General features: G+C 46.6%; 2 protein-coding genes and 1 long non-coding RNA gene across 8 annotated transcripts; 1 reads left to right on the forward strand and 2 right to left on the reverse strand.

Annotated features, from left to right (window-relative positions):
• The first annotated feature begins 11,207 nt into the window (after window positions 1–11,207).
• MAPK4 (mitogen-activated protein kinase 4) lies at window positions 11,208–63,483 on the forward strand. Of its 2 annotated transcripts, none has more exons than XM_042962146.1 (5): window positions 11,208–11,753; window positions 52,336–52,480; window positions 54,205–54,366; window positions 59,841–60,063; window positions 62,787–63,483. In XM_042962146.1, the coding sequence occupies exons 1-5, from the start codon at window positions 11,208–11,210 to the stop codon at window positions 63,481–63,483; spliced, it is 1,773 nt and encodes a 590-aa protein (XP_042818080.1). The 2 variants fall into 2 exon arrangements, with proteins under 2 accessions (XP_042818080.1, XP_042818081.1); XM_042962147.1 differs by having other exon boundaries at window positions 59,841–60,042.
• Window positions 63,484–81,825: 18,342 nt separating this feature from the next.
• On the reverse strand, window positions 81,826–82,198 carry LOC122232661. The gene is made up of 2 exons (XR_006210033.1): window positions 82,123–82,198; window positions 81,826–82,046 (listed from the first exon to the last, which is right to left on the reverse strand). It is a non-coding gene; the product is annotated as an uncharacterized LOC122232661 (long non-coding RNA).
• Window positions 82,199–108,978: 26,780 nt separating this feature from the next.
• MRO (maestro) lies at window positions 108,979–134,023 on the reverse strand. 5 transcript variants are annotated; one of them, XR_006210063.1, is made up of 9 exons: window positions 133,964–134,023; window positions 129,325–129,462; window positions 118,938–119,040; window positions 117,548–117,694; window positions 116,404–116,586; window positions 114,403–114,558; window positions 113,209–113,316; window positions 112,578–112,860; window positions 108,979–112,098 (listed from the first exon to the last, which is right to left on the reverse strand). XR_006210063.1 is itself a non-coding variant. In XM_042962711.1 (8 exons), the coding sequence occupies exons 3-8, from the start codon at window positions 119,034–119,036 to the stop codon at window positions 112,807–112,809; spliced, it is 747 nt and encodes a 248-aa protein (XP_042818645.1). In that variant the 5' UTR covers window positions 119,037–119,040; window positions 129,325–129,462; window positions 133,964–134,023; the 3' UTR covers window positions 108,979–112,806. The 5 variants fall into 5 exon arrangements, 4 of the variants coding, with proteins under 4 accessions (XP_042818645.1, XP_042818646.1, XP_042818647.1 ...); XM_042962711.1 differs by having other exon boundaries at window positions 108,979–112,860; XM_042962712.1 differs by lacking the exon at window positions 133,964–134,023 and adding an exon at window positions 132,395–132,561 and having other exon boundaries at window positions 108,979–112,860.
• Between the last annotated feature and the right edge of the window lie 9,379 nt (window positions 134,024–143,402).

The raw sequence follows: 143,402 nt of genomic DNA on the forward strand, positions 1-143,402 counted from the left end.
CAGCATGGAGCCTGCTTGGGATTCTCTCTCTCCCTCTCTCTCTCTCTTTCCCTCTCTCGTTCTCTCTCCCTCTGTCTCTCTCTCTCAATATCAATAAAAACTTTAAAAAGACTTAAAATGCACATGCAAAAGCTAGTGGGTTAATATCTCTTCCCGCATGGAGGCCACTCACTGTTGGAAGAATGGAGGTACAAGCCCAAGGGATGAGAAAAGGCAACGTCTCTGACCCCCCCGAACCCAGCTAAGGTCACTATGGAAGTTGCTTATTTTAGTGTACGTGGGTTATGGTCGTGACTTACGTCTAATTTGTGCTTTCTGCTTCCGAAAGTGTGTTTGTATCACCAGCCTCGTTTGTTCTTATCCCCATGAGGAAGTGGGGCAGTGTGGTTATTCCCACCTCACAGATTTGAAACTCCTCCTGGTTTGCTCCCAGGCAGCCATGGGACTAGAACTCAAGTTTCCTGGCCCCCAGCCCATGACTTTCCTTCTCAGCTGTGACAGCCCCATGTGGTCCAGGGATTACTGTTGTCACCTGAGTTGTCAAAACACCACTTCTGTCCCTTATGAACAGGGAGAAGCAATCGCTAGGAGAGGGAGCTCTTTTCTGCTCTGCAAATGATTTCTTTGTACCTCTGAGCACAAGCCCTGTAAATGATTAGCCTCCCTGGGAATAGTAGGAGGTAGCTGAGTGCACACATTCGTTGGCTATTGGGCCACGTGACTGGGTCAGAAGTGGGGCTTGGGAAGCGAAGTCAAAAACCCTTCCCTCTTGGGAAGCGAAGTCAAAATGTAAAGGGACTGAATGCAGGATTCGAATTGGACAAGACTTGTGAAATTCTCATGTCTGTTTAGCGTCTCTCATGGGGAGGAAGGAAGTGAGTATTACGAATCTGAATTTGTAAACGCTGGTCTAGAGTATGAGACTTCTCTGGAGAAGTCATTGAGCAGGTTAGGAGTTAGGCACTGGGACTGTAGTGATGTAGGGGATGGAGACCCTGCCCTCACCAAGCTTCCAGTCAAACACGGAAGACAAGCAATTAAAGCAGAAACAAAAAGGGAGAAAAGTGACATGAAGAGGGCACAAGGGGACACAGCCTAACAGGTAAGCTAGTCTGGGGAAGGAAAAGAGCATCAGGGAAGGCTTCCTGGCTGAAGGGGCATTTAAGCTTAGACCCAAAAGATGAGTAAGAATTAGCCAGGGGAAGAGGACAGGGACCAAGGTCAAGCAATGGCAGTGTGAGGTCAGAGAGAGCCATGCTGTGGATGCATATAGGCTCTGCTCTGAAGGTCAGCTCCAGGCCATTAGCAGAGGCTCTCGGGGATGCTGGTTTTCCTGGCTCATCAGGACAGAGGAGGTGGTCACTGATTACCAACATCTGCCATAGGTGCAAAATGCGTTGATAGTAATATATGAGATATATTTCCATATTTTCCATTTCTGGTCTAAAAGCAACATAACTTAATGCTGTGTCCTTTAGCTACAGACCAGGGATCTTTCAACATCCCTGCCATAGGCTGACCCTGCAGATAGGGAGTAAACAGTCCCATGGATGGTAGGACACGTGGGGTCTGAACAATGAGCTCCAGCAACTTTGTGCTTTCCCACAACAGCTTATTAAATCTTGCCTCACAGAGAGCGATCTCCAGATTCAGGGAAGGCACAGTGGCCTGCGGGCCCCGTGCAGTGGGTGCTAAGTCAAATGCAGAAGAAATTAAAGATGCAGACTCTACTTTTGAGAAGCTGAGCCCCTGGCTGGGATCTCTGCCCTTCAGAACAGTCCAAACAAAGCAAGCCCCAAATGGGGCCTCACCGTATTTCGCCACGGATGTTAGAAGTGTCCTGATTTCGATTGTGAAAGACGTCTTCAGCTATCCCAGGTTTCTTTCCTTAAAAAAAAAAAAAAAAAAAAAGGAACAGATAAGAAATTTCCCCTTGAATCTACAAAGTTCAAGTGTAGGAGTCGTCTAAAATCAGGATTAAACAGCGGCCCACACACACTCGTGATCCATCCTGGAGTCAGACTCACAGCCTCAAGCCTGGACGGGTCCAGCCTGTGCAGCCAGTGGCGACCAGCACCCACAGGTCACACGCAGGGACCCACACTGCTCCCCTCCCCAGCTTTGCGTTGACGTGGGCTTGGCACTCCGGGCGAGGCTGCCAGAATTTCTCTCCGTGCTCTGTCAGTATCGTTGGGAGGGCCGGAAAGTCTTTGTTCTCCCTGGCTGGTTATGTAATTTTCAAGAGAAAAGGCAGAGTGAAGACTGAACTGAAGGTTCCTGGACTTTGCGTTTGGGGGAGGAAGTAACAACCCCAAGGTCTGATGATCCCTCTGCTAATGTCTTTCTCCTAGCCTTCGGTGAGCTGTCCTCTTGCTCCCTCTCAGAGGGATGAAGACAAAAGAGGTTCCTCTCTTGTTTCTTACCGGCATGATCTCCAGGAAACCGTATAAGGGAAAGGAGCCAGGGTGGTGGCATCACCGCCTTGCAGGAACATTAAGACATTTGCATATCCCGGGGGAGGGTGCTCACTGGGGCCTGGTTCTCCTGCTCGAGACATATTTACAGGAATGCTTTTGGCTTGGCTGGGCTGTGTGTGAAGGGGCACCCCGGGACCTCGGTGGGTGGTGGTGCCGGGCAAGGGAGAGGCTCGGGCACAGGAAATGCAGCCTGAGTTGGTATCACGGGCCGCAACATTTGCAGCACCTGCCTGCCCACGCACCTGGGTTTCCACAAAGAGGAAAGGCCTCCCCGGTCACTTGCCACGAACTCCTCCAGCTGGCTCACCTCCTGGGTGGAGGGAGTGGTACTTCATGTCAAAACCCGCAAGTGCAAAAGAGTTCTTGCTCCTGATTCCTGGGAGCATCACTGCTGCTGCCCAGGGCAAGATCGTCTCAGTCCCTAAGATCAAAGTTAGCGATAACATGGTGCTAACTGCCTCAGGACCAGCCCTCCCTTCCTAGCTGAGGAAACAAACACCTTCTGGTCACTATGCTCTTCCAGGGCCTGTGTGGCATCTGTGCTTGAACCCCCACCTTTCCCCCCCCATTCACCCTGGAGGGATTCAAAATGTCACCAACACTTACTGCAAACATGTAGTCATTCCTAGGTCAACTGGCATTTATTTCTTGAGTCCCTACCGTATGCCAGACACAAGACGAGACCCTGGGGCTATATCAATGAAAAAAGAGATGTGAAGATTCCGCCCCCTCCCCCCGAGGCTCTGTCTGGCTCTGGAATATGATGAGATCCAAGCCAGCTAAGACCCAGGACCCCTGGCCCAAGAATTCTCAAAGTCTCCAGCCCACTTTGCCTCTTCTCCAACTTGGAAATGTCAGGAACTGCAGATCTCCAAGTTTCTCCTCTAGATCAGTGATCTTTTGCTATATAACAAACACCCTAAAATCTAGCTGCTTAAACATTTATCCTCACACAGTTTCTGTGGTCAGGAAATTGGGCCCAGCTTAGCCGGGTGCTTGTGACAAAAGATCTCTCACGAGGTGTCATCAGGCTGTGGTCAGGGCTCTAGGCTTCTCATGGCTCACCTCAGGGAAGGTCTGCTTCCAAGCTTGCTCCCGTGGTGGCCAGTGGGCCTCAGAAGATCCCCTTGCAAGAGCTCTTGTGGATGTCCCTCCCCCCCCCCCCCCCCGCCAACGGCTGCCTTAGGACATGGCCACTGGCTTCCCTGAGAGTGATCACCCCAGATGGAAGCCACAGTCTTTTTATAACTCTATCTCAGAATCGACCTCTCATTACTTCTGCCATACTGTTTTCTTAAAAGCGAGTCCATATGCTCCTAAGTCCAGCATGCTCCTAAGAGGAGAGGATTACACAGGGCTTGAAGCCATTCAGGTGGAGATCATTGGTAGCCGTCTTAGAAGCTGCCTTCCACATCCTCCAAGAGGCTTCACTGGCTGATCAGTCCTCAGTCGGCCTCATCCCGATCCTGCACTTGCTGTGGGAATCACGAAGTTAGTCCCTGAGTGTTCTTCATTGTTTCTGTAATTGTTATTGCGGTGGTTCCTCTTTCTCAATGGGACTATACGCTCCTTGAGGTCAGGAGCTGGGTTCTGCATCTGTCTCCCACCCGACCAACCATGTGCCTGGCAAGTTACTATATGATAATTTCAACTTCGAGTTAAAGAAAAAAAAAAGGCAATAAAAATATCTTAAACAACAGTAGAACTTAACAACCTCACTTGGCAGAAAAGCTGGAAGCATTTCCAGGTTTGGCTCAGCTACTTGGCCACGTCAGCAACGCTCCCGGCTCGTGTGTCAGCTCTCCTATGCTGGCCTTTGTCCCCAGGCTGGTTTCCACGTGGTCTCAAAATGGCTGCTATAGCACCAACATCACTCTCTCCCACAACTGCATCCAGAGATGGGAGTGGTGTTTCTTCTTCTCGGGAAGGAAAACTTGTCCTCAGCACCTACCCCCCACGGCAGACTTTCCTTTAATACTTACTATGCGGAACTGGATCATATGACCACCCCTAAGCCAACTGCTGCCAAAGGGACCTGGGTTACCATGATTTTGACTCAACAGCGATGGGTATAGGATACTCCATTGCCCTGTGGGGTGTTGGAAATGTGCGAGGCTGTCACAGGAGCCAGAAATGCTGTCGGGATTTAGTGGGTGGAGACCAAGGTCGCTAAACTTTTGACACCAGTGGATCATACAGCTCCACAAAACAAATAAGTCTTCTGCTCAAACGCCGGTACTGTTACTGCTGGAAACGGTGGCTTTAGACCGTGGCTCTCAGCCAGGAGTGGTTGTGTGCCTGCCCCTCTGGTGACAGTTTGAATGTTTAAAGACATTTTGGTTGTCACGACTCGGGGGTGCTCTGACATCTAGTGGGTAGAAGGCGGGGTGCTGCCGAACATCCCGTAGTGCGTGGGTCACCCCACTGCTAAGAAGGACCTGGCTCGCGGTGTCAATCATGCTGAGGCCAAGAAACCCTGGTTTAGTACGATCCTGCGTCATCCCTCGGTTGGGCTCAGCTGCTTAATGACTGACCCAGACCTGCTTTCTGTCCATTCGGAGGACATGGGAATGGTTCCTGGGTAGGCGGCCAGTGTCAGCCCCAGGACCTGGTGAATCAGGAAGCTGGGAGGACGCTCAGCTCGGTTCAAGTCGAGGATGGCCAGTCTCTGCAGCCCGGGCTCTGGCTTGTCTGAGGCTTACATTAGCCAAGAGGTCAAGGACCAGTTGGAAGGCAGGGTTATGGTTGTTTAAACTTGTGTTTTTGTTTTTGTTTTTGTTTTTGTTTTTTCTCAACTCTTAAACTCATCTTAATGTTCTATTTCTCACTTTCTGTTTCCATAAAGCAGGCTATGAGCCGTGGCCTCCACGTTGGGGCTGAACACAGGCTGAAAAGGTGGCTGCCTCTTGATTTAATCTGAAAAGTACCGGAAGGTGTGCATATCCCCAAATTACCCCTTCTGTAGGCCCAGGCAGTCACCCTGGGCCTAGGTGGTTCGTGGTGAGAATCACTCCCTTGGGCTCAGATCAGGGGCTGCGGTGCTGAGAAACGTGGCCTTTGAGTCATCGCCTGCTAGTGGTGTAATTTTGGGCAAGTTACTTCCTTCGGGGGCTTCATGGGAGCGTGACACAAACCTCACAGGGTTGTGGTGAGACCCAACTGAAATCCTCAGGCACGGCTCCTGGCCCATGGTGACCCCATGGTGACCCTCAGTCAGTGTAGCTACCCTGTCTCCATCAGGTCGCCTTCGCCACCTCTCCAGAAAGCCTCTGAAGGTGCAAGTGGGGGTGCAGAGGTGAGGCATGTCAACAGTAGCCTGAAAAGTACCAGAGTCAGAAATAGAAGGTAGCTTGTGGGCCCTGAGGCCATGAAACCTGCAAATGACCTTAACTATGCCCAGGGTGGGGGCCGAAGCCCAGAATAACTCCCTGGGAGGGCAGGCTTGGGGTAGTGCCACCATGAGGGGCAACAGGAGGACTGAGTCCAAGGACGGAGGAGACCATGCAGGAGGAGCTGGAAAGGTCGGGGCTATGGCACACTTTGGTGTCTCCTTAGGAACAACCTAGAGGATGTTTCTACACAGTCAAGAGCAGGGGTTGACAGACTGTGGCCCCCTAACCAAATTGAGTCTCCCACCTGTTTTTGTAAATAAAATGTTTTTGAAATGCAGCCATGCCCTTTGTTTGGGTATTATCTATGGCTGCTTTCGTGCTACAAGGCAGGGTTGAGTAGTTGCAACAGAGACGGCATGTTCTGCAAAGCCTTAGACATTTATTCCCTGGCCCTTTATAGAAAAAATTTGCTGATCTCTGGTCTAGAGGATTTTATTCACATGGACTATAGTGATTAAGGTCACGAACCTTAGAGTCAGACAGACTTGACTATAATGTGAATGATGCCGCCTAGAATTGTGCAGTGTGCAGCCTCTTCAACTGTAAACATCAGCCCTGCCTGAGAAGGCTTTCCTGCGGGTTTTTGGGTGCTCAAGAGAGAGAAGAACGCACTGTCCGTGAAATATCAGCACCTCCTTGGGGGCCACCGTTCCTGCTGAAAGTCAACAGCAGCATGCGGTTTGGGAGGATCTGAGCAGGCAGAGTTGAGTCTAAACTTAGAATTTCCAAAGCTGCTTTGTAAACGAGCTCCCCAGGAAACCCAGCAAGGGACAGTTGGCACACACCATCTCATTTCTGGTTTGTCTCCCCGTGTTAAAAGGCTAGATGCGTGAGAGGATCATTAATTGGCCCCAACTAAAGTATTGCAAGAGAGTCCGTGGGAAATCAGTGGAGAAATGAAGGTCCATTGCTAGGAGCCTAGGGGTAGGTGTTTCTACTCCTGCGTTTTATTATAACATTCACCGTGAATCATGGGAGCCAGGCTACCCTTGCAGGAGTTGCATACATTCTTCTTGCTCACTGTCATTTGAGCACAACTGAACCCATGACCTTTCCTTCCTTCAAGGTGAATGCCAACTGCCCGGTTTGAAATCGCACCTGATTCAGAGCAGCTCTGAGCCGCCAAGTTCAAATGGAGGATGGCTGTGCTTCGCCCTGAGGAGTTGCCATACTGTTGTCTCTGCAACGGTGGGCACGTCCAGATGCAGGGTCTGCCCCTCTCCAGGGCCGATGCGCTCATGCCCCCTGGCGTGTCATGCAAACAATGAACCGCTAAAGCCAAGACATCTTAGGTGATAGGTGTTTTGTAATCAGTCCACCTGTGGAGAAAAGCAAAAGGTTTACAGTGGAAATTTTAGAGGAATTATAGAAAGAGACTTAGAAAGCGAAGAGGGCTGAGAAGGGATGAGTAACAGTCAACTCACACAGGAACAGAGAAACGGCTGCCTGGAATTCTCAGAGGCAGCCTCTGAGCAGCAGGTGACACCGAGAAGGTTGAAGTTAAGAAATCTGATGTGTCTGAGTGGTTGGGGCGTGTGAGAAAAGCCCTCTTGAACAAGTTGTATTGCACCAGCAGAGTTAGGGAGGGGAGGCTGATCATCTAGGAAATGTGGGCAGGACGACTGTGTAGACATAATGAGTGTTCCTCAGCATTGGACGAATGTACATCCAAGCCATTTAGTTTCCTTTTTGTTTTTTAAACTTGCTTTTAAGTGTATTTTTTTATTTTGAAAGAGAGAGTGAGCAGGGGAGGGGCAGAGAGAGAGGAAGAGAGAGAATCTCGAGCAGGCTCCACACTGTCAGCACAGAGCCCGACGGAGGGCTTGATCCCGTGAACCACGAGATCATGACGTGGGCCGAGTTGGACGCTCAACTGACTGGGCCACCCAGGTGCCCCCAAGTCAGATAGTTTCTGAGTACTGCCTTGTGCCCTGGACTGGAGAAGCTTGAAGTCTAGTTGGGAGATGGACACATATAAGACGTTAAATAACAGCCCAGCTTAATATGTGGTCAGTGTCAAAGAGGGCATACACAAGAACACTGCAGGAGTTTAGGCAAGGAGAATGTCACCCGGGACACTTCCGGAATGGGAACTCTGGAGTGGAAGTGAGATGCCATCTGGGTTGAGTGGTGGGCAAGACTTCAGTGAGTGGGGAGGAAGCAGGAGAACATTTCAGGAACTGGGAAGGTGGAAGGAATTGAAAGAGTGTACTTAGAAGCCCATGAGGAAGGCAGAGTGGCTGGAAGCAAGTCTTCCCAAGGTGACACGGTACCTGCCCACTGGAGCCAGCCGCGTGTCAGGGAGACCACTCACTCGCACCCACGCAGACACGCACGCATGCACACGTGCATATGTTCAGGGGGAGACAGCCCCTCCCTCACGTGAGGGGAAGAGGAAAGAGTGTTAAAAATAAGTAAAGCACCTCTTAATTGTTCACAGATTATCTGCATTGCAGCTGATCTGGAACAAATCCTGCTCTCGCTTGCTGGTGATGTCATCTCCTCCTTGCTTAGGTGCTCGGTCCTGTCTGTTTACAACCCAGGGGGAGCTGGAAAGGGAAGAAGGCTTAAGCGTCTCTTCTCATAAAGCAAAATATATAATTGCCTGCTTGCTGTGCCCTTGGGAACTGGACAGGCATGTGGGTAGACAGTGAAAGAAGCTCCGGTTTAGTTTGTTACGTGATGGGCAGCAAGAGCCAGAGGAGGATGGACTGGAGCGCTAGGGTGGTTCTTTTGTTCCCCTGAATTAGGTATCCCGGCGGACTTCGCTAGCATGGGCCACAGAGGCTGGTCCCAGCACTGTCTCTAATTGGCGAGGGATGCTCAGAGTGAATGGTATTCATTTCTCAGTTCATCAAATGTGTTTTGCCCCTGTCTACGCCAGAAACATTGAGCTGGTGTTCTCTGAGCCTTGGTGCCCTCATCTGCAAAGTGAGGACTTGGGCCAGAATCATTATCTCTCAGTGGAGGTGCTGGCACCTTGGGGTGGGTGTCAGTTATTCACTGATGGAGCTGCTTGGCAAGGTGGTTAGGGTTCTGGCCCTGAGCATTAAAGGCCAGTAATGACTCCTGGTCAGATGAACCAAGGAGGGCAGTACCATCCCCAGTTAAGGACCACTGGACTTGTTTGCTATGATCACTTCCCAGTCTGAAATTCTGTAAGACTGTGGTTATTTTGCTGCTGGGACCAATAAAAACATCCAGAGTAGGATTGCTGAAGATTTTGTCAAAACAGTAGAATACTAGTTGCCTCTTATTCAAATGCAAGGAAATTTTTAACAAAGTCATCAATAGCTGACCTCTCTTGAGCAATCACTGTGTTCCAGGCCCTTGGCAAATCTCTTTCATTAGAAGTCTTTAGAGGGGATCTGATGGTTTACTATTTCAGGTCATCTGTGTCCCCTTATTGTCCCCCTTAATTTCAGACATTGAGTTTACTGTTGTTTTGTTTCATTTAGCATTTGCAGACTTGTGCAAAGTTCAGATATGAAAGCATCTCTACAGGGGGCCCTATAGTATGGTAAGAACTAGATTCACTCCTTTGTGCAGGGTACAGTGTCTGTTCTCTGACTGTTCATGGACTTAATAAACTTATAAAAGCTGCCAGTCCCTCAGAAGCCATAACATTGCCTTTACTCCAGAGGTCTGAATTTACATTGTCTTGCAGTTTTTTTCTCCCCATGTAGGCTCTATGCCTGTAATTTGAGTCAGCAGCCACCAGGGAGCAGTCATGATAGGATTTGAGCCATTGCTTTGAAGAACTAGGTCCCCACCATCAAAGAGAATACAGTTCACCATGCCAGTCCTGGTGTCATGCTAAGAAGTCTGTGCCCTGCCTTGCTGGGCAGAGAATCCCTTTTTTAGGGTGGCAATAAAATTTCCTTGTTACTTGGTATGTGTGCTTTTGCCACCTCTGTGGAAAGCAAGAGATACACATGTAACTAAACATCAGCACGTGGCAAATTCCCTCAAAATATTCAAAGACATTCGCAAAAGAAGGAAGAAAAGGGGTCCAAGTACAAAAAAAAAAAAAAATTATCGATCCTTTATTTTTTGTCTCCAGTTAGTTACTTTTTATGATCAACACTCCCAACAAGTGCTGATGTATGTGTTTGGAGAGCATAGCAAATTAATTTCTCCAAAGTCAGAGTGGATCATTCCCACCCACAATTGGTGTGTGTTAACCTTTGGGGAGCAGGCATTTACACAAAAGGTGCACCATTTGATGATCCTATCAAATCAATCCACCTTCTCTCTCTTCCAGGGGAGCGCTGCCCACAGCAGGAGGGCTGGCCGGGCAGTGCAAAGCCTGGAATCCCCTGAGCAAGCAGTGTTTCAGCTGGCTGGACAGATCAAATAACACTTGGGCTGGTTAACAAAGGACACACAAGTGGGAAGGTGTTGGAAGCTGGAGTGTGGAAATTTACCCAACGCTATTTCTTTGACAGGAAAGGAGACATGGTCTGAAAGATGCCGCATTCCTGCAGCCTCTCTGAGTCCAGCCGAACAGAGTCTTGTTCACGGTGGCGTGGATGAGGGGGTGACAGAGGATGCTGCCCCCTCGGAAGCCTCTGGAGGATCCTGGCGTGGCAGCTGAGTGCCCCTCGGATTTGGGACTTGAGGTGTAACTTGGTGTAGAGCTCAAGAAAGGTGGTTGGGTTCCTCCGGCTTTCTTCACCAGTGCTCACCAGCCTGATTTGGGCTATGAAACCTAGGAGGAGCTGGTAGAAAAGGGAGCTGGCGGAGGTAAAAGGAACCCCTAGAAGCCTCCAGAATCCATTGCCGGGATCCCTTCATACTGCTCAGGACACAATAGTTACCAAGCTGCCGGAGGCTGTGACAAAACGGAGCTTTGGACCATCGTAAAGGAACACAGCTCACTAACAGCTCTACGTTTCAGCCAGAAGGAACCTCTTTCAACAAAAGATTTAAAGGGGAGCGTTTCTGCATTTTTTACCTTGAGGTCCATTATGGTAGAAAACTTTACATCCACATAGATGATGAGACTGGTTTTTCTTTCCAAGATGCTACGTTTTAAAAAAGCATGAGCCATTCTAAGCTTCGAGGAGAGTTCAGGGTACAGACGAGTTGGCAGACAGCCCTCCCAATGCAAGTTAAGAAAACCGTCTGAGCCTTCTCCTTCCATAGCTCAGCAAGCATGGACATATGCCACTCTTGTCTCCAGGGAGCCGGTGGCAGCGACATCAGCGTGAGGAGAGGCATCCCTCGGCTTTGGGACTTGACAGAATGAGGTGTGCTGGGGAAGCCGCTACCCGGGACTTGGCCGATTTTGACCGCCCCTTCACCACACGGGCAGACCCTGACCACTGAGCCAACAATGGCCGAGAAGGGCGACTGCATCGCCAGTGTCTATGGGTATGACCTTGGTGGGCGCTTCGTTGACTTCCAACCCCTGGGTTTTGGTGTCAATGGGCTGGTGCTGTCAGCTGTGGACAGCAGGGCCTGCCGGAAGGTGGCTGTGAAGAAGATCACCCTGAGTGACTCCCGCAGCATGAAGCATGCGCTCCGGGAGATCAAGATCATCCGGCGCCTGGACCATGACAACATCGTGAAGGTGTACGAGGTGCTGGGGCCCAAGGGCACTGACCTGCAGGGCGAGCTGTTCAAGTTCAGCGTGGCCTACATTGTCCAGGAGTACATGGAGACCGACCTGGCACGCCTGTTGGAGCAGGGCACGCTGACAGAGGAACACGCGAAGCTGTTCATGTACCAGCTGCTCCGAGGGCTCAAGTACATCCACTCCGCCAACGTGCTGCACAGGGACCTGAAGCCCGCCAACATCTTCATTAGCACGGAGGACCTCGTGCTCAAGATCGGGGATTTCGGGTTGGCGAGGATCGTTGACCAGCATTATTCACACAAGGTATGTCTGGCTGGAATGGCAGAAATGGGTGGTCCACAGAATCCTCCAGAGTGCTCACAGCTGTTCAGAAGGGTATTCCTAGCTCCGCTGGAATCAGGGGACTAGAGTCCGTACCTGGGAGGGGCTGGAGGGTGCCAGAAAGATCACTGGCCTGAGCAGCAGTTGCTGGCCAAGCAGGGGCTGGGGCTGGTGGCCTGGTTCTCAGTCTTGGCTCTGCCCCATGGCCGTGACCAAGAATTCCTAGCTGCACAAGATAGGGTTGGACTAGATGATCTGTCAGATTTCTTCCAGCTCTAAACTCTATGGCTTCAAAACTGTGTGGTTGGTGAATTTGCTTCTAGCATCCTCTTATCCCTGCCATCCACCTAATACCACCTCTCCCTCCTGTCCGCTCAGGACTCCCACTGAGGCCCCTCACCATAGCAGCCTCATGCTCCAGTTCAGCTTGCTTCCTCTTCGCTCTCTGTGTCCCATTCTCTCTCTCCGTGGACAGAGGGCACGAACAGTTTACCCGATAAACGAATCTTCAGTATACACTGTCTAGCTAATGGCTCAGCTCTCCTAAGTCCCATGATGCCCTGGCCCCTCGGGGCCATACTGAAGCTACAGGTGTCTAGACGGTCCTGAGACCCCACGTCTCCACCAGCCGCAGAGACATAGCTGACCCAGCCACACTGATGGAGATATCGACACTCATTCTCAAGGCCCCGGCCTCTTCTTAACTAATCCACTGCTTCCTTCAGGAGCTGGGAGTCCTCTGAAGTTGTATTCCCCCTACCCCTGGTTCCTGCCGCTTTAGGGGAGCTGCTGAATACATGTCACAAGACATCCCTCAACAGAGCTGTGGGGTGGGTGTGATTACCAGCCTTCTGCCAGAAGCCTTGAACCATGAATTTTTATTAGAATGAAAACACTCTCTAGGATGTAGGTGTGCCATAAACTGTTATCAGCCAAGGGGCTGAGGTGGGTCACGAAAGGGGAGGGTAGCTCTGACCTGGAACGTGCTTCAGCTTTCTCCCTGAGGCCTCATTCCTCTGCTTTCCCTTGCCACCTTATTTGCTGGCAGCCAGAAGGTCACAGACTCCCAGAAAGGCACTGACCTGTCCTGCAGGTGCGGTGAGAGGGTGTCCAGGGGGAGGGGGAAGGGCAGGGTTCCCTGTCCCACCCTCACCCTCTGGAACTTGGGCTCCAGCCCAGATTTCAGACCCCGACCGAATCAGCCCAGCTGGCTGGGTTCCTCACCGTCACCTTAACCACGAACTTGCCCCCTGTCCCCCTTCCGGTGGCCAGGCCATCTGTCAAAACTGATAGCTGACTTTGTAGGCAAGAATATCCACGGTTAAAAACAAAATGAAACAAAGCCCTTCCTCATGCCCTTTGCTGTTTGTTTTTTTTTTTAATTTTTTTTTCAACGTTTTTTATTTATTTTTGGGACAGAGAGAGACAGAGCATGAATGGGGGAGGGGCAGAGAGAGAGGGAGACACAGAATCGGAAACAGGCTCCAGGCTCCGAGCTGTCAGCACCGAGCCTGATGCGGGGCTCGAACTCACTGACCGCGAGATCGTGACCTGGCTGAAGTCGGACGCTTAACCGACTGCGCCACCCAGGCGCCCCATGCCCTTTGCTGTTTGTACCTTCACTTGCTTCTAAGAAGCAATGACTCCAAACAATCAAACTGAAGGTTTTAACCTAAATCAATTCTTATTTGGTAAGAGGCCCATAGAATCCATGACACTTGTTTCTGGGATGCGCAAAATCACTTTCAGAATTGGAATAAACCAGTACCTTTGGGAGCAAAGCTAGGACCTTCCTAGATGAAAGGGTCTGATTACATGATGTATTCCAGGGAACATGCTCTGAACAGCACTCAGAAGACCTTTGCTAACGTCAGGGAAGGTGATTTGTGGGGGTGAAGATCTGCTGTAGTAACACTTGTTAGGTGCGGGGTGTGAGGAAGCAGGGAGGCAGGGGTCCAGGCTCCCCTCTGACACCTGCTGTCTAGGGACACGGACAGTCCCTTTTCCTCTGGGAGCCCTGGTTCCCCTGTTGTTGATGGGATGATAATATATGCCTTCTGCCCCACTGGCTTGTGGTTACAGATCAAAATACAGCATGGATGTAAATCCCTTGGAAAACAGTAAGGAGCCCATCCATTTGTGCAGTGAGTGTTTGCTGAGCACACCGGGCCCAGGCCCACGTTCACCAGCCACCAGCTCTAAGTGACTGTGCTCCTGTCCCCCAGGGATGGGCAGACACCGCTCTGGCTGGGACTTTTCATTTTCCTGATGCCGAAGAAATTTAGATGTTCTGACTTATTCTCCTTAGAGTCTCTTGAATAAAATTAGCTGTGGGTGGTTAAAAAAAATCATTGGAGCCAGTTGTGAGCCCTGCGTTTGGCCGGTGTCCCCCACACCCCTTCTCCCTCATACACTGTCGGCTTTTAGTCTCCTCCTTATTCTTCTTTGGGTGATGACAAAAGCTTTATATTTGGTGCTTTTATTTACCTAATATGCACTTAAATCAGTTCTCATTTAATCCCCAAAGTGCTGTGAGGCACTTAGGGCAAAGGGTCCATTTTAAAATGGAGAGCAACGGCTGTCTTGAGATTATTTGGCTGACTGACCGGAGGGGCTCTAGAACGTGGGCCTTCTCGCATCTCAATGCATGGCCTTTCCACACACCATCTCCTTCATGAAGGCTTGCTGGTCCTCGGTGGGAATTCATCTTTCCTTCTTGTGAACTCCCATGTCAGTTCTCCCCCATCCCATTACCTGGACCTTCTAGCATCTAGCATTCTCTGCTCTGTCTTGTGGGTCATTGTGTTTGCCTCTTCTGTGCTCCCCTTGGCTGAGAGCCCCTTGGTTCTTGAGGGCGCGTTGTGTTCATCTTGTTTTCCCCAGGGAGTCCGATGGCTGCTCCTGAGACATGGCCCTGTTGATCTTGTTGACTGTCTCAAACAGATGGGAGAATAGGCATTTACCAGCACATTCCAGATAGGAAGCTAGTTGGGTTCATTGATTCCATGTGGTTAGAGTGTTTGACTCTCAGAAAGAGAACACATACTTCTTCCAGCCAGAGGATTGGTTGGGGTCAGACGTGTGTCTCTGGACCCCTCCTGAAGTAGTATGCATTCTGCACTCACCTTGAAGAAGATTGTGCTCATTTGGGCCACAGCCAGTGCCTTTGTGTGGGTTATACAAGGGCATCCTTTTTGCAGGCTGATTCAGCCCAGGGCCAGGGGCAGGCTTTGTGATCTGACTGGCAGCTGGACTCGGGCCCCTTGGCTAAGCATGACCCACCCAGCAGTACGCAGCACCTGGTCTCACTCTCCTCACTGTGACTTCTTCCTGGGTGGACAGTGAGTCTCCTTCACTTCCACACCCCCTCATCTAGCGCAGGGCCTGCCATGGGGTAAGTGTCCGCTGAGTTTGTCTGGTAAAGGAGGTACCAACCCAGATGGCCTTCTCCTCTCCAGTGATCAGCTGGCAGCATTGGGGCTTAAGGCACAGTCAGGGAGCATGCTGGGTCTCCCCTACCCCTCCTCCCTTAGGGGGTCTCAGTCTTTGCCGGGTCCAGAGGACAGCTGGAGTTCCCAGTTAGTCCACACTGTCACAGAGATGACAGCAGGTGTCAGTGGGGGTGCTCTAATGGCTTTCTCAATGGCACAGGGAGCACGTGTCTCCTGTGTCACTGTTACTCACCTCACTGATGTGTGTGACGTCAGGCAAATCTTTCACTGTGCAGCTCATTCCTGAGTATGAGATCTGTACGAAGACCTTGCCGTCACCTCGTCCGTCCCCTTCATTTCACAGTTGACAAAGCCGAGGCCTCGGAAGGAGAGGAGACCCCCTCAAGACCTCACAATGAGTGGCCAATGCACACACTTCAACTCCACGCCCGCTGGCTTTTCTGTGCCTCTTCTCTGTTGTCTTCTCTGTCAAATAGGGTCATTCCCATTCTGCTTGTTTCATAGGATTCTTCTTAGAGTCAAATGAAAGTGGAAGATATCAGAGTGCTTTCATATGTACGAAGAGCTAAATCACTAACAGAACTATATGCCCAGCAGATGCCATGATAACACCACGCAGACATTCGGGTCTTGGTTTCCCCTGCACGGAAATATGGAACCATCTCCTGACCTGACCAAAGGGGGAGTCATGAGACCCTACCTGAAAGGTGGCTTCCCAGCCTCTGCTCCTGTTGTGAATCCCTTTCTGCCCACCTCCTCAGCCAGCCTACTGAGTAGTTCCTTGTTGTTCGTATCGAGAAGAGGCTGCTGAAGGGTCAGAGCATGTTTAACTTTGAATTTATCCTATTAGGAAGTAGATGATCTCCAAAGAGGAAAACAAATGTTGTTTAAGACTTCACTGAATCCTGTGTAAATTCCAAGAAGTGTCTGGAGCCCCCGGGAGCCTGCAGCATGCGGACAGCCAGATGAGCTGTGTGAACACAGGTTTGTCCTGGAGGGGCCACCCGTGGCTAGGGAAAGGAGCCACCCCTTGCTGGGGTTGCCGGGGTACGGCCAGCAGACTTGACTTTCGGGGGGCAGTAGGCAGAAAATACCCAGGAAAGAAAGCAAGAGTAAGAGGCTCATCAGAATTTTGAGAGCCAGTGGCTCCTGTGTTTTGGCGTATCACTTGGGAAAGTCTTGAGTTTTCTGTTAGGCTGGCCTGCCTTTGGGCCCCGACCCCTTTCTGTGTCAGAGCCCTCTGTCCTAATACCCCATTCCCTATCAGAACGTGTTCACACTTTGCCTACATATCTCCTAGAGATGCCTTACAAATTGATAGCACAGCGACGGATTCTCAAAGCGGGTGCTGGACCGGAGCATCGACCTCACCTAAGGGCTTGTCAACGATACAAAGTCTCTGGTTCCATCTCAGAGCTACCGAATCAGAAACTCGGGGTGGGGCCCGGCAAGCTGCGTTTTAACAAGCCTTCAGGTGATTCTGGTGCCGGTTTAACTCTCAAGAACCACTGATCTGAAGACACGGAATGGCTTGGCTGTGGACAGAAAGCTGATGGTCCTGATGAGTTTGCTGTTCCTGCAGCCATATTCTCAAACTTTAGCCCTTAGGAAGAAGGCTAAGAACTCCTAGATGATGGGGTTGTATTTGAAGCAGATACTTTAAGTAAATGGGGTTGTTAATGGTGAGGATATCAGGCACTGTGACAGGGAATTTTGAAGATTGTTTTAGGTAGGATGACTTTTACGGACTCCATCACAGTACCCTGGAAACTGCCCACCTGCCCAGCGTCCCTCACATTCGGTAGAAAGCTACACGAACCACGGATCAACACCAAAAGGAGTGTTGGTTCTATTTAGGTGTGATTTTCACAATAGTTAGGTGATATGGGCAATGATTTTAGAAAACGTGCCCTTTTCATTCTGGTGTAAGCTACTTCCCTCGATGTTATTCAACAACAGATATTGGTTTCACAGTTCAGTGAGACTGAGTGATTGAAGGCTCAGCAGATTGAAGGCTCAGTAGTTTGTTTAGGCTTGTGGTTCAAGGTCCCAAAGGAGGCAGAAGGGTGCGTGATGTCAAACACACACGGCCAGCTTGCAAAGGCTTTGCACCAAGCTTCTGTCGGCTGTGTTTATGCTGGTTTAATCATGCTGATCAACCCCACCTCCTGGCCACTGCCTTCCTTTGATGGCTTCTTGTCTATCTAGGCCAATATAACCTTCCCATCTGCCTGGGCAGAACACACAGAAAGCCCCCCTAAAGCATGATTCCCTTGAAACTGAAACTCAGAAGAGGAATGCTCATTTCTGTGCCTAAAATAGGGTCTTTGCTGCTGATCAATAGAGTGTCCACTTGTTCTCTGGGGTTAGATTTTGGATGATGTCCCCATTGCAGCTGTAGGGAATGAGGCATGGGTCCTGCGGGTAGGAAGTGAGGAAGGGCTTGCCCGGGACCCCACAATAGGCCTAGGGTCCACAGTGCCGGCCCCGGAGAGGCCCGGCCATACTGGGAGGCCAGCGTTTCATGAGAAAATGGGCTTGTCGGAGGACAACTTGCTGAAGGCCCAGCTAGAAGTTCTTAAGCTGCTAAGCATGTTATTCCAAATCAGTGGAGCTGAAAAGATTTATTTAAAAGGCTATGAAATATCCCTTTTTAAAAGGGAAAAACATGACCTCGGGGATTAGAACAGAGGTTGTACTAGAGAGTCAAGTGTCCCTGAACACTCAGGCCAACTTGGAAAGCTAATTTTGTTGGCTTTCAGTGCCTCCCTTCCCCTGCCCACTGAGCCCCCCACCCCTACTTGCTGGTCTTCACTCTGTCCCTGGGCCTCCTGGGGCCCTCTCTGCCCACTCCCAGAGCCTCATACCCAGGCCTCCTTTCCTGGGAAGCAACCCCACTTAGCTCCAGGGGCGGTATTAAAAATCTTTAACAACTGGCATGGCCCAGGAACCACTAATTGGAAAGGAAGCCAGCCAGAGGCCTAAGGCAGGGTCCCGGAGGTGCCCTGCTTGCCAGGAATTGACCCTTTATTGCCAGATCATAGCGAGATCTAGGAGTATCTGGGAGTGAGGCCAAAGTGATGAGTGAGGGAATCAGGGGCCTGGAGCAGTGCCTGTCTCCCAACCAGCTTACAGGTATTTCATTGTTCTACCGCTGGCCTAGCCGCACGGGTGCATACCAGCCATGCTCACTGCCATCTCAGAGCTCACTCTGTCTCATGTGCCTTTAGGTCTGCCTCTCACTGGGCTGAGCTATTGATTAAACGTGCAAAGGAACAGGGGAGCCTGGGTGGCTCAGTTGGTTAAGCATCTGACTCGATTTCAGCTCAGGTCATGATCTCGCGGTCTGTGGGTTCGAGCCCCGCATCTGGCTTTGTGCTTACAGCGTGGTTGGAGCCTGCTTGGGATTCTCTTCCTCTCCCTCTCTCTCTACCCTTCCTCTGCTTGCACTCTGCCTCTCTCTCTCAAAATAAATGAATAAACTTAAAAAAAAAAGTGTAAAGGGATCAGTAGCTGACTCCTTATTTTCCACAGCAGCCTACTGCCTCACTTGGTGCTCACGTCACAGCTGAAGTCTGCTTCCTGCCAGTGATGCTGGAGAGGGGCTAGTATTTCATGTAGCACAGGTTTGCTGGTGACAAATTCTTTATCTAGAAAGAGTCTTTATTTTGCTTTCATTTAAAAAAAATTATTTATTTATTTTGAGAAAGAGAGAGTGAGCCTGAGCGGGGGAGGGGCAGAGAGAGAGACGGGAAGAGAGAGAGAATCCCAAGCAGGCTCCGCACTGTTAGTGCAGAGCCCCATGCAGGGTCCGATCCCACAAACCGTGAGATCATGATCTGAGCTGAAATCAAGGCTTGGATGCTCAACCGACTGAGCCACCCAGGTGCCACAATTTTGCTCTCATTTTTGTTTTTTGCTTTTTGGTTTTTTTTTTATGTTTATTTATTTTTGAGGGGTGGGCAGGGGCAGAGAGAGACAGAGACACAGAATCCGAAGCAGGCTCCAGGCTCTGAGCTGTCAGCACAGAGCCCGACACAGGGCTCAAACTCAGCTGTGAGATCATGACCTGAGCCAAAGTCAAGGGTCAGGTGTTTAACCGACTGAGCCACCCAGGCACCCCTTTTCTGTCCTTTTTTAAAGAATGCATAATTTCTCTGGTTCTGTCTTTAACTTCACTGACCCTTTCTTCTACCATCTCTAATTTGTAATTAAGCTCATTTGGTAAATTTTTCATTTTAGGTAATGTGCTTTTCCATTCTAGAATTTCCATTTGGCTCCTTTTTTTATAGTTTCCATTTATGTGCTGGGATTCCCCATCTTCATCCATTGAGATCATATTTTCCTTTAAATCCATGAAATATTTATAATAGCTGCTTTAAAGTCTTTGCTAATTCCAAACCTGGGACATTTCAGGGTTGTTTTGTATTGACTCCTTTTTTCTCCTGAATTTGGGTCACATTTTCATTCTTCACCCCATTTCTGGTAATTTTTGCTTATTCATGGATAGTGCAATTGGTACTCTGAAAGGGATCCTGAATTATATTGTCTTCCTTTAATGAGTTCAACACTGATTTTTGGTTTTGTTCTGGCAGGCAGTTAATTTACTGATGCTTCTCCTTAGTTTTGTTAAGGCTTGGTTTTAGGCTTTGAGAGTTTGATAGGGCAGGAATAGAATAACCCTTACTCTAGAGCACGGTCCTTATTCCCGGGACCTGGCCTTTCTGTTGTCTCACTGGAATGCCTGGTGTTCCCCTCTGGCTAGACTAGAACTCCTATGGATCCAGTGTCTCTATAACCTCTACTGTCCTTGGTTTGTTCTAGGTCCCACAGTAGCTGCTCTCTGCTAGCCCATGCCAGAGTCTCGCCCTGGGTAGGTGCAGCACAGCCATCAGCCAGAGGTCCATGCAGGACCACCCCCACCCCCACCAACAACAACCTTCTGGGGCTCCCACCCTATTGAAGCTCCTTCCTCTCCAGTTCCCTGCCAGCTCTAGATGCTTCAGCAGCCCCAGACTCCAGTTTCTCCCTCCCCAGGTCACAAGGACAACCACATCCACTTCACCCTCCCTCCTTGTGCTGTGGTTAGGAAATCTACTCAGACAGAGGGCCAGGGCAGCTATGAAGTTCACCTTATGTGTTTCTTCCCTTCTCTCAGGGATCCTGCTCAGCCCATTGTCCAGTGCCTGAAAACATCTACTATTTATGTGTTTCCGGTTTTATCATTGCTTATGATAGGAGGGCAAATCCAGCACCAGTCACGCCTTGTGGCCAGAAGCAGACAGCCCTCACATTTAATGATGTAATGCTCTGTGTGACTGATTATCCTTTAATGCAAGATCATAAGCACACCTTGAAGGAGCTGTTGATGACTTACTTATCTCTACATCCTTAGCTCAATGAACGTTATTCAATGGAATCAAGCAGAAAGCCTGGGGGCTAAGTGTTGAGTAATGCGCTCCTCCTTCCCTTTAAACCTGAGTGGATGTGCCAGTAAGGGACTCCCTTTCACAAGGTATCTTCAGCCTGGTGGGGAGGGTCCCAGCTGCCCCAGGCCTTGTTCTTGTCCCTCCACTTGGGTACTCCCAGAGTGTAAATGTCTCGGACATGATACTGTCTTATTCCTGTCTTTATACTGCAGAAGAATGATTGGAAAATTGAGTCAAATCCTTTTTGATTTTCTCCTAAGTGTAGTGTGGTTTTTTTTAATTTTTTAAATGTTAATTTTTTTAATTAAAAAAATTTGTTTAATGCTTATTTATTTTTGAGAGACAGAGAGACAGAGTATGAGTGAGGGGAGATGGGCAGAGAGAGAGGGAGACACAGAATCCGAAGCAGGCTCCACGCTCTGAGCTGTCAGCACAGATGCGGGGCTCAAACCCACAAACTGTGAGATTATGACCTGAGCCAAAGTCGGACACAACTGACTGTGCCGCCCAAGTGCCCTTAAGTGTCATTTCTTAAATCAGCCTTTGTTGGTTGCCTGTTGAGAAGACAGCAGTATAGAATAGGCTCAGGGGGAGGACTGCTAGGATTATCCCATCTTTCTTGGCGGACCTTCTCCATCAGTATTACACTTCTTTGAGCCTTATCTCTAGCTCCTGCCACCCCACCCACTTTGTGCTGTAACATCACCGACTTGTCACCATTCACTGGATAATCCCATACTCGGTGACAGCTCTGGTCCCACACACTGTTCCCTCTGCTCCCACACGAACTCCTACTATCCCTGCAGACTCAGCTCAACAGCCCCACATCGTCAAAGCTTTGCCCAGCTCCCCAGGGGACAGTTAATCACACCTCCCTCCAGAGGCCTAAAGCAGTTATTCCCATCCTGTTGTGATTCTCTAGTCACATGGCTCTTCCCCATCTGGGCCCTTAGGAAAGAATATGTATCTCATTCATCACTGTATTCCTAGCGCCTAGCATAGTATCTGACCCCAAATACGTGCACATTAAATGCTTATTGACTAATGAAGAAGCCAAGTCCCTCCCTTTCCACTGAATCGAGTATGGCCTTCAAGAGCCTCTCAGAATGAAGCATGATTTCTCTTCCTCAGTGCAGCTTTCAAATATTTGAAAAGGTCGTCCATCCTGCCCCTTTAAATCTCTGCAGCCTAGAAGCCCTTTGTTTTCATATCATCATATCCAGGCAACTGTTCTAAGTGCTCGACAGGTGTTATCCTATTTAGTCCTTGTAACAGCCTAATAATAATAGTAATAATAGTGATGATGATGATAGGTGCTGCTGTTGTCCCCATTTTATAGATGAAGACATCGAAGCACAGAGAGTAACTTGTCCAAGGTCACCAGCTAGTAAATGACAGAGTTGGGTGTCAAAGCCCAGCCCCTGGCTTCAGAAGCCATGCTGTACCCACTGGGCTACACTGCCTTGTGGCTGTTTAGATGATAATGTTGCCAGAGCTCACACTACCTGATCTTTTCATTGACCTCCTTCTACTTGTCATACACTTTCTTAAAATGTGTCTTTCAGAACAGATACTTTGTGATTTAGCCAGCCGAGTCCCTGAGAGTGTGACATCTCTGCTCCATAAATGACTTACTGTCCGTGCTGCCGGTGGGGTTTTTTGGGGGCAGCTATGTCAACTATTGTGTCATTCTGAGCTTATAGCCAACTGACTTCAGTTAAGCTCGGTATTCTCTACTTTACATTTATATATAGTTGATTTTTGTCACCCAAATATAAGACTTTACCCTTATCCCTGATAGATTTCATCTTGTTGGCTTTAGGCAGATATTCCAACCTGATGAGATCTTTTTGGATCTTTGTTTTATCACATCAGTTTATCCCTTACAACTTCATAATTTATAAATTTATAAATTTAATTTAGTTTTAAATTTAGTTTTAAATTAAATACGTTTAATTTAAAAAATTAAATAAGTTTTAATTTAGTTTTAAATTAAATTTATAAATTTTAAATTAAATTTATAAATTTGTAAATTTATAAACCCAGAAGTCTTCTAGGACTTCACCCATAGCAGTGATTTTAAAATGTGTTAAAGAGATTAGGTGAGACACTTAGACTCCTGGCTACTAGCCACCTCCTCCCTCCAGGGTGACGCTGACCCTAAGCCAGCATTCTTTGGATATAGCTGTCCAACCAGTTGTGAATTCACATAATTGCATAGTTATCTGATCTGTTTCTTCATTGTCCACAACGATGTCCTAAGAGATTTAGCTAAGTCCCTTGTTGAGATTCAGGGACATTGTCTACAGAAACCTCTCATTTCTTTTTTTCTTTTTTCTTTTTTTTTAAAGTTTATTTATTTTTGAGACACACAGAGAGAGAGAGCATGAGCAGGGGAGGGGCAAAGAGAGAGGGAGACACAGAATCCGAAGCAGGCTCTAGGCTCTGAGCTGTCAGCACAGAGCCCGACGCGAGGCTCGAACTCATGAACCGTGAGATCATGACCTGAGCCAAAGTTGGATGCTTAACCGACTGAGCCACACCGGCGTCCCAGAAGCCTCTCCTTTCACTTCAGTACAATTTTAAACTCCTCCTAAAGTAAAAAAGCCTAATGCAAGCTCTGTGACCAGCTGTGACACTTTAATTCTTAAATGCACAAAAATCAGATGTGGGCAAACACCACCAATTCACTTAGAGAGAAACTCATATGTGAACATCTAAACTTAAAACCACGTTGGAGGTTAGGGCATGGTTAAGTAAACTATGGCTTATCCACTAACTAGAACATGATACAACTATTTTCAATGGTGTTTTTGAAGTTTACAATAGCATAGAAAATGTTTATGTAATAATGATTAGGTTTAAAAAGCAAGACACAGAATTGTATAGATGGTGACCATAACGGTTTGAAACACAGAGAAAAGAATGACATACAAAAATAGGCTAGAAGTAAAAACTCCAAAATGTTAACAATGGTTAGACAAGACAAGTAAAAAGGAGGGGATTTTTTTCTCCTTCTATATATTTTTCTTTAGTTCCCCAAAAACACACAACATGAATGTGCATGGTTTTAGCACCATTAACTGTTTAGGTGGGAGGTTGGGGAAACTTGTTGCCAGAGTCCATTTACCAAGAACATGTTTATTACACGAAGAGTAGAAATTATTCCATCCCTGAGAGAGAAGGGTCAGGCACATGGGCATCTGACCCAGGAGGATGTGCCCGCTGACCCTCTGTGGGTTCCATTCTCCGGTGCCCAGTGTGTCACATGTGTCTTACCTCCTCACCCAGATGCCAGCCCTTCCTCCATGTGGACCATGGGACAGGCGCCTCTGGGAGTGCCGGGTCCCAAAGAAGCAGGATGACCTTCCTTGCTGGTACCACGTGACCCAGAGCAAGTTACTTAACCCACCTCGGACTGGCTCTGTCCCCTGCCCCACAGGGCTGTGTGTGAAATGCTTAGCACTCTGTCAGGCATCTGGGAAGCACTCAGTAAATATTAGTTCTTTTTTACTATGATTATTAATCATGAGGGAGTTCCTGTGTTCTCAGATACCTGAAATTCTACCACTAACAGTAAAAATTTTTTTTTTAAGTTTATTTACTTATTTTGAGAGAGACAGAGCACAAGTGGAGGAGGGGCAGAGAGAGGGAGAATCCCAGGCAGGCTCGGAGCAGTCGATGTGCAGAGCCCGATTCAGGGCTCGAACTCACAAAACCACAAGATCATGACCTGAGCCAAATCAGGAGTCGGACGTTTAACCAACTGAGCCACCAGGTGCCCCAGTGGTAAATTTTATTGAGGCAGTTGACCATGCTTTAGTCTCTCATCTAAGATACAAGTTGAAGGAGTGAAGAAAAGTGGGAACAAGTCAGTTGAATGAATTGTCAGAATGGATTGATTAGGAAGCATTGCACTTGGAGGAGGGTGTTTAACCTGGGAGACCAGACCACGAAATGTTGGCACTTTGGCAACTTAACCAAAGACTGATTCTAGTACCGAGGTTATACACTATTCAAAATATTCAAAATACTTAACGACTGGTAAGCTTGGGGACCAACCGATCAGAATAGACGTCAGTGATGGCCCTTCAGAATGGATCCCAGGAATGAGCACCTGTCATGCCTACCCCTCCACCCTTCCCCCCGCTCACTTAGATGTCTGCCAGCAACTCCACATCCAGGCAGGCAGAGCAGAGGCCCATCCTGGCACAGCTGTTTTGGGAAGAGACGAGCTTCTTCTGTCCCACCGCTGCCCCAACGCTTATTCTTGCTTCTTCTCCTCTTTCATGATGTCCTGTTTGCCTCTACTGTCCATCACACACCTGCCGAGATCCCCTCATTGTCTGAGGCAGCAGGAGAGGAGGGACCATTCCTTGTTCTGCGTGCTGCACCATGCTGGCCTCTCCTGTGTCCCCGGATGACCCGGACAGCAGGTTTCCAGGGTGTGGGAGACTCCAGGGTATGGTCATGAACATTGTATTGCGCTAGCTTCTATGCAGAGCCACCACCATCTGCAGAAGCCACGTGTCCTCCTGGCAGTGAGCTCAATGAAGCAGCTGTGCAAGGCAGGACTCATCTTCTTGGGGATGAATTTTTCCCGTTTCCTATTTCCCTAGTGGTTCTCTATAGGCCTTTTGTTTAGCGTTGCTCTGTGGTCACCAGCTGCCCTCAACCCTGACCCCAACCAGTTTGCAAATGCTAACGAGAGAGCATGAACAGCCCATGGCTCCTGTAGCTGTGAGATCAATATCATCGTATTCACCCTGAAATTTTTCCCAGAATTCACAGTAATGCACCCTAGGAGCTCTTTCCCAGCAGTGATAATTCTGGATCCTCATACCAACCCCTGAGGGAGGCAGGTCAAGTTAATTATTCTCCTCACTTGACAGATGAGGACTAGGGGGCCACTGGGGCTCATCAAAGACCCACTGCTAATAAGAAGCAGAGTCTGGACCAGAGCTGCCCCCAGGGACCCGGGTAGCAGCTGATACACCTAGACTCGGCTCCAGAACTCAAGGACTTCTGGGTGCTTTCTGTGATGAGAAGACAGAAGAGTCATGCAGTGGGGAACACCTGCCTCTGCTTTCTCCACGAAGAAAGTTGGAGAACAGAGCAGTTTTATGACGTTCCCTGGGGCCTGCCGTGAGCAAAGGTGGGGCCTGGACAGGAAATTGCCATCCCTGTGTCCTGGGCCCTTCCTTCTCCCTGTGGGCTCCCCACAGGCTCCCATCTTCCCATGTCCACCTGCTGTCCTGGCCACATGCCTGCACCACCCTCTCCTTCCATCTCTCCCCACTGGAAACTAACTGGGCCCCCAGGCCTGCCTCATTGCCCCAGCATGCATCTGCTTGGGAAAAGGCTACCAGCTGGGGCACCCTTTCAGCGGAACAGTGGTTTATATTGGCCTTTAAACTCTTTTTTTCAAAACAACTTAATCAGGACGTAATCAACATACCACACAGTTCACCCGTTTAAAATGTACATTTCACAGGGCACCTGGGTGGCTCAGTTGGTTAAGCATCCGACTTCAGCTCAGGTCACGATCTCGCCATTCGTGGATTTGGGCCCCGCGTCGGGCTCTGTGCTGACAGCTCAGAGCCTGCAGCCTGCTTCGGATTCTGTATCTTCCTCTCTCTCTGCCCCTCTCCTGCTCATGCACTGTCTTTCTCTCAAAAGATAAATGATAAACATTAAAAAAATTTTTTAAATGTACATTTCACTGGCTTTTAGTATATTCATGGAGTTGTACATCCATCACCAGAATCAATTTTAAAATGTCTTCATTACCCCCCAAAAACCCCAGCCCCTGAGTCATCACCCCCTAGAGCCTCTATCCCTCCCTTCCCCAATCCTGGGCAACCAAGAAATCTACCTTTTTTTTCTTTATGGACTTGCCTATTCTGGGCATTTCATATAAATAGAATCATGTGATAGGTGGTCCTTTGTGGCTGGCATCTTTTTAGTATGTTTTCAAGCTTCATTCATGTGACAGCAGGTATCACTGCTTCATTTCTTTTTATTGCCAAATGGCATCCCTTCGTGTGGATACACACATTGTGTTTATCTGTTCCTTGGCTGATGGACATTTGGATTGTTTCTACTTTTCAGCTATCATGAATAACGCTGCTGTGAACGATCACGTACAAGCTTTTGTTTCCATCCGTCCGTGCCTTTCCATCTCTCTTAGATATAGTCGTAGAAGTGGAATTACTAAGTCATATGGTACTGTGTGAGGAACTACCAGAATGTTTTCCAAACTGGTGGCACCATTTCACATTCTTACCAGCAATGAGCATTCAGTTTCTCCAGATCCTCAGTAACGCTTCTCATTTTCTGTTCTGTTTGTTTGTTTTTATCCTGGCCATCCTAGTGGGTATGAAATGGTGCATCATTGTGGTTTGATTTCCATTTCCCTGGTGGCTAATGATGCTGAGCATCTTTTCGTGTGCTTATTGGCCATTTGTAGATCTTTGGGAAACCGTTCAGATCCTTTACCCATTTTTATTTGGGTTATTTGGGTTTTTTATTATAGAACTGTAAAAGTTCTTTATATATTCTAGATATAAGTCCCTTATCATATAAATAACTTGCAAAAAAAATTTCTGTTGTTCTGTGAGTTATCTTTTGCTTTTTTGGTGGTATCCTTTGAAGCACAATTTTTTTTTTTTTAATTTTGATGATATCTAGTTTATGTTTTATTTTGTTGTTTTCACAGTTGGGGTCTAATCCATGCTCATGAAGATGTGCACCTATGAGTTGTGAAAGTTTATAGTTTTAGCCCTTACATTTGGGTGTTTGATCCATTTTGAATTCATTGCTGTAGATGGTGTGAGAGAGAGGTCCAGCTTCATTCATGTTTCTCCTTATGTCAGTAAACACTATCCTGATTATTGAAGTTTTTTTTTTAATTTCTTTTTTTACATTTATTTATTTTTGAGAGACAGAGACAGAGACAGAGCACAAGTCGGGGGGGGGGGGGTACAGAGAGAGAAGGAGACAGAATCCGAAGCAGGCTTCAGGCTCCAGGCTGTCAGCACAGAGCCCAATGCAGGGCTCGAACTCACAAACCGCAAGATCATGACCTTAGCCGAAGTCAGATGCTTAACTGACTGAGCCACCCAGGCGCCCCATGATTACTGAAGTTTTGGAGTAAGTTTTGGAATCAGGAGGTGGGTCTTCCAACATTGTTCTTTTCTGTTTTTTTTTTTTTTTTAATTTATTCTGCCTCTTTTCATTTTTTATTTTTATTTTTTTTCAATATATGAAATTTATTGTCAAATTGGTTTCCATATAACACCCAGTGCTCATCCCAAAAGGTGCCCTCCTCAGTACCCATCACCCACCCTCCCCTCCCTCCCACCCCCCAACAACCCTCAGTTTGTTCTCAGTTTTTAAGAGTCTTTTATGCTTTGGCTCTCTCCCACTCTAACCTCTTTTTTTTTTTTTTTTTCCTTCCCCTCCCCCATGGGTTTCTGTTAAGTTTCTCAGGATCCACATAAGAGTGAAAACATATGGTATCTGTCTTTCTCTGTATGGCTTATTTCACTTAGCATCACACTCTCCAGTTCCATCCACGTTGCTGCAAAGGGCCATATTTCATTCTTTCTCATTGCCACGTAGTACTCCATTGTGTATATAAACCACAATTTCTTTATCCATTCATCAGTTGATGGACATTTAGGCTCTTTCCACAATTTGGCAATTGTTGAGAGTGCTGCTATAAACATTGGGGTACAAGTGCCCCTATGCATCAGTACTCCTGTATCCCTTGGGTAAATTCCTAGCAGTGCTACTGCTGGGTCATAGGGTAGGTCTATTTTTAATTTTCTGAGGAACCTCCACACTGTTTTCCAGAGTGGCTGCACCAGTTTGCATTCCCACCAACAGTGCAAGACATTGTTCTTTTTTAAGATGGTTTTGGCTCTTTGGGTCATGAAACACAATGAAGTGCTGATATGCACTGTGCCACCACATGGATGAATCTAGAAGCCATTATGCTAGGTGAAAGTAGCCAGTCACAAAAGGCCACCTATTGTATGATTCCATTCCTGTGAGCTATACAAATTAGACAAATTCACAAAGACAGAAAGTAAATTAGTGGTGTCAGGGGCTGGGAGTTGGGGAAAAATGGAGTGTGACTTCCATCAGGAATGAGGTTTTATGTTGAGATGATGAAAGTTTTCTGGAACTAGTTAGTAATGATGGGTGCACAACCTTGCCAACCCACTAAAAACCACTGGATGGTCCATTTTTAATGGTGGATTTTAAGGTATATGAATTATAGCTCAAAAAGTTTTTTTTTAATTTATTTTTAATGTTTATTTATTTTTGAGAGAGACAGAGACAGAATGTGAGTGGGTTAGGGGCAGAGAGAGAGGGAGACACAGAATCCAAAACAGGCTCCAGGCTCTGAGCTGTCAGCACAGAGCCCAACGCGGGGCTCGAACTCACGAGCCGTGAGATCATGACCTGAGCCGAAGTCGGATGCTCAACCGACTGAGCCACCCAGGCGCCCCTCAGAAAAATTTTTAAGAAGCATATAATCTGAATATCCCTGTCTCTATTTAAAAAAATGAATTTGTAGTTAAAAAACATTGCCACAAAGAAAACTTCAGGCCAAAATAGCTTCACAGGGGAATTCTACCAAATATTTAGGGAAGAAATAATACCAATTTTACAAATTCTTTCAAAAAATTGGGAAGAAGGGAATATTTCCCACCTCATTCTAAGTATTATGGTGATAGCAAAGCCTGATCTCCCCCGCCTCCTCGAAAATTATAAGAAAACACCGGATTAATATCTCTTATTAAGATACATGCAAAATGTCTAGATGAAATTTTAGCACATTGAATTTAACAATATGTAAAAAGAAAAACACAGACTGACCAAACGTGTTCTATCTCAGGAACGCAAGTGTGGCTTAATATTTGAAAATCAATGTTACAGCCATTTTGAAAAATGATTTGGCAGTTTCTTTAAAAGTTAAATTTACATCTACCATATGATCCAGACATTTCACTTCTATATATTTACCCAAAAGAAATGAAAGTATATGTCCATGAAAAAACTTGTGTACAAATGTTCGTAGCAGCTTTCTTTTTCGTAGAGGAAGAACTGGAAGCTACCCAAATGTCTATCAACACTCAGATAAACAAACTGTGGTATATCCATACAATGCAATTACTATTTAGCAATAGCAGGGAATGAACCATTTGCAACAATATGGATGGATCTCAGAATAATTTTGCTGAGTGAAAGAAGCCAGACCAAAATGAATAAATGAATGGTGAAATATTATAAGATTCCATATATACAGAATTCTAAAAAATGTAAAGGAATCTACATTAGGATAGGAAATAGATTAGTGGTTGCCTAGGGATGGGGAGAAATTACAAAAAGGCAGGGAAACTTTGAGGGGTGACGCCTGTGTTCATTGCTTTTTGATTGGTGGTTTCACAGTTGCATACGTATGTCAAAACATACCAAAATTGTACACTTTAAATGTGTGCAGTTGTGTGTCACTTATACCTCAATAAAGCTGTTTTAAAGTAAAAATACTCAATCAAATAGTTGAATGCCAGCTATGATCTAGATTCTGAGGATACAAGACTGAAACTCAAGACCTGCCTTCATGGAGTTTATATGTAAGTGGAAAGCTCATACAGACTAGGTATTTTTAACAGTCCCAGAGTTTGCCCACACAATTCCTTCAGCCCCAGATGGAGAGTTCCCTCTCTGAGAAGAGCTGGAAACCTGGCACGGCTGGATGCAGGGCTGCGTGGGGTTGGGGCTCGGCCACAGAACAATGGTTGGATTTGCTCCTCTCTTTCTGGACCCCCTTCAGCAACAGACTCACCATCCATGTTCCCACGCTGTCCAAAAGGAAGTGGGTCCGGCGTGGTGGTTCCTCTTATCTGAGCGGAGAAGATGGGGGCACACAGAACTGCTGAGCCAGGGGGGTCTACATTTGCAGACAGAGGATGCCAAGTAAAGATGGAGAGTCAGGGGTGGAGAGAGAGCGAGCCTGTCTGATCACTGGAGAGCTCTCTGGTCAGTGTTTCCAGTCCTTAGGGGGCTTGACTCTCTCCTCACCCCTCATCTGCGTCCAGTACTTTTGGAGGAGCCCATCTTTTTTGCTTTAACTCTATTGAGTGGCTTCTGTTATTGCAGCTAAGAAGCCCTTTACTCCTTTCATTCCTTTGGGTGGATGGGGAAGAGGAGAGAACCTCAGCATCACACGGGCGTGGGCTGGAGCAGCTCCCGCTGTCCTCAGAGCAGCTGTACAGGGCTGCAGATGGCAGCAGGCCTGGCTGAACCCCCCACCCCCACCCCACACACACATGCTCTTGAGAAGCCATTGGCAGGAAGGCACTGGGATGGAGTTGGAAAGAAATGGGGGCTGTTGCAGGGATTAGCAAGGAGGTTCAAGGAAGACCTGGAAACATTGAACCAAAGGGCCAGGAGCAAGGGGTGTGTGAGGTGACCTGCGGGCGTCACATTCTGCAGACTTGGCACTCAGGAGGACATACAGGCCCCAGCTTTGCTCGCCTGCCATTCCTCTCGCTCCTTCTCCTGTCTCCTCCTCCTCCTGCCTGCCTGTTTCTGGGCCTCCTTGCTCAGGGCATTCACAGTGGGCATTTCACAGTCCAGTAGCAATCACAGACTAAAGAAGCTCCTCGTTTGAGAACAAAACCCTGGCCTGAGGTTCAGACGATGTGATTTCTAGCCTCCATTCCACTCCCAAGTCACCAAGTGATCAGGAGCAAATATCACTGCTCTGTGCCTCGGTTTCCCCCATCTGGAAATGAAAACAGTGGTTACTGGCTTTTTCTCTCTCCCGAGGGCACTGAATCAGAATTAGAAGTTAAGGCAATTTCAAAGACCAGCAGTGAGACCAGCAGGCTGGTGTCAGAGGCCTGGGTCCCAGCCCTTCTTCCTGTGCCTTGAGTGAGGAAGGCACCCACCTCGTGAGGCGCTGCTTCCTCACTGTCACGTGAAAGAGCGTAGGGACCTACACCCCCCACAGATGGCCATGGGACAGAGACAGGGACAGAGATAGGCCTGCGCCATGCATGTGTGAGGAGGCACCGTGGCCACCTAAAACCGGCCGTCGGGTACTTACTGAGCCACTCCAGGGCTCCCATCTCTGCGCCTTCTTCTGCTGTCCACCTCGAGACAGGACCCCAGGGTTGTAGGTGCAGAACTGGGTGGGATTAAAGCAGTGTTCATCCCCGTACTTCTGGGCTTCGCCCTGCACCCTCGGGAATCCCAACGGGGCCAGTTCTGTGTAGGTCATCCTCAGACTGTGTTTGGGAGAAGCAGCCTGGTTTAAAGACTGTCCTCTCCTTCGAGTGGTCCCAAGGAATGACACTTGGGGCATCCAGCTTCCCCTTGGGGGGAGGGTTCTGTTGTGTCTGTGATGTGTGTCTGCTGCATCCACAGGGTGTCCTGAATTAGAGAACAGCTCATCTCGCTCCCCCAGGGGCCTCCCAAAAAGTGATTGCCTGAGGTGATACTAGGGTCTGGATTTGACTCTGAGAAGCAAACAAATGACAATATAACAAAAACAATCTTGCCGGCAATTCCCTTGCTCTTTGGTTTTTCACTTCACATTGGTTCCTGGTCTGAACATTCTGCGGACGAGATGCTGCATTTTCTACACTTCTCTCTGCAGCCTTGCTCCATAATGTACTAAAATGCAGGAAGACCAGAAAGCTAATGAAGTCATTCAGTTATCAAAAATTGAATTCTGTTCCCTGGGTGCTATGTACCAAGGCAGGAAATTGAATGGGGACATTTTAGAGATATTTCCAGCAACAGGGGTTGAAACAAAAAGTCTTTTCTGCTTAACCCCCATTCAGCCAGAACCCCAAACCGCCTGCTAAATAGCATTGAAACCGTCCATGCTATGTTTTTGCAACATTCTGCTTCATTTTGAACAATGGATTTTCTTAATTTGTAACTCCTGATTGACGCGAACCAAAGCTGTCCGACTTTGTGCTTGATGGGTAGCTAAATGAAGGGCGTGTTTGTTGCCAAAGCCACCACTCATTCTGCAAAGGAATTTGCTGCAAGTTCCCTTTAAGTTTGTGCATTTCAAGCAGAAGGAGATTTCCCTCCATTCAGAATTTGCCCGAGTTTTCTGGAATATGTCTGCTGCTTGCAATGAGACTCCTGAAATCTAGCTCAGTTTATTGACCTGTGTGGGTGCCCAGGGCCATCCAAAAAAGGGGTGCTTGTCCTTCGGCTCCACTCTGGCTGATGGGAAGAAAGGGGAGCAGAGCTTGGGCTGAGGTTGCAGATTCTCAGCAGTGAGACCATTGAGGCCAGACAGGATGGATCTGAGGTCCCTGACAAATCCACCTGCCACCCTGCCCCCTGGTCTCCACAACACTCGGAGGGGGACAACCCGGAAGGGAGGGAGTGCCGGGCCTGAGAGCCCCAGAAGGCTCACCTGCCCCAGGCTGGTTCTTCTGCCTGCTGGCACATTGCTTCACCTGCCTCGGCTGTTTTAGATCATCAGAGTGACCTCCTCACCCAGCCGCTCTGACCTTGCCTCTCTCCACAGCCTTTTCTTTATAGATGGTAGAAAAGGAAAATGATAGGGGTGCCTGGGTGGTTCAGTCGGTTACAGGTCCAACTTGATTTCAGCTCAGGTCATGATCTCATTGTTTGTGGGATGGAGCCCCGAGTCAGGCTCTGCACCGACAGCAGGGAGCCTGCTTGGGATTCTCTCTCTCCCGCTCTCCCTCTCTCCCTCTCTCTCTCTGCCCCTCCCATGCTCACTCTCTCTCATAAATAAATAAAAATTAAAAGAAAGAAAACAGGAAAATGGTAGCTGTACTCCTGTTTATGTATGCTTTTGCCTTTCTAAACCACTGCCACCCCTATGTTTTTAAATCCAGGTGTGAGTTTACATGCAAATTACACTAAATCTCCTTCCAGAGGAGCATCTTGCTACTATCAACAGCTTGACAAAGTGAGTTAACATAGCCTGACATATTTCAGAGGACCCAAACTCACACAGAGAGCAAGACATTTGGAACAGAAATTTAAAGAGCTTTAAACAGAGACTATAAACAAGTAAGAGATCCTGCACCGTGCAGCCATTTAAAAAGCTCATTTTGTCCTAATGGGAAGTTTTCTGTAATCAATGAAGTGAAGAAAGCAGTTAAGGTAAAGTATGATGGGATAAAATTGTTTTATTTTTGGAAAGAAAGTTAACGTGTGTGTTCAGGGAGGGAGGGAAAGAAAAACAGGAACTGCACTAAATTGTAATTATTTGTAGGGAACAGGGTTGGCGGTGTCTTGAGAATCAGGAATGATTTTCACTTTAAAGTTTACTTCTTAAATGACTAAACTGTTGGAAGAAACAAAGCTGTACCACTTGGCAATTAAAAAATAAAATCTTAATCTGTCATGTAAGACAGCTAAATGAGAGCACCAGAAATGAATCAGCCAAGAAGGCAGGGCATGTCTGAGAAGGACGGGGCACCAGAGAGGTAGAGAAGGAACAAGAGTTTGACTTAACTCTCTTTATAATGAAAGGATTCCTGGTCAGCTGAAATTTGACAGATTTTTGCTTTGTGATGGACAAAAACAATTATGAAGGTCTGTACCATTGAACTTAACAAATACTGGGGCATAATATGTGCAATAGCCTAGTCTATGTATATATGGGACTTTCTACACACATTGTCATTTAAGTGCCTATGTGGCATCCAAGTAGATAGTTTTCTAAAGCCAATCGTCCTCAAGTCAGAGTATTAAAAAAAAAAAAGGGGGGTGCCTGGGTGGCTCAGTTGGTTAAGCAGCCGACTTCGGCTCAGGTCATGATCTCGTGGTCTGTGAGTTCAAGCCCTGCATCAGGCTCTGTGCTGACAGCTCAGAGCCTGGAGCCTGTTTCAGATTCTGTGTCTCCCTCTCGCTGACCCTCCCCCATTCATGCTCTGTCTCTCTCTGTCTCAAAGATAAATAAACGTTAAAAGAAAAGAAAAAAAAAAGACATCTCGCCTAGAGAATTGCTTTGCAAAATAGGTTTCTATCATCCTCGGGTTTTACTTGAAAGGATGTTCAGTAGTAGGCTCTGGCCCAGTCCACTTTTGTGAAGAAAACAGCCCCAGTGGTTTAAGAGAGTGAGAGGGTCTAGAACCTGGGCTGATTTTAGACAAAACTGCAGAGTTGGTTGAGGCTATCTTGTAATCTTCCGGTCTCCCCTCTCTGCATCCCCTCCCCGTCATTAGAGCTTCCATCCACAGTTGCCTGCCCCCCATCTCCTTCCCTGGTCTCCCTCATCGCCTCGTTCCTTCTCTCAAAATCCTGCGTAGATCTTGAAAACAAAGCCGCAGTCAGTCATTTACACTGTAGTGTGAATTTTAGCACACAGTCATGTGCAGCCTGGTGATACTTCTATTTTAAGTTTTACTCTTCACTGTAAAAAGGGAAAGTTGAATCCCAAGGAAAGAGATGTTCAGGCATCAGCCAGCAGGTGGAGGCAGTATTTTTCAAGCAACCTTCCTGCTGCTCTAGAAATCATACCACCTGACTGTTGTCTGCCTATAGCCAAGGTCTTGGGTATTCTCACCCAGAGCCTCGCTGCAGGGCCTCATCCAGTCCCAGTTGGCCTCCTCTCCACTCTCGAGAGGAAATACTTCATTGTTCTCCAAGCACTACATGGTACATGCTACCCTGGAGTGTAGCCATCAGGATATAAGCCCTGGTCCTGTTCCTTAAAAAATGTGTGACCTTGAACAAGTTATTTATCCTCTAAGCTCAATGTTCTTACCTGTAAGAAGAAAGTAACAGAACCTATTTCATAGGTTTGTTCTAAGGACTGAATTAAATAAAGAATGCGAAGTGCTTAGCACAGTGCTTGGCAGGGAGGAACCCTCAGTAGACGGAGCTCTTCTTTTTTTTTTTTTTTTTTTTTTTTTTTTTTAACGTTTATTTATCTTCGGGACAGAGAGAGACAGAGCATGAACGGGGGAGGGGCAGAGACAGAGGGAGACACAGAATCGGAAGCAGGCTCCAGGCTCTGAGCCATCAGCCCAGAGCCTGACGCGGGGCTTGAACTCACGGACCGTGAGATCGTGACCTGAGCTGAAGTCGGAAGCTTAACTGACTGAGCCACCCAGGCGCCCCTAGACGGAGCTCTTCTTATGACTTGACGGAACAGAGCCAGGGCGTGTGTGAGGAAAGGAAAAAAAGGACCAGAGCCAGCTAGATGGGATGGGACAACTCGGGCAAGGACACCTGTTTCTATCAACTCAGCTTCCAGCCAGTGATCTCCTCTGGTGTCCCATGGGGGAGAGCACCGCGTGGGGCTGGCTGACAGCTCCCAAGTGCAATATAAATTTTGGACTCGTGAGTAAGGACAGGAGTCCTGTCTTGCAGCCCCATTCATCTGAGCCACAGGCAAAATGGAGGGTAGATTCTAAACTGCTAAACAGATGGCTCCCAGCCCATACACAAAGGGTCTACATTTCACCTGAGCCAGCGTACCCTCACTTTTGCACACGATTCCAACAAACTTCATTATCTGGTTGTCAAATCCCCAATGGATTAGGGGCAACAAACTAGGGACTGCAGAGAGAAGTGACAGCTGAGAGTCTGACAAGGAAGGAGACAGGAGAAAAAGGCAGACATCAGCATTAACCAAAAAAATCACAGCCATCAGGCTCTGGAGAGGGGTTTCTGCCTTCCTTTGATATCCGCGAGCTGCCGTGTGTGAGGACTCGGGATCCTGCTGTTCAAAATCTTGACCCTGCAGAAGGGTGTTAAATCACAGTCTATTTTAAGAAGCCAGCTGTGTGTACGATGTGAATGATGATAGAAACTTGGATTGGTAAAGCCCTTTCTTTCCAGGGTCCAGTGACTTCCCACAGGTTTGATTATTTGGTTACCGGATGATTCCCATGGGAATCCCGTGGAATAGGTAGGACTGTATTGCTGTCTCCCATTTTACAGATGAGGAAACTAAGACTGAGGGTGGCTAAGATTGCCGAGGCTTATGTGACTAGTGAGTGGTATGTCCGGTGCTCTTTCCGACCCAGACATTTTCAAACGGTGTTCCTCGGGGCCCTGGGGTTCTGCCCAGGGGCTGCCACAGGGGTGCAGGGCAGGCCCACGATCACGTCTGTGACTTCCCACCTCTGACTCAATAGGAAGTGCCCAGTAAGAGCAAGAGACATCGGATGGGGAAGAATCAAAGAGGTCCTGCTGCTTGGAAGAAAACAAAAAAAGAATGAGAGAGAACCAGAGCTTTGAAGCTATTGAAAACTGTGCCCTTAATATTCTGGGAACATTTCTATCCAAAATGATTACAATCAAAAGAAAGTCGTGGGACTGTATGCATATGGGGTAAACCTCCTGCTCTCTGGCAAACAGCCAGCCCGAATCCCTTCCGCCAAGCATGTCCCCGTCTTGCGGGACTCGGTTTCTCTGGGAGCTGCCCCTGGTGGGCCCAGCCTCCGACCTTAGGTGGGCATTTCTCCACCTCCTTTCTCCACAGCCACTTCCCACACACGCAAAGTGCTCAGGCCACCCGGGGCTCTTGGTGCCTTCCATAGTCCCTGTTCCCATGGTGTCCTCACCATCCAGCAGCCCCGCTGTAAGCACTTTAGAGTGGGCTCGTGGCCGCCTATATCTCCCCAGCTGTGAACACTTAATACTCGGCGAATGAATGACAGGTGTCCTTCTGCGTCTTAACAGCGGCCCCCCCTGCACACCCGGAATGTTACCCCATGTAATTTATTCTGAACCTGGGACTAGCAGGCCCGGCAGAAGACTTCCTGGAAGAGTTATCTGCATAGAGAGGGCTTTGGTGACACCACATAGGTGGCACTAATGTACCCAGGAAGATACGGCCTTATTGCCAGCCTCTGGCTCTGCCGCCTCCTTCACCCTGCACCCACACCACCCTCTCGGAGAGAGACAGGAGAGCGGCATCCAGATGGCAGTCATTAACGTCCCGTCACTGTCCCCATCACCAGACTCTGACAGTGAAACGTGTGTGCTGGGTATAGTAAGGGGGCAATCATGCTTCTCCTTCAGCTGGTCGCTCTCAGAAACCAGTGTGAATTGAACGCGCTTGGTAAACAGCACTGTTTACTGTCCTGCCACGGATGATCAAACCAGAAAGCCAGAGCACAGACTAAAATCTCAGCACAGCAGACAAGGTGGCAGGAAATACCCAGTGTGAAATGAGTGACACGGGTCTTTTGGTGAAAACGTTCCTTCCCGTCCCCCTCTTCTAGTCCCATCTTCCCTCTAAATTAGAGCTCATTTGGAAAGAGCATGTCTTAAGGGCGTGGGTGTGAAGGTGGCCTTGAGGGTTGGCAGGACCTGGGTGGGGAGTGAGAGAGGAAGCATTCCAGGTGAGGGCAACTGCAAGGGAACCGTGGGGGACATCTCACGGATGGCAGCGCGTCACTCCAGGGGAGCAGGGAGTGGAAGGCTGGAAGGCTGGGAAGGGAAGAGGGCAGATGGGTGAGAACCTCAGAGCTCACGCTGAGGAGTTTGGGCATCACAAACACAAGGAAACCATTGAAGCCTCCATCAAAACAGAGCCTGGGGGCGCCTGGGTGGCTCAGTCGGTTAAGTGTCCAATTCTTGGTCTCCACTCAGGTCATGATCACGTGGTTCGTGAGTTCAAGCCCCGTATCCGGCTCTGTGTTGACAGCGTGGATGGAGCCTGCTTGGGATTCTGTCTCCTTCTCTCTCTGCCCCTTCCCCTGCTTGCTTTCTGTATCTTTCTCAAAATAAATACAAATAAACTTAAAAAAAAACAAACAGAGCCTGAGAAAGGAAGGGCAGAGTGACAGTATTCAAGCGGAGTGCATCACACATTTTCTGTTTAATCCTGGCAGCACCCTTAGGAGGTGTTCTCTCCATTGTGTGCAGATGAGGAAGCTGAGGTTCAGTGAGGTTGAGAGAGTTACTCTAAGTCACCAGCAAGTCAGCTGCTGGCCCAGGACTTGAACCTCCTGTTCCCGACACGGCATGTGAGGCATCTCTGTCTGGCAGGGGAGCACAGGCTGCAGGGACACCAGAGCCAGGTGCTCCTGCTAAGGAAAGTGCTTCAGGGCACTCTGGACCCCCAGCACGGGGGCACCTGAGAGTCAGGTCACCAGCAGAAAAGGGACGCCAGAAAGGACTTGGGAGAAGTTTGATTTTTGCTGCTTAAAAACACAGATGGAAATCGTCATTGTGGGAAGAAAACGAAATGAAACCCATCATGGGGTCTGGGCTTGGTAATCGTTTGCTAGAGCTCCTGTCCACAAAGCACCACAAACCGAGCGGCTTGAAGAACAGAAACCTATTATCTCCCAGGTCTGGACGCTACCAGGCTGAGACCAAGGTGTTCTCCGGGTTGGTTCCTCTACGTGCTGAGAGGGAGAATCTATTCCGTGCCTGTCCCCTCGCTTCTGGCGCTTTGCTGGCAGTCTTTGGCGTGTCTTGGCTTGTAGAAGCTTCACTCCATCTCTGCCTTCGCCTTAGGGCTTCCTCCCCACGTGGATGTCTGTGTCCAAATCTCCCCTTTCAATAAGGACACCAGTCATACTGGGTTGAGGTCCATCCTGATGACTTCCTCTTAACTAATTACATCTGCATTGACCCTATTTCCAATTCAGTTCTGACCTGGAGTTGGAACACACTTCACAGGTTAAGGGCCTTTCCCCAAAGGACTGCCCTCACTTCAGTCATCAGCCACTGCATACTCTTTTGGGGGAGCCAAGGAATTTGCTTTTTGGCTGTTCCTCTAAAAGTGAAACCAAGGGTTTTGGCTCTTGGTAAAGGAATTTAAGGCAGCCAGGTGGCAAGGGGAGATCAGAGACCTTTGCTGGTGGCCAGGGATCATACCAGCTTGTCTTGTAAGCAGGGAAAGAAACATCCTTCAGAACCACCCTGGCTTCCACGGTAATCTTCCCCTCTTCACAAGCTCTCTGGGGTGACGAGACAATCTGCCTCCGCCTATGAGAAGACAGGTCCTGCCATAGTTTACTCTAAGGAAGGTTCCTAGACTACGTACCTGCTTCCCTATCTTGAAAATCCTGACAACATGCCTCCCTGTCTGCCTCCGCCGCTCCCTCTTCTTTGGCCCTTATTCCTGCTCGGGGCCAGATACACTGCAGTGTTCACGAAGCCAAACTCAGGACCTCTCACGATGTGTTCACGTGGTCATATATTTCTGTAATATTTGCAAACTTAGATATTTTGACAGCAGTTAGCTAAGAACTTGTCTCTTTCCATTCTGACGTGCCCCCCCCCCCCCCACCACACTTGCCCTCCTGTCGGGTGGCGCTGGAATGGCCCGGCACTGGGGACCTCTGAGAGGAGGTTGGGCTAGGGGAACGTTTAGCTTGGGTTTAGCGGGATCTAGTTACATGGTGTGCAGTTCCTTTTATATACAATTCGGTTGTTGGTGGAGGAGTAGCTTGCAGGAGTCCTTCTGTGGCCACTGAATCAAGTCATGGAGTGTCCTCACACAAAGGGAGCAGGGACCCCCTGTGGCTACCCCCCAGCCCCGCTTGGTTAACGACAGCCTGGTTAATGAGTGCCATCAATTCAAAACATAGAAGTTTAGTCACCACATGAGAAAACTAGAAAAGCCCCCAAATCTTACAGCCTATGTACAGATGAGTGCCCAGTGGGTACGGTTTGCCCCAAATTTGACAATAGTCCTAAAAACTTACGTGACCTGACCAAATGACTAGTTTTGGCGCCGAGAGAAAATTATAAAATACCAATCTTTCTAAAGTGTCCGCCGTAATAGAGGAAAGACTGAGTTAGATTTTCAGTGATCTTTCAAAGACTGAACTAGCTTTAACTTCTGGCTGTAACAAAAGTATATTACAAAATTGTCACAGAGGGGTGCCTGGGTGGCACAGTCAGTTAAGTGTCCAACGTCGGCCTAGATCATGATCTCATGGTTCATGGGTTTGGGCCCCACGTCGGGCTCTGTGTTGACAGCTCAGAGTCTGGAGCCTGCTTGGGATTCTCTGTTTCCCTCCTCTTTCTGCCCCTCCCCTGCTTGCATTCTGTCACTCTCTCTCTCTCTCAAAAACAAAATAAACCTTAAAAAGTTTTTTAAACAAAATTATCATAGAAGAGATGATCAGAGATTATGCAGTACATTCACGTGTTCGCTACCTGCAGTTTGGCAAGCAGCTAATTGGTAAAAATGTTATTTTTGTGAATTATGTGATGTTCATAGTATTTGCCAGCTTTTTCTAATTTTTAATCTGCAGTTTTCTGATTCAAAAATAAATATTCAATTTCACACCTGATTTTGTGTTCATAATTTCCATATATTTTTTTTTAATGTTTATTTTTGAGACAGAGAGAGACAGAGCATGAACAGGGGAAGGGCAGAGAGAGAGGGAGACACAGAATCTGAAACAGGCTCCAGGCTCTGAGCTGTCAGCACAGAGCCCGACGCGGGGCTTGAACCCACGGACCGTGAGATCATGACCTGAGCCGAAGTCGGACGCTCAACCGACCGAGCCACCCAGGCACCCCCATAATTTCATATTTTTAAGAGGCCTCCAAAACCTCTTCACACAGTGACTGCCCCACCCTTCCCTCACCCAGCACTGAGTGTCCCTGACTTAATGATGGTCTTTGCAATCAAACCAGCAAACTACCTGTGCAGAATTGGCTTGTAAGCTCCCTGAGGACAGCCCCCCAACTCAGAGTCCCTCACACACAGCCAGACCCACCAGAAAAATTTAAGAAATGCCTGTCAACAAAGCTTCTGAAATGGGACCGGAATTCCCCAGAGCAGGTGACTCGGGCAGTCCCTCAGCGAGTGAGACATTTCAGAAATGAGATGTGTGCTGGGGACCTGCAGGGTTTTTTTTGGAAGAGAAGTGTTTCTGCAGAGACAAGATGTGATCCTTGATTAATAATGTGATCCAGGCAGCCCAGCGGCCAAGGAGAGAAGACCCTTCTTGAGGGCAGGGGCAGACAGGGTTACTGAGCCCAGAGCTGGGTTCTGACCCTGACAGGAGCAACATTGAAGGGGGGCTGGAGCTGGTGTCAGGGCCTTTCGGCCAGCCCACCCACAGGCCTCCTCCATCCCCTGCAGCCTGTGCTTCCCCAGTGGTTGGGGGAAGGGGGCAACGGCACCCATCCAACAGGCCTGCCCTGCCCCCACGGGCCTGCACTGCCCACCCTTGAGGCCAGAGTCTCGGTGAACTCTGAGTAGCCAGCATTTCTGAGGGCTTTTGTAACATGTAGTCACCTGTGCCTTCAGCCTCTTCTGCCTGCGGACCTGGGGCACAGCAGGTGTAAGCGGTCCCTGCCCTCAGGGGCCCAGAGATAAGTGAGGCTCGAAGTGTGAGTTTTCATTCCACAGGAGCCATGATGACATTAGACCTTGCTAATATAATAGAAGACAATGGCTAATAGGTCAATATGTTTCCTCTCCCAGGTAGTAAACGTGTAAACAAGGACCTGGCCCAGTCTTTCCCAAGGCATCTGGAGAAAGATTGGTCCCCAGGATACACCTAGAAAACAATGGTTATGTGGACAAAGAGGTATGACAGGTGGTATATCCTGAATCCCCACCTAGGAGATCCTGAGACTGTAAATAAACTTCTTCGTTATTGCCCACCTGCCCCAAGGGTGTTCGTTCACACAGTGTTATCTCCTCCTGCCAGCATTTTGGGGATGTTGACCCATTTTGGGAAACACTGAACTAAAAACAGTGACTCTGTAGTGGAGACTTTCCGGCCTCAGGACAGAGAGGTAGCCAAGTTCAGAAGTAGCAGAGTTTTTCTGGCTCATTCTCCCACGTTCTACAGGCAGCTACTTCCTTTCCTACGTACAGGCTGGACCCTGTCCGGAGCTTGCCCACAGCAGGAGCTTAGCACTGACCAGTGCCAACTTCCCCAGGCTCCTGCCCTTCAAAGGCCCCTGAGATAGGGATTTCTAACCCCTTCAGGTAAGCTGCCTGGGCCCAGTGCCAGTCCCACCCACAGCCATCTGTATAATCCAGCCACCCCCCCCCCCCAGGGTTCTAAAATCTGCCACACCCTTCTAAATTCCACCGGACCCTGCTTCCATAGAAAAAAGCAAGACCATCTCACTTTTCTTAGTCTCGATTCCATCTTAGTTATCTTTTTTTTATGTGTATTTATTTTGAAAGGGAGAGAAAGCGCAAGTCGGGGAGGGGCAGAGAGAGGGAGAAAGAGAGAATCCCAAGCAAACTCCGTGCAGTCAGTGCAGAGTCCCATGCAGGGCCTCGAACTCACCAACCCAGAGATCATGACCTGAACCTAAGTCAGATGCCTAACCAGATGAGCCACCCAGGCACCCCTCCATCTTCGTTAGCTTTAACAAAGGTTGTGATTTATACCTCAGAGCCTTCTGAGAAAGGAAAGCCCAAGAAAGTTCCATTTATTCTTCTGAGAATGCTCTGTAAACTAAACGGGGGAGAATTCTTATCCTCTGGGAAGGGATGGTATATGAGCAGCTGTGAGGGGAAGGCCAGAAATAGGAACAGAACTGTCTGCTGTGGGACTGGGTGATGTTGGTACTGGGTCGTTGACTTCCCTGCCTCAACTCCCTGCCAAAGAGCAGGGACAGTGATAGTGCCCACCCTGTGAGACTATCATGACAATCATGAAAGAACACAGAGAGCTCAGGAGGGTACCTGCCACGTGGTCAGCCCCTGGCAAATGTTCATTATTATTGTACACCTTACTCCACAGTGCCCTGGGGTTAGCCTTCTCTTCCTTTTTGAGAGTGGAGGGGGGAACGATGCACTAAGGTGCTGAGTCTGACCTCCGGGTTGACCCCCAGCAAGATTAGCAGCACAAAGGGCCCAGCTACCACAATGCAGCCTCAAGATAATGTCAGATGGAGATTCACAGCCGCGGCTCACACCTGAGGGAGCCCCAAGATTTCAGAGGGCTGGAGTTGAACATGGCTGTTACCCTTGCCCTGTGATATTCACATGGCCAGCCAACCTCCAAATAATTTATTGACTGGCAGTCGATTCCTGAGATTCCACTGTGGGCCTATCAAGCCAGGCAGAGGATGTAAGGGCTGCAATAATTTCCCCATATAGAAAATGAAAAAAAATGTATTTATTTTTACATTAGCTGAGCTAATGCTGGCAAAAAGAAAAAAAGAAAAATCCCTTGTGCATAAGGGGTGTTCCACAGACTTTAGTTCTACCCCGCGTAAAGATGTTCTCAGTTACTTTTATCTGGATGTTGTTGAGAGATCTCCAAGGAGGGTTTGCTAGGTGAGGGGAGAAAGTTGAAAGTGCTGCTCTCATTTGGGGATGGAGGTGGGGGACAGAAAGGAAGACTGGGACTCACAGATCAACATCTTTGATGTTCCCCCTATGGCTACGAGAGTCACTAATGTCCCCTTATCACAGAGGCTTTCCCCGACCACCCACCTAATCTATCTCCTTACCCTGCTTTACTTTCACTCTATCTCCTTACCCTGCTTTATTTTCATTCCTGGTACTATCTTCACCGGACATATTATACATTCATTTGTTCATCTATCTGTCCTGCTAACAAAGATGCTCCGTGATTATAGGGACTTCGTTTTGTTCGCTGCTGGGATTGAATCTCAGCACTGCCAACTTTTAGCTCATCTGGCCTTGGCCAAGTTATTCACCGCTCTATACTTTTCTCACAGGGTCATTTTAATAATGAAATGGGCCAATAATAGAGTAGCACTTGGCGTAGTGCCTAGCATGTCGTACGTTTTCAATAAATGGCAGCCGTTGTTATTATAGGTTGCTTTCCAGTAAATTTTTACTTCCTTGGGGTCAGCTGCCTGGAGAAGACCTCTGTGGCTATTCAAGGATTCATCTCATCCTGAGAGGAGCTAAAAATAGAAGCTACACTAATTGGGGAACCTTGAAAACACTGTTTACCCTTCAAAGCAGGTGGACCAAGATCTATGGGACACTGGGTCTCAAGTGTGGCTATAAACCGAAATCACCTGGGGAGTTTTAAAAAGTACTAATGCTCGGGGCCTACCCGCAGAGATTCTGACGTCATTGCTTATGGCAGGTGGCCTGAGAATCGGGATTCTCTGAAGTTCCCCAGGTGCTTCTGATGGGTAGCAGTTTTGAGAGCAGCTGCCCCAGGGTGCTGCCAGATTGCCCTGTGAAAGTCAGCGAGACAAATGTCTAATTATGGCCTGGCAGTTAATGCATCTTCCTAAAAGGAGTCTTTGCTCACAGACCAGCCCATTAAAAATGAGCCACTTTGGCCCAGCAGGGCCCCCCATTTATTTATTTTTTTTTTTAATTTTTTTTAACGTTTATTTATTTTTGAGACAGAGAGAGACAGAGCATGAACAGGGGAGGGGCAGAGAGAGAGGGAGACACAGAATCTGAAACAGGCTCCAGGCTCTGAGCTGTCAGCACAGAGCACACGCAGGGCTCGAACCCACGGACCGTGAGATCATGACCTGAGCTGAAGTCGGACGCTCAACCGACCAAGCCACCCAGGCGCCCCAGGGCCCCTCATTTAAAGTTTGCTGTGTTGTGGTGCAGCATCCTAGGACTCTAGCGCCCCGCAGAGGGAAACTTGGAGACCAGGAACTCAAGCAGATGGGGAAACTGAGGCTGAAGCAGCTTAACAAGCCTTCCCTCCATCGACCTCTCTAACCAGCTCAGCGGCGCATCCCTGGTGACGATGGCGGGAGGACAGCCGGCGATCCCGGTACATCTCCAGACAAACAAATCATTTTGTCATGTCTTTGAACTGTGGTAGAATTCAGACTTCACGGTTTGGACCCCATGAGGGTCATGGCCAGAGCTTTTACCTGTGATGTAAGCTGTAGTTGAATTAGAAGGCAACTGCATTTCAAGAAAGTGCTTTTTAAAAGGCAGCCCACCCCGTTGCTCCCACTTTCCTGCTGCCTAAAGGTAAGGGGAAGTAGATTATGCTGAGAGAAATAAGCCAGTGACAAAAAGACGGTACAGTCAGATTGACAGAGACGAAGTAGGCGGGTGGTTGCCAGGGGCCGGGGGCACGCAGTCTGGGATCGTCTTGCATGGGTACAGACTCACTTGTGTGAGATGGATGGATGGATTCACAACAGTGTGAACGTACTCGGTGTCGCTGAATTGTACACTTAAAACTGCTGACGATGGTGAATTTTATGTTGAGTGTATTTTGCCACGGTTGAAAATAAAGTATTAAAAAAAATTCTTTTTTAAGTTCATTTCTTCTGAGAGACAGAGTGAGTGGGGGAGGGGCAGAGAGAGAGGATCCCAAGCAGGCTCCGCACCTGCCAGCGAGGAGCCCGACGCCAGGCTCCATCTCCCAAACCATGAGATGGTGACCTGAGCCAAAACCAAGAGCTGGACGCTTAACCGACTGAGCCACCCAGGCACCCTGAGAATAAATTCTTTTTTAAAAAAGCGATTCTATCACAATTTTTTAAAATATAAAGACAGGAAACCACATGGAGGCTGCAGACCTATAGGAACTTAACTGGGCTTTGGTTGATTTCCATGGAGACCTAGGCAGAGACTGTGAATTTCATTGGACAGGATCCCCTAGAGCATGGAATGGGGAAGGGGCAGCCCTGAAAAAAGGGGACATATGAGCATTTAGGGCATCTTGAAGGTAATGAAAACTCCGTGCAGCTGATTTAACCATATTATTCCTTTCCCCGTGTGCCTTTCAGCTGCATAAACAGAATGTACCCGATGACTTACTAAGGATTGTGCTGTGCACTTGGCTTTTAAGATTGTGTGTTCCTTTCCTCGGCTTGAGAGGTTCCCTGCTGCACATTTTCATGGAAATGAGTTTAATAGAATGAGTGTGGAGTCAACAATAAGAACGGCTATTTGGCTGTGGTGTTCTTTCTTTTTAAAAAGGCTTCTAGCACGCCTGATACGGATATTGGCACAAGTAAGAATTATACCTTCAGGGGGAAAAGACTGGAGAGGGGGGGACCGTACCTCTGTGCTTAGAGGGGCCTCTGGGAGAGTGTTGTTTTTCTAAATGATCTTTTGATGGGTGTCTGTAACACAAAGAATTAACCCCTATTATAGGTCAGCTTGCTGCTCTGAATGAGAAATCTGCCTGGCCTGCGAGCAAGGCGGATCATAATTCCTTAGGGCAAGGCGTGATATTAAAGGTCAGCGATGGCTTTGCTGGTCCAAGGTCAGTGCTGCAGCATCAGCATCACCTTGTCCCCCTGATGAAACGGAATCTGCTTTCAATCAGCCCAGATCCCTGAGTATTCGAGTGCACGCCACAGTCTTGGAAGCTGTGCTCTAGATGTCCACCAGGAGGGTGGTGTTGGCACGTCTCTCCACAAGCTTGTCCGTGCTGTGCCCGGACACCTCAGCCTGTTAGGAGCCCAGTCCCCCACTTAGTTTTAGAGGGTTTCCTCACGTGAAAGGCAGCAGAGCTGCATATTCAGATGGGGGGTGCTACATCCGCACAGCCTGGGGTGGAACCCAGCTTGTCTCTTACAGCCTGTGTGACCACAGATAGAGTGCTTCCCCTCTCTGTGCCTCAGATTCCTCTCTGTAAAAATGGATATAATGAGAGTCCCTACCTCATGGGGGTGTTATGAGGATGAAGTGAGTTGATCCATATGAAGCAGAGCAGTTTGAGGAGTTCGGTAAATGTTAGCTATTATTATCGTATTACATAGATTTCTGTCTCATGCTTTGGCTCACGTGTGTCTCCAGAGTCTCAGCGAACGAGCTTCACTCCTCATCCATATGATAGACTTGCAAATGCCTAAAGGCAGCTCTCATGCCACACACCCCCCCATTCCATGTGTGACTTTCCCATTCCTTGTGTGTATTCTTTCAATTTCCACGGCACGCTCACCACAAGGTCTTCTGGGAACTAGCACGTCCACAAGAATCACAGCATCCATGCAACACCCCCATTGGCCCCTGAGGCTAAAAATTCTACTCCTCCATAGCCTGATTTCTTTTTCCCTTGACCTAGTTTCTTCTAGATCAGACAGGGGTGTATTTGTGTGCTGCAAGGAAGCGTGGTGCCCAGGGGCCTTCCCAAGGCCTCCCTGAGCCCCATGATCCCCTGCTATCCAGAGAGTAGCGTCTTGCTGTCGGCCAGGGCTTGCAGGTTTCTTCAGGCTGCGAGCAACAAGGACTGCAGAGCCTGTAACTGCTGTGCTCCATGAACACCCTCCCCGGCACTAAGAATCAGCAAGAGCCATACCGTAGGAGGAAGGCCTGCCCAGGGCCAACGGGAAAAGCCGAGCAACCTCTCCCAGCATAAAGTGAAGCTCCTGTCCTGCTCCCGACCACTCCTTCCCCAATTCCGCAGCCCTCCTTTGTTCTTCCTGGTGTTCTCAAACTGGGAGGGGGTGGCGCACGGGTTCCCTGGGGAGTTCATTCAAGATGGACATCCATGACTCCAAGCCAGTAACTTTGGGCGATCTGTACATCTCACAAGCACTTCCCCTGGTTCCCATTGTTGGGGGTCCTTGGCAACCACTAACTTTCAGAATAAAGGTCATTCTCCTCTGCCTCTTCCCTCATCCCATTTGTCCACATGCCCAGATTTCTCTCTGTCCCCTGAACACATTCCAGGTCTTCCCCCCCCCCCACCGTCTTTACTCACACTGGTGCCCATTGTCACCACAAAACCACCTAAGATGTCCCCATCCTTTAAGACCAGCTCGAACCTCATTGGCGTGGAGCCTTCCCTGACCCACTGCTAAACAGACATGCCCCTGTGCATTCTAAGTATGCCTCTTCCTCGCTGCTTACCAGGACTCTGATGTGCAGTGTGGTGGAGGTCCAGCAACGTACAGGTTAGAGCATGACTCTGGAGCCAGACATCCTGGGCCACTTCCTGGTCATATGACCTTGGGCGGGTTGTGTTACTACTCTGTGAAGAGCCTACATCGAGAGGCTGATGGGAAGACTACAGAATGAATGCACGTAAAATGCTAACACAGCGCTCGGCACAGAGCAAGTCCCACGTAAATGTTGACCGAGATCATTTCCTTATCCTTCCGACAATCATAGTCAGTATTTCATCTTTTTGACCGCATTATATGCTCTTTGAAGGCAGGGAAGGTTTTAATCATCACCTTTGTTTCCACACACAGGGACAACACCTGGCAGAGACTTCTGGTAGAGGAGGTGAGGCTGTCGGAACCCCCGCCCCCCAGCCTGGCCTGGACGCAGGGGTGGCCCTAAGCAGCCATTCAGTATGAGGGGAGAAACCAACCTTCCCACCTTGTCCTCCCCACACCACGCACTCAGCTACTGTGGCCTGGGCTTTCATTCTTCAGGGACTGTGTCCCCATTTAAATTCGCCCTCTCCTCATGAGGGGTCAGAAGGGTGAAATGGAAGGCTTATTGGAACATGCTTCTCCCCCAACCTTCCTTCTGTCTCCCAGACACAAGAGATCAGGCTCAGAGCGGGTGGAGGCATAGAAACAAGTGGCCCAGACCGGGAGCCCACCCTGTGCTCGCTCGCTGGAGCAGCGGGCTGGGGCCCACCCTTCTGGGGTGAGGGTGAGCAAGTCTGTTCCCCATTCCCTGGCAGGCGGCTGGGACTGAGCACAGTGCCCCCTGCTCTCTCTGCAAAGAAGATGCTCAGAGCATTAATTATACCTTCCCGTTGGATCTGTCGGGGGTCCCTAATTACCCTCCTCAGAGGCCGGCTGCTGCTAGATTATTTCCCAAACACCTACGATGCTTTTGCAAAATCAAAGCCTCCCCTTGGCTGTACCTGACGCTACAAAGAAGCAAAATGGACTGGTCAGAGCAATAGATGAAGAAGGCCCGAAGGCCCCCTGACGGGGTCTCGACGGGAAATCCTGTCCAACCGTCCCCCAGCAGCACCTCCAGAATCAGCTTCCCACCGGAACACCAATGGATGGGGTGGCAGGAGGAGAGGGACCCTCGGGAAAGGGCAACTCCAGTCTTGCCTCTCACATGCTGAGAGGTGGCCGCGGATAAGTGTAGGAGTGTTGGTTTCCTGTCTCCTCGGAGCCGTGACGCCTTCCGACTCGCTCAACAGTGCACCGTGTGAGACCAGGTCTGATGATTGAGGACAGGCTCCTCTACAACTATCCCCACCCGCAGGCTCTGGCAGGAAAGCCATTTAAGGATACCAGCTGAGCCGATGTACTTACTGATTTGTGAGCCCTTCTGATAAAACTGAGTCTCCACTCCTGGATATTCTTTAAAGATATTTTCTTTTCATTCTAGAGGATTCTGACTTTTGCCCAATCACTCCACTGAAACTTTCTTGAATTCAGATCACCAGTATGCTGTGGGTCCCAGAGCCACTCTTGCTCAGACACTGCGGGCTCATCCCAGCTGAGGGCAGGACCCCTGCCACCATGTCCCCAGGTCTGCCCCACCAACCAGGAAGGGAGCCTCCTGCTGATCCCCAAATTCTCCTCTGCCCTATGGCTTCTGAAACACATCAGTATGTCTTCTCTATATTTTCAAAAGGGCTTGAGAGGCAAGTAACCAGAGGGAAGCGGCAGCTCGTGGTTAAGGAAAAAGCATCAGGTTCTAGATTTTCATTCAAAAGTAAGGAAGAGCTGTGAGTGAACTTTCTTAGCTGCTATCATGGCCTGGCCCTTATTTCTGGCCCAGGGGCAGCGTTGCCCAGGCAAACATCATTGTTTTACTTTCAAGGCATGTATTTCTGGAAGGGAGCCCCCGCTCCCCCACCCCTCTGTGTGCCCACTGCAGTCCTAGATGCTGCAGAGAGCCAGAAGTTAATTACAGGAAATTCCATTCCCTAAAAGACTGTTCATTTACATATCAGAGAAAACTCCCCTTATATCACCTCCCCTCTGGGTGACTCCGCTTTAGTCTCTGGCAGTCTCAGCCTCTGACTAGAAAATAAATCAGACCATTCTTTATTTACAAACCGCCCACCCAGAAGTGAACTTCTACAGTTTGGCTTGTGTCTGTAATTTTTTTAAAGATTTTATTTTATGTATTTTTTTTTAATTTTTATTTGTTTTGAGATGGGGGTGGGCAGGGTGGGGGTGGGAGAATCCCAAGCAGGCTCCATACTGTCAGTGCAGAGCCCAGTGTGGGGCTTGAACTCATGAACCATGAGATCATGACCTGAGCCAAAACCAAGAGTCGGACACTTAACCGACTGAGCCACCAAGGTGCCCTAAGATTTTTTTTCTTTTTAAGTAATCTCTACACCCAACATGGGGGTTGAACTCACAGCCCTGAGATCAAGAGTTGCATGCTCTACTGACTGAGCCAGCCAGGCATCCCAAGTGTCTGTAATTTTTAGAATCAAACTTAAACTCCTAACAACCAACTGCACATACAACAACATGTATGAGTCTGGCTGCATTATGCTAATGGAAGGAATTTAACCTCAAAAAGCAGCTATGACTCCATTTATAGGACATTCTGTACAAAGCAAAACTAGAGGACAGAAAGCAGTGGTCGCTAGGGGGCTGGGGGAAAGGCAGGTGACCAGAAGGGGACCTGAGGGGATAGTAAGGAGTCCATTTGGGTCGGAGCATTGAGATCGGGGAAGCTCTGTGTCATTTCCTCTCTCCCTGCTTCCCTCCACCAGTTTGAGGCCCTACTCTGAGGAAGTATGTGCCACAGAGGAGAGAAAACTGCTGTCATAATTGCAGGCTCTCAGAAGGTTTCAAACATTTAATAAATCTTTGCTTAACACATAAAGAGAGTCTAGATGTTGATCAAAAGCTCCTGGGTATTTGGGCTTCTTAAGTTTTCATCTGCTTTAGCCTGGGTCTGTGATACTTCTTCAGCCAGTAAAAAGGACAATTCAAATGCTAAATGGGGAGTTCCATCAGCAGATAACAAGACCATCCCTAAAGTCTCCCATGGTATCCCCTCAGTCTGAATTGTCTCACCTTGACCCCAAAATGGGTCTACCTTCTCAATTTAAAGAGACTGTTCCAGGTAATCCAAATGGACACCTCACAGGTTACATTGTGGGGTAAACGTTCTGCATTATGTAGAAAACAATTTCCAAATTGCCTGGCTATATTTTCCATTCTGTGCTAAAACACTTATGTCATCACCATATCTTGTAAGGAAGGATTCCATCCCAGAGCACAAATCCCTGAGCAGTGGCTGAAGTCAGCTAGTACATCTGTCTGCCAAAAAGACACACTGTAGAACTCCCAGAATCCTCTGAGCCAACCAAAGCTGTGTCCACTCTGCCATTTAGGGCTGTTTCCATATGCTGTTCACCTGCACCCATTACGAAGCTGGCCTTATCCATTTTCAGCAGGGGCTCGGTGTCTCTGACATTGTAGCCACATTAATTCTACTCATCAGCACCAAAGTAACTGGCTTGATTTCAAATGTAGGGCTATTTCTGAGATGCAGTCACTGGATAAATGAAATTCCAGGTTCTCATCATTACTCCATTGATGGTGGTAATGAACTTGACTATGGTTCCTATTTATCCATCTTCTTACTAGATGAGGGCAGATTTGTTCTGCATGGTTACATCAAGTTGGGGTGGGAAAGTATTCTTTTTGAAATATTGGTATGTTGCCTCCCTGTCCACAGAGGAGAACCCCTGGGCCTCAGGTAAGGTTCAACAGTGAAGGGATCCAGAAAGGGGTGCTGCCTTCGGATGGGGAGAGATCCTCGAAGGAGGTGCTTGGGAGAGAGGGTATCTACACATGGCTGATCATCAGAACTGGGTTTTATTTGTCTTCCAGGGTTATCTGTCGGAAGGGTTGGTAACTAAGTGGTACCGCTCACCACGCCTGCTCCTCTCCCCGAACAACTACACCAAAGCCATCGACATGTGGGCCGCCGGCTGCATCCTGGCCGAGATGCTCACGGGGAGAATGCTCTTTGCCGGTAAGTCACTAGCCATGTCATCTGACTTCTCCTCTAGTGGCGTTCTGTAAAAAGGGCAAACTGAGTGCAAAAAAAGAAGAAGAAAAAAAAAAAAAAAACACAGCATGCCAATCACAAAACATCCTGGTCTTTCTCTTTAAAATGACCTGTGTGGGGTCATCTGGGTGGCTCAGTCGCTTAAGCGTCCAACTCTTCTTGATTTCAGCTCAGGTCATGATCTCATTGATCCTGAGATCGAGCCCCCGCCTCTGACTCTGTGCTGACAGCGTGGAACCTGCTTGCAATTCTCTCTCTCTCCCTCTCGCTCTGCCCCTCCATTGCTCCCTCTCTCCAAATAAATAAATAAACTTAAAAAATTAAAAAAAGGAAATTACCTGCACAGCCTTATGGAACTACTTGGAGGCACCTTATTATCATTTCAGGCAAAATACTGGAGAGGCTAAAAATAGTCTACTGAGCACAGAACTTTCAAAATCAAGTGACTACTTATACTCAGACACCTTGAGATTGACTCCTGAAAACATCTATCCTACATTTTCAGCCTCTTCCTCCTCTCTCCCTGCGACTATGAGCAGTCGGTCTGGAGTGTTCATTTGGACAGGGGCCCCTCAGGGGGCTCCCAGAGTCCCTGAGCTGTCCTCCGTGGGGGCAGCCAAAGGGGCTGCTTCAGAATAGAACCTGAGCTATAGGCACTCGCTGGGGCAGCACCATAGCATCCGCACGTGCTTAGTGCTACACAGGGCGTCGTTGGGGGACATAGAAGGGCCCCACCATAGGCCACCAGCTTCCGGCAGATGGGAGTCCTGTAGGAATTGGTGGTAAAGGGAGGGCCCTCTGAGCAGCTAGATGAGTCTGGGGACTTCTTGAATTTGGAGAGTCTTGGTTAAGGATTTAACCCGTAGAGGTAAGTGGAAGGGGTACTCAAGCAGAAGGGAAAATAGGAGCAGTGGAAATAAGAAGAGTCTAGAGGTCCAGGGGGACAAGGAAGAGAGAGACCTGAGCCTCACCAGCAGTGCCACAGCGCTGACACAGCATCAGTGTCTGGGCGGCAGGAGTTGTGAGTTCTGAGACTCCTAACGTCTGAAGCTCCTTAAGGACGAGCTTCCTGCCTGATGCCTGCCAGGAAGAAGGTGCTCAGTAAGTCATTATTGAGTGAATGAATGAAGGAGCGAATAAATGCCTGACTCCACTCCTGTTCCGCAGACCTGGCATAACCTGTCCTCCTCCCACTGCCTGAAGGAGTGAGCAGTACCACTTAGTTCCCAAGACACATTCCAAAGCCAATTTGTTATTTCTGAATTTCCCCCTCCTCATTGGGATCCTCCTAATTGGAAACCAAAAGGTGAGGCTCAGTCCTGGTTTTAAAATCATTTCCTTTCCCAGCCTGTGAAAGAACATGCAGAGAGGCATCTGGAAAGGGGACTTGGGAAGTCTTGGACCCGGCTTTTAGCTCTGGCTGATCAGTCTATATCAGACTGGTCCATTCCAGAAGCAGAGACATTTGACAAAGCCAAGCCCCAGAGATGGCAAGCAACCTGCCCACAGTCACACAGCAAGTTAGTGGCAGAGGGAAGACCAGAACCCAGGTGCCCTGGCCCCCGGCCCAGCGCTGCTCCCACTGTCCTGTGCTGCCCCTCCCAGGCCTCCTAGAACCACCTGGGGGCTTCCCTCACCCCAGCCACTTGGGCAGCTCCCTCGTAACCATCTCGTATTTGGCTCCCCAGGGGCCCACGAGCTGGAGCAGATGCAGCTCATCCTGGAGACCATCCCCGTGATCCGGGAGGAGGACAAAGACGAGCTGCTCAAGGTGATGCCTTCCTTCGTCAGCAGCACCTGGGAGGTGAAGCGGCCGCTGCGCAAGCTGCTGCCGGAAGTGAACAGCGAAGGTACCTCCGCGGGACAGCCAGGCCAGCACCCTGGAGGCCGTGCTCTGGCTTCACCCTGCGGGGCTAGGGGGGCGGTCTCCTTCCAAAAGGACGGAGCGAAGTCCTTAGACATAGGAGCCAAGGCCACTCCACTGCAGCAGGAATCTGCCCTAGCTACTTCCAGGCTGAGCGTCACTGGCCCCTGGAGTGCAGCCATCAGGCCCCCATCAAGGCAGTCGTTAGTGGTCTCCCATAGTCTACCCCTGTTTTTGCTTCCTTTTCCTTCTCATCTTTTTCACTTGCCTTCCTTCCTGCCCTGCTTCCTCTCCCTTTACCTTTTCCCCCTTGATGATGTGGTGCAGAGAATGTGAGATTTTTTTTCTTCATTTTTATATTTTAATATAATTTATTGTCCAGTTAACTAACATACAGTGTATACAGTGTGCTCTTGGCTTCGGGTGTAGATTCCCATGATTCATCGCTTACATACACCCAGTGCTCATCCCAGCAAGTGCCCTCCTCAGGTGCCCACCACCCATTTCCTCTCTCCCCCACACCCCTCCCCTCACTCATCAACCCTGAGTGTGTTCTGTGTATTTAAGAATCTCTTATGATTTGCCTCCCTCTCTGTTTGAAACTATGTTTTCCCCTTCTCTTCCCCCATGGTCTGTTAAGTTTCTCAAGTTCCACGTATGAGTGAAAACATAGGATATCTATCTGTCTTTCTCTGACTTATTTCACTTAGCATGATACCCTCCAGTTCCATCCACGTTGTTGCAAATGGCAGGATTTCATTCTTAGAGAATGTGAGTTTTATGAGCTTGAGACCCAGACCCAGACTCAATTCCCAATTCCATCAGTGAGTAGCTGTTTGGCCTTGAGCAAGTTTCTTAACTTCTCTGCATATCAGTTTCCTTAACTATAGAATGGGTATAATGATATGCGTCACATAGGGTCATCATGATGAGTAAGTAAAACAGAATTTGTAAAGCCCTGGGCATAGGATAGTTACTCATCAACTTAAATGTTAACATTATCACCAGGCCTCATACCTGCCAGAGGCTTCCTTAGGAGACCCTTCTATTAGGTAGGATACAGGTTCAGCCAATTGTAAGAGAGACCCAAATTCTTAATGATTTAAATGAGATTCATTTCTTTTTTAAGAAAAACGAAGTTAAGGGGTATCTGGCTGGCTCAGTCAGTGGAGCGTGTAACTCTTGATCTCCCGGTTGTGAGTTCGAGCCCCACATGGGTATAGAGATTACTTAAAATTAAATATTTGAAGAAAAGAAAAGTAAAAGGAAGTTACGAAGTTTATTTCTCTCTTATTTAATAATCTAAAAGCAAACAGTCCAGGCCCAACATGCTGAGCCTGCTATACAAAGTCACCCAGGGGCCTAAGCGCCTTCTATCTTATTATTCTGCCCTCTTACCACCTGGAGGAAAGTAGGGAAGGAGGGCGGGTCCCCTTGCCCTTAAGGTCATGGGCCAGAATTTGTACACCTCACTGTCACTCTTGTTTCGTTGGCCAGAACTTAGTCCCACAGCTCTACCTTGCTGCAGTGGAAGCTATAAAATGATATTTATTCTGTGCCACTTTGTGTCCTTATTACAAATTAGACCATCAGGAAAGCACTAACAATGTCTTTCAGAAATGTCCTTGGCCATGATCCCCATTCAATCATAAGCTGCCTCAGTTTTCCCTTCATTAAAGGAGAAGAGGGATCATTTGATTTCACCACAAACTAAGACTCAGCCCATGTATATTTACTTTGAGTCCTAGGCCCCTGTAGAAATCCCACCACAAGACAAGAGGTGCGTTTACCTCTCGGGAATTCTGGATCAGGGACGTGTCCCCCGTGTCCACACACATAGCAGCCCCTCGGGGACTTGGCTCTCAGAGTGGTGGGCTTTGTCTTGGCAAAATCAGAGTTGGTCCTGGAGGGATAAAGCGCCTCACTGTCACTGTCATCAGCAGCATCCACTGACGTTTATTAAGCCACCAGAGTGCTAGGGGTGGAAGTTCAGAGACACAAGAGGTGGTCTCGCTGGGAAGACCAGGAACACCTGCCAGGGATGAGAACAAAGACTAAGGAACACATCCGAAGGGGCCGGCGGGAGCCCCGGGTATTTGGGGAGAGGAAGGGAGCCACCACGCACCGAGAGGGACAGAGAAGCTGAACCAGGGGACGTGGTAAGGGCTCACATCGGCTGGACGAGTCACAGACCCGGCGGTAGGAAGTAAAGCTGGAGAGGTGAGAAGGACTGAGACGCTTAGGAGTTTGGACTCGATCCCGTAGCCAAACAGGTGTTCACTAAAGCTAGGCTGGCCCCACCCTCCCAACGTGCCAAAACTCAACTCCAAACAAAATTCTCTCGCCTGCCTGTGGCCGTGAAGAGGTCTCCAACTGATCTCTGGCTTTAGGAGGAGATGTCATTGGTACGAAATACCAGTGAGAGAAAGGGCGTCAGGCCCCCCTGCCCCGAAGAGCACTTGGTGACCCCCAGTCACTCCCTCTCCTGTACATTTGAGGCCCCGCAGGCCTGGGAAGAAGCAGGGGTGTCTCTCTGGCTGTAGCCCCCAGAGGCTCAAAGGACAGTCTAGTGACTCTGTCCCTCAGCATCTGACACAGCCATCTAGCCACAGGCGCGGGACAAGGGAGACAGTCCCTGAGACTGTATCGGGGCATCAGTTTTGAGCTCCATTTACTATAAGAAGTAATTATGTCATAGAGGTGCCTGAGTGGCTCGGGCAGTTAAGCATCTGACTTCAGCTCAGGTCACGATTTCATGGTTTGTGAGTTCGAGCCCCACATCAGCCCCGCGTCAGGCTCTGTGCTGACAGCTCCGAGCCTGGAGCCTGCTTCAGATTCTGTGTCTTCCTCTCTCTCTGTACCTTCCCTGCTCACTTTGTCTCTCTCTAAAAAATAAACATTAAAAAAATTTTTTTAAATAAAAAAATATATCATAAGTGACAAATGTGAAGAAATCTAATATCAAAACAAGTAAAAGGAGAGCTCTGGCTGAAGCAGAATTGGGGACCTCAGGGCCCTGCTGACCTGCCTCTCAGTCTCCAGAGCTGCCCCTGAGAATCCTTCTAGAACCCCTGGGGCTCTGGGAAGTCCAGTTTGGAGTCTACTGGGCCACAGGCATGTGACAAAATTGTACAGAAGTCTCATATTAGAAATGCCTTCAAAACATGTGGGGAGATTGAGCCCAGAGGAGAGGAGTTGGAGGGGGGTGGGTGGGTAGGGTTTCTACGCTGAGGCAAAACTAACACTGTGGCAGATAAACCTGGAACCTCCCAAGTGATCCTGCTAGCAGTGTATGCATGGCTCATCTCAAGTCCGGACAGAGTGGGGGAGCCTGGGGCTCTGCCCAGGACCCAGGCTGTCAGAAAGGTGTCGCCATCTTTAACACACAGCTTTCAAGGTCCCCCTGGACACCCACTTTTGGTCGAAGCCAGGGGAAGAGAGAGCAGAGGCTCTTGCAAGAGATCTTTATGCATGTGGCCTGAAAGTGGGGTATCACATCACTTCCACCCCCCCCAAAGGCCCCCATCACACAACCACATCAAACTGCAGGGGATGCTGGGAGATGTGGGCCAGCGTGTGCCAGGTGGAGGGAGGGGGGCTTGCACAGGACCCGGCTGCTGCTGCCTTGAATTGTGAGGGAACCAATCATGGGGAAGAGAGAACATGCCGACACGTGGGAACCACAGAGGGCAGAGCTAGGCTTAGGGGCGGAGGTTAAAGGGGGGCAGCTTTGGGTTAGATATAAGGAGGCTCTAATATTTGGGCTTCCAGAAGTGTGTGGGCACGTGCTAGAAGACGACTATCAGGGAGAGGAAAGAGGAGACTGATTCTTAGTAGAGTCCGTGGAGTGGCCCTTTCCAGCTTCAGGGTTTGCTGGGTGCTTATCAGTAACAGTGACGATGGTGACGATGCCTGCCCCTGGTTAGAGCTTCAACTCTCTCCTCTCCTTGTCAGAAGGTCCAGAGTAATAGGTCGGGCCCAGAGAGGGAGGCGGCCCCAAGAGGGAGAGACTTGCCCCGCCTGGAGCCAGGCAGTACCAGAGCGGGGCTGTGCGCTGCGGTGCCCGATTCTTCCCAGCCCTGGCAATCTGTGATGCTCTCTCAGGTCTGGCAGCCCCGACCCAGAAGCACCCCCTGAACCCCAGAGCACTTGGCGGTGATCAGGGTTACTGTTGCATTACTGATCTTTCCGTCTAGGGTTACAGAGAAGTGCCGTGTCCTCCTGGGAAGCCAGTGACCTTCTGAATCCGTCAATTTCCTGAATCATTGGTGAATCTTCCTGCAAAGAGACCCAGGCTGGAGTGAGGGGCAGGGTCGTGGTGCTGGCTGAGGTCCTTGAGCTCAGCTGCATTTCTCCCTTACCGTGAGGGCGGTAACACGATTAGCCAAGTCATGATTTAAGTGGGGCCTCCAGCACCCAGAGGTAATGCAAACCTCCAGAGAGGTAGACCTTGCCCTGAGATAACCCAGAGCAGAGCCCACAGGGCACATGGCTGGCCCCACCACCCTTGGGAGAAAGGACACCAGTACCTGTGTGCAGAGCTGATGCTTGGCCCGTGCACACCCACACCACCCCCCCCCCCCATTGGCTGCCGGTATCTCGATGTACTTTCATGCTGGTTGGCAACGAGCCACTCCCCAAGGCTTCTGAGTGTCCCTGCCTATCCAGGTTCCAGCTGCCTAGGATCTCCCCTTGATCTAGTCCCTAGTCCCCAGAAGGGCTACAGCCTGGTGGCTAAATATTTTTAATATCAAGCCTGCCTGCCCTTGTTTGTCAAACCTCCAGGGGCAATATGTCGTAGAAGGACTGGACTCAGGAGCCCTGGTCCTGTCCCACCTGCCACACTTTCTCAGTGACCTTTCTCAGTGGAGGCTTGTCACTGCTGGCACCTGGGAGCCATAGGCTCCTCTGTCCACCCCAGCAGCATGCAACCCCCACCACATGGGAGTGGGCGTAGAGATACCTCAGGTCCCCCCAACACCGCAAGTGGAGCCACCTCTGAAGTGTGTCCCACGCTGTCTCCTAGAGGATCCCTCCCACAGCAGAACCCAGCCCCAGGTGACCACAGGAGGAACCTGCTCAAGGGCACACCTTGTCGGGCCTTCTTTCCCACTCCCCTACCAGGGCTTCCGGGATCACTACCACTGAACTACCTACATCCCCACCCCTGTCTCTGGAGAAATCCACCCTAAGGCAGAGTTCTCGCCCCAGGCCTTCTCTAACCAGCAGTGACTTTAGGAAGTCACTTTACCCCTCTGGGCCTCTGTTGATTCATTTGTGAAGTCAAAAATCAGTCTCTGCTCTGAATTTGTCACTGGATCGTGGTGAGGATCACAAGAAAGAAAATGGCTAAAAAACTTTTTACAAAAGGGAAAGTACAAAAACAAATGTCAGAGAAGAGTTGCATTCTCTGCGGGCAGGGCAATGAGTGACCTTCGTGTCCTGTTTTGCTCCCCACAGCCATTGACTTTCTAGAGAAGATCCTGACCTTTAACCCCATGGATCGCCTAACAGCAGAGATGGGGCTGCAGCATCCCTACATGAGCCCATACTCGTGCCCCGAGGACGAGCCCACCTCACAGCACCCCTTCCGCATCGAAGATGAGATCGACGACATCCTGCTGATGGCCGCCAACCAGAGCCAGCTCTCCAACTGGGACAGGTGCAGTTCCAGAGGCCTCCAGCCCTGAAGTCTAGAACCCACGCTCTCATACTCCCATTTCTGTTTGGCCCCCGTGTTGCGCCATGACCTTTCCCTCCGTCTCCCAAGCTCTAGAGCCCACGGGTGCTTTCTCCAACTTAGCCTCCTGCCTTCTCTCCTGTCCCCAGGTGTTCCCAGTAGATGAGCATGTGTGGGTCGGGGACCTTCCTTGGTGCAATACAGCCTCCACCCCTTCCCCCCCACCCTGGGTATACTGGACACAGGGCTCCATACAGTGTTCTGCAAGCATTTAAGGAGCACCCATCACTGGAGCTCACTTCTAGCGGAATGGGAATCTGCCCTAGCAAAGTACGCTGCACCAGTGCACGGCAGGGCGACCATGGAAAACTTACTACTACACAACACTTTTGCGTGGCTCACATCATTTGCACCTCCTGACAAATGCCACGAAGGGACATGCCATTATTATTAGTGCCCACTGACATATGATGAAGTGACAGCCCAGAGAGGTTAGAGTTGAGCGTCTTGCCACACAGCTAATAGCTACCTCGTGTGGGGCCTCCTTGGTCTGCCTCTGGGTCAACACTGCTGAGCCATCACAGGACTCCTTCCTGCCAAATTGGGCTCGCCCTCAGAATCCTCCCCAACGTCGTGTGCCCGGAAGTCACTACCAGTGAGTGATTCAGAGGAGGGTAGAACACACACATTTTTAACAATCTCTGTGCAGGCATGTTATGGTTTGTTAGGTCCCTTCCTGTTCTGACGTGGGCTCAGGCAGCTAAACATTTGGGCCTCACCATCTGGTAATCCTGGGAGGGAGAGCCGAGAGCTGCTCGGTTTAGAAATAGAAGTCGAGGGCTTGCTTAGCAGCTAGGACTCCGAGGGGCCCTAAGTGGGAGCCCCACTGCTGTGGGAATGTGACAGCTAGTTACATAAGTGACAGATGAGCTGGTTCTCCTTTTCAGTCATTTGACAGATGATCGGTTTCAGGTTAAGGAGGCACCGAGGGAGGGCCAGGGCAATGTTGCTATTTTGGGACAGGTTTGTTGGTTTGTTGTTGTGGATTGTTGTTATCAAGAGTTGCCAGCAAATAGAGATTAATGAAGACTCTTCCGACCGCTACCCCCCATGCTAGTCCCGCCCTGACTGTGGTCCCTCAGCCCCTCCCCCTCCACTCCACAGCCTGTGAGGGCCCAGAGGGGCGCATCCCATGCTTCTCATGGCTGTGCTGCAGGGTTTCTCTGGCCACTGCCCAGCAACTTGGACTGTTTCTAGACCTGACACGCTTCTGCTCCTAACTTGCCCCTAATACCCACCTGAAGGAGAGGCGCCAATCAATGGCAGACTCCTTCCTGCAGGCCCTCCTGCTTTGTGCAGATGGCTTAACCTTTAAACACCAGCGTCCTCATCTGTAAGGCAGGGTGATGATACCAACTCCACAGAGCCGCCGTGAAGGCTTCAGAGAACCAAGGTTTGGCCCCTGGCATGTAGCAGCCAAGGATAAGGGTCTTCACAAGCTCTTCCTCCTAGAAATCTCTGCAATTTCCAGGCCCCTTGTGCAAGGAGGCAGTGTTGTGTTCACCTCTGGGAGTGACTCCTGCCCTAATGGCGTTGCTGGGAGGGCGGGCGGGCAGTACCGGAGCCTTCCTGTGCCTCGCAAACCACATCATATGGACTGCTGCCATGCGTCTGCCCCTTCGCGGCCAAATCTGCCCATCCTTGGTGCGTTGGGTTTGAGCACTAGGTATCCTGTACCGTGAGCAGCTGGCCACTGCCTCCTCTGTGCTCTCTCCCTCCACATTGTTCTGCATGGAGTACCTGGCAGGGGAAGGAGAGGGCCCGGCCTGCACACTGCCCTTCATTTGCTCTCGGCCAGCTGACTTTGCTCGCTGTCCGTGGCTGCAGGGCAGTTGACAGAAGGCAGAATTCCAAGACCTTTGGCCTCTCCTGAGGGTGTCTATGATCTTTCCACAGATCCCATCTGCACTGCACGGATGCAGGGTGCTGTGGGGCATCCAACCAGATCCACTGGGGCGAGAGTTCTTAGTCCTGGCTGTACCTCAGAATCACCTGGAGACATGTTAAAACCACGCTGATGCACCCCCCCCCCCCGCTAGACTTACTGAGTCGGAAATGGGGGTGTGGGGTGATTCTAATCTGAGCCAGGGCTGAGAAGCACTCATGAGGGCCCTGCTACTCAAAGTGTGGTCCCTGGACCAGCAGCATCAGCATCACCTGGGAGCTTGTTAGAACCACAGACTCTCAGGCCCCGCCTCAGAGCTACTGAATCAAGAGCTGCAATTTAATAAGGTCCCCAGGTGATCTGTGTGCACCTGTGTGCATCTGTCAGCATGTGAGGAGCACCGCACAGGTGGATGCACTTGCAAATAGATTCCATGAGGACGGGGAATTTCTTGTTTTGTTCACTGCTGTGTCTGGCAATGCCAGTGCCTGGCAGGTGGTAAGGTGCTCCAGAAATACCTGTAGGGTATTGAATGTATACCGAAGAATACAAGGGTTAAGCCAAACAATCAGCCCCTCCACCTGAGTGCTGGAGGCTCACCATTACCTTGTCCCATCACTCTCCTATCTCGGGAGGTGGGGGTCACAAGACTCGAGGGACAGGGAAGGAATGGAAAGGCCGCCTGTGGGTGGCAGACCGGGATGAGGGGGCTGGCTCCCTCCAGGAAGCCAACTCACCCGAGGTTGGACAATCACCATTCTGTCCGTCTGAACCTTTGCAGGTACCCTGTGAGCCTGTCATCGGACCTGGAGTGGAGGCCGGACAGGTGTCAGGACGCCAGCGAGGTACAGCGCGACCCGCGCGCGGGCTCCGCGCCGCTGGCTGAGGACGTGCAGGTGGATCCGCGCAAGGACTCGCAGAGCAGCTCCGAGCGCTTTCTGGAGCGCTCGCACTCGTCCATGGAGCGCGCCTTCGAGGCCGACTGCGGCCGCTCCTGCGACTACAAAGTGGGCTCGCCGTCCTACCTGGATAAGCTGCTGTGGCGCGACAACAAGCCGCACCACTACTCGGAGCCCAAGCTCATTCTGGACCTGTCGCACTGGAAGCAGGCGGCCGGGGCGCCCCCCAGTGCCGCGGTGGCCGCAGACGCCGGGCCACGCGAAGACGAGCCGGCCAGCCTCTTCCTGGAGATCGCGCAGTGGGTCAAGAGCACGCAGGTCGGCCCCGAGCGCGCCAGCCCACCCCCCGACAGCCCCGAGCGCCGCCTGTCTGCCTCTCCACCGGGCCACCCCGCGCCCATCGACGGGGGCGGGAGCCCCCAGTTCGACCTGGACGTGTTCATCTCCCGCGCCCTGAAGCTCTGCACCAACCCGGAGGACCTGCCAGACAATAAACTGGGTGACCTCAATGGTGGGTGCATCTCTGAGCACCCTGGCGATCTTGTGCAGACAGAGGCCTTCTCCAAAGAAAGGTGGTGAGGGGGAAAGGAGCTCCAGGCCCCCTAGAGGAGGCCCCCCCCGGGGAAGCCGGGCTTGGCAGGAAGGGGTGCCTCCCTGGCACCTCCACTGCCCCTTCCAACCCTCTCTGCTGCCTTGGGGTTAGCAGAACACAGGAAGGATCCGAGGAGGGAGAAGAATGTCCATTTCTTAAACTGCCTTAATAACTAGCCTTTAACCTCTGGGAGCAGGTTTGAACAGGAGCCTAGTTTGGGGGTTGATCACTTTCCCAGCAAAGAGGGGGCCCTTCGTTTTATAAGTGGCGGTGTGTGGGGAAGAAAGGTGTCTTAAAGGGCAGTCGACAAGCCCTACCACCTGGCTGGGTTCCGAGGAATGTTGCTGGTATAGTGTTGAAATGATCTGGACTAACAGACGAAGGACAGTGAGGCCCAGAGACACCCAGTGATGTGGTTATGATTAGGGCCTAGTCTGTGTCAGGGCAAGCCTCGAAGCCCAGTCTTCAAGCCTTGAAGCCTAGGCCACTGTCTTCCTCGGCTGGGGTTCCCTCTGGCTTTCCAATCAGAAAACTTAGTCCAAGATGTTTCTTCCCTGCCCATTACCATCTGACCTAGTCGATCGTTCATTCAGAGCAATGTTTCTTATATTCCAAAATTGGAAACTGAGCCAGTTTTACCCTAGTCACCAACCATATATTTTCTGGTTCCTCGAGGACTTAAATATTCCCATCTGCCACGCCCCTGTATTTGCCTCACCCCTGTGTGATCTGAAAACCTTGTTTCAGATCAGACCAGTTTGGGGTCTGTAGGTACGAGAACTCATCTTCCCTACCTGTGCTCACACCTCCTCCAGAACTCCCTATGCACTTTCCTGACACACGCACGGATGCAAGTTCACAGCCCCAGGTCCTAGAGGCTGTCATTCACAGGTGAGTTTGAAGACGAAAGTTCCACGAATCCCTCCAGCCACATATCCACCCACATACCCCGAACCCACTGGCAGACATATACAGAACTCCTCTCCCAGCCTACCCTGGAAACTCATGTTCTTGGCATGAATTGCTCATTTGGAGGAAACAAGGCGATGAGGTGCCTGCCATCGAGCGAATGTGTTAGGAGAGAAGATTTCACATGGGACCTATCATGTTTCATTAATACTGCCCTTGATTTTGATCATCCGTTTAGCCTTGGCAAAGAGCAGGCCCTAAAGAAATGCAGGGAAAGCAAGTGGCCTTGGGGACAACGAATCCAGAAAGGACGTGAAAGGCAACGTGCCAACAGCGGAGGTCCTCGGGAGTCGGGCACCAGCATAGAGACCCCGAGACACAGGAAGGGCTTCAAAACAACCAGGCTGCTCCTAGTGTAGGCCAGGATGAGTCTGGACGATGCCCACCCGGAGGCGTACTCCCACGCGGGGCCTGGGGTGATGGTGTGCAGGCACAGCGAGCCCTCTGAGGAAGCCTAGTCCATTCCCTGGAATGCTCTGCCATTCCCACCACTGGTATTCTGCCTCCCCCCAGGAACCCACCCCCCAAAGTTACCCACAGGAAGTCTAGCCAGTCTGGAAGACTCCCCCGCATTGGCCTTGGTCTGTGCTCACCCTCACCTCAACAGCACCTTAAATCTATCAGCTAACTAGGAGTTGTACATTGAAACCTGCAACACGTTAGAAGCTTATATTTAAAAACAGAATTAATCACACTGACCAATTTTTAAATGGAAAAAATGTAAATACGAAGTGTTTGGGTTTCTTTTTTTTTTTTTTTTTTTGAAAGAAAAGGAAATATACACCACTTCTCATGTGCCATTTGTCCTCAGAGAGTGGCTTTACTTTTTTTGGTAAAGGAACAAGCTGCTGACCTTGACCAGGAGTTCATAATAATTGTTATTATAGAGGAATTGTTATAACTACTCATGTTTTAAAAATATCTATTAAACTTGATCAGGACGGGCCAAATAAAGTTTTATTGGAACACAGATTCCTTTATTCATTTATGGATTCTCTCATTCATTTATATATCATCTCATCCTGTCTTGGGCAGTGGGTTGATTCACCGGAGCCCGGGTGGCTTCTTCCTGCATCCCCGAGGCCAAGGTTTTGAGGGGTTGCAGTCAGAGCGGAGGGGAGCAGAGAATCTATACAGATTGGTAGTCAAGGAAGTGATTCCAGAATCACCTGGCTCAGGCCTGGTGTCCATACTGTAGATTTCAAACCATATCTCAGAGTCAATTGCAATCTCCTGACCAAGGCTGAGCCTTTTGTCCAGTCACAAAGGTGCCAACATCATGAGATTTGGGGGAGTCAACACCCAAAAATACCTGCCCAAGCCACATTTCGTAGATGCCTGAGAATCCCCCAACTGAATTTCACCCCTTTATCATACCTGTGTCAGACATCAGCCCTGACCTCATTTGTTATTCAACAACTATAAAATAGACAATAGAGAGGTTTTTTTTTTTTTTAATGTTTATTTATTTTTGACAGAGAGAGAGAGGAGACAGAGCACAAATGGGAGAGGGGCAAGAGAGAGCTGGAGACACAGAATCCAAAGCAGGCTCCTGGCTCTGAGCTGTCAGCACAGAGCCCAATGCGGGGCTCGAACCCAGGAACCACGAAATCATGACCTGAGCCAAGTCAGATGCTCAACCGACTGAGCCACCACAGCACCCTGACAACAGGGAGCATTTTTAGAATTCGTTTATTTCTGTTGATTTTTGACTTCCCTGAAAGGCCCTTGCATCAAAAGAACTTTCTACTGTTGAACTGCATTTGAGTCAAGAGGAGCAACCCTATTGAGGCTGTCGTGGGATTCTCTCCAAAACGTCAGTGGACACTAACCATCTCCTTGCAGGGTGGATGGGAGTGAAGAGAGCACACGGGGCCGGGCCAGAGTCCTGGTTGAAATTGTACATGAGCCTTGAGTCCCAATTTGAGATGCTGGTAGAATGTGGGAAGTAGGGTTTGAGAAGCCCCAACAGTAAACAGCACCAAAGGAAAGAAAAACTAAGAGGAAAACAGACAACTGCAGTTTATCCTTGAACAACCCGGGTTTCAGCTGCACAGGTCTGCTTATATATGGATTTTTTTACAGTGCAGGACTATATATCTATTGTTTCTTTCTTATGGTTTTCTTAATAACATTTTCTTTTCTCTAGCTTACTTTATTATAAGAATACAGTATATAATACATACAAAATACAGAATGTGTCTTCATCGACTTTATGGTATGGGTGAGGCTTCTGGACAGTAGTTAACTTTTGGGGGAGTCAATAGTCATATGCAGATTTTCAACTGTGTTGGGGGGTCGGTGCCTCTAAGACCCGTGCTCAAGGGTCAACTGGTCATCCATTCATTTGCATATTGTCTGACCCTGTCTCCTACAATGGTGTGCACAACACTTCCGACACTGAGTTTTCCACACCAGACGGTTCTCCAGTTCTCTGCACACTGACGTTGGACATGATGTTCTGCCCCTGCAGATAGCTGCTGCTTAGCTTGGGGTCTGATCCGTATAGTAAGGAAAGGGGGATGCGGCACTGGCTTCATTTCCTTCAGAAGCAAATCCCGAGACAAAAAAAAAGTCAAGTGCAAGGAATTGGAGGGTGGGAGGAATGATCTCAGGAGACACTGACAGAACGTTGGGGGAATGAGGGGGGAGGGAAGGGAGTCAGTAAAGGCACAGGCCACCACTGGGGGAAGGAGGAAGAGTATGAATGACAGGCTTGTGGCTAAAAGCAACCCTTTTTTTTTTTTTTTTTTTTGGAGAGAGAGAGAGAGAGAAAACGAGTGGGGGAGGGGTAGATAGAAAGAGGGAGAGAGAGAATCCCAGGCAGGTTCCAAACTGTCAGTGCAGAGCCTGGTGTGGGGTTCAAACTCACAAACTATGAGATCATGACCTGAGCCGAGGTCGGACACTTAACCGACTGAGCCACCCAGGTGTCCCACAAACCTCCTTTTCAACAATTGTTTCACCTTCTGTCTCCCAGAGCTGCTAACAAGTGGACCATAAAAGGTTTACATCTTCTCCACTTTAATTCATGGGCCCAAAACTAAGAGCTTCAAAAAAAAAATTTTAATGTTTATTTATTTTGAGAGAGAGAAAGAGAGCGAGCGAGCAAGGGAGGGGCAGAGAAAGAGACAGACAGAATCCAAAGCAGGCTCCAGGCTCTGAGCTATCAGCACAGAGCCCAACACAGGGCTCGAACTCACGAACTGTGAGATCGTGATGTGAGCCGAAGTTGGACGTCTAACTGACTAAGCCACCCAGGCGCCCCTAAGATAGAGCTTTAAATGACTGAGAAATTCCTTTACAGAAACAAGGACATTGTGAGCCATGCTGAGTTGGTTAGTGCCGTTGGCATTTTATCAAAGTATGATTGTGGGGGTTCAAACAGCCATGATGATTGGGCCATCACTGAATTGACTTGGTTCCCTCAAATCAACCCCTGAGACAGGGATTCTTCAGCAAGTGATGGGGGGGGGGGTGATGCCCTAGGAATAGGGGGAGTATGGGAAGCAGATCAAGGCTGAGGAAGAATGCTCAGCAAACACATGGTCTAGGTAGAGACCAGCTTCCACCCAGCCCCACAGAGCTCTCTGGAGCATGAATTGCACCATGGAGTTAACCCCACCTTGAGAAAAAGTGGACAACCTTTGTGCCCCCATGTCAGCTAGTCACTGGTGGCCATTGGGGTGGGGTGGAGGAGCAGAGCCCATTCAGCCAAAGGCAGTTCTCCTAGGAGCAGCTGTGGCCACTTAGCCGCCAAAACGCACAGCAGCTGGACAATGGGTACACTCACGTCATCTGTTGCAGGGGATCTGGCCAGGGTGCCATCTGCATTGCAGGACAGTGTGCTAGGCACCATGGGGGTTAAGAGATAGGAGGAAGACCTACCCCGCTGATTTTTGTGGTTTGGGTGGATAAATGGGGCATGTATGTAAAACATCTGAGGTGGAAATAAGAGACCTTCTTAGTTGCCCACCTAATGAGCCCCCCGTGGCCCACTTCCAGTCCTTTCATTATTAATTTCCTGCTGTCAACATTCCCCATACTTCTTCACCACTGCTCCCCACCACAGAGTCCTCAAACAACTGGATTGGAGGGTCCCCAAGACCAACCTCCAGATCGATAATCCACTAGAAGGACTCACAGGACTCAGAAAAGCTGTCACACTCACAGTTATCGTTTATTACAGTGAAAAGATACAGATCAAGGGGCACCTGGGGGGCTCAGTCGGTTAAGCGTCCAACTTCGGCTCTGGTCATGATTTCACAGTGTGTGAGTTCAAGCCCCGCATCGGGCTCTGTGCTGACAGCTCAGAGCCTGGAGCCTGCTTTGGATTCTGTCTCCTCCTCTCTCTGCCCCTCCCCACTTGTGCTCTGTCTCTCAAAAATAAATAAATGTAAAAAAAAAAATTCTTTTTAAAGAAAAAAAGAAAAGATACAGATCAAATCAGCCAAGAGAGAAGGTGTGTGGCCAAACTCCACAAGAGTGGAGTTTGCAAGATTTGAGGGGCTCCCTCCCAATGAAGTTGCATGGGGACAGGCTAATTCTCCCAGCAACCATGTGTGACAACACATGTGACATATTGTCAACCAGCAAATCCCACCAGAGCCTTGTCACCCAGGGTTTCTATTGAGGATCAGCTCAGTTGGGTAGGACCGTGTGACCAACGTGAGCTACTAAGGGTCCAGCACCCCACCCCAGGTCGAACAACACAATGTGCCCCGGGCCTCAGCTGTACAGAAACACTCTTCTTACACAGGAGACTCCAAGGGCTCAGGAGTCACTCTCAGGAGCCGGTCAAGGGCCAGTCTTTCTGAAGACAGCCCTTCCTTTGGAATGTGCAAGATTTGAGAAACAAGGACCCGAGAAGTTACCCCTCTACTACACGGTGAATATATTTGTGACATTGAATGTATTTGTGGCTCCTGCAATTCTGAAGTTGTGTCAGAGTTTGTTTTACGTGAACGTTACAGCAAAGCTGAAGCAACACGGCTAGGTCTAATGGAGGCCTTAAGAATATGCAGCGTTATTAAAATCTAATAATAATAATAACAGGCATGCTGAGGCAGGTGTTGGGCAATCTAACACCTGAGATGCCTTTTCTTGTTAAATCGTGGTCTACTTACAAAAGCCAAGCCTGCTGCCGGGTTTGCAAGCTAGCTAACCATTCTTTCTGTCAGCGTGGTTATTACCACCGGGGTAATTGTGCCACACGCGTGATGGACTGCTTTAGGAAGTCATTACCAGCTCCCGTGAGCTGTACTGGAGCACAGAGCCGAGGGCTCCAGAGTTCTGTGGCTGAGGGAGGTCTCTCTGGTGGTGCAGCTGCCTGAGGAAGGGCCCCACGAAGCAAGAGGCAAAACTGGGAACTGAGGACGTCAGCAGGCAGGCTGAGCCACCCCCAGCCTCGGAGATGGTTTTCAGAGGGCTCCAGACGTGAGAAGGAAGGAAAAGATCAGAGTCCTCACATGTGGGCTCCTCCCAGGTATGACTGGAGGATGTGATGTTTTCTTTCAGGTTCCAAGCTGATTAAACCAAGGTGCCCAGATGTTTGGTCCAACACTATCCTAGATGTTTCTGTGAGAGTGTTTTCAGATGAGATCGGCATTTAAATCAATGGGCTTCGAGTAAAGCAGATTGCCTTCATAATATAGATGGGTCTCATCCAGTGAGTTGAAGGCCTGAATAGAACAAAAGACAGACCTCCCCTGAGCTGGAAAGAATTCTGCCAGCAGATGACCTTGGCCCTTCTCTGAGTCTCTAGCCTGCAGACCCACCCTGCAGATTTCAGGTTTGTCAGCCTCCATAACTTTGTGAGTCACTTCCTGAAGATAAATCTCTCTGTGTAAATGTATACACACATCTTAGTGATTCTGTGTCTCTGGAGAACACTGATATAGGGGGTTGGGGCTTTACGTGTGCCACCTCATTTCAGTCCTCACAACAACTGAGGAAACATTGCCTTAAACCCATTTTACCAATGAGGAAACTGAGGCACAGAGAAATTGCATAATGTAGCCAAGGCCAGCGTAACATAAGAGTTCAGAGCAAGGATAACAGAGCCAGGTACTTGGGCTGGGATTCCAGCTCACCCACGTACTAGCTGTGTGACTTGAGGCAAGTCACTTAACTGTTCTATGCCTCAGTTTCCTCATCTGTAAAATGGGGATAATAATAATAATAATAGCTAACTCATAGAATCCTTATGAGGACTAGGTAAGTTAAAATATGTAAACCACTTAGACCATTACAGTGTTTGGCATGTAGAACATGCTACATATAAGCGTTTGATAGATAACTGAAACAAACAAGATGATACCCATAGTAATGGTGGATCCACTGAACAACACTTTCAAGGTCACGTGTTCTCTGGGGTTTTCACTACGTCAAACAATGTGGAAAATCCACTTGCTCATTAAGAACAAAAGCTAACAACAAAACACCAGCCCTTGGAGTATTCGCCCGGCGCACATCCTCCCTTCTCTGAGGAGTACGGCCCTACTTGGAGGGGAAGTTTCCTGCATGCAGGTTTGTGCTGTGATGACCTTCTTCCCTGACCCCCTCTATGGCGCCATAGTAGCCGGACCAGGGAGCACACCTGACTCCTGCTGAGCCAATCATACTCTTCCTCCTGGGAATTTAGATTTAAGATCCAGAGATGCCTGTCAGTCTTCGCTGTTGCTTGAACTGAGGACAAGCCAACTTTGGAACTGTGGGATGACTAGTTTAATCATGTGTTCTTAACCACGGAAGGAGAAGAATAAAGCAGGAGACAGAACTGCCCTGGTGCTGCTCAGGTTTCTCCCGTCCCAATCCCTTGTGAGAACCTGACTGCACCTGCTGCCCCTGGTTCCCATTGGCTCGCCCATGATGGTAGAATAATGCCCCTCTGTGTACATCTTCTCTGAGTGGACCCTGTTCCTTACAACTGAGAAGGGTTTAGACTCACCTACTTTCCTCTGCCCCAGCCGTGCCTAAGGGAGCCATAAACTAAACACCATACCTGACCTGTGTGTAGGGGAGACTTATTCCCTCAGCATCCATTCATACTTTGGCATAGCATTATAGTGGCTCTCTTGAAGCAAAGCTTAGAGAAACGGGAGGGAGCTGAGTAGTTTTGTGATGTGAAGGATGTAGACAAAGCTCACATCTAGACGAGTTGGGTGAACCCAAACTCAAGAGAGTAATGAATGCCAGGGGGGAGGGTAAGATGTGCAGGGGCCTCAGAGGGGCTACCTCATCTCCTTCGCAGCTCTGCCTAGGGCTGACCCAACCTGGGCAGGGCAAAGGTCAGTCAAGACCGGGAGAAGTCTCTTTGGTTTAGCACATATACAGGGTCTGACATTCTTACTGGGAACAGACATTCAGAGACCAAGGACACCAAGATGTTGGTGTAATTAAACTTCCATCAAAATCTGCAAGCAGGAGAGTTTATCCAGCCAACAAACGTCCCCTGACCATAGGAAGGAGAAGAGCCACAGCTGTTTTTTACCAAATGGATCTCATTAAATTAATTGCATTACCCCTGGACAGCTCAACACTCTCAATGAGTTTTAATAAAATCAGGAGTGTTATAGCAGAAAAAGACCATCTAATGAATCCAGTTCCTCACCCTGGAGATAAGGTTGTAGGTTCAGACAGACTAAGTGACATGGACAAGGTCACATAGCAAGCTGGTGGCTCCTGGCTCATAATCTGCTCTTCCTGCTACAACATGATGTCTTAGGACCTGAGGTGTCACTATAGTTAGCTATCCAAAAACCGCTTCCAATACCCTTTCCCTTGTGTATCTCCCTCCCTAGAGATTGCAAACCTTGCTTTCCCAACCTTCCTAGAAATGATCCACAGACATGTGACCCAGTTCTGGTCAATGACAGATAAAGGGGTGTTTCCTGGGAAGCTTCTCAACACTTAGATTAAAAGGGCATGTTGAGAAGAACACCTTTTACCCTCTGCTTCCTGCTTTTGAATTTGTATGCCATGCTGGAACTGTAGCAGCCATCTTGAGCTCATGAGGCAGCAAGCCAAAGGATGAAACGTCTAAGAGAGCGGACGTGACAAAGAGGGATCAAAAGAGCCTAAGTCCACGACCATGTCATTAAGCTGCAGAACCAGTCCTAGAACTGCCTACATTCAGACTTTTTGTTAAGAAAACATAAATATCCTTAACGAATAAGCCAGTTAGTCTTCAGCTACAAGTTTTTTACTTGCAGCAGAAGGCATCCCAATGAATACCAGGATTATTTGAAGGTCCCTGATTCCTCCACTATGGTGTTTTGCTTCGTTCCTGTAACTATTGCAGTCTGGGCTCCTACAGCTCGGTAGCCTCTTGGTGAAGTGTGACTGTCCTGTTCTCTAACACCTACAGTTGGTAAACCTTTTTACACACTTGTGAACACACTGGTTGACCCCAGGGGCATATTTCTGCATAGCCTTGTGCCTTTTCTTGCTAAGAACCTGGCTTTTCCGAGAGCATTTGAGCAAAAGTTCCGAACCACAGTGAGTGTCTGAGCTCTTTGGTAGACTCTCATACAGCTGTATGTTGGCTCTCAACCCCTCCCTCCATGTGGGGAAATCCTCTTGCATTATTTATTGTGTCCTTAACCTACAGTCCTCCAGCCATCCCAGCTCTGCAGCCTATTTTTTAGGATGTTTGCTAGATACTTAGCCACATTCCCCGCTTTTCAAGTCTTCCTCCCTGGCTTTCAATATCCTCTCCTATCTCCCACCTTTCGCATTTACTGGGGATGATAGACATCCACCCAGAGAAACTCCCACCTGCAACCCCCATTTCCTCATGACTTCTAGCTGTGTTTCTCCTTCAAAGTGCAGGGCAGGAGCAGCTCTGGTGAAAGAAGAGAACACAAGGATGTGTTGCAGGTCCAGCCCACAGAACAACACCCTCTTCATTCTGTACTCCTGCCCTAAGCTGCTCCTTCTTTAGAATAAACATGGCTTATGGGCATCTGAGTGTCTGACTTCGGCTCAGGTCATGATCTCGCGGTTCATGAGTTGGAGCCCTACACTGGGTTCTGTGCTGATGGCTCAGAGCCTGGAGTCTGCTTCAGATTCTGTCTCCCTCTCTCTCTGCCCCTCCCCCACTCGCTCTGTCTCTCAAAAATAAGTAAACATTAAAAAAAAGTATATACAAAAAAAGAGGCATCCCTTTCTCAGCCACTATTTCACTGAGGCCTTTCCTACCTGCTTCTCTTCCCATCCAAATGCACCTGCCCTACCCTTTTGAAGTTCTGATTAGTGGACATTCCCAATCTGCCCTGTCCAGTCCGGTAGCCTCTGACCACATGTGGCTACTAAACACTTGAGATGTGACTGGTTGGAATTGACATGTGCTGTAAGTGTCAAATACACACCAGATTTCAGAGACTTAGGACCCCAAAAAAGGAATGGAAAATATCCTACTTATATTTTTATACTGACTGCATATTAAAATTATAATATTTTTGATATCTTGTATTCAATAAAATATATTAGAACTAACTTTACCTGTCTCTTTTTAATTAAAAAAAAATTTAAGTTTATTTATTTATTTAGGGAGAGAGCATGAGCAGGGGAGGGGCAGAGAGAGGGCGAGAGAGAGAATTCCAAGCAGACTCTGCATTGTCAGAGTAGAGCCCAACACAGGGCTCGGATCCACGAACTGCAAGATCATGACCTGAGCTGAAACCAAGAGTTGGATGCTTAACCAACTGAGCCACCCAGGCACCCCTCTTTTTACTTTTTAAATGTAAAAAGAGGACACCTGGGTGGCTCAGTCAGTTAAGCATCTGACCCTTGATCTCATGGTTCATGAGTTCAAGCCCTGCATCAGGCTCTGAGATGACAGTACAGAGCCTGCTTGGGATTCTCTCTCTCTTCCCTCTCTGTCTACCAGCTCCCCAGTTGCTTGAGTGCTCTCTCCCTTTCTCTCTCAAAATAAGCAAACTTTTTGAATGTGTCTAATATAAAGTGTTTCAGTTCCACAGGTGCCCCGCATTCTACTTCTGTTTTTCCTCCACATTCTGTAGGACAGCACACCATGGGCTAGAATGCCATGGGCTGATTATGGTCTTAATCCTTTTATAATAATATTTCACTTCAGTCAGATCTCCATCTTCTCAAACTAAAGGCATGGCCCTCACACTAGAACTCCAGGCCCCATGCAATCTTTGTGGGGCAGTTCACTTTCAAATAAAATCAAAGATTGTTTGCAAAGCCACTTAAACTTCCCTAAACAAAAAAGTAGTGTTAGCTACACAGATACAATGATGTCTCTCAAAATCTGAAGTTGAGAAACAGAATTAAGCCTCAGGAAGTACTCCACATAAGCCCTTGGGAAGCTAAGAATCATGGCTCTTCTCTTTGTCTCCTTTTGCAAAGGGTTTTATTATCTCATCTGTTGGCTCAACCACTTTGGTTTCAACTCGAAGCCCTGAACCTGAATGTCCTTCTGCTTCATCTGAGTTTAGCAAAATCAATCACTGAAGTCACCAGAACAGAGTGGAGAATCAAGATGACCTGATTACCAGATTACAGGTAATTTATTTTATCTCCAGTGGTGCCAGACATTGCATTTTACATTTGGGTCCCGTGGCTCGAGCTGTGATTTATTTATTAGACTTGACAATGAGACGAGTCTGCCTTGTGCTTGCAGAAGAAATTCCAGTCTGAATCTAAAAGTGGAAGATGCTATGCCAAGAATGGCCACTGATTTAATGAAGGGCAAGCCTCTTCACTTTGAGGGGGCTCAGCTTCCGGCTTGCAGAATTAAGGCGAAAGGGATGGAACACGCTCATGATAACTCATAATTACAAAGGTCTGCATAAATGGAGGACTGTAGGAACCAAACTTCACCCCTTAAAACCTAAGGGGACTGGGTCAGATAAAAAGGCAGCCAGGGCTAGACCTCTCATGAGAGAGGCAGGTGCCCCCCAAGTGGAGTGAATAAAGCTCCACAGAAGAGACGTCTCCTCCCACACTCCTACTCAAGTCTGTCCCAGAGCACCGACATCGCTCCCATTACTGCATTTCATTATCACCTGCAACCACATTACCTGAAAAAAACAACACATTGCTCTAGCAAGAGATCCTTCACCAGCTTACCTAGACAGAGAGCAAAGCCTGAAAAAAGGGTCAGAGGTCAGACCAGTCTGGCTGAGATGGCCAGTAAAAGTTTAAGTATGCAATACAATAGAATGTAGGGTAGCAGAATTACGCCACCCCAAAATATGCCACTTTGAATGGAAGGCAAAGAAGCAGCAGCAAATATAGGAAAGTTCTCTCTACTTTTCCTCCTCTTTGCCTAAGGGTATACATGTTCCTTTTACTGCAGACAGACTCTTATCAGCCCAGAGAAGACACCAGAGGAATCTGCAAACAAATTGTACTCCATTAGTTCTCTCCTATATGTTTACCTTTCCCACAATCCACTGCCCTTGGAAGCCTGAAATCCCTTTCTTTTGTTCTGTCATTTCTTTATAGATGTATTGTTCTTCTTGAAGATGCTAGGAGTTCTATGCCACAACTTTGAATTACTCTTTAATTTAGGTTTCTCCCGCATGATGTGCGCTGTACATGTTAATAAACTCTTCTCTCTTATTAATAGGTGTCTTTTCTTTAGAGTCCCAGCTGGAAACCTAAATGGGTAGAGGTAACGTTTTACCTCCCCTGTGAGAACCTCTCTTCAAAGAGAGATGAAAACCAGGTGGAAGAATCCTTGACCACTAAGGGAAGAAGGTTGAACTGGCCTGAGGGAAAAGGGGGGATTTCTGTAGGGAGAGGTGGGGAAGAGCCCATAGGAGAAAGTTTTTATTTTTCTGGACAGAGAATCTAAAATCTCTGGTTGGAGAGGGAGAGCCAGTAGAACCTCACAGGAGGCAGAGAATATGGGTGGGTGAAAATGGGGAAGGAGATGCATTCAGATCGGAAACCCCAGGAACTGTGGGCCTCCAGAGCTTGACCTGCACTTTTCTGCACTAGGAGCCTTCACAGTTAAGATACTGCCTCCCTGGGTTGGCCTGGTTACTAATCTGAAGGCCTGCAGTGGATCTTTCCTTGGTAGTAAAGCCTGAGTTGATTTCTCTATCTCAAAATTATATCACCACACTTCCCAGGCCCTGTAGCCAGAGAGCTGGGCTGGCCTTGTAGCCATTCCTCGGTCTCTTCTCTAGCCTGATAATGCAGGACTTCTAGCCTTCATCAACTGCTTCTCCAATAGTTCCTGTGGTCACCAAGAGGCACCTACGTAAGCACCAAAGAAGCCATCTTCGCCACCCATGACACCTTCCATGTCCTCCCCCTTCAGCTCAGGCTCTGAACGACCATGTTTACCGTGGAGGCCATTGGGGCCAAATGTCCAAGCGGCAGCTGCTGGGGCAGTGGTGGCTGCAGGAAAGGTAGAGTGAAGCCGGATCACAGTCCCTTCCTGTGCCCGCCAGAGGCACTCAAAAATGTTGTAACTACAGCCACTCTACTTTTCTGCCTCTTTCTGCTTCGAGGCCCCGCCCCTCAGGCGGAGGGAAGGGGCGGGGCTTGGTGCCCTGAGGCGGAGCCACTGCCTGCAGGGCCCACCCCGGAGCCTCTGAGCAGGCGCAGACCCCCCTCTCTAGGGCAATGGAGAAACAGGTCCCTCCTTGGCTTCTTTCTTGCAGAAAGTCTATTGACTTAAAAGAGGGCGGGGGGAAAGCCTGCTAGGGTAATGGGATTAGGCTCTGCGAAGCAGCTATTAAAGTTTTATGAACCCCAGCCTGGCTGTGACGGCAGTTATCCCGCAGCCCACCAGCTGTTCTGCCCAACGCTCCTGCCTCCTCCCTGCCTGCTCCTGAAAGGCAGAGCCCCATTCTGGCCTCCATGCCCAGAGCCGTTCCTAGTGGAGAACTCTCACTGTTAACACCTCTGGCTGCTCGCCAGGAAAACCTCCAGATTGCTTTGTGTAATTTCTGTTTTCCTTTCTCGTTTCACAGCCCTCTCTGGGGGCCGCTGGCCAAAATCCATCACTTCGTGTCTCCCTATCACTTATTCTCACGCTGGTTTCAGTCCTGCCTAGGGGAGACCTTTTGTTTGCACAAACCAGCAGGATGACAGGCCATCAGTATTCATGGCCTGGAATCCCAGGAATGGGCTCTTCTAGGAGGGTGGATTTCTGAGCAGGCTGAGCCGACAGATCAGAATCACGCTCAGAATTCTCTATCCTCAAGTGTGGATTCAGCCCTATCTTCTGTCAAATGGGTCTCAGCCCTACCTGAAAATCCTGGCTGGTGCCCCCATGTGGCCACATTGCCCAAGAGTGCCAGAGCTTCCACTGCCTGTAGTAACAGGTCACCAAAAAGATAAAGGACCAAAGAGGACTACCCCAGGGATGTTTGAGAAGTCAGGTGTGCTAAAGGGATTTCCATTTAAGGGAATTTGTTAGGTAAATAGTCCCGGAGTAATCTCATGAAACAGTTCTGGCCCCGATTTGCAATGGAATGGTATCGTTCTTGAACCAAAGGCCAGAGCAATGGCAACAGAGGACAGATTTCCAGAGAATGCCCACTGCTCCAGCGTCTTACCATCCCCAGGGCCACCAACCACTCCACTACGGTGGGCCAGCTCATCACCTCCCCTGGAAAGTTTTTTTTTTTAACTGTGCTTATGTGACTTGTAGCACAACAGGCGTTTAATGGGAACGAAGCAAGTGATGAACTAAAAACAATAAGACTGGAATTTGATGACAAACTCTTGCTTGTAGGAGACCTCAAATTTTAATAGCTGCCCTTCCAGTTCAGGGATGCTGTGAAAAATAATGTGTATGAGTGTGGGTTGTCGTGTGTAAAGATTATAAAGCAGAAAGTTAAAAAAAATGTGTATATATATATGTATATACATATACATATATATGTGTGTGTATATATATATGTAAATATATGCACACATATATGTATAAAATTGACCTCTGTAAACCTCTTAAGATGAAGGCTAAATATATTCATGGGGTGGGGGTGTGCTGAGATAACAAGCAGAGAAAAATTGTGTTTTTCTAAGTCAAAATCGTCTGCAGGAGTCCATAGAAAGTGAGTTGGTTGCCTCTACAAGGTGGGGGCCCAGGAAAGGACTCCCACTGCAGACCAAACATCTGACATCAGGGACCAGTATCCAAGCTGCTGGATACTCTCCACATCTGATGTGCAACTGTTGGGGAGGAAAAACTTCCTCTCCCCACTTAGGTTCTGTATCTGGGGTCAGTGAATTAAACCGATGAAAGACAGATTGATGGGAACAAAAGGTTTATTCGTATACACCTGGGAACCAACAAAAGAAGTAGCTGGTACATTAAATCATTGAAGTTAGAAGATTATGCACCTAACTTAGTAGGAGAAAGAGTGGGGAAGAAAAGGCTTTTATGGGGTTTAGGAAAAACTAAATGGGTTTTTAGGAGGACACTCAAGAGATAAAGTTTGTGATTGTATTTTTCTTTACAATTATGAGTGAACTTCCGTTCCTTCAGGGCCTTAAAACACCCTGAAGGAAGGATTTGGGTAGATTATATTCAGTTCTCCTCTGGGAGTAGGCCTGGCCTGAAGAAGGAATTTATCGCAGACTTCTTTCCCAGATTTTATTGCTTTTAGCCAGATAAGGGAAGCTCCAAGAAGGTTTCTTTCTGCATCTTTTGATTCTCAAATTGCCTCCAGCTCAAAATAATCTTTATGCCCAAGTGGTATATTTTGTGGGAGGCACATTCTGATCTCCTTCACAACTGAGAAGGGAAAGTTTTCAGCAAACCACCCCAGGACAAAGCAGCCCCACAGAGCAGTCACTCTAGATTTCCACTGGGAGCACCTTGCCCCCACCGTGCACTCACCTGCCCAGAGCATCCTTGACCTTCCTGCAACTACGCCCCACACCTGTCTCCTCACCCTTGGCTCTCAGCTCCCTTCTGCTGGATGTAGGGAGAAGAGAAAGGAAAGTGAAAGACACAACGAGCACTGTTAAGGGAACCTCACACCTCTTCCTTTCCTGCTGTTTTGTTCCTAGCCAGTCCAGGGTGGGGGGTGGGGAGGGACTGGGGGGACATCAACTATGAAGGGAAGTAAAGCAATTTTATTTAGGGCTTTGAAATGCAAATCCTAACACACTGAGCAGAGGGGATAATGTTTGAAATAGTAGAGGAGGTGTATTCTTTTTTGATACCTCAAGAAGCTAAGAGGGTGCTGGAAAATGACCACTAAACCATTGTTAAAGGGAGGGGGTGAGGGTGTTGTTAAGGGCAGAGCCAATTCTCAGGGTGGGAGCCACAAGATGGCCACGGTGAGAGGGATGAGAGAACAGAAATGGGAACCCTGGCTGAGACTGAGAGGGCGCCGGTCAACATTTGTGGGATGTGAACAGCCACGGTACGGGAAGCAAGAGTTCTGGTTGAGATGCAGGACCAGATGAAGAACTGGGCTGAAACCCAAGGGGCTGATCAGGACAGAGGAAAGGAGAGTGGATTCCCTCCCTGGTGGGAAAGGAAGCAGAAATGTGGGGAAGACAGCGTGGGGTACATGCGTGTGGGGTAGCAAGCAGACTTCCGGGCCAGGAGACAGGAGTTCTGGGTACTTCCCCCACCCATCTGCACCATGGGGAATGTGGACCCTGCTCTGTCTACTTGGCACAATTGAGATGATCCCATGATCCCCTGAGATGATGGGCCCAGACGTGCAACATACTATGAGGTCCTTCACGCATGTCTAATTGTTTAATGGGAAGGATTACTTAAAAGGGAGGAATTCAGGTGGACACACACCTGGATGGATGGCTCTGGCAACCACAAGAGGTTTCTTTGGGGCAAGTCTCTAAGGCAACAGGAGCCCCAGACAGGACCGGACACGGTTAATGCAACAACACAGCTGATAAAGTGTCCCCTAGGCACAGTGCTTAGAGCTGGGGATATAGCACGAACAGAGCTGACCCACCCCTGCCCGAAAGGACCACGCAGCACGGCAAGGGGAGTCAGAAACTTATGCACTGTGGCTGTTCCTATGCTTCGAGCATCACCAGTCTGACTCAGGCAAAGTCCCAAGCCAGCTCTTCATTTGGGGATTCTGATGCCTTCCATCTGCCGTGCTTGGTAAGCCATGCACCCAAAATTAGGCCAAATGCCTGGTGATGGAATTACCAGGAAGAGCAAGGAGTATTGATTGGGGGTATAGGGAGAAAAAGAAGGGTGGGCAGCAGGCAGGGAAGGGGAGAGTTGAGGAAAAAGCAGCCAGCAGCTGCTGCAAAGGAGAGGATAATGAGATCTGACTCGACTGAGCAAAGACAAAGCATCCTGTCCGTGTCTGCTGAGCACCTGCTCCAGGCTGGAAGGGGGCAGTGAACAGACCCACAGGCCCACACATGGGCCAGACTTGCTTCTGAGCCAAGCTGACTTTGTCCCTTCCTTTCCCACCTCCCCAAATGTTTCTACTCAGCTGAATGCGTAATTTGCCGGCGTTGTAGGTAGAATCTGTAGGATATGATTTCAAGGACTCCAAAATAGGTCCCCAAAACACCGTACCCACTCATTAGGTGGGGACCGAACTCCACTGTTAGAGACCCTTTTTCCTTTGGGGAGCGGGCTTTGAGATGCTTATTACCTGTCAAAAGGCCAGTATAATGAGTGCCCTTGGAAACCAAGGGATTTAGTGCTTTATCAGTTGTTTGCACCTCATTGTTAATGAATTTCTCTTAAAGGACAGGCGATAGCCTGCTTGGGTCTTGTCAGAAGGGTTCTGAAGCAGGAGAGAAGATGCCCCCAAGAGAACAAGGAGGGGCGCTGATCCTGAGATTAAAGAAGTGAGGAGAGGGAGGGAGGCAATAAGGGGTGATGGAAAGAGGAGACACAGAGAAGAGGGGAGGGAGGAAGGGGCGCCAGAGAGACTCCTGCCTAACAATGACATCATGCTTTTCCATTTACCTCATCTGGCACAAGCTGCCCAGGGGCTTATTTTCATATGAACTAGAATGTTACTCAATTTGGTTTTTGTGTATTTACCCCTAATGAGCTACTTGTCCTAATGTGTGTCCCTAAGAGCACGCCCCCAGCCAGCTCCACTCCTGCACAACCTGCCCTTCTGGAGGCCAAGAACAGACGTAGATCTGGACGCACACACAACACGCCCACCTCATGGGAAAACTGGATGACACAAGAAAGATGTGGCCTGAGCCTGGCGTGCCGTTGGAATCGCCCCCCCCCCCCCCCAGGAGAAGTCTGCACTGATCATCTTTCTTCCAGCAGCCTGGTCTCTGCTCTCCCCTGCACTATGAGGCCAGAAATGTCCACTCTGCCTCCTAGACCCTGACTTGCAGACCCAGCACCAAACCTCCATCCAAATCGGGGAAGAAGCTAAATGAGCAGGAACTGATTGAGTTTAGGAGAGAGAGGTGCTGAGTTTATAAAGGTTGTGCTCAGCTGCAGCCATGGTTCAAATTTGATCCTTGAGCCTCATTGTTCCAACTGACATGGACAATAGGAAATGAGGACATCTGGAGGCCAAGAGATAATTGACAATTCAGCAGGTGTCCGTCTGAAAGTTTTCCTTTCATTCAGAGCTTAGGTCATCCTTCTGCGCCCCTGTTTCTTGACCTGCAGAATGAGGACAATTAAAAATTACTTCAATTGTTCCCTCAATGAACAAATAGGGAGTGAGGATCTACCGTACCCCAAGGGCTGGGAAAACAGATAAATATGACAGCCTCTGAACAACCAAAGCACATGCGCTTCCTCCCTGTGAGAACACTTCAGAGCTTGCAGAAAGAACATCTAGTTATGACCTCAGCCCAGCCCAGGAGGAAGACAGGAAAGTTCCAGACGGGAACACTAAGGAAGGGGAGCTCCAGTGCTCTGTGTGTGACCTCACAGGTGGTCCGTGGCTGGACTGGGGTATGGAATTGGGCCTTAGGGCTGGGTGCCCAGAGGTTTAGGCATAGCTTATGGTGGGGGTCGGGGGGAGTGAGTGCTATAGACTGGATGCTTGGGTGCCCCAAAATTCATACATTGAAATTGTAACCCCCAAGGTGATGGTGTTGGAAGGAAGGACTTTTGGGAGGTGATTTGGTCATGAAGGTGAAGCCCTCAAGGATGGGATCAGCACTCTTACTCTTGGCAGGGGGTGGGGGGGCAATCAGTACTCTTATAAGACAGATCCCACAGAGCTCCCTTGCCCCTTCTGCCACGTGAGGACATAGTGAGAAGACGCCTGTCAATGAGGAAGTGGGTTCTCCCCAGACACTGAATCTGCTGGCACCTTGATGCTGGACTTGTTAGCCTACAGAACTATGAGAAATAGATGTTTGCTGTTTATAAGCCACCTTGTCTATGGGATTTCTGTTATAGCAGCCTGGACAGTCTAAAACAGAACTTGGTCCACGAAGTGGGGTGCTCTTATAATCAGTACCTAAAAATGTGGAAGCAGCTTTGGAACTGGGTGCTGGGTAGAAGCTGGAAGGGTTTTGAGGTTCCTGCTGGGAAGAGCCTACATTGCCAAGAAGGGCGTGTCAAGGGCGATTCTGATGAGCGAAGGCCCAGAAGGAAAGAGGAGAGCTGAAGAGAACGCGTTTTCTGCTTTACCTGTCTTCCTGCTCAAACTTGTTTTTTTCTGCTTTTTCAACCAGCTGAGGTTGGAGCCAAAGGAGGCACCAATGCTAGTGGGACCCAAAGTGGTGAAGAGAACACAGAGCCCTTGGAGAAAGGGGTACAAGTGACCTGCCTCGTGGAACCAAAGACCTGGGGTGGGGGAGAGTGGCCTCACTACCTCAGGACATTCCTGGTAACTCTCTATGCATAGCCCTTCCCTAACAGACGAACCACAATGGCTGCTTTCGTGTCATGAACATCAGAGCAAATTCATTCATTCATTCATTCATTCAACAAGTGTTTGTTGAGCACTTGCTGTGTGTCAGGCACCATGGGGATATAGTGATGAAGAAAGCAAACAAAGCTCGCATATGCAAGGAGCTCATGGCCTCATGCAGTACACCCCAACTTTGTCTACCTTGCATCCACCTAGGGAATGATAACATGCATATTGCATATCAGGGTGAATGATGAGGTTGCTCTGGCTAGAAGGGACCAGTCCAGATTCTCTGGCTGACTCAGGACCGCCTTCACACACACATTCTCCGGGGCTGTGGGGATTAATGTCATAATAACCCATGTGCTGGCCAGAGCAGTCCAGTTACAGGGACACAGGCTGATTTCTGATCGACAGCAAATGGGGCAGATGAGCTTCATGGAGGACCATGAGTGTAAGCTCAGAAGAGCACAATACTGCCAATTCTTGACACTCCTCCAAGGAAGAGGCAGGGTCTGTATCCTTCCCTTTGAATCTAAGCAGGATTTGACCAGAACTGAAGTTATGCTCTGTGACTTCCAAGGCTGGGTCATTGAAGGCCGAGTTGCTTCCATCTTGCTCAGTGGAACCTGTGCACTTGAAGGACTGTCCCTCCCTCAGAAATTCCACCACCCAAGATGGCATCCCAGAGAGACCACACACACATGCTCTGTTCAGCTGTCCTTCGGACAGCACCTGATATTCGAGCAAAGAAGGAGTCTGGTGACTCCAGAGTCCAGCCATTTGAGTATTCCCAGAGTATTCTCCCATGGAGAAGAGAAAGCCCTGTCCTCTGTGCCCCATCTGTATTCCTGACCCACAGAATCAGTGACATAATGGGATATGCTCATTGTTTTATACCACTAGTTATGCGGCCATTGTTCTGCACTAATGGAACAACCAAAACGAAGTCAGGGCCTGGGCTGAGGATGCTGGGCTGGCCCCAGGTGGTAAGAAAGACTCTTCAATGCATGCCGGGAGAAAGTGGCTTGAGCTCTGGTCATTCTAGCAGTAGGAGAAAATTAGATGCTCTGGTATTCCGAAAGGCAAGGCTGGTTGGGGAGGAAAGATAGTTTATGGGACCCTTGGACTTCCTGGAAGTGACAGAGTGAGTGCTCCCTGAGGATGTCAGCCTGGCGGTGGTGTTCTACAGCCTGCTCCTCCAGCCTTTCCTGGAGTTGGCAAGCACCCAACTCCCAAAATTAAGTTCTCTTGTCAGACAAGAGCCAGAGTGGCCTCTGCCACCCAAATGAATCTGCCTAGGACAGAGTGCACATACCCTGCTTAGACTTGCAGGGCCAACTGGACGCCTATCCATTTCAGAGGCTAGATCTCAGCCTTTTCGTTAATTCTCTGAGCTACCCAGGATCCTTCCGATAATTTCCCTTTGCTCTGCCAAAACTGATTTCTGTTGTTTGGAGCCAAAGAATCCCAGATGATACAAAATGTAAGTTGCAAATTAAATGGAAATATCTTATTTATCCTACTTTTGACCAACTCATTTTTCAGATGGACAGGATAGTAGAAAAATGATTTCCATAGCATTGGAGATATAATTATGATTTTTAAAGTCTTTTTAAAAAATATTTTATTTTTAACGTTTTTATTTTTGAGAAAGAGAGAGAGGGAGACACAGAATCCAAAGCAGGCTCCAGGCTCTGAGCTGTCAGCACAGAGCCCGGTGCAGGGCTCAAACTCACAGACCATAAGATCATGACCTGAGCCAAAGCCAGACCCTCAACCGAGCCACCCAGGTGCCCCTGATTTTTTTTAGTCTTTAGGAGTAGCTTGTATGTATAGGAAAGCATATTCAGGAGCTACCTTGGGATTTGAAGTTGATATTCAGATCATTCAGAGGCCCAGTTTTCCCTAAATTTTTAAGTTCAATTAATTTTTTTTGTAATTAATTTGATAGGGTATTCCCCTTCTTCTTTTTTTTTTTTTTTTAAAGATTATTTACTTATTTTGGGGGCAGGAGGGGCAGAGAGAGAGGGAGAGAGAAAGAGAATCCCAAGCAGACTCTGCACCATCAGCATGGATCCCAGCGCGGGGCTTGAACTCACAAACGGTGAGATCATGACCTGAGCCGAAACCAAGAGTCAGATGCTTAACAAACCGAACCCCCAGGCACCCCTTAAGTTCAATTTAGAGACAAGTTCTATTTGTAAATTTCACAAATGTCCATGATAATTTTTAAGGAGACTTTTATAACTTAATTAACTTCCTTTAAGTATTTTAACTGTATTGATAAGTCCAATGTGCTCAGTTTCCTTCTAGAAGTAATTCAATTGTCTGGCAGACCAAACAGTTTTCACAAGTACTTAAAAAATGCTTAAAAATCTAATAAATTAAATTTATAAATATGATGACTAAGTTCCTCCAAATGTTCCAATGCTGTTTGTAGACTAAAATCCTCTTGTACTTTTCAGCTTAAATGTAAATTAATTGCCCAGTACCCTAATAAGACAACTTCTCCACATACTTTTGGATGATTCTCATGCCCCAGTCACAGCCTCTCAGCCTGTGCTCTAGCCACTGCTGTAGCTCCCGGCTCTGCTCAGGTGAGGCCTGACAGCCCCCCTCATCCCCATGCTCCTCACCCCCGTCTCGGACCCATGGCAAGGCACTCCTGGGAACCACTCTGCGTTCACGCATGCACGGACCCCAGAGGATAGGGATGTGATGCCATGGCGGGGAAATCCAGGGGAGGAAGACACCGGTGCTTCTTTCAATGCACTTCTCTACCATTCCTTGGGCAGATAGTTCCCACGGCATATTCCAAAATGTTCCTCAGAGGTGCAGGCAAGATGGAGCCTCGGTTACTCACAGCAATGACCAGTTCGATTATGCACCCAGTCCTGTTGTTTTACTCCTATTCCCTGGGATTCCTTGTCAAAATAAACTGCCTGCCCCAAAGTCATCAATGTAGCTCCGCTTTCCAGGGGGAATGCAGACTAAGACATACCAAGATGCACAAGTTATTCCCAGATTTCACGCAATAGTAACACCATGGGTTTGGGTTGCTTCATAATCTCTGTTCTCAATTCTGCATCATCCCCAGGTTTAAAGGACCCACTAGAGTTGCCATAACGAAGTTCCACTTGAAATTTATCTTCTTGGGGTGCCTGGGTGGCTCAGTCGGTTAAGCCTCCGACTTCAGCTCAGGTCATGATCTCGCGGTCTGTGAGTTCGAGCCCCGCGTTGGGCTCTGTGCTGACCGCTCAGAGCCTGGAGCCTGTTTCAGATTCTGTGTCTCCCTCTCTCTCTGACCCTCCCCCATTCATGCTCTGTCTCTCTCTGTCTCAAAAATAAATAAACGTTAAAAAAAAAAAGAAATTTATCCTCTTATATTTCTGGAGGCTGGAAGTATACAAGCAAGGTGTCGGCTGGCTGTTGTTGTTCTTCTGAGACTCTGGGTGGAATCCTTCTTGCCTCTTTCTAGCTTCTGGTGGCAGCTAGCAATCCTTAAAGCTCTTTGACTTGCAGCTGCATTGGTCCATCTCTGCTTCCACCTTCACATCATGGCCTTCTCCCTGTGTCTTCGCATCGTCTTCCTTCTGTGGGTGTCTGTGTGTCCAATTTCCCCTTTTCATAAGGCTACAACTCGTATTGGATTGGGGCCCACCATAATGACCTCATCTTCACCAGGATAAATCTGCAAAGACCCTGATCCCAAATAAGATCCCATTCTGAGGTACTAGAAATAGGACTTGAACTGATCTTTTTTGGAGGACACAATTCCACCCATAACACCCACTAAGGGAACAATTAAGGAATTCTAATCAACTAGAGGATTTTCCAAGCAAACTTTGAGGTTTCCTTTAAGCTGGCCATTTTGTAAGTTGACCAGAGGTTGTGGCAGAATAGAAGAACAGGAACTGTAGTTCTCCAGGACAAGGAGAAACAGAGCAATCTTCCACAATCATGGCGCCAATGCAAATCTGAGTCCATGCTTTCCGAATGGCATTGTGGAAACAGACTGTACACTACGAATTCTTTCATTCAGCTTTGGCCAGAAAGCCAGAAAATGGCTAGAAAATGTGGGAGGAAGCAGAATCTCTAAGACCCCATTAGCCATTGCTAAAGAAGAATCCTGGAAAAATCACAGATTGTTGATTCAGGTGCTCTGAAAAAAACAAGCCTTGAGGTAGCCATTAAATCTTATTAGGTAGGAGAAATAATAGTGAATATTTATACACCTGTGAACAAATAATGTAAACTAATTCTATCCACTTTCTGCCTCTTGTCATCAGAGTCTAGTTTGCTAAAATGTGGTGTAATGTTGAAAGTTCTGTTCTTACATTTCAAGGGTTTTGACTTATAATCTTAAGACTAATGTGTAACCACATTTGAGATAATGTTTATTACAGAAATGGAATTTGTTCACTTGGAGTTATAAACTACATTTGTCAAAGGAAGTTGGTATTTCCCAACAATCTTGGTGACAAAGTAATTCACTATGACATTACTTGTCTGGCTCAAACTAACTCAAAAGGATTGAACCAGTTTTCTTAACATTAGAAGCGTAGCTTAAAGGCATCATTTTTCTTGCAATATGCACTTATTAGTAAGATGGTTCTAACAGATTCATGTTAACTACAATCTGACAGAATTCAAGTTACACATGACCTCATTCTTAAGTTGAATGCTTGTGTACCTAACTCACAGAGAGGTTGGCAGTCACTTGATGGGATTTGACTATTTACTTGATTTGATTACAGATTCTTTTCATAGTCTCCCTGTAATCCATGCATCCATTCGAATCCATCAAAATGACATTTGATTGGATTCTGCAGATATGACTTTATCTAGCTTACTAGGCGTAACCTCCAAGGTCATACAAATGATAGGAGAGGGGTTGACTTCTTGAAGAAATATTATCAGATGGGCACCCACTTTCATTGTTGTCATAAGAAATTTCCAGATGAAAAATAAGTAATGAACTGAGAAGTCTGCTCCTTACAGTGAAGAGCTAAAACCTCTTAAAGCGAATCAGTGCAATTTTGGCAAACATTGTGTATTTCGGCTTTATTTGTATTAAAAGGAAAGCGTATATTAAGTTACATCAGAATAAATTATATTAAAAGCTTCAGAATGCTCCATGCTTCTAGAGCACTTTGAACCAAAGGACCCTCTCTCTGGTCTTTGGGAAGTAATGAAGCAAAGAAGCTGTATGTTAGATTCTGGCTGAGCTAACGTAAATGATTGCTGTGTTAGCGTGAATTATCTGGGCTGTCCCACCTGGCCCTTTGACCAGTGAAGGCCCCCAGCCTGTGTTTCATTCTTCAACAGCAAAATGCCTCTTAGTTACTGGCATGAGTCCAGACTAGTCAAAAAAGATCAAGCAGGGGGCAAAGTGGGCACTTCAAAGACACAGAGAGCTACATCGCAAAGAAATAGATGCCCAAGGCTGGATGGAAAGGTGACAACTGAACGGGTGTGTCAGTCAAGATGGCTAATCTACCTTGATTTCCTTGGAACTAGGCAGCGTCTGGACAAACAAATAAATATGGGTGAAGAAAGTACAGGGAGGTTGAGGGGAGCTGGTGCCTCTCTTGAAGGATTTTGCTGCCCTTGATTCAGTCATTTCCCTCACCTTTCCCCAACCTGCCTTCAGTGCATGGAGCCCGGGACCCCTCACTGCGAGTGCCGTCTGGAGGTAGTCTGGATTGGGAGGTTCCTGTGACTCCGGGTTTGGAGTGGGAACCCCATCTTCGAGTTTGACACAGCCTACCTGGCTTGTAGCACCCCCACCTGACACTTGTGGGCCACAGGAATGTGCATGCGGTAACCCAGATAGTAGAACAGAAACAGCAACAGTGTCATCTTATAGGGGTGCTGTAAGATGACATTCAGTTCGCTGGTTCGTTTCAGTTCTGCTCAACACATGCGATCCCCAAAGAGTCTCATTCTGCTCAAAGGTCATCTCAAGTTTCTGAAATAGAATAGGTTTTCATCCCCTTCACCTTGGGAAACACCTCAAAAGTCATATCCTTGTGAGTGACCACCCAACCACACTCGGGCTTGGAGACAACGTGGAGAAGCCCTCGCCCATCTTTTCTGAACCATCTGGGTCCCCGGATCCCTTCCTATGGACCATGATTAGCGAATGGGAAGATAATCACAATGGCACCATCACTAGCCACTGATCAACCACTAGGACAACTACCAGGAGGGGATGAGCACTAAGAAAGCACTAAGGCAATTGTAATGTGATGAGATACTTGGTAACAACCTCACAACCTCCTATAATAGAGACAAATAATAATGATGGTAGCCAACATTTATTGTCTACTATGTCTAACACAGTTCCGCTACTTTCTCTGGGTTTAGCAACTTTAAACATTATCTATAGACTTCCCATTTAGTATATAGAAATTTGAGACCTTATACCACATCCCTTTCTGCTCCTTCCATCCCAATGACATTATGATTTTGAATTAAGTCCATATTTAGAATTTACCACTCTGACGTTGTTTATTGCTGAGCTAAGTGGTATTCTGCGATTATATTTCCTTTCTTTTGTTTTTCTTGGAATTAATTATTGTGTCTCTTTTTTAAGTGTATTTATTTATTTTGAGAGAGAGAGAGAGAGAGAGAGAGAGCGCGAGAGCATGGGCAGGGGAGGGGCAGAGAGACAGGGAGTGAGAGAGAATCCCAAGCAAGCTCCGAACTGCCAGCACAGAGCCTGACGCAGGGCTGTAACTCACAAACCATGAACCATGATCTGAGCCAAAATCCAATGCTTACCCGCCTGAACCACCCAGGCACCCCTGTTGTCTCTTTTTTAAATTCAATCATTTTCTTTATTTTTGAGAGAGAGAGCGTGAGCAGGGGAGGACAGAGAGAAGGGGGGCGGGGGGGGGGGCGGGTAGAGAATCCTGCCGACAGCAGCAAGCCTGAGGCGGGGCTTGCACTCGTAAACTGTGAGATCATGACCTGACCTGAAGTCAGACGCTCAACTGACTAAGCCACTCAGGTGCTCCAAATTCAGTTGTTTTCTTAAACCCATGGCTGTGTTTTCCTGCCAACTCCAACCACTCCGTAAAACATCCCTCATTTCAAAACTATACTGTTAAACTGTTTTATCAGATGATCTGTCGGTTCCATTTTCTCCTTGGGGTCCCTCCTCATTTTCCTGCCCCACTCTGCGCCAACATTCCCGACACCGTAGACCGGCGGCAGGGCTGACATCCTCACACATCACCCTTCTCCTCTCTCAGGACTTGGATCCCCAGACCTGGCAGGGAGGCTGCATTTATCAGACCAGGAATTTGTCGACTCTGATGAATACGCTAAGGGCTCTAATGGATGCCGTAGACAGCATGCAAGAACAAATGGACAGTGTGAGCAGAGAGAGAGAAACCCTAAGAAAGAACCCCAAAAGAAATACTAGAAATAAAAAATACAGTCACAGAAATTAAGAATGCCTCTGACGGGCTCGTTAGTAGACTGGACACAACTGAGGAAAGAATTTCTGAGCTGGAGGATTTCTCGACAGAAACCCCCTGAACCAAAAAGCAAAGAGAACAAAGACAAAAAAAAAAAAAAAAAAAAAAAAAAAAAAGAAAGAAAGAAAGAAAGAAAGAAAAACCAGACCAGAATATCCCAGGACATTGAGACACTTCTAAAAGGTGTGTTATCTCACACGGCCACAGCAACTCAAAGGGGAAAGAGAAGTTCCTGAAAGGAGAATGAAATGCTTGTGGAACAGCACTACTGCAGGATGTTAAGTTCTAAAACCAATTTGCATTGTCCCAAAATGTCTTCATTGAATTTCATACTCAATTAACAGTGTCTGGGACCAGAACTCAGGATCGGAAACAATTTTCTCCCGGAACTTTAAGGAGAGGTGCCCCTGGGTGGCTCAGTCAGTTAAGCATCCGACTTCAGCTCCGGCCATGATCTCACAGCTCATGGGTTCGAGCCCCACGTCTGGCTCTGTGCTGACAGCTCAGAGCCTAGAGTCTGCTTCGGATTCTGTTTCTGTCTCTCTCTGCCTCTCTCTCTCTCTCTCTCTCAAATATAAACATTCAAAAAAAAAAAAATTAAGAACTTTAGGGAGAAAGTCCTCCCCTGGTCTTCAGCTCCTAGCTGCGGAGAAGTCTCAGGCTAATCTGTTTGTTGATGCTCTGCAGCTGGCCTGTTGTTGCCGTATTTTTTCTCTTTCTTTTCCTGGTAATTTTAGGATTTTCTGTTAGCCCTGTTATAATATTTTACAGTGGCATGCCTTCAGATGGATTTCTCCCCCATTTATCATGCTGGGCCTTGGCTGAGCACTTTTAATCTGACCCTTCCTTACCTTTCTAGAGTGGCTATTAGATGTCAGCCTCCTGGAATGGTCGTTTATCTTATCTTTACTTCCTCTTCCTCATTGTTCTTTTTGTTGCTGTTCTTTCTAGGACACTTTCCAACTTCTTCATCCCATCGTTTGACATACTTTTATTTTTATTTCCAAGATCTTTTTCTTAACTGATTCTTCCTGCAATGTTGCATTCCGTGCTACTCTGTATACACACTTTTCCTTAGCCTCCCTCTCTCTTCTTTCTGGCACCTCGCCGTCCACTGTGCCTTGGTGTATTGCCTCATGACAATGCCACTTTCCCATTGTGCTCCAGGGGAATTGGGTGCCTGGGTATTGGTGACACTCACCCCACCTCTGCTTTTCCCAGTCAGGACAAAGTTCCAGCAACTCTTCTCACATCTCCTACGCTCCATTATTGCGGACTTCTAGGCTGTTCCACGTTCAAGAGAATCAGAGCCAGAACCCCACTCAGCCAAAATTCCTGATCACTGCATTGAGAACAGTAAGAGGCAATCAATCAATCAATATTAAAAAAATAATAAATAAATAAATAAATAAATAAATACCTCTTGGGTGCCTGGGTGGTTCAGTTGGTTAAGCGTCCAACTCTTGAGTTCAGCTCAGGTCATGATCTCGTGGTTTTAAAACTTTAAAAAAATATTTTTTTTGGTTTTATTCACTTTGAGAGAGAGAGAGAGAGCACACATGGGAGGGGCAGAGAGAGTGGGGGAGAAAGGGAATCCCAAGCAGGCTCTGCTCTAGCAGCTCAAACCCACAAACCATGAGATCATGACCTGAGCCAAAACCAAGAGTCAGAGGCTTAACCCACTGAGCCACCCAGGCACCCGTAAAAAAAAAAAAAACCAAAAACCAAAAAACAACCTCTTTAAAATGCACATATTTTTTCTTTCCTTGTGTGTCTTAGAAAAAATTCAATGTTTCTGGGGCTCCTGGCTGGCTCAGTTGGAAGAGCATGCAACTCTTGATCTGGGGGTCCTGAGTTCAAGCCCCACACTGGGTGTAGAGATTACTTAAGTAGATAAAGTTTAAAAAAATTAATATGCCTAACTGTAGTTTAAACCGTGCAAGTATTGATTGAATATCAAGCCCTAGTTTGGATATGCAAGAGACAGCAATGAAAAAAAGTGATAAGGACTCTGCCCTCCGTCCTAATGAGGGGCAAGAGACAACAAAGAGTATAATCTGCAGAAGGTAGCAAATATCAGACAAAAATAAAGAAGGCAATGAGGCTAGAAAGTGCTGGCAACTGGAAACAGGAGGTGGTGTTTTAAGTGGTCTTCCTCATCAGGTTGTCCTGTGGAAGAGAAGGCACGGCCCTGTGGACAGGTGGGGCACAGTATTCCAGGCTGAGGGGACAGTGTGCTAAGAATTCAAGGACACACAGTGGGTCTGTAAACCCAGTGAGGTGCTCCAGCTCTGGGAAGCCAGGCCAAACTGTTACTGGAAAGAACTGGGTTCTAGTTAGACTAGTCAGTCATGAACACTTTCAGCCTCCAGAAGATGGTGTAAGATATTTCCTTATGATTCCCATTGACTCACCTCTCAGTCCAAAGGGACAATCTTAGAGGAAAGAGGAGAATGGGGGCAAGAGAAAGGGGGTGTCTTGATGTGGCCTTTATGAAGACCAGGTTATAAAGAGTTGGGAGGAACCACTGTGAAAACAAGGCCGAGAGACTTTTGGAGATGGGTGACACCTGTACCCACCTAACTCCAACAACCAAGGTGAGAGCTCCACCCCTCGGCTGAGGGTCCTCACTCAGACTCCCAGCAGCTTGTTCCCATTTAAAGTAGAACCTGAGCAAATCTCACTTTGCTGTCTTCTCTGTGGTGGAGTTCTGACCAATCCCCTGACCTCTTGGGCCCTGTGTGGCTCTGCCCACTTCAGCTGACTTCCTTAGATTTACCTGTTGCCTGTAAAACCACTTACATTGCCCTTCCAGCTTTGTGGGTCTCCTGACATCCTGGACTCTCCTCCCAGACCTGTGGTAGCAGCCAGAACCCCTGGTGCCAGTTAGGATGCTTTCTGTTGCAAATAAATGAAAAAGCAATGCACGCTCTCTTAAGCTCCAGGGGAATTTATAAGCTTCTGTAACTAGAAAACCCCAAGGTGGAAGGGTTTCGGGCATGGTTTGATCAGGATCAGGCTCTAGTTTATCTGTAATTCTCTCAGCCCTGTTCCCCTTGATGTGTCAGTTTCATTGCAGACTGGCTTCTTAAGTGAAAACAAGATGGCAGCCATGATTTGGGGCTTCATATGTGTATTCCACATTGTGGAAAGCAAAAAAAGGTCATCTAAGTCCAGAACCCTCCACTAAAGTTCTGAGAAGCATTCTGATTAGAGTGACTTAGCCGCTCAAAACCAATTTCTCTGGCCAGGGAGAAGGAGCATTCAGACGAGCTTAGCCCAGAACCATCTGGATCCTCAGCGGAAATTGAGACTGTTGGGAAGAATGAAGGAAAGACTAGAGGCCAGAGGGAGAGCCAGAAAGTTTCCAATATAGCTCACCCCTTGGCTACCTGATCTCCATTTATGTCCTTCTCATAAGCAGACTTTCTGAAAAGCTCAGGTCCTATGCTATATGCTCAGTCCCTCCCCAAAAGAACGAACCAGTTGCTTCATCCACCTCCAAATCCAGGATCTCTGTGAGAAAAACAATCCTCTGAGAGACCTTGGTGGAGCAGATCAATGACCAAAGGCTAAAGAGTAAGCAACCAGCCCCAGCGTGGCCAAAACCCAGTGGTGAATGAGAACAAGATAACTGCCATACAAACTCCATTGGGAAAAAGGGAGAAAGGTGAACCACGCATGGGGGCCCCTGGAACAGAAAGAGAGGGACTCCCTACACAGTGTCAGCCCGGTCTGGCTGCCCACAGGTCTGCTCCCTGAAGGCTTCCCTTGAAGCTGGTCTTCCCCGGCTGCTTCACAGGTGGGCACTGGGAAGAAGTCCTTTCTGAGGATCCTACAGGTTCAACAGCCTATTCTCTGTGAGCAATGGGACTGACCTAGCAGTTGTCTGACAGCTCTGGGATTCCTTGGCAATAAACTTCCTTAAAATGTAGCCAACTTCCAGCCTATTTCTAGTCAATCCCACATGCTCGTAACTCAAAACCAGAGTTCTTGGCTTGTTTTAATATCATGCTCTAGAATTGGCCCTGGACTTGGCCCAGGAGTTCTGTTCCCTGTCTCCTCCCCCCCAGATTACATAAAGCAAGCCCACCTTTCCCAAAACAAATGTAACATTGTGTATCAGTTATACTTTAACACAAATAAAAATAAAATAAAATAAAATAAAATAAAATAAAATAAAAGGCAGCCCACTTTTGTAAGTCAAATCTATAAGCTGGAGTGACCGGGCTAGGAAATTTAATTCTTCCCACCAGGCTATACCTCAGCTACATTTTCACGATAAGGGAGACTTTACCTTTTGTCCGATGGAGGGCCGTTAACAAGAATTGCTTATATGAAGTCTATGTAATCAGCATAAATAAGTCTTCATATAGAAAGAGGAATATAAAATCAGATGGATGGGTGTCTTTAAAATGGGATAAGCTTTTCATTAAAAGAGAAACTGTGAAACACATTGTTTGAATCTGAAAGTACTTTGTTATTTGGGATAATAAATCCCTTCTGGAAAAAGGAGTTAGAAGATAGAAAATATTTACAGCCCAGGGAGCCAGAAGAAAAAACAATTTGCCTGCTAATCAGATTGACGCAAGGTCTCAAGAAAGACAATTGAATTATGCTCTGTTCAAATGACACACATTTCTTTTTGTGTTTTCCTGCAATTCAAAACAAAAAGATAAGAACGCTGGCTAGCAAATTGCTGTATTCCAGGATCATTGTTTACCCATCTGAAACATAAGTCTAATATCTGTATCAATGTCAAGATTTATAAAACATAACTTAGATAATTGCAGAGCATCAAAATATGGCTCATGCAAGGCATAGTGTTACTAGTTATCGACAGCTGCATAGCAGATATACCACAAACTTAATAGCTTACAACGTCATCCTTTTACTACCTCACAATTTCTACGGGTCAGGAGTCCAGGCACGGCTTTGTTAGGCCCTCTGTTTAGGGTCACAAGGCTATAATTAGTGTATTAACTGGGCTGCGTTCTCACAGAGGCTCGACTGGTGAAGAATATGTCTTCACGCTCATTCTCTTGTTGAGCTATATGACTGAAGTCCCAGATTTTTGCTTGCTTTCCACCAGAGACTGGCTGTAATTCCTTGCCTTCCTAACATAGCCACTGACTTCATCAAACAGGCAGTGAGAGTCTAACACTTTTGTCACATTCTATTGGCTAAAAGCAAATCACATGTCCTGCCCACACGTAAGGAAAGTATACATTAGATTGAAAGACTGTGGAACATTAGGGATTAGGAAAACCAGGTGCGAATCCCATCCATAACACTTTCTAGCTTTGTGTTCTTGAAAAGTAGCTGAATCTCTCCTAACCTCAGTTTACCCGTGTATAAAATGGGCTATTATATTCAGACATGAAGTAGGATGCTTTCAACTGCAGGTAAATGAGGCCAATTAAAAGTAATAAACAATGAGAGATTTCTTTTCTTACAACAAGAAATCTGGAGATGAGGCAGTTTCAGGGTTAATCTTACCTTTCAACATCTTCAGACAAAATTTATTTATTCTCTATTCTGTTCACTTCGGGGTGTTGGATCTTGTTCTCAGCCTTATGTCTTCATGGTTTCAAGATGGAGACAGATGCTCCCACTTGCCTTTTTTTTTTAATTTTCTTTTTGAGATTTTTTTTTTTCTAGAGAGAGAAAGAGCATGAGCTGGGGAGAGAGGCAGAGGGACAGAAAGAGACTCCTAAGCAGGCTCCACACTCAGCCTGGAGCCCTACGTGGGGCCCAATCCCACCACCCTGGGATCATGATCTGAGCCGAAATCAAGAGTTGGATGCTCAACAGACTGAGCTGCCCAGACGCCCTTGCTGCTGAGATTTTAAGTTTTTTTCATTAGTGGACTACTTCTTAAGTTTAAAGAAGAACTGAAGTTCTCATACACTCCCTCTCTCCCTTTCGGTCTCTCCTATTATTAACATCTTGCATTGGCATGGCACATTTATTAAAATTAAGGAACCAATATTGACATGTTATCATTAACTGAAATCCATAATTTATATTAGATTCACTCTTTGTTTTGTAAAGTTCTCTGGGTTTTGACAAATGTATCATGGCATGTATCCACCATCACCATATCCTACAGAACTGCTTGGGTGCCCTAAAAATCCCCCCATGCTCCACCTGTTCATGTCTTCCATTCTCCCCTCAAGTGTCTGACCCATAATCTTGCATTTTCCATAATATCATATAGAAGGAATCATACAGTATGTGGCTTTTCAGATATGCTGCTTTAACTTTGTAATATGCATTTCAGCGTCCTCTACGTCTTTCTGTGGCTTGATAGCTCTTTTCTTTTTATTGCTGCAAAACACTCTATCAACTGAATGCAACACAGTTTTTTTATTCACCTACTGAAGGACATCTTGGTTCCTTCCCATTTTTTGGTGATTACTATTATAAACATTTGTGCACATGTTTTTGTGTGGACATAGGTTTTAAGTTTGTTTGGATACATACCTAAGAGTGTGATGGCTGGGTCATGAGATAAGACTATGTTTACTTTTGTAAGAAACTGTCAAACTGTTCCAAAGTAGCTGTTCCATTTCACACTTCCATCATCAGTGAATGGAAATTCCTACTGGTCCACAGCTTCACTGACATTTGGTATTGCCAGTGTTTTGGATTTTAACCATCCTAATAGGTATGTAGTGGGGTCTCACTGTTTTAGTTTACAACTCTCTAGTAAATATGAGGTGGTGGTTGGAGCCTAGGGTTTCTGAAACTATGATTATGGAGAGTGGAGTTATTGGTGAGGACAAGGTCAAGGGAACACCAGTGGAAGCAAGTGGTTGTGGTAGGGCAGGAGAAGACTCCTGTAGGAAAGGAGGCTTGAGAACTGAGAGATCAGGTCAGAAGAACTGTCTACATAAACATTGACATCATAGAATCTTAGGCTAGGGTTTGGAGGGGAGCACATGGTGAATGAAAAGAAAGCATCCAGAATAGTAACTAAGAAGGTTGACAAGGGCTTGGAGAATAGAAGAAAAGCACCAAAGGAGAAGGAGAAGGAGAAGGAGAAGGAGGAGAAGGAGAAGGAGAAGGAGAAGGAGAAGGAGAAGGAGAAGGAGAAGAAGAAAGGGAAAAGCACCTTATTCTTAAATACTCCAGGCAGGTGCTAAAACAAAGAGAATGGGATAGAATTAAGACTCCAGAAACTATACATCTCATGGTCAACAGATCTTCAACAAGGATGCCAAACCATTCAATGGGGGAAAGAATAGTCTCTTCAACTGATGGTGCTGGGACAACTGGATATCCACATACAAAAGAATAAAGTTGGATCCTTACATCACACCATATGCAAAAATTAACTTAAAATGGATCAAAAGCACAAATATCAAATCATCATATTGTATATCTGAAATTAACGTAATGTTACCTGTCAATAAAAAAACCCCACAGAGATAATACTTTTAGAAAACGGTTCATGGGACACTTGGGTGGCTCAGTCTGTTGAGCATCCGACTCTTGATTTTGGTTCAGGTCACCATCCCAGGGTCATGGGATTGAGCCCTGCATCAGGCTCTGCACTGAGCATAGAGCCTGCTTCAGATTCTCTTTCTCTCCTCTCTCTCTCTCTCTCTCACTCTCTCTCTCCCTCTGCCCCTCTTTCTCACCCACACAGTCTCTCTCTCTCTAAAAAAAAAAAATAAAAAAAAAATAGATCAAAGACCTGATTATAATGAGTAAAACTATAAAACTCTTAGAAGGAAACATAGGGGTTAATGTTTTCATTACCTTGAATTGAGCAATGGCTTCTTACATGTGACCAAAACACAAGCAATGAAAGAAAAAAATAAACTGGATATCACCAACATTAAAAACTTCTATGTATCTATCAAGAAAGTGAAAAGACAACCCACAGAACAGGAGAAAATATTTGTAAATCATATTTCTGATAAGGTTCTAGCATCCAGAATATCTAAACAACTCTTAAAATTCAACAACAAAAACACAACCAACCCAATATTTTAAAAATGGGCAGGGGATTTGAATAGACTCTTCTTTAAAAAAGATACATAAATGAAACCAGCGTGTGACAAAATGCTCAACACCAGCAGTCATTAGAGAAATGTAATCAAAGCCACAATAGCACACACTTCATTCCCACTAGGACACATGTGATAATAATGTTACCAAAAATAACAATAATAATATGAGAAAGAACAGATGTTGAGGAAGATGCAGAGAAACTGGGACCCTCATACATTGTTTGTGAGAATGTAAAATGGTGTTGCCACTACAGAAAACAGCTGGGCAATTCCTCCAAAAGTGAAACATAGAATCAGCAATTCCACTCGCAGGTATGTACCCAAAAGATTGAAAGCAGGGACTCACATACTTGTACACCAACGTTCATAGCAGCGTTATCCACAATGGTCAAAAGATGGAGACACCTTAATATTTATCAACAGATGAATGGCTACACCAACTACGGCACATCCGCGCAGCGGAATACTATCCAGCCATAAAAAGGAAAGAAGGACTGATGCATGCTTGCCAAGAGTTTAGCTAAACTACTCCATGGTGCACTGCCTTGGCATACATTTTGTTTGGCCAAGCAACCTTCGGGACCTCAGCCTGACACCAGCCTCCTCATGCAAGCACATGCGTTTAATAGCAGCCCAGAGTCACAGGCAAATGTAGGTTCCTGATACGCCTTCTGCAACAGCCTTTGGGATAAGCAGATTCTCCTGCCTCCCAGTGCCCTTAGATGGGATCCCTGTGGGGCTTACCAAAACCATGCTTTTGGGGTTTAAACTGAGCAGTTGAGCTCTAGCTCAGGAAACCCCAAAGCACTCAGGCCTGTGGCTCGGGTCCTGCCCCTCTCTGCACTCTGCCTTGACCTCCTTTGTGGCCCCTGGAGTTGTGTACTTCCTCCAGGACCTGTGAGTAATAAACTGCTCTACTGCAATTTCTCCTGTGGTTGAACTGGGGCTCGCCATTGGCACCCTGTGTTCCACTGAACGAATGTTAATTTCACAAAGTCATAACAATGCTACAACATCGATGAACCTTAATGACACTATGCCAAGGAAAAGAAGCCAGACACAAAAAACTATGTATATATATACATATATATATATATACATATGTATATATATACGTATATATATACATATATATATACATATATATATGTATATATATACGTATATATATACATATATATATGTATATATATGCAGTATACATATATATGTATATATATATATGTATACTGCACAATTCCCTTTATATGAAATGTCCAGAAGAGGTGAATCCGTAGAGACAGAACATAGATTAGTGGTTGCCGGGGACTGAGGGGGGAAGGGGAATAGGAGTGACTACTTAAAGGGTATAAAGTTTTCTGTTGAGGAGGATGAAGGTTCTGGAGCTAGATAGTGGTGATCACATAACGCTGTGAATGTACTGAATTGTACACTTTAAAATGATCTCCATGACGAGAGTTTTATGTTGTATGAGTATTACCACTGAAAAAAAACAAAAAAGGAGAGGGACTCCTCACGGAGGGAGGGGAATGAGCCAGCCCCAGAAAACAGGGTAAGGTGCTTTCTGAGGGGACAGTGCAGGTACAGGTGGGCCACAGGGCAGGGGCACCTCAATGGTCCAGAGGTGCACCTGTGGCTCCCACATAGCAAGGCAGAGTGACCCTCAGACGGTTCCCAACTAAGCACATAAAAAGCCTTCAACAAATTTTTCTTGAAAGAAAGAAGTTCCCCGCCTGTGCTGTGAAGAGTGATACCTCTCCCTTCCCCTCTCCAAGCCCCCAAACACTGCAGCACCAGAAGAACAAAACCTTTCAAGTGGCCTGGAAATGCTAAACCATTCTTTGCCCTGACCGAAGAATGGCTCTTACAAGGTCAGAAGCGGGATCTTGTCGCCCTCCTCTGGTCACTGAGCAGCTTTGGTTTTTCTCCCTCTGCCTAAGGCGAGGACCACCCGCTGCCTCGCTGGCTGGATTGGAGCTGGCTGGGCAGTCTCCCCTTGCTGTGTGCGCAGAGCTGGGAGCTGAGGTGCCAGGGGCCGTGAAAGTAGCACACCCCTGCTGTCCCCTCCCCTCTTCACGCGCACACTGGTGCCCTGTACCCTCCGTCCTCCCACGCAGCAGGCTCCTGGGTCTCAGCCTGCCCTGCTCTCCCATATGACCCCGCAGACACCCATATCCCTCTGCTCACTGCTTGAAAGACAAGTTCGCACCCTTTTCCATGTATATTGCTGACCCCTACGGACAGCCTGGAGAAATTACAAAGATCTAATGCTTCTGAGCTATAGTGCAAGGCTTCCTCCTTTGCAAGTGATAAATTGGGCTTCTACCCCAGCTTTCAGTTCTCAGGAGGGAACTCTCGATCCTCTGACAGACTCCTCACCAAGAAGGCTCCCCTTCCCTGGCTGGTGATAAAAGTCAGACTGGACAACAGGTGTCCCTCTGTCCCAGGTGGTCTAATTCCATCCATGAAGACCCAGTGGAGTGCTGTCCAGTTCACCAGAACTTCCACCTTCCCTCTTGGATCTGAGATGGGCTGGCCTTTGTGTAGATAAAGAGCTGTCTGCTCAAGGTACCTGGAGAGATCTTCAATACCTTGCCCACCCAAAGGTATTTCCCTTACGAGCCGACCACTTCACCTTGATGTATCCATAAACCATCAATGAAAGATACTCTGTCTCACAACAAGAGAAACGTAAAATAAAACTTCACGGAGATACCATTTTTTACCACAAGACTGGCAGAGATCAAAAAGTCTGATAATTCACCATGTCGGTGATTCAAGAGGATAAACACAAGACACTTTCCTATGTGTTGCGCATGAGGGTGCAAATTGATACAGCCTCTACCAAGAACAAGTCAGCAATATCTGTCAAAATTTTAAATGCACGGGTGCTTTCACCCAACAATTCAACTTCCAAGTATTTATTCTATAGATGTACTTGTGCATGGATGAAACGACAAGGATGTGTATTGCAACACCGTTTGTAATAACAGAGGATGAGGGAAATCCTCATCAGGAGACTGGCTTAAATAACCCATAGCCCAAACACCAGGAGAACACCATGCATTTCTTTTGGTAATGAGGCTGTTTTCTATGTTCTAATGGGAAAATATCTCCAAGGTTTTACTGTTAACTTAAAAAAGTAGCATGTCATACAACGTACTATTTCCATCTGAGCAGAAGTGGATAGATATAGATAAATAATCATATGTGTTGATAAATGCGTAGAACATGCCTGGAAGGATACTCAATAAACTGGTAGTATGATTTTTATGGGAAAGAGAACTAAGGGATAAGGAAGAGAAAGGCACATTTGACTCGATGCCCGCTTTTCTACATCGTGGTAAAATACGCATAAAATAAAGTTCACCATTTTAACCATTTGTAAGGGCACAGTTCAGTGGCATTAAGTGCATTCACATTGTTGAGTATCACCACCACCGTCCGTCTCTGGGGCTTTTCCATCTTTCCAAACTGAAGTTCTCTCCCCATTAAACAATAGCTCCCCATTTCCCTCTCCTCCCAGACCCTTGCAGCCCCTATGAACCTGACTACTCCGGGTACCTCACATAAGTCGAATTATACAGTATTTGCCTTTTTGTTTCTGGCTCATTTCACTTTGTGTCATGTCTTCATCAATACCTTTTTATGTCTTTAAAAGCACCAGAAGAGCTTTTTAAAAAATACTGATGCCCACGTCTTCCCCCTAGAAAGTCCGACTTCATAGGTGTGCAGTCCAGCCGGGTCACCAGGGTTTTTAAGACATTCCAGCTGAGCGGCGCCTGGGTGGCTCAGTCGGTTGAGCGTCCAACTTCGGCTCAGGTCATGATCTCACAGTTCGTGGGTTCGAGCCCCGTGTCGGGCTCTGTGCTGACAGCTCAGAGCCTGGAGCCTGCTTCAGATTCTGTCTCCCTCGCTCTCTCTGCCCCTCCCCCACTCGTGCTGTCTCTCTCTCTCTCTCTCAAAAATAAATAATAAACATTAAAAATTTTTAAAGATAAGACATCCCAGATGATTCTAATGTTTGGTGAGGCTGAGCATTCTCCCAAACCACATCAGACATGCCTGAAATGTTCCCAGCCTCCCATGTCCCACCTCTGACCTACTCATTCAGAATTTTCAGGAATATGCCATTTGAACCAACACTCTGAGTGACTCCAAGAGGCCATCCCGGCTTGGAGGGAAGCACTCTACCACACCACAAGCTGGCCTGGGATGCGAGACATTCAGCATGCAGTCAGTACCCAGCTTCGGGGATTGACGTGCATGGAGCTGTCCCCCCTGGGTACTGTAGAAACAGAATAGAAAAATTTTACTATTTAAGGAGAAAAAGCTAAGAGGATAGTGATAGTGACCATTAGAGTGATAATGATCGTTTTCACACTTACCTATGATAGACTAGATTCTTTTTTTTAATGTTTATTTATTTTGAGAGAAAAGAGAGGGAGTGTGTGAGAGAGGGAGAGAGAGAATCCCAAGCAGGCTCAAACACCTCTTCCTACCTGCCTGGTTTTTTAAGCATATACTGGAGAAGCAGCACTGTCCAAAAGAAATAGAACGTGAGCCACAAATGCAAACCACACAGATCATTTTCGATTTCCTAAAAAGCCATATCAAGAGACAGTAAAAAGAAGCAAATGAAATTTATTTTGAGAAATAGCTTTTATTTAACTCAATATATCTAAAATAGTGTCTTTGAAAGTGTAATCAGTATAAAGCATTATTGAGATTCTGTTTTTCATACTAGGTGTTTGAAATCCAGTGTGTTTTACACATACAGCACATCTTAATTCGGATGAACCATATTTAAAGCATTCAATAGTCCTATGTGGCTGGTGGCTGCCATATTGGACAACACATACTAGAGACCCAGGATATCCTTGGGAAGGGTACCACTGCACAATCATGGCTCATGTATAATCAGAGAGAGCAGGGTCCTCACAAAATAGTATGTGGAATTCTTAGTTATTGACTGGAGCAGAGAGAAGTCAAGGACAGGACAAGAAAAGCAAATTCAAATTCACATGGGGGTGCCCAATGCTGAGCAGGGGACCCACACTACAATTCTCTGCCTGGGTCCGTGGTCTAAGACAGCAGGCTAAGGGGCCGCGAGGGGTATTGACACACAGGACTGAGAGCTCCCGGTGAGCAGGACTTTCAGAGGAAGGAAGAAAGACAGGGAGCCTCAGGGCCATACAGAGAAGTGAGGAGTGCCTCACGCTTGCCTTCATCCCCCTTCAGCAGGCCTGCCGACCTCTCCACTAGCTGTAATCCCGTACAGAGCACCTCTCCTCCCAGGAACATTCCACAGTAGCCTTTATGCCAGGCTAGCCATGTAAGCAGTCTTTCGGGCAGCACCTCCAACTGGGATCCCACAAAAAGATTAGCAGATCTTACTATCAAATGCCTTCTTGAAGAGATCAGAAGAATACAAAGGAGCTGGTTGGTCAAGGGTCCTGAATGCTAAGACTGTAAGGAGGGGTCAGAGAAGGGACTTATCCCCAGAGCCCAATGGTTACCTGTCAAATCTCAAGTGCTGTAGGGGAAAAAAATAGAAGAAAAGAAAGGAACCCTGGCTTTATTGGGCTATCTGTTGTGGTGGGATGGAGGTTGTTTAAAAACAGCTCCCCTGAATTTTCTAGCACTGTTTGAAAAAACAGGTTCCTTGGGAAGAGGTATGTATTTGGAAGAGTTTTTCTCTATGCAGGTACCCAAACATACTTTGTATTCACACACACACACACACACACACACACACACTCCACAGGTTTTTGGAATTAATGGCATTAGTGCTGAAGAAGTTAAGCAAAGCAATACGCTTAAATCTCGTTAGAAAAGACAGTCTGATGGCATGAAGGGTGGGGGGACAGAGATCCCAATTGACCACATTTGCCTTCCTTGCAGATCCTGGGCCTATGCTAAACCAAGTCATGCTGTTACATAGTTTTAGAAAAGGCAGGGCAGCATGAAGTACTTGAAGTTCTTCAGGCAGCCTTCAAACCTGCTGTAAGAGGTGATGGGCTACAGCTAATAACCCAGCAGAGAAGCATGAAGTCTCAACTGAATAATTAACGTTCACCAATGGAGCTTACCTCCAGTGAAAGGTGTATTCAAAAGAACAAGGAAGTGTGTCTAATGGGCACCTGGAGGTGGTTGTGTTCATAACAGGGAGGGAGCATTAAGTTTTGAAGCCAGAAATAATTTCCACGACCTCACCACATATATCCAAGCAGGAAAATCCCATCCTAGCCAACCCTTGCCTCAAAAAAAAAAAACACATATGATATGTTGTCTGCCATGTTTTTCTACAAGGCATCACATAGAGCTAAGCTGTATGTATTCCCTTCAGTGGAGCCAGGGAAGGGCTGGGAGGGTGGGAGAGTGAGCTGGAAAAGAGGCAAGGATGTCAGTTGGGGGCTTTTTTGTTTGCTTATCTTTAACGGTTGTTTTATGCCCACCCATGAAAAAAATGTATTGCTGCTTTCATTAGTTGAGAGATCACCATTTAATGATCTCTTACTAAAGAACTCTGCAAGTAGACGTCTGGAAGCTGAGCTCTCTGCCGTGGACTGCCTGCCCCTTGCCACGCCACAGGCTCCAGCTCTAGAAAGGCTTAGAAGCATAGAAGGTAAGATTTGGATGCGCCTTAGAGTGTATCCCCCTTAGACACTTCCCCATTCAAGTCTGAGAAGAGAAGTGCCTTCTCTGAAGCCAGGTGGGGACAGTCTTGCAACAACACTGGGAAGACCAGAAGTTACCAGGCTTTGATTTCTCAGGCAGACTTCATTTATCAACATGGAAGTTTAATTCATATTTAATGAAAAATCTTGTGAAATTCCAAATGTTGAACCTACCTCTCCTTTTCTTGGGAAAGGTAAGAGCAGGGAGGTTAACCAATAGTTTTGTTGAAGTATTATAAACACAGTAGGGCAAAGGTCTTTTAAGATTAAACAGATTGAACCCTGCATATCCCATTATCTTCAAGATAAAATCCTTTCTTTGTTTACTGATAGTTAATGAGAAGCAACACTTGCAAACAAAATAGGTTAACCATCTAATCAAGTAACCCCTGCTTAATATAGGAAATTGTGTTTGCTCTCTTAAGTCATACAATTTTTGTGTATGAAATTGAATCTGCTCACCAAAGTTATAAAATGAGCTTATTAGCTTTGAGTTAATTTAATCCATGACTCTGCACGTTGTGTAGATTTTCTTGCCGGTCAGAAAATCTTGGATCCCTGGGTTTACTCTTCTCAGGCTTGTAAAGGTCTAGTAAATAAACTGTCACTCTAGCAGTTTTAAACCCAAACAGATCAAAATTTTCATTTTTTCCTAACAGAGTCATAAATATTTTGAGTTGAATTTGATCCCAATACTAGAGTAGTCCAAAGCAAGAGTGCCAGGTTTTCCACAATTTTTGAATGTCACTCATCATATCTTATCAAAAAAGTTTATGTGTGGCTCAGTTGGTTAAGTATCAGACTTCGACTCAGGTCATGATCTCGTGGTTTGCGTGTTCGAGCCCCGCATCAGGCTCTGTGCTGACAGCTCAGAGCCTGGAGCCTGCTTCGGATTCTGTGTCTGCCTCTCCCCTGCTCTCCCTTCCCTCTCCCCCCTTCTCAAAAATAAATAAGCATTAAAAAAATTTTTTTAAGTTTAGGTATAACTAAATTATACAAAATAGACACATGTTAAACTTATAAATTAATCCTATCTCACACTGTAATAGGGGTACCTGTTGTCTGGAGAAGCATCCTGATGTAGAACATTATACCTGATATTCCTGTTTTTATATTTTTAAGATTTTTAACATTGATTGTTTATTACTTAAAATTTTTTTAGTGTTTATTTAGTTTTTGAGAGAGAGCACGAGTGGTGGGGGGGGGGGGGCAGACAGAGGGGGAGACAGAATCAGAAGCAGGCTCCAGGCTCTGAGCCATCAGCACAGAGCCCAATGCGGGGCTCTAACTCACAGACCATGAGATCATGACCTGAGCCAAAGTCAGATGCTCAACCGACTGAGCCACCCAGGCGCCCCTTGTTTATTACTTTTTTTTTTTTAAATTTTTTCTTTCAACGTTTTTTATTTATTTTTGGGACAGAGAGAGACAGAGCATGAACGGGGGAGGGGCAGAGAGAGAGGGAGACACAGAATCGGAAACAGGCTGCAGGCTCCGAGCCATCAGCCCAGAGCCTGATGCGGGGCTCGAACTCACGGACCGCGAGATCGTGACCTGGCTGAAGTCGGACGCTTAACCGACTGCGTCACCCAGGCGCCCCTGTTTATTACTTTTAAACTGGGGTCTGTATTAATACTGTATTTCATTCTTCCCATCCTGTCCTTTGTATAAATCAGCTCTACTACTCAGTGCTACCATTTAAATAAGCACCCTCCTTCTTGGGGTAACTGTACAGTTTACACAGACTGTCCCATTTGATCATCAGAGTACCTTGGGTGGTAGGTTCTGCCTCCCATTTTACAGATGCAAAAACTGAGGCTCTGAGAGGTTATGTGACTTGATGAAGATAACTGGCTAGTAAGTGATAGAATCAGGGTACAAAACCAGGTCTTTCGACACCAAATCACATGTCCTTCCAGCACACGTAATGTCACATTTGGGGCTGAGCCCCAAGGAGACTATACCTGCCTATGTAGTCAACACAAGCATGTTGAAAAGCACCGGATTTCTGGTCGCATTTTTGCCCAGGCAGAGGCATGTGCCTCTAGCAGCATGGCTTAGGAAATGACATTTTAACTCTCTGATCTACGTTTCTGAAAAACATTTTCTTCTTGTGGGGAGACATTTGGGCTATTACCTGGTTAGCATTTGCAAACTGCTGCAGGAAATTCATTAGCTTGAAAGGAACATGATTACAGTAATCACACTCAGAAACAGAAGGTGGGGCGTTAATTATTAACAAGAGATCACCCAAAAGATATAACACAGGATTATTAACGGAGCCAGTGGGACTGTTAGGATGGAATGAACGAGCCCATTTAACCAGCTCTGGAGCATAAAAAGCCACTGCTCTGAACATTCACAACAGCTCTACAAGAGCCCACTGGGAGAGAACAACTTGCCATTCTCACTTGGTTACGATTCTCATTCTTATTAAAATACATTGAGCCTTTCTAAAGCCTACCATGAGATGCCAGTTTCAAGCTTGGTCAAGGCACCGGTATTTCCAACTCAATATAATTCGATCATTCTTCATTGAACACCCATGCGTGAGCAAGGCTCAAAGCTACCGTCCTGGGGACCTGGAGAGGAGCAAGAGGCAGAGCTGACCCTAGCGCTACAATCATTCATTGGGGAGAATCAAGATGACACTCAAATCCCGACCAAAAGCCAGAAGGGGCCTCGCTGAAGACCCAGGCAGCGTCATGAAGAGAAAAAATGGTACCCCGAGAGCTGATTGGGGTGAGGAGCAAAATTAGCTAACATTTGCTGGGCGTCTTCTATGTGTCAAGCGCTGTGCAAAGTGTTCAATGTTATGTAATTGAATCTTCGTAGGACAGCAACTCTGTGAGTGGGATTATTACGTTCATTTCACTGATAAGCAAACGGAGGCTTGGCAGGCTGTCTTACCCAGGGTCATCCAGTAAGTGGCAAAGCCAGATCATATCTGGGAGGGCCTGATTCCAGGCCCCATCCCCTCAATTGCTCTGTTCTACCTCTGGAAAAGAAGAACATTTGGAATCAACCCAGGGAATGGTGGATAGAAACAAACAGAGAGGGAAGCATTCCAGGAAGTAGGAATTTAGCCAAGGGAAATCATAAGGTGATGTCCATTACGAAGAATCTTATATGTCAGGCTTGGGAGTCTGCTTAACTTGATAAATTAAAGGCACCTTTGCAATATCAAACCATCTCTCTTCAGTAAACAGGGATGCATATTGAGTCTTTCTAGAATCCAAAATATTTCAGGGTGCCTGGGTGGTTCAGTTGGTTAAGTGTCTGACTTCAGCCCAGGTTTTGATTTCACAGTTCATGAGTTCGAGCCCCACGTCTGTGCTGACGGCTCAGAGCCTGGAGCCTGCTTTGGATTCTGTGTCTCCTACTCTCTCTCTGTCCCTCCCCATTCACGCTTTGTCTCTTTCTCTCTCAAAAATAAATAAACAGTAAAAAAAAATTTAGAATCCAAGGTTTTTCTAAGAACATTTAACATATAAATAAATACAGGAACAAAAGACTTACTCTACTATGGTCAGACTGAAAGAATGTAAATTCAGTAACATAAATACAATGATAATCAATCATAAGCCATTTGTTATCAGTAGGCTAAAACAAAAATGTCACGAAAGGACAAAGGCAAACACATACTATGGAGAATGAGCAATAACCATCCCAGTCTTTCCAAAGCAGACCACTTTACACACCAACAGGCATTTAATTTTTATTTTAAACAGCATTTTTGCATGTGTTCTAGGATTACAAAAGTAATACATGGCTTATTGCAGAAAGCTTGGAAAACACAGAAAAGCAGAGATATGTATCTGCCTTATTTCTAGCACTATCTGCTAGCTGTCCTACACAGCTGCTGCTCCTCTCTTTATAAAACACACGCTTGTGTTTTTTATAGTATTTGAAGCATTCATTACTCTATGGACTGGCATTCCACTGGATTCTGTTGACACTGAGTACCGATCACCTGTGAGATTCCCAACTTCCTTGTCCTTCCTCTCCCTTCTCTGTCCCTTTAAGAAAGACCCATGTTGTGAACAACCTGAAAGCAGGGACCAAGTTTCATGCATACCTCTACCCCGAGCCCTTAGCATGCTAGCACGAGAATATTCCTTTTCTTTAATTCACTCACTGTTCTTTATCTAGTGTTGAAAAATAAGAAATGCGAAAGCATTACCTCTAGACTGGCAAATTAATAGGCATCTTATGGCAAAAGGGATACTTTAAGGACATGAGCATAAAGGTAACCTGCAGTCTGGTTATGAGGAGAGAAATGACAGCCCTCATTTGTCAAGATGGGCTTCTCTGAAGGAGTAGTAGCTTCGGATGACTTTCTGACTTTTTTCTCCCCAAACAACATTTATTTACTGGGCACCTCCTGAGTACCTTTGAAGTCATGTGACAGTTACAAAGCTATACAAGATAGGATCCTTCCTTCAGCAGCTTCAACCTAAGGCAGGTAGGTAAAACCTTGCAAATGAGATAAAACATGCTAAGTGGCCTAAGATTGTTAGAATTTTTTCAGAGATGTGAGCTGAACTCACATCTGATTGAGGGGATCAGACATTGATCAGTCTTCGAGCAGGCATAAGTTATACATATGAAGTGTGTGTGTGTGTGTGTGTGTGTGCATGGCTAGGCAAGGGAGGAAATTCGAAGCAAAAGGAACAGACTGAGCAAAGGCAAAGGAGTATAAGAGACTAAGAAGTGTTTACGGAAGAGAGAGGAGCCAAATTTGGCTAAAGCCAAAAAGTAACAGAAGAAAAAGCTGGAAAGGAAGAGTGTGAACCCATGGCTGAGAGCCCAGAATAGCAAACTAGTTTGGACTCTATTCCCACTACAATTTGGAACTATTTAGTCATTCAGCAAATATTTCTTGATCATCTGCTACGTGCTAGGTGCTGTGATACATTCGGTGAGATACAAAAAGGAAAACAAGGCATGGCTTGCGGTACAAAAGCAAGGTGTCCCTGCTCTCACCACAGAGCTCCATGATAACCTTCTAGAAATGTAGTTCAAACTCAAAGTGGACTTATTAAGAGCAAAATGAAACTGGCCAAAAGACAAATTAATGATAAGGAATCTTTTTTGGTTACTTATTGCTGAGTAATAAACTATCCCAAAGATTAGTGGTTTAAAACAACAATGATTTGATTTGATTAACCTGCTGACGATTCTGCAATTTTGGATGGGCTTCATGGAGATAGCTCATCTCTTTGCCACGGGGTGTCAGCTGGGGTAGCTTGAACAACTGAGGTCTGGCTGGAACGGCCAACTTGTATCGTACATCTGGACCTCAGACTTCATTGTAGGTTGAGTTCCTCAGCTCTCCTCCACAAGGCATTGCATGTGGTTAGCTTGGTTTTCCTTCCAAAATGGTGGTCTCAGACATTCTTCTTTGTTTCTGGTAATCTGACTTCTTACATGGCAGCTGGCTTCACCCGGAGCACAAAAAAGGAAGCTCTTAAAAAGTAGCTTAAAATTGGCACGGTGGTATTTTCAGCATATTCTAATGGTTAAAGTGGGTCACAAAGTCAGCCCAGATTCAAGGGGAGAGGTCTACACAAGGGCATGAATATCAGGAGGCATGATTCTTTGGAGGCCACCAGAGTTACCAGTCTACCAGAAATCTTAAAGTCAATTCAACAGCATCTTCCACAATTTTAATCAGCTAACGGGCCTTAAGTACATAGATGTTTCTGCTCTACAGCACATAGCCTGCCTGCCTCACTCTACCTCCACCTTTTTGCATGCTAGCAAAACGCAGTTCTCAAGCCACTATTGATCACTTAATCGAACTGCATCAGATTCTAAACGGACCTTGGAACATAGTTTCAAACAGGCCAACATCTGGGAAGGGAGAGGGCTCTCAGCTCAGAACCATCCCTCCTGCTCCTGAGCCTGTGTCACTCCCAAGAGCTCCCCAGGTCATGTACCCCAGCTTCAAAATAGGAAGAAAGAAAACCCATTCGTGCTCCAACTCCCCCTTCCGCCATCTGCCACATCCTTGTCTCTCCTAGGAGACAACTCAGCCCTCATCAGTGTTACAAGGCCCTGTCTCTGGAGAGCTAGAGCAGAAGATGGAGTTCTTGGTTTTCAGAATGACACTAAGATCCCTCTACAGCCTTTATTACCCTCTTACGTTTTCCATTTCCCAGACTTGTCCAGTATGGTCTGAATGCCAAGTTCAGTGGTAATACCAGAATTTCTATAGGAGAAGCTTGGGAAGCAAACTGGTTGGACAGAAGGTCAGAGGGATGAAGAGATTTTTCCTGAAAATTTTACAAGAGCCATGTGATCCCTCATAGGACTAGAATTGGTCACCAAAATTGACCTAATTAGCCAAGAGGTGACAAATACAAATACATACTCAGATCACAAATTTAATTAATAAAAATGTGTACTTAGCACATATAAAAGCAAAAGTTAACTGAGTTAAATAGAGCAGCAGCTAGGCAGTTTTTTAATGCGTTTTTGTTTTGTTTTTTACATTTCTAACCATCTGTCAATTATTCCACATTGAAGCAGAATCACATTGTAATTAAATGTTCCAGAAGTCCGTCCATACAGATTTGAATTCTGGCTCCATCCATTCACTGGGTCATCTTGGGCAAGCTACTTAATTTCCCCGTGCCTTAGTTTTCCCACCTATAAAATGAAGATAATAATAGTACTTTTCTCATAGGCTGTAAATAATACTTGCAAAGTGCTTAGTGTCCAATAAACATTCTCAGTAAATGTTCCTTATCATTCCATACATTACTATGGGTTTTTTTTTAACCCCGTGCTTTATAGATATTTTTTTCTCTTTATTAATTCATGTTTGGAATGATCTAAAAGGCAATGACTGTTGAAGATTAGGAGAAGCTAAAGTTACCCTCTAAACCCCCTTCTTGGTCCCTTGGCCGACTTTAAATAGATCTTGCCAACAAAAGGCATCAATACCAAAGTGTCAATAGCAGATTTAAAAAAAAAAAATACTTCAAATAATATTCTCCTAAGCCTCAGAAATTAAAAATAACATTAAAAATAAAAGAGAGGTGACCGAGATGAACTTAAGAAGGAAAAGGCTGAGAAATAAGCACTGAATCTACACATACTTTAAATGTTTTAAACAAAGTGTGTACCTTCTCATCAAATTTGTATGGGGAGAAGATGATATATATAGAAGCAATTTAGAATTTGCTTGGGATATAATTATACAAGTCCACGCAACTGCCATCATCTGTTCTCCCAGCATCCTGTTTGCTATTACAAACACAAGAGGCAAGCAGAAGCATCCAGAAGAGTTAAAAGAGGGGGACTCTCGGCCCCCTGCAAGGTGCTCACTGGAACAATTTCCCTGCTGCTCTGCGTTTACAGAATCCTATTTGCATAGAGGAACTGCAGGAGCTCTGGATGATAGTGGCTCTGAAAGAAATCAGCAAAAGGGCACGTGAGGGATGGATTCAATATGCTTCCTTGACTCTAGAAGGTGTAGATAGTTGTCAAGCACAGAGCATGAGGACGATCAATCTTCAGATTCTCAGAGGTGGAGATCATTGCCTACTGATCTAAACTGGGAGTGCCAATAGATTTTGTGCACAATCCTCAGGGCATTTTGTCATTTACAGTGCATGATGGGTCAGTTACAATCGAAACATAATTGGCCTGAGTCATTTTATGGGGAGTGACTCCCTTGTGTGGCTGTCCACCTTCTGGGTTGACACCAGGAGGGCAGGGGCCTCTAGGAATTCTCTCCTACCCTCTTTCACTCACCAGCTGCCGGCAGAGTTTAGGGTTCCTTTGATCTGCTTCACTCTGGAAGCTGTATTCCTTTCTTTCTTTCAGATATGGAGAACAGGCTTGAAATGTTGTTTTGCAAGCCTGAGAAAAATAGTATTACCATCTTATTGTCAAAAACATTAGAGAGTTCTATAATCCAAGCAAGGAAGAGCATTGTACCCAATCTGTGGTCTGGGGGCTACTGAGGGTATAAAAGTAACTTCCAGAAGTTTCGAAGACATCAACCTCGTCTTGTTAACCAGGACATAGCACCCAGAACATGCCCGATCTCGTCTGCTCTCAGAAGCTAAGCAGGGTCGAGCCCGGTTAGTACTTGGATGGGAGACATCAACCTTAAAGGATTTTGCTTATAAGGTGGCCGTGTTTATAATTTGGGGCTGGTGGCGAGAGCATAACTTTATAGTTTACCACAGCCCTTATTATTGTCCCATCAAAAGTAGTTCTGATTCCTAAGTTTGATACCTCTCTCTCTGTCTCTGTCCCTCCCGTGTGCACTAACTTAAAGAAGACAAGTGTTCGATGGAAACTTTTGCTCTCAGTGGTTTTGAAATACTCCCCCACTTCAAAGCAGGCCTGCAGTTGATCCAACCTCGTTAGGATGTGTTTTCTCCAAGAATAAAACAAAAGCTCTACCGGGGACTGAGAAGCCAAAGGTGGGAAATCTACACCAGGCACAGTGAGAGAAGCTAACTGGCCTGAATTAATATCATTGTTATGTGGGCTACTGCCCCAGAGACTAGACCTGGGCCTCTCTGCCCCCACTCTCCATTAACCTGAGTTTATCTAGCATTGACACGTGCTGAGATTGGGCGGGTGGGAGAGGAGCTAATGGAAGATAACACTTTAAAAAAAAAAAAAAGATTTTATTTTTAAGTAGTCTCTACACCCAATGTGGGGCTTGAACTCATGACCCTGAGATCAAGAGTTGCACACTCCACTCACTGAGCCAGCCAGGCACCCTGGAAACCAGCACTCTGGCTCAGAGAGAGATGACACCCTGAGTAGACGCCTTTCTCAGGATTCACAGGGACGCACTGGCACAAGCAAGTACAGCATAACTGAACTGGCGGGAACAGAGGGTCCAGCATCCCAACGGGGCAGCGCCACAGCCCCCTTGATGAATGGCACAGAGCTTTCATGCAGTTAGTTGGGGAATCCCAGACTTACCGTGGCCACCTGGGGATTTCTGTCCTGTAAATGTGTCAGGAGGGAATCTTGAGTCTGCTTAACCTGACTGGTGAAAAATTTCTTCCATTTCCGCCCAACAAAGTCTGCCAATTGCCCAAACAGGACAAAGGCTGAATATCTCAGGTTGTCATTCTCCTGTGGATCCCCAGTAAAGAAAACAACAAAATCCAAGTCATTGCCCAAATGCAAGGGCATCAGAAAACAACACAGCCATCAATCTTTGTTGCATGGTAGGAGGTGGGTCACCAGATCCAGTCTAAAGCGCTTAGCTGGCTGAGATGGGGGACAGAGGAGACAGGCTGAGTCTTCAGTGAACGTCTTCTCTAGCAGACAAGAAGACTAGAATGGGGGACCTCTGTGCTAATCCCAGCTCCCCAGCTCTTTTCTTTATTAGACAGTGTTTTGGAGATAGAATACATTTATACGGTTCAAAATTCAAAATAACCAAATAGTTATATATATATATACATATATATATATATATGTATATACATATACATATATAACTATATACATATATATATATAACTATATACATATATATATGTAAGTCTCCTTCCTACCCCTTTCTGCCCGCCACTAATTTTCCTTCCCATGAATGAACAAAGCTATAAATTTTGTGTGTAGCCCTCCAGAAAATTAGGAAGAAACAGAATAAAATATATATTACGTAGTCCTTTCTCACGTTTTTACACAAATGGAAGCACACCATGCCACTGTTATGTACCTTGACTTTTAGCAAGGTTAAGTGTCTAATTCTGGATCTCGGCTCAGGTCAGGATCTCATGGTTTGTGAGTTTGAGCCCCGCGTCAGGCTTCTGTGCTGCCAGTGTGGAGCCTGCTTGGGGTTCTCTCTCTCTCCCTCTCTTTCTGCCCCTCCCCTGCTTGTGCACTCACTCTCTCACAAAATAAATAAGTGAACTTTAAAACAATTACAGCCAACTATCATCATCTCCATCCTCACCAGGTATTAAAAAAATGATTGCACGGCAAATGAGTCCTGGAAATTAAGATGACACCTCCAGAGAGATTTCGAGACATCTCCCTGCAGATATCTGTTTACATTCCAGGGAGGTAAAGTAGACACCTTCCTCTCCCCTCCCCAGAGATGACTGGTTCACATTCCAGAGCAAAGGTCTCTCCGTCTCTCTCTCTTAGCGGGAGGAGAGGCAAATGTGCCAGAAGCTCCTATATAAACTCCAGATTTTGTAATTTCAAGATTTTTCTTCCTCTCGTGGGGTGCAGGTTCATCTGGAGAATTCGGTGTGGGGAGCTCATGCATGGTGCTCTGTGAGTAAATAAAAGCTCTGTTTCCTGTTCTACAGATACTATCTTTCTGTGAGAGAGAGAGAGAGACAGAGACAGAGAGAGAGAGTGTACGTGTGTGACTGCAGTATCTCAGATCCAGACTACACAGTGTACTTTCTGCTTAACCTGCCTGGTCACCTGGCCATGAAGAGCACAGTTCCTGTGATCAGAGGGCCTGGTTTCATATCCACTTGCTGGCTCTGTGAATCTTGGGCAAGTTACCTAACCTCTCTGTGCTGTGCTTTCCTTATTTATACAGTGAAGATATTAACAGTGCCTACCTCATAGGGCTATTATCTGAGATAACCCACGAAAATTGCCTAGCCCCACGCCTGGCACACAGTCAGGGCTTGCTAAAGGCTGACTATGGTTATTGTCACATTCGCCAGAGAGCACCGAACGCACGTTGGCAATGCTATCGCCATCTCCATCCTCATTGGACATATGTTCACTCCTCCATAAAAACAAAAACTCCTTAAGGGGTAGTGATGGAATGCTATTCTTTATACGTTTTCCATAACCCCCCGGTACATTACTAGGCTCGCAGTATGATTTCTTAATTAGTAACTTAGTAATAGAGACCACGTTCTCTGAGCAACACAGCCAGGGCTCATGTTTCTAATCCCACTTCAACTTTAATAACCCAGAAATCTTCTGAATCGTCTCGCTTACGTCATCTAGTAAAGTCCTGGCCTGGAGAGTGATGTCTATGAAGAAGGAGCCCAAACTTTTCCCCTGGATCTTGCCCAGGAGGATGGTCAGAGTCTTCATGCTCTCGTGGATGACGTCAGCACTCACAGGGTCATACAGGCCATGCACCAGCAGGTCTAGGACAATTTTCTTATATTTTTTCACCTGTTAACAAGGTGTGAAAAGCATTAATATTCTAGCAACTGAGGAATTGCTCCCAGTGAGTTGAAAAGCAATCCCACTTCTAATCTTCCAATAAGCAAGGACCTGGACGAAGAGCATGGCTTTCTTCAGGAACTGCCACAACAACTCTTAGTACTGTACAAATGCTTCCATCAACCTGACCCCAGAGCCAGCTCGGTCTTGGAAGAAGAACCGAAAGAGCAATCTGGAGCTTGGCCTCTGAGCAGATGAGGCCAGCGAGGGCACATCAAGGAGTATGGAAGGCTGGATGATCTAGGCATCAGGGGCGTAGTGGGTACTTTTATAGAAGATGAGACGGAATGGTCACGGAAGCTGACGGATACTGAAGGCAGAGGTGGGGATAACACCTTTTACCGAACAAGCGTAATTATTCAAAAATAAATCAAATTCACCCAAGAGGAGGACGTCCAGGTGTGTGTTAATCCCACCTGCAGCTCTGTTTCCCAAGGCTGATAATACTGAGGTGCGACGACTGTCGTATAACTGCAAATGAGTCACACCCTTGTACAATCTCCCTCCCTTGAGTGCGGAAGAAACCAGTGGCTTGTTTCCAGCCTACAGGCTATGACCGTGGTGATGGGATATCATTCCCACGGTCACATTACGTTACATGGGATTCCATCTTAGCCAGCATGAGTGCTAGAGGCTTTCCTGCCGGCCTTGAAGATGTAGGCTCACAGGCTGTGAGGGGACAGGTGTGATAAAGGAATGCAGTCTGGCCCATCTTGACTGCAGCCCCGTGAGATCCTGAGCGGAGGACGCAGCTAAGCTGTGCCTGAAGTCCTGACCCAAGGAAACTGCAAGATGATGACCGCCAGGTGTGCGATGACCTGCCACCCAGCGGTAGAAAACCGGTACGTGAGGTGCCAGCGCTGGGGACTTCAGGCCGCCAGCCTGGCTGGGTGCCACCTTCCCCTCCTACCTTGTCAGGGGTCTCAGAGGCCATTGCTCCCAGGCCTCTCATTGCCATGTGACGCTTTTTAGCGTTGGGGTCCTGGGCTCTTTCTGCCAAGGTGAAAAACACGTTCTTCGGAGGCTCCTGCTTCTGGAGACTCACTGTCCAAGAGATCTGGGTAGTAAGTAAAAAATGTATTGATCCGGGGAGTGTTCAGAGTCATACCTATCCCAACCCCAAGCCCTCCCTCTGAAGAAAATTTCTGTGTTGCCTGCTCGATTCAGCCTTTCTTTGTCCACCCAAAGACACCTGATTTTTGCTGGAAATACGTTCGTGGCTCTACATAATGAAGAAAATGGATGGAAGAGGAAATAGGTAGAGAAAAATAATGCAGGGCTGGTGTTGAGGTAGGTTGGGTGGGGCTTATGGCAGGTGCCCGAGGACCACTGAGGGTGTGCTAGAGCTCAGAAGAAAGGGGGCTTTAGACAGTTGATGTGAGCTGAGAACAGTGACCCTCCACAGGACAAGGAATGCTGTACTGCTTCCAACTCAAAGGAGAGAGTTTCCCTGGCCCTTCTTTTCCCTCCAGCTCTTCCCCATTATTCTGCTCTACTTTGTAGCCGAACGCTTCGAAAAAGGTGTCTCTACTTGTTTTCTCCAATTCCTCTCTCCATTATCTCTTGAACCTTCTGGGATCAGGTTGATGGCCCCACTAATGTGGCTAAATCCAAGGGTTAACTCTCGGCACTCATCCTCCTCAACCTCTCAACAACACTTGACCTAGCTAGCAAAGCACATCTACAAACATTTCAGGGCACCTGAAGGAGGTCCCACCCCAGGATGCACGCATCTGAGCAATTAAGATTAGGAAAAGAAATGTATAAAGAATGCAAATTGGGGAACACTGTGCAGCTGACACAGGAACCTACTTCAAGGACTAAACTCTAACTGCAGGGCAAGAGATGGGTTACCTCTGTAGTGAACATATGCTTCCAGGAAGGCCCCAGTGTTCTAGGCTTCACACACATGTACTGGAGTCAGAACCAAGGACAATGCATGATCCAGACAAAATCCAAGAAAAAGCCACCTCCTCACTATCCTTAGTAGTGAGGGGCTAGAGGCTGGACCCATGGCTCTATTGGGTATCTGGTTGATTACCAAGTCTCATCACTATTTCTCAATATTCATTGCACTTTATTCTATATTTTTATTATTATTAAGTGTGCAGCAAGCTAAATTCTTCCCAGCTCATCTCGTTCTCCTGTAAACATTCTGTCTGAGTTATAAGAAGTGTCACCAAGCGTTTTTTTCAAAAGGAGCATCGGTGGAGCCTCCAGAACTAATGTAGACCAGGCAAGCACACTTTACAAAGTAGCTGGTAGGGAGGGACCTCTGTTTATAACATTTGGTGACAGACCTTGGAAAAGAAAGACACCATTGACGTCCTTTTCTTCTTAGGCTGGGTGGTGGGGATCGGCAGGGGCTGGCCCAGGATTCTTCTTTGTGTTTGGTCCATGGGACTAAAAAAACAAAACAAACAAACAAAAAACCCACCAGAATTGTCATATGAGCCACAAACACTCCTCCGAGCCTTGTCCTCGACAGGCAATGTCATACAAAGCACTGTGCCGGGGTAAGGACACAAAGAAACAACATCCCTGAGGCTTGTCCTTGGGAACCAGTCCCCTTGGTGAGGAGATGGGACAGTCCTGTGGAAAGATAAAGAGCAGGAGGAAAGGCAGCAGAGGCATCAATGGGCTGTCCCCTGATTCCCATTCCATCCCAGAGCTTCCCTGTATCAGAATCCCCAAAGAGATGAAATAAAGACTCTGGATCCCATCCACACAAATCCTCACGAGTGGAAGTAAAAAGTAAACTTTTTTTTTACACAAAGTAAACTTTGTGTTTTTTAAAGTTTCCCACGAATGCATACTGGTACTGCATTTTAGAGGGCATCTTGATATCATCTCTTACAATTTTGAGACGCACATATCTTTCAGCGATCCTTGCATCCTACAGATAACACTGGTAGCTCAGATGCTCAAACGCATACATACAGGATAGGCACTACCTCTTTGTAACAAATGATCTTTGTAATGCAGTGTCCTTTAATAGTTGTAACTTACTATTTAATACAAGCAAGTTACACATAGATATTACAAGTATACAGCTACAGGATAATTACTACGCAGTCATTAAAAAGGATATTGGGTAAAACCACTAAAAAAAACTCAAAAAAAGAAAAATCTATATAGATGATATATGTTAATAAACATCCTTTTTCGGAAGGAAAAAAGGAATATTGGGCAGACCTACATATGCTAAAATGATCTCCAAAACATGCTATTGAGTGAAAGCTGGAAATCAGTATGCTACTGTTTGTGTAAAAAGAACAGAAAGGGAAATATATACATGCACACATATGCTTGCATATGTAAAGAGAACAGGGAAGAAAACCCAAGAAACTTTAACAAAAATTGTCTTTGGGGGTAGAAATCTGAGCAACCAGAGTAGGAAGAAGACTTGCTTATTCATACTTTTTTCTATATCTACAGTTTTTGTAATTTTACCATGGGTATATCTTATTTAAAATATACATTATAGGGGCATCTGGGTGGCTCAGTCAGTTGAGCGTCTGACTTCAGCTCAGGTCATGACCTCATGGTTCATGAGCTTGAGGCCCACATCAGCCTCACTGCTGTCAGCATGGAGCCTGTTTTGGATCCTCTGCCCCCCTCTCTCTTTGCTCCTCCCCCCACTCACATTTTCTCTCTCTCTCTCTCAAAAATAAACATTAAAAAAATAAAATATATATTATAAATAAATACAGCTCACAAAGTGATTCTGATCTACAGCCTGATTTGAGGTGCACTAGTATAAACAGTATAAACCAGTCTGAACTAGTATAAACCAGTGCTTCTCAGGCTTTAATGTGCACTTGAGTCATGAGAGGATCTTGTTAAAATGCAGATTCACTCAGTGAAGGTTTCAGATGCTGCCTTTCTTATAATCTCCTGGGCGGGGGCGCCATTGTTGCTGGTATGAGGACCACATTTTGAGGGCAAGGTGTAAAGTTAAGAGCCACAAGAGTCAAGAGAGGACTGTGGGCTGGAACAGCTGGTAGAGACCCTGCATGTCCGTGAACTTTAGAGAAGAGACATTCAGCACACGGAATACAATCAATAATATCAATAAATAATACAATCAATAAATTGTCAAGTGACTGTGTTGCATACCTGAAACTAATATAACATTGTATGTTAATTATATTTCAATTAAAAAACAATATGGGGGGGAGAGGGAATGGGGAAAATGGGTGATGGGCACTGAGGAGGGCACTTGTTGGGATGAGCACTGGGTGTTGTATCTAAGTGATGAATCATGGGTATCTACCCCTGAAGCCAAGAGCACACTGTATACACTGTATGCTAGCTAACCTGACGATAAATTATATTAAAAAATAAGCAAATAAATAAAAATTATATGTATTAATATATTAATAAATTAATAAAATAAATAATAAATAAAAATAACAAAATAAATTAATAAAATTTAATAAATTAATTTAATAAATTTATTAATTTGATAAATTAATTTAATAAATTTAATAAATTAATAAAAACAATAAATATAATAATAAAATAAAATTAATTAATAAAATTTTATATATATATATATATATATATATATATATATAAGCCACCTGGGTGGCTCAGTCGGGTAAGTGTCCAACTCTTGATTTTGGCTCAGTTCATGATCTCACGGTTCATGAGATTGAGCCCCGCATCAGGTTCTGTGCTGACAGTGCAGAGCCTGCTTGGGATTCTCTCTCTCCCTCTCTCTCTGCCCCTTCCCCGCTCTCTCTCTTTCTCAAAATAAATAAATAAACTTAAAAAACCCAAATATAACAACAATCAATCTGGCAAAAAATACTTAATAAAGTTGGTTAACAAAGCCCAAAATTAACAGCAAAAAATACAAGGATAAAAATAAAGGAGACGCAGGAGCATATTTGACGCATTGGGATTCCAGTGGGGTTCCATGTAGCTAGTGTCCTGGTAGCAGCGGTAACAACAATTAAAATAGGAGAGTGTAAAAGAGAAGGCAACAGAAAGTAGTTAAAGGCCAGCTGTGTCGGGTTTTTGACTGCTAAAGCGATCAGTTTCAATTCTATTTTGTACCTAAGAGTGAACTGTTGATATTTTCTAAAAGAGGTGAAATCCATGTACCACGCAACTATTTTAACAATGTTGCACAACTACCACCTCTATCTGGTCCTAAAACTTTCTCATCACCCCAGAAAGAAAACCCCATACCCACGACAAAGTCACTCCCCATGCTGCCCTCACTACAGTCCCTGGCAATCATTTTTATGCCTTCTGTCCCTATGGATTGACCTATTCTGGGTATTTTATATAGAATCATACAATATTGTAACCTTTTGTGTCTAGCCTTTTCTTGGTATGATGTTTCTGAGGTTCAACCATGTAATAGCATTTATTGGTATGTCATTCCTTCTTCTGTCTGGATAATATTCCATGACAGGCATACCTCATTTTATTACACTTTGCTTTACTGCAGTTCACAGATACTGTGTTTTCTATAAATTGAAGATTTGTGACAACCCTGTGTCAAGGAAGTCTAGTGGTGCCATTTTTCCAGTAGTATTTGTTCACTTCGTGTCTCTGTGTCACATTGGGTGACTCTTGCAATATTCCAAACGTTTTCATTATTATTATATTTCTTCTGATGATTTGTGATCAGTGATTATGACTTGCTGAAAACACAGATGACGGTTTCTTAGCAATAAAGTATCTTTTTAATTAACGTGTATATTTTGTTAGACATAATGCTATTGCACATTTAACAGACTATAGTATAGTGTAAGCATAATTTTTATATGCACTGGGAAACCAAAAATTCATTTGACTCACTTTATTGTATTATTCACTTTTATTGAGCGTTCCGGAACCTGACCCACAATATCTCCAAGGTAGGCCTAGATATGGATACACCACATTTGTTTATCCATTCATTTCATTGTTGATAGATACTTGGGTTATATTCACCTCCTAACTATTAAGAACAGCACTGCTGTCAACACTGGTGTGCTCCCAATTCCTTTGGGTCTATCCGTAAGAGTGGAATTGCTGAGTCATGTGGTAATTCAATGTTTAACTTTTTGAGGAATCCCCAAGTGGCTGCACCATTTTACATTTCTACCAGTGATGTGCATGGGTTCCAATTTCTCTACATCACCAGTTGTTATTTTCCAATAACAACCGATTGATTATCATCATCATCATCATCATTTCCATCCTAGTGCGTGTGAAGTGGCATGTCCATGTGGGTTTGGTTAGCACTTCCCTAGTGACTAATGGCATCGTTTTGTGCCCTTGTTGGTGATTTCAATATCTTTTCCAGAGAAATGTCTATTCAAATCTTTGCCTGTTTGTTAAATGGGCTGCTGGTTTTTGAGTTGTAGATTTATTGTTTTTTTTGTTTTTTTTTTTTTTTTGAGAGAGAGAGACAGAGTGTGTGGGGGAGGCACAGAGAGAGAGGGAGACACAGAATCCAAAGCAGGCTCCAGGCTCTGAGCTGCCCGACGTGGGACTCGAACCTATGAACTGTGAGATCATGACCTGAGCCAAAGTTGGACGCTTACCCCACTGAGCCACCCAGGTGCCCCTAGATTTCTTAATATATTCTGGATCCTAGGCCCTCATCAAATATGCGATTTACAAATATTTTTTGCCACTCTGTAGGTTGTCTTTTCAAGTTCTTGACAATGTCTTTTGATGCACCATCGTTTTCAATTTTGACGAAGTCTAATTTATCTATTTTCATGGCTGTTGGCTGTTGATGCTCATGCTTTTAATGATCTGAGGATCCACTGCCAGATTCAAAGTCATGAAGACTTACCCCTGTTTTCTTCCAAGATTTTTGTAGTTTCAGTTCTTATATTTAGATTGTTGATCCATTTTGAGGCTATTTTTGTATAAGGTATGTGGTAGGAGTCTAACTTCATCAGAACCATTGTTTTTTGTTTTGGTTTAAAAATTTTTTTGGTAGGAGAAATGATATTCAGGTGCTGCAGGGGTTCTTCAACCCCAGCTGCAATAAAATCACCTGAGGAACTTTTAATATCCTAATGCACTGGCTGTACCAGAGACCAAGTCTGTCACCATCTCTGGCATCGGTAATTTTTAAAACTCACCGAGTAATTCCAATGGGCAGTCACTGAGCTGGCGTGACTAGTGACCAATCACCTTGGTTTGCCCTGCAATATTGTGATCTATAGTAAATATATAATTAGTCTTTGTCCCCATTCTTGGCACAGAGCTCCTAAAACCCTTAGACTTTCCTAAGTGGTCACAGTGATCGAGGCATCTTTTGTCATGTTAATGAGGCTACTTTCAGAAAGCCCTTTCTCACCAAAGGATAAAGCTGGTTGCCAGGGGAATTGGAGGGTTGGAAACTTCAGTCCCACCCTCTCCTCTTGGGAGGCCAGAGAGGTTGCAGATAGAATTCAACAACCAACTGCCAATGATTTAATCGTGGTGCCAAGGTAAAATGAAGCCTCTACAAAAACCCAAAAGCATGGCGTTCAGAGAGCTTCTGGATTGTTGAACAAGTGGAGATTTGGGGAGAGTGGCACGCTCAGAGAGGGCATAGAAGCTTTCCGCCCTTGCCCCATACCTTACCCTCTGTATCTCCCATTGGCTTTTCCTGAGTTACATCCTTTTATAATAAACCGATGACTCAGTAAATAAAATGTTTCTCTTGAGTTTTGTGAGCCGTTCTAGCAAATTCATCAAACCCAAGGAGGGGAATGTGGGAACATCCAATATAGCTGGTTGGTCACAAACACAGGTGACACCCCATACTTGCCATTAGCATCTAAAGTAAAGGGAGAGGGGACTGCCTTGTGGGGCTGAGCCCCTAACCTGTGGATGTGACAGGAGATAATGTCAGAATTGAATTGAATTCTAGGACAACTAGTCAGTATCTGCTGAGAACTGGAGAATTGATGGGTGGTACGGTAAAAATACACACTGATCCTGGACCTGAGGGGTTCCCTGGGACATGGGATTTTAAATGCTAAGACCAGGAAAGTCCTGGGGAAACCTGGACATGTTGGCCACCCTATCTACTCTACTCGAGTTGCAAACTTATTTAAACACAGGTGGCTGACAAAACCCAGCCCTGTTAAACAGCTGTGCTTTGGAACATTTGACTCTGACCTGAAGCGCGCGAGGATTTGGTTTCTCCACTGTCTTTGCCCCTCCATCCCTGCTGGTTTCTGTAATGCTCTCTTGGTCAGAAGACACTGGAGAGATCCATGAAAACATGCCTTCATCTCCAGCCCCTAGTCTCTATTTCTTCTACATCTCTGGCCAGCAGACCTCCCCTCACTACTACAATGGGGATCTCAGATAAAAGCCCAGAAAAAAATCACCCCACCGATTAGCAATATCGTCTGTGTTTGAATAAAGGCATTCCCATAAGCTTTACGTGACATGAAGCCAGCGGTCCTCACACCTGAACGTGCACTAGAATTGCCTGGAGGGCTTCTTAAAACAGAGTCCCAGACCTGATCCCCAGAGTTTTTGATTTTGTACATCTGAAGGATGACCCCAAATCTACATTTCTTTCTTTTTTTTTTTTTAAGTTTATTTATTCTGAGAGAGAGAGAGAGAGAGAGCAGGAGCGGGGGAGGTGCGGAGAGAGAAAGATAATCCCAAGCAGGCTCCGTGCTGTCAGCGCACAGTTGGATACGGGGCTTAATCTCAAGGACTGTGGGATCGTGACCTGAACTGACATCGAGTCAGATGCTTAACCAACTGAGCCACTCAGGCATACCTCAAATCTACGTTTCTAACAAGCTCCCAGGTGATACTGGGATGCTACTGGCCTGGGGACCATACCTTGAAAACACTTCATTAAGAGAAAGAAACTAGAGTATTACTATGCCAGTCTTCTCCAGAATGAAAGGATTTAAAAATTCACACTGTGACAGAACATGCTTGGTTGCTCCCTTGGGTGGTTTTCTGCACACAACCCGCTGTTGCACTAGAACCTGCCACTCTTTGGGTTGAATGCTCCAGATCAGAGTTGACTAGTGTCTGACCGTGGGTAGGCGGAGCTTAAAAGAAGCAAAGTTCCTCAAGCTGAGGGCTGCTCACTTTGGGGAGGGTGGGGGTTGTGGCACAAGCCTCATGATAAAGTGGCTGATGTCTCTGGTTCCGGGGCAGAAGAAAATCATGCCTGAGGCTTCTCTCCACTGAGAGAAAATTCTCTTGTAGGATTAACATAGCAAGTAAGTCTTTTAGCCGTCCAAAACATCTCCAGGCTTCAGAAGCCAAGCAGCCAGCCCTGTCACTTCTTTTTTTATATGTACATATTTTATTAAGAGACAGCACAAGCGAGGGAGGGGCAGAGAGAGAGGGAGACAGAGAATCCCAAGCAGAGAGAGAGGGAGACAGAGAATCTCAAGCAGAATCTCCATGCTATCGGCCCAGCGCCCGACATGGGGCTTGAACTCAGGAACCGTGAGATCATGACCTGAGCCGAAGTCAAGAGTCGGATGCTTACCCCACTGAGCCACGTGGGCACCCCCCTGTCACTTCTTAATAGGCACCTCTAGAGTTTAAGGTCACAGAAGGCTCTCAAGCAGTGCCAAGTTCGTGAGTGTTGAGTGCTCTTCATGGCATATTCAGTATGTGGTTAGAAAAACACGCAGGACCCCACCTCTAGCTCACCACCTCTGCTAGCAAGCCCTGCCTACCTCCCTACCTCCCCATCATAAGGTAAAAACTGTGATGTAGCTCAAACTTGCATCTTGATCTCTGGTGCAGGAAAAGCAAAGTATTTCTCACAGTGTTGGCTGGGCCTCCGACGTTAGAGCCCCCTGCAGTGCTTGTTATAAACCCCAGGCCTAGCCCAGAATTACTGGACCAGAATCCCAGAGTGCGCAGGGCCTGAGCACTGCATTTTCTACGCTGTGTGACGGCACACACACTGGTATGTGTTCTCTACACAGAACATAAATGACTCCAGAGTTGGCATACTCACACATCAGGAGAGACCCCAGAAGTCAGAGGAGCAGCTGGGGCCAAGAGGGTAGAAGAGAGGGGAGAATGTCGGTGACTCTGCAGAGAACAAGGCATTGACTGCATATGTTCATGAAGCACACTGAATTTTTTTCACAATAGAATTAAAATCACCCTGAGCTGCACAGGCAATGATTCGTACACGTTTCTTAAAAAGTTTCCTTAGAAAAGAAAACAAACATAAAAGTGACTTGGGGGTCCCCAAAACCCCCACCTGGAGCCCTGTGACTCTTGAGCCTACAGCTGCCGCTGCCCACGTGCACTCCTTCCCATTTCCTTTCGACACTTAAGTCCTTTAGACCCAATCCAGTCAAACAAAAGAAAAATTTCCATCTGTTGCAATACAGGGTCTCAGAGAGGAGCATTTTAAACAGACCATGAATAAACATATGTATATGGATTCAGAGTTTTTTTTTTACTGTTTATTTATTTTTGAAGGAGAGAGAGAGAGAGAGTGTCAGCAGGGGAGGGGCAGAAAGAGAGGCAGACACAGAATCCAAAGCAGGCTCCAGGCCCTGAGCTGTCAGCACGGAGCCGGACGCAGGGCTCCCACTCACGAACCCCGAGATCATGACCTGAGCTAAAGTCGTCTAGACGCCCAACTGACTGAGCCACCCAGGCACCCTGGATTCAGAGATTTCTTAGATTTCTGTTCTAACTCCATCTGCAACCCCAGTCACCCCCACGCTTTGCTATGAGGAATTAGGGTTTTCTGGCGGGTTGCCCTGGTCAGCACAGGTGCCTAGACCAGTGGGACTGGGTCTGGGAGGCCACCTGGCCACTTTGAAGCCAATGGCATGGCTCTGCTTATAGTTTCATTCATCCCTGTGTGCATTCTTCAACCCACTCTTCTTCTTCCGGGAAGTCCTTCCTGAGCGTGCTAATGCCCTGTTCCCCTGGTTTTTGCCTTTTCTGAGACCCCGGAGCTTGTCTTTGTCACCATGTTGTGATTCCACCTGGTCTTCCGAAACAGACATGGATTTAGGGTGATGTAGAAAACTGCTTTGTGGGGCGCCTGGGTGGCTCAGTCGGTTGAGGGTCCAACTCTTGGTTTCGGCTCAGGTCGCGATCAGGTCTCGGTTCACGGGATTGAGCCCTGTGTTGGGTTCTGCACTGTTGAGGATTTTGCTTGGGAAAAAGCAAATCTCCCTCTTCCTCTGCCCCTTCCCCTTGCATGCTCTCTCTCCCTTTCAAAAATAAAGAAATAAACTCTAAAAACAAGAAAAAAGAAAAAAATTGCTTTGTGTTTTAGGTTGACTCCCAGATTCTGACTCAAAATATAAGGTTTATGGTCAATAATCCTTTAACTTAGTGAAGCCAAAAGGTATATTATAAAGGCCAAAATTACAAAATACTTTGATCATTTCTGTAAAACAAGGGGAAGAAACTGGTAGATTTCTCCCAATCCTCCCAACACTGACCTTATTAATGATAATAATAATATTAATAGTTACCATTTATTGGGTACTGTGTATGCTGGGCATTATATTTAGCACTTTGTATACACTGCGGGAGATGCTGTTTCGGCGGACCTCTGCTGAGCCAACGTGCCAGGTTCCCTGTATTCTCCAGGCCCAACCAATGCTTGTGGCCCACGGTGTTTGCTCCTCACTTCTGTTCCACTAGCCCTTACAAGCTTACCAAGAACCAGTTTCTGACAGCTGTGCTTGTTATGGTAACCGTGACAGTTAAGTGTTATAGACATCGATGAAATATGAATACACAAAGAAAGGAAGTTGTTTCTATGAAAGCAAGATGGAATGTTTTGGAAAGATTCAACAACGAGAAAGCTGCCACTTAGAATCGGTGTGGACGGTAAACGTTTGCAAAGAGTCTTAGTGGAACAATTGGAATTTGAATCACTCTGCAGAAGGGACTTTACGTGTGTCTCCCCCCGGTGCCCTTAAGCTCTCATTCCACCGACAGAAACCAAAACCAGAATTCACAGAAGAAGCATTATGCGTGTGCCTTATGCAAGACAGCTCAAAACCCGCCAGCTAGTGGATCCATATTCAAAGAAAAGACCATAGCCCTACATTAAAGACGAGGAAATTCTATATTTTAAGGTAAGATATTTGAGACAAGCATCATCTTTTCTGAATCTTTGCTTCAATAGGCTTCTTCCATGAGGTCTTCAGTCCCAATCTTTCAAATAAGAGGCTTTTCCCGCATTTGATTTAATCTCCACAGTCATCTTGAGAAGTCGGCTTAATTATGTCCACTTTAGAAAAGAGGGAAATGGAGCTTAGAGTCATGTAAACGACTCCTGTCAAATAGCTCGAGGTGGCAGAGTAGAGTCCCAGCACCACATCTGTACTACCCTTCACAGTGTGCTAAGCCTGTGTCCGGCTCCCAGGTGGCGACAGGCGTGCTCATCAGACAAGGACACGCTGTGTCCACACTTCGGTTTGAAGCACCAATATCTCGTCTTCAGTCCCCTCCCTTCCTAAAACTCTTTGATGACTTGATATAATGATCTATAATCTATCTACTGGTCACAGCTGGATTGACATAGTTTGTGAAAAGAAAAAAAGATTGGCTTCATGGTCAGCGTTGCCCACTTCACTTTTACAAAGAGAACAACTCCTCCAGATGCCAGGGACCCGAATGGCATTCCACAAAGGCCTGGGGAACCCTGATAGACCTCCTCCCGCGGCTGAGTCCCCGCCCCCCGCGCGCAGCGGGCCTTACCTGTGGCGGTCACGTGGTCAAGTGCAGCAGGTGCGGCTGGAGCGTGGGGTCCCGGGCTACTCCGATATCCGCTGTTTCGGGGAGGGGGGGGGGTCGCCAGCTGGGATGACTCGGCTCAATTTTCCCAGCTCTGAATTCCTAACATAGAAGAAAGGAAATGGGACGGTGAAACAGATCTGTTCAGGATCACGGGTCGGCTACAGAGTGTTGGAAATTGAGAATTATAGGGAAAAAGGAAAGTTTAGATGATGGTATTGGGGTGGGGAAGGGAATTGTCCCCCGAATCCCGGCGAGATTGTTCCTAGTGGTTGCAAACATTACTTGTGTCCTTTACTTTCCCAAAGTGTGCTGAGGTGTCGTTCCCCCTTCCCCTTGCTGTGTTGTCCCCGTATTCTTCCCTCATTCCGAGTCTCACCCACACTTTGTAAAGAAAGGACTGCAATTCTGGGCTCTTCCCCTGCACCAAACCAAAGGGCTCTGCCCGAAGCGGTTTCCCCCGTGACGCCACCAGATGGCAGCATCACTCAATGGACGGGTTCCAGGCTGGGGACACAGCTGCAGGCCTTCCTTCCCTAATCCTGTTAGAGCCGCATTTAATCTAAGGATGGGACACTGTGTTCCAGGCCAAGCAGCTTCTTTGTGACTGATTGGTGCACCAACAGCTAGAGCTCTAACGCTGATGCCCCTCTCTGCTCAACAGACACCATCGGTCCTGAAAGGACCGATTTAAACTGTTGATTTGTTGGTAAAACAAACAAAACGAAAAACTGGGAATAATAGTACTTCCTCCTTCCCTGGACTTCCCAGAGATCTACTTATCAATAACTATTTATTGTCTGACCTTGTGTTTGGCAAGGTGGGGAATAGGTTCTAAAAGAAAAAAGTTACATTTTCAAAGCTCTAGGAGTTTATTGTTATGCTAATAAATGTTTATTGGATATTTCTCTGTGCCAAACATGGAGATAAATATTACACAGAATATCTCACTTGATTCTTACAACAAACCTAAGTACTTTTATTGTGACCCCCATATTAAGGATGGGGAAACTGAGGCACAGAGAGACGACCTTGCCAAATGTCATGCAATTAATTGGTGGCAGAGTTAGAGTTCAACTGCAGGCAGAGTTCAGACTCTTAGCCACCATGCAATGCAACGGGCAAGTTTGGGAAATCCAATTAGGACATATGCAGACGATATAACCAAAGAAGTACGTCAGAGTGGAAGGTTGAAAGAAAAAGCGGAGAGAAGGAAAAGTAATGCTCTTGAGAAAACAAGAATAATTAAGCGAACACAAAACCCTCTCTGGACTGGGCCCACGGCACACTCGTGAATGCAGTGTGAATGCAGAGTGAATGCACTCTGAGAATGCAGTTTCAACAGTGACAGAGAAGGCAAGCCAGACCACAGAGCTACGGGGCTATGTGGAAAGAGGAAATTGAGATGTCTTGCTGCAAAAGGAGGGCAGTAAATAGACTAGAAGAGACAGCAAGGTCAAGCGAAGGCGTTCCGGTTTTCTTGCGTGCTTTTTAGAGTAGAATTGAGCCTGGCCGTGTTTGAAAGCAGTTGCAAGGGAGACTTGGATCGTGCAAGTGGCAGAAAGTGGAAGAGGAAGAGGCAAAAAAGCAAAAGCAAAAACAAAAACGGAACAAAACACGGGGCAGGGTAGTCCGGGGCACAGAGGAGGAGGGGGAGGAGGGAGAGAGATGCCCCCCCTTTTGTCTGAAACTGGGAGGCAGCCGCAGGGTTGGAGGTACATTAACACACACATGAGAAAGAGGAGCAAGTTTAATTCTTCCGAATTAGCCGTCGTCTTTTCCGTAAAACCAGAGTTCAGTTAGCTCCCAAAAGTGGGAATAAGACTTGGGAGGACGTTTTCTTATGCTGAACGAATCCATATAGTGCTTAGAATGACCAAAAAGCAGATAAAATTAAATCAGGCAACAGAGGCTGCTGGAGAAGGGAAATCCCTGCCAAATCTCACTGGGGCACCAGGACTGAGTTACCCACTGCATGGGCAGGAACACAGCCGATACTATATACGACCCCTATGTTTAAAGTTTCTTTTGTATTCAGGTTTTAAAATATTTGACAGAGAAATAGCATCTTCCTCATTTGCCAAATGGGCAGAACCCAAACTCGTGCCCGGGAAACTTACTGACCCAACTCCAGCTGTGTTAAACACTTCCCACGAAGGGCATGGGCACAGCCAACGGCCCCACAGAGTTCCAGACACAGCACAAACTTGGGAAGCAGCGACATTAGGACACGGTGCCCAACAGGGCTAAGCTTCTCCTAATGTGGCCTTGGGTCACAGCACAATTCTTCTGGGAATTAGGGAGTTTCTTTGATAATTTGATTGCAACATATTGATACACTGACGACATGATGTCCTTCATGCACCATTATTTAATTTTATTGTTTGATGACCCTATTTTCATTCTTAATTAATATTTCCTTATATGCAAAAGTACATTATTGGGGCTGATGTAAGTAAAGAAATCAAAAACGATAATTACTTAGTCTGCATTACTGATGAAAAGGGGAACAGGCAGAACTAAATCAATCATCAGTTCACTCTCCCTTCAGACTTGGGAAATTAGAACAAATAGTTACCGATCAAATGGCTTTTCTCCAGTGTGAGCATCGCCAGAGGCCCCTCCTTCTGTGATGGAGCCTTGTCTCGGCAGGAAACTTACCTAAGAGGGAGGGTTTTCGTTTCCTCCCTCTCATCTTCTTTTAAGAAATCCCTCTGGGTCAGGCCAAACACTGTCTTGATTTTCACTTCCAAAAAGAAATAAAATCGGCTGCCTGCCCAGGCACAGATTGGGAATACCAACTTCTCATCCATTCATTGTTCATTCTTCGCATGTTTATTGAGATCCTACTTTCCACAAGGCACAGTGCTCGCCAGGTGACAAAATACTCAGACTGTGCCAGGAGCCAGGAGAGAGAGGAGCAGAGACATGGTCTCATGTGCCCATAGAGAGGAGCTGACAAGGAGCATGGAGTCAAAGGGCAGTCCATCAGGATATCCTTCGCAAAGGAAGGAGCATCTGTACCCGGACTTACCAGAAACAGAGTTCGGCAGAGGGAGACAGAGAAGAAAAGCATTCCAGGAGGCAGGTGCAGCACGGGTTTGGGAGCCCAGGTGGATGACCCGGATGCGAGAGGGAGCCTTGTGCTTCCCAGACTCTTCCAGAAGCCACCTGCAGCAATGGCAGAGCCCAGAGCCAGCTCTTCTCAAACCTCAGCACTGTGTGCTTCCCAGTCTACTACATCTCAGTCTTGTTTTCTCATAAAAGCCATGGTCTTTTTGTCCCACATCTTTGAATAAAGTAAATGCCAGAGGGAGAAGCACCGAGTTTATTCCTTGGCTTCAAATACCCTCCAGCCCAAGGAAGTGGGAGCCTCGCGATACCCAAGTGATACTCAGGCTCTCCAGCTGGACAGCTTCTAAGGACAGAACGTCGCTGTCAGTTATTTGCTCATCTAATTCACTGTCTGACTGTCCTGCCTTCTGTTTTCCTGACTTTATTACTTGACAGTCATTATCCGTGCCCCAGTGTAAGAATAAGTTAAAACTCCTCCGTAAGTAGCCTGAGATGATCTCTGAAAATGGTTCTCTACTCTCTTGAACCTGAAAACCCTGACAAATCATGCAAATCAAGAGGTTAAAATCTCTGTGTTTACTTTGAGAACGTCCATGAAACAGCCCAATCAAAGGTATGTATATCTGAAAAGCCACTGAGTCCCTGAAAGATGTCACTTTATAGAAGCAATGCATGCCACTCCATCATTACTATGGTGTGGGGCTCAGGCCAGAAAATGGGGTTAGACACAGGTCAGTGGGCCCAAAATCGTACTGCGTGTGCTGAAAAATGCAGAGAGTAATGCTGAAGTTAAGGAGTTTAGATATGGATTCATCGGTCACTGAGCTCAGCCAGGTGAACAAGGCCCCAAAAATGTGCCTCTGGGTTTACAGAGCTCAGGGTCAGATTAACCCCCATATAAACTCCTCCTGCCATACTGGGATGATCCTTACTGAAAAAGAACAGATCATTGCACTGAAGAAACATCTTCCCAGAAGAAACTGGAAAAACTACAACAACAACAACAACAACAACAACTTATGGCCCATTCAGCATAAAATAAATGTCAACAAAGGTTTTTTTGTTTGTTGGCTTTTTTGAGAGAGAACAAATGAGTGAGGGGCAGAGAGAAAGAGGGAGAGAGAGAGAGAGAGAGAGAGAGAGAGAGAGAGAGAAGTGGGGCTCACCTGAAGCAGGGCTCGTGCTCTCCGAGGCAGGGCTTGAGCTCACCCAATGTGGGGCTCAAACTCACAAACTGTGAGATCACGACCTCAGCCAAAGTCAGACGTTTAACTGACTGAGCCACCCAGGCGCCCCTTTGCCAATGAAGGTTTTTTAAAAAGTTCAAGCTTAACACTTTTCCTATCTGAACATGAATTATGCCCACACCATCACTCATACCCCTACTTCCAAAAACTAATCATCAATGCCTATGAACATCTTTCAATCTAACTGGTTAAATCTATAGCAATCAATGAACTGTGTTGAACTACAGTGTTTAATAGAATCGGCTGAATGCAGAAAATGCTCTGTGCAGAAAATGTCTTACCTGAGCTAGGCAGTGAGGAGAGCACTCATCCTGACAAGAGATGAATGTAACTAATCCCAGGAACATCGCCGTCCTTTAAAGGAGCCGGGGGCCGGCTAAACTGCATTTTGTCCTTGAAGATGAAACAGAATGAATTACAGTTTTATCACAAGAGGGAAATACATAATAAGACCTTTGTCGGCTATCTACCCCTGATAATTGCTAGAGATACATTTCATGCGGTTTTGCAAACTTTGAAGACTCCCACATTAGTTTCCTATTTTACAGGGGCCCAGTGAGAAAGCTACATGCACTTTATTGTTGAAGACAATAGACAGCACTCTGGGAGTCCTGATCAACCTCACAGATTCGACCATGCGTCATTGGCCCTGCTTTTAACAGTCCAAAGCATTCTTATGCTGTTTGTCAGGTTGTCCCCTCAGTCCTAGGAGGGGGTCATTCTCCTGCCTCCTCGACAAGTAGGGAAACTGAGGGGCAGGCAGAGTGAGTGGGGGCTTGCCCAAAGTCTCAAAGCTAGCTGGTGGGACTGGCGTCGCCGTGTATGGCTTCCTCTCCTGCTTTGACCAGCCAGTAGTTCTGTAGATTCGCCTGATCATCTCTACAGGCCTTACTTCCTCCCATCCCTTTCTTCTCCACCCTCTCCCCCACCTTCCTTGTCTCCATTTTCTTTGTCACGGACATTGCTCAGTATATTCCTTCTTCTTAAACAGTCTTAAGACTGCCTTTCCTCTTCCTTCAATTTCACATTTAAGGCAGAATCCCACTGAGTGACAAATGTGTAAGCATTTTATGACACAATTTCAGGCACAATTTTACTAACAGAATAATACACCCGTGTCCAAAAGTGTCCACAAAATATGTGCTGTGCTTCTGTTATTAGAAATCTATTGTTGGGACAGTCTATTGTTGGGACAGTTAACTCTTCCTTGAGGGATTGGAGAAGCTGTTGTAATAGGATGTCTTTTATACAGCCCATGACAGATGCACGTCCATCATCTATATTTGATCCCATAATCCCAGCCTCCATCACAGCTTACTGTGCCTTTCTTAATATTGCTCATTTAAGTCCTCCAGAAAAGAACAAGAGAAGATGGTTTTATCAACACGTATGTGTTCAGGAATTAACTCTGCGGGCTCTAGGTCCTTGTTCCTTCAAGAGACTATACATTGGATTGTCCCCAGAAAGGAAAGGGAAGTCGGTAACAAGCAAATCATCCAATCTTACCCACTGGGATTTTTTTTTTCTTTTTTTGCTAGCTTTTAAGTACACCTGTTCTCACTCTTTCTTATAATTTCAGGTAAATGAACCTTGACCATGGCTTAAAACAACACAGCAAGTTTTTGATCTTAGAATCCACCACTATATCTGTCAAAACTGATCCCTTTGAGTACAACCATTTGGGAGAGAAAGTTGACAATATCTATCAAAAGTCTTTCTGCATATGCCCTTTGACATAGTACTTCTGTTGATGGTCATTTATACCGGGAGCTATGGTGATTTTGTGCAAATTAGAAAAAGGAACCCCTTCCTTAAGACATTTATGCTATCTGCCAGATATTTACTATTATTTGCAATAGCAAAATATTGTTGCAAATGTCCATCAGCAGGGAATAGGTTAAATAAATAAATTAGAGTACCTTTATACAATGGAATACAGGGAGCATTATAAAAAGAACAGAGTAAACGTATGTATCTGATACAAAGAAATGTTTGAGGTATACTATTAAGTGAAAAAAGTAAGGTACAGAGGAGAATATATTACAATTCAGTGTATGTAAATTTTAAAATGAAATATATGCTGACAAAGCCAATTTTTTTTCCTCAAAAGACACTCAAGAAAACATAAACAGGAGACTTCTAGGAGGAGAGTAATAGGCGAGAAAGAAAGCTTTTAGTTCAACTGTATACTTTTCTGCATTGTTTGAATTTTATTACCAAAAGTGTTTATTGCTTTCAATTTAAAAAATCAACAGGGAGAGGTGACTGGATGGCTCAGTCAGTTAAGTTGGACTCTTGATTTCAGCTCAGGTCAGATGTCACAGGTTCGTGAGAGTGAGCCTTGCCTTGGGCTCCACGCTGACAGCACAGGAGCAGGCTTGAGATTCAATCTCTCCTTCTTCCTCTGCTCCTCTCCCCCCCAACTTCCCCCTCAAAATAAATAAACTTTAGAAAAAAAATCAACAAGGAGGGGTGCGTGGGTGGCTCAGTCAGTTAAGTGTCAGACTCTTGATTTTGATTCAGGTCATGATCTCACAGTTCATGGGATCACGCCCTGGGTCAGTTCCACCATGGCAGCACAGAGCCTGCTTGGGATTCTCTCTCTCCCTCTCTCTCTGCCCTCACCTGCACATATGTGCATGCTCTCTCTCAAAATAAATAAATAAACTTAAAAAAAAAACATTCTCTCTCCCTCTCTTCTCTGCCCCTTCCCCCCCACACTCTCTTTCTCTCTCTCTCTGTAAAAAAAAAAAAAAAAAAAAAAAAAAAAAAAAAAAATCCACATGGATAATCAGAATACAAGTGCCTCAGTCTTTTTTTTTTTTTTTCCCTTGCATTTTTAAGCATGAAAAATCTAAGAAATGTTTTTTATTTGCTGGGCACATTCCCCAACAGAATACATTAAAAAAATAAACTGCAGTGTTTTGGATTCTGTTGGTTTGTTTGTTTTTTATCACAAAGGGGCTAAGGAGGGGAAAGAGGAAGGCTGGTGGAGAGTCAGGAAAGCAGGGCCCTGTCTGTGCTCCTGCTCTGTAAGGACATGTTCACTTCTGAGTCCTTGTTTGAAATTTGTTTCTATCAGACAACTAATATGTTCAATCACAGAACAAGAGTCTCGTGACTCTCACTGTCTTTCATTGATCCAGGTCTAGCTGAGTGTCAACTCAGTGCTCAGACCTGCCCATTGTTTAAAAACCCAGGGATCTGTTAGAAAGCTACTCATTATGTGTCTCCTTCATCACACGGTCCTAAGTGGGTGTAGAATAATGAGATTACATGTCTTTCTCTCTTTGGTTTTGATCTCTAGAGGAAAGAGAACTCTAGCTTTCTATTTGTTCCTGAAATTTAAACCTCTGTTAGAATAAAAGTAAAGCTGAATTCATTGTTACAAATTTTATGCCAAGAATTTACTCCCCCAAATGAATATTTATTTAAACTGCACTTACATTATTCAAAAAGAAAGAAAGAAAGAAAGAAAGAAAGAGGATGAAAAGAAGATTTGTTTATTTGATGAGTGGAAATAAAACTTAGTATAATTAAGTAACATAGCAATCCCAAATCTTACAATACAGTGACTTTTGTATCGTAAAAAAAAAAAAAGAATTGTTTGCAGTTCTTTAAGAAAATTCCTTTCAGGAACGGATGTAGGAGGAGAGCACTATGAATGTTACAGATTTTGCAGAATAGTTTTCTACTTTGGGGCTTCGTATTTGAATCATGTATTTATTCCAGTGTGAAGGGTACTAGACCCTGATTCTGATTACAAGTTGTACATATTTTGATTATAAGTTACACATGTTCTGTGCTTCTACGTATTGGGACATAGATTTTAAACACTGAATTCATTCCATGATCTTCTCTTGCATATTATTGTAAAAAAAAATACCCTTTTATACCTCGCTGAATCTCTGTTTGCAGACTGATTATTTAGAGCTCCCGTATTTAGCAGCTACCTCGTTTGCCTTGGTTGCCATCACTGTGTCATTAAACAAATATTTATTCGTTCAATAAACATTTATTGAGAGTCTCCTCAGTGCCAGGCGCTCAGCCCAACACTAGGGCATAGGGAATATAAAGATAACCATACAGATTAAATATATGATCCCTACCCTCAGAGAGGTCACAAATTGGCAGGCCATGGGCTCTTATGTCCAATGTCCATTCTGATGTTTGTTCAGTACAATCAGGGCCAGGGCTAAAGTAAGACAAGAGAGACATAGGACAACATTTTAGCAGACTCCCCCTTGCACCTGTACACAGGCGCAGAAGGGCGGCTGAGAGGAAGGGTCTCAGCACATTCTGAGCTCCAGGGTTCCTGGTTTCACCCTCATCCTGGCTTGCCAGCATCATAACCTGGCCACCGGGCTGTCTGACCTTCCCACCCGGCCTTGTCTTCTCTTCTGCCACTTTTCTCCCAACTCAGTGACACAGTCAACCTCAACTCACTCAGTTCCTTTCACTTCCCTGAAAATATCTACACTCAATGTCTGTTTTTCATGCCCAGGGCTATGCAACCCTCCCTGTAGCCACCCCATCTAACGACTTCCAGGTCTTGATCAAACTTCATACTGGGGCGCCTGGGTGACTCAGTCAGTTAAACATCTGACTTCGGCTCAGTTTCATGATCTCACGGTTTGTGGGATCAAGCCCCGCGTCGGGCTCTGTGCTGACAGCCTGCTTTGGATCCTGTGTCTCCCTCTCTCTCTCTCTCTCTCTCTCTGTACCTCCCCTGCTTGTTTGTTCTCTCTCTTTCTCAAAAATAAATAAAGATTAAAAAAAATCATATCAAAAGTCTGCCCCAGACCTAAGAGCCTGATCCATTTCTCCCCATGCACTTGCATTCCTATGATGGCCTTTATCACTAGCCAATTCGTATTCAAATGATTATAGGAACCCACCTCCCCAACCCTGAGTTGTGAGCCTGTGGAAAGCAAGGCCTGCTTCCAGTCTTTGCTGGAACTCACTCCAAACCCATGGCACCCAGCACAGTGCTTTACAGATGGTGGGTGTCCTCATCCCTTCAAGCAGACATAACAAATTACCATAGATGGAGTGGCTTAACAAGAAACATACATTTCTCACAATTCTGGAGGCTGGAAGTCCAAGCTCAAGGTGCAAGCAGACGCAGTGTCTGGTGAGGGCCTGCTTCCTGGTTTGCAGACCCCGTCTTCTTGCCATGTGCTCCCATGGCTGAGGGCAGGGAGAGAGCATGCTCTCTCCTGTCTCTGCTTGTAAAGGCACTAATCCTATTCCTGAGGGCTCTCATGACCTCATCACCTCCCAAAGGCATTTGGGCATAGGGTTTCAACATATGAATTCTGGGAGGACACAAACAGTCCACAGAGTGGGCTTTTAGCAAATGACTCCACCATTTATCTGAATCTGAATCTTTACAATCTTCAGCACATTTTCAGTGTTTCTTTCACTTTAACGAAAGCAAACATTGGTTTGAGGCATTCACAACACTCAAATGTAACTCTACAGAAGCAAAATAGGAATTAAGTGAGTTAACTTGCTAAAAAAGGCAAATTTTTTTGTATTTATTTTTTGTATTTCCCAGAAGCTAATTAAATGCAATAGTAGCTTAGGTAAATAGACATTTCATTTGGCACTGGTTTCATTTGTGTGTAGGGAGGTTGCGGGGGTGCAGGTGGGGACTAAACTGTTACGACAATAGGCTTTCCCTTCACCGTATAAGATGGTTACCGGGCAAAAATCTACACAGCCACTTCTCGGGCAACAGCACTTCTGAATGGCTTCTAATAGTGGATGACACTGGGGACCCTGTTCAAGTTGGGCAACTCCTGATGTTGGCAGGATCTTCTCTTTATCAAGGATGATAGTGTGGATGGATGTGTAATAAGCAGTGTTCCCTGTGTATTACTAAGGCACATCACTTCATCATTGTAGGAAGCCACAACCTCTCCTCACACACACACGATGGCTGTCTGAGCATACAGTTAGAATACCTCCCGAGATGGTGTCCTGGAGGAGTTAGTGGCCTGGGACCCTTAGTATCATTTTACTTATGGCATTTGCTTTATACAAGGCCATGAAGGAGATGATCTATCAAAACTATCCCAGTATCAACCCCACCCTGAGCTTTTGTGAAATCCATCCTGGGATTGATTTAATGGCCAAAGCTTGAATCTGCCTGATCTTTGGAACCAGGAAGCAGCCTTTCCTTCTTGCTGTTGCCTTGCAAGGACCTGTTTTATCAGATATTTGCCTTCATGGTGTGACTTGACAAAGCAGCTTAGAGTTATAGCAGCTTTGATAAAATATCTCAAATAAGCAAATTCAAAATACTGAGTGGAAAGCCCTTATCTCTCTTGGGAGATCTTAGCAAAAGCCTTTGGTGATGTGCCTACCTCCTCCCTGCACGTCCAGGCATCACCCTCCTCCACCTAAAACGTGTAAAAATCAGAATGAGCACCACATGCTTAAATGTGGAACAGAGCAAGGTTTTCTAGTCCATGGTGACTTTACTACTGCAATCGAAATAGTCACGATTGGGGCGCCTGGGTGGCTCAGTCGGTTGAGCGTCCGACCTCAGCTTAGGTCATGATCTCACACTCTTTTTTTTTTTTTTTAATTTTTTTTTTCAACGTTTTTTATTTATTTTTGGGACAGAGAGAGACAGAGCATGAACGGGGGAGGGGCAGAGAGAGAGGGAGACACAGAATCGGAAACAGGCTCCAGGCTCCGAGCCATCAGCCCAGAGCCCGACGCGGGGCTCGAACTCACGGACCGCGAGATCGTGACCTGGCTGAAGTCGGACGCTTAACCGACTGCGCCACCCAGGCGCCCCTATCTCACACTCTTTGAGTTCGAGCCCCGCGTCCGGCTCTGTGCTGACAGCTCAGAGCCTGGACCCTGCTTCAGATTCTGTGTCTCCCCCTCTCTCTGCCCCTCCCCTGCTCATGCTCTATCTCTCTCTGCCTCAAAAATAAATAAAAACATTAAAAAAAAAATAGTCACGATCAACCAGGAAAGGTTTCAAACTCAGAAGTCCTCGCACACATTCAGGATATGTGTCTTGAAATGCAGCAGTGTTGTGGCCGGAGGCTAAATGAAGAGAAACTCATACTGCTCAGTGTACATGCTTCGGGACAGCTGTGCAAAGACAGAAATCCTGCCACGTCAATGAGATTTTAAAATTAGTTAATTGGAAGGTGGTTGTTTGAAAGGAAATATGAGTGAAAAATCGTCCATTTTATCTGCTTCCAAGTTTTGACTTCAGGGCTTTCTAAAAGGATGGAGTTTCCTCAAAAACTTAAAAATAGAGCTACCATGTGATTCAACAATTTCACATCTGAGTATTTACCTGAAGGAAATGAAACACTACCTCAATAAGATATCCACACCCCACGTTCATTGCAGCATTATTTACAATACCCAAGATATTGCAAACAACCTAAGGGTCCGTCAATAGATGAACGCATTAAGAAAACGTGGTATATATGCTCATTTTTATCCAAAGAGTAAATTTCTGTATGTAGTAAAACTTTAATTGACGCTCACTCTTGGAACTTGTGGAGACAAGGTTTAATCTGAAATTCGACTTTTACAACTGACAAATAAGCATCAATTAACATACAAGCAAATTTAATGGGGGGAAAACTTAAAAAAAAATTTTTTTAATCTTTATTTTTGAGTGAAAGAGACAGAGTGTGAGCGGGGAAGGAACAGAGAGAGAGGGAGACACAGAATCTGAAGCAGGCTCCAGGCTCCGAGCTGTCAGCACAGAGCCCGACGTGGGGCTCGAACTCACAAACCGTGAGATCATGACCTGAGCCGAAGTCGGATGCCCAACTAACTGAGCCACCCAGGTGCCCCAAATGGGGGGAAACTTTAAATATCTTAAAAGCTCAAATATTTTTTGAGCACCTTCATGTATGTTAGGTATACCCTTTGCCAAAAAATAACTGGGGTACTATTAAGAAACAAGTCTTAATCTACTCATTTTTTAAAAATATATATATATTTTAATGCTTATTTATTTTTGAGAGAGAGAGAGAAGGTCAGAACACAGCAGGGGAGGGGCACAGAGAGAGGGAGACACAGAATCCGAAGCAGGTTCCAGGCTCCGAGCTGTCAGCACAGAACCCGATGCAGGGCTCGAACTCAAGAGCTGTGAGATCATGACCTGAGCCAAAATCAGACGCTTAACTGAGCCACTCAGGCGCCCCTCTTAATCTATTTATTAAAGCAAGGTTTGTAAGGTAATCTGCTAAGATTTTTATTACCTTCATTGAGGTACTATACATACTTCTAAGTAATCAAAATCAATTTTCTTTACATATTATTTAACTTTTTCCTCTAACTCAGACCCTCTTCAATTTAGTGCAAATGAAGAAAATTTTAGTCATTTGGAGATCATTAAAATAATTCCCTATGCCTAATTCCTGGCTCTAAGATTCACTGTGTGAACTTGGGTGAGCTATTTTAACATCGGTAAAGCTCAGGTAGATCATTCATAAAATGGAAAAAATAATACCTCTTGTGAGATTTGTGAGGATTAAATGTGAAGACATGTGGTGCAGGGCCAGGCCAGTGGCAAACACAGTAAACATCAGTTCCTTTTTCCATGATTCTTATTTTTTTCAGTGTGCATTTCAATGATCCTTAAAGGATGATCCATGTATATTTTCAGATTGATCTGTGGGCACTATCAGTATAAATGAAAGACCTTTATAAACCCCAAATTCCCTTATTAGCATTTCATTAAAATAAATACAATTTTTTTCTATTTGTTCTAAGTTTTTGTTTGTTTGTTTGTTATTTATTGTGATAGGACTAAGAAGGTCTAGTCATTGATGTATCCCATATCAATAGGCCACAGAAATTAGGAGTGCTTTCAGCTTGAAGTAACAAGATATTCAACCCACTTGTGGGAAACAAACAAGAGTTATTTTTGTTTTGTTTCATTTGTTTGCATAACACAAACATTCAGATTGAGGTTATTAGCATTGGTTCAGCTGCTCTGGCCTGCCACCAGGGACCTCAGTCCTCCTTAACCTTTGTACTTACTCTGCCATTGTCATTACACGGGTGCCTCATCTGCTTGTCTGGGACTGTGACCACATCTCCAGGTATCATTCGCATTCAAGGCTGGATGAATGGGAAAGAGCGGTAGCAGCCGCGCATCTTTCTCTTTTATTGGAGAAGCAAAATCCTTACCAGAAGTCCCTCAGCACACTTCCTCTTTGGCCCAAACTAGCCACATGAACACTTCCTTTCAATTGCAAGAGAGGCAAGAAAATCAAGTATCTGGCAAAGGAAAGATGGATTATGTAATTAGGCCAATAATGAATCATCAACGGGACCAAGGCACATTACTACCAGGAAATACATCAAGAATTTTTTTTAGCAAGTAAAGAGAGGAGTGGATATGCCGTTGGTAACAGGGTCTGATGCATGGACCTTCTACTTGATAAACGTAATCTGTAGGGCTGTGAAGCACTGCTCTCTGTCCTTTGTTGCCCATTATCTTTCATCAGTTACAGAACTCTCAGATACATCATAATAATTAAGATGAAACTTGGATCAATCTCAAATTTTTGCTATGTTTGCTTTATCTATTAAAAAAAACCCCACAATTCCTTAAAGGTAGAAATCTGGATTAGATGATTGCTTGGGATTGTTCACAGATCTGAGGCCTATGATTCAAAATTCCAAATGAGAACGTGTAAGTGTACTGTGTATGCTTCTTATGTA

This window comes from Panthera tigris, chromosome D3 (assembly GCF_018350195.1).
Source record: "Panthera tigris isolate Pti1 chromosome D3, P.tigris_Pti1_mat1.1, whole genome shotgun sequence".
Taxonomy (NCBI): Eukaryota; Metazoa; Chordata; class Mammalia; order Carnivora; family Felidae; genus Panthera; species Panthera tigris.

What these genes read in the sequence shown, in the direction of transcription:
- MAPK4 (XM_042962146.1), top strand. Translation starts at nt 11,208, where the DNA reads ATGGCCGAGAAGGGCGACTGCATCGCCAGTGTCTATGGGTATGACCTT. An exon ending in ACCAGCATTATTCACACAAG is followed by an intron (nt 11,754 to 52,335) that starts GTATGTCTGGCT and finishes TTTGTCTTCCAG; the next exon opens with GGTTATCTGTCGGAAGGGTT. An exon ending in GGGGAGAATGCTCTTTGCCG is followed by an intron (nt 52,481 to 54,204) that starts GTAAGTCACTAG and finishes TTGGCTCCCCAG; the next exon opens with GGGCCCACGAGCTGGAGCAG.
- MRO (XM_042962711.1), bottom strand. Translation starts at nt 119,036, where the DNA reads ATGGACCAAACACAAAGAAGAATCCTGGGCCAGCCCCTGCCGATCCCC. An exon ending in CCAGGACTTTACTAGATGAC is followed by an intron (nt 114,559 to 116,403) that starts GTAAGCGAGACG and finishes GGGGATCCACAG; the next exon opens with GAGAATGACAACCTGAGATA. An exon ending in GAAATCCCCAGGTGGCCACG is followed by an intron (nt 113,317 to 114,402) that starts GTAAGTCTGGGA and finishes TATTTTTCTCAG; the next exon opens with GCTTGCAAAACAACATTTCA.